At 32.4% G+C, this 116,933-nt stretch overlaps 4 protein-coding genes across 10 annotated transcripts; 3 read left to right on the top strand and 1 right to left on the bottom strand.

Annotated features, from left to right (window-relative positions):
- Window positions 1–10,124: 10,124 nt before the first annotated feature.
- Window positions 10,125–24,509, top strand: LOC130895108 (facilitated trehalose transporter Tret1-2 homolog). Of its 2 annotated transcripts, none has more exons than XM_057802250.1 (3): window positions 10,125–10,355; window positions 20,779–20,934; window positions 23,027–24,509. In XM_057802250.1, exons 2-3 carry the CDS (start codon window positions 20,802–20,804, stop codon window positions 24,376–24,378), a joined length of 1,485 nt encoding a protein of 494 aa, XP_057658233.1. In that variant the 5' UTR covers window positions 10,125–10,355; window positions 20,779–20,801; the 3' UTR covers window positions 24,379–24,509. The 2 variants fall into 2 exon arrangements, with proteins under 2 accessions (XP_057658233.1, XP_057658232.1); XM_057802249.1 differs by lacking the exon at window positions 10,125–10,355 and adding an exon at window positions 16,962–17,180.
- LOC130895109 (citron rho-interacting kinase-like) lies at window positions 14,083–18,995 on the bottom strand. The gene is made up of 3 exons (XM_057802251.1): window positions 18,437–18,995; window positions 18,120–18,375; window positions 14,083–14,131 (listed from the first exon to the last, which is right to left on the bottom strand). The coding sequence occupies exons 1-3, from the start codon at window positions 18,605–18,607 to the stop codon at window positions 14,109–14,111; spliced, it is 450 nt and encodes a 149-aa protein (XP_057658234.1). The 5' UTR covers window positions 18,608–18,995; the 3' UTR covers window positions 14,083–14,108.
- Window positions 24,510–28,273: 3,764 nt separating the features above from the next.
- On the top strand, window positions 28,274–42,427 carry LOC130895311 (facilitated trehalose transporter Tret1-2 homolog). Its single transcript, XM_057802537.1, has 2 exons — window positions 28,274–28,437; window positions 41,049–42,427. Exons 1-2 carry the CDS (start codon window positions 28,314–28,316, stop codon window positions 42,392–42,394), a joined length of 1,470 nt encoding a protein of 489 aa, XP_057658520.1. The 5' UTR covers window positions 28,274–28,313; the 3' UTR covers window positions 42,395–42,427.
- Window positions 42,428–47,627: 5,200 nt separating this feature from the next.
- On the top strand, window positions 47,628–113,729 carry LOC130895309 (facilitated trehalose transporter Tret1-like). 6 transcript variants are annotated; one of them, XM_057802532.1, is made up of 2 exons: window positions 47,628–47,922; window positions 86,279–87,649. In XM_057802532.1, the coding sequence occupies exons 1-2, from the start codon at window positions 47,799–47,801 to the stop codon at window positions 87,634–87,636; spliced, it is 1,482 nt and encodes a 493-aa protein (XP_057658515.1). In that variant the 5' UTR covers window positions 47,628–47,798; the 3' UTR covers window positions 87,637–87,649. The 6 variants fall into 6 exon arrangements, with proteins under 6 accessions (XP_057658515.1, XP_057658517.1, XP_057658518.1 ...); XM_057802534.1 differs by lacking the exon at window positions 86,279–87,649 and adding an exon at window positions 71,584–72,964; XM_057802535.1 differs by lacking the exon at window positions 86,279–87,649 and adding an exon at window positions 111,156–113,729 and having other exon boundaries at window positions 47,796–47,922.
- Window positions 113,730–116,933: the final 3,204 nt, after the last annotated feature.

Genomic DNA, 116,933 nt, shown 5'->3' with positions numbered 1-116,933 from the left:
TTGGGAAGTGCTTGCTCGGCTGCTTCTAGCGGTGTTGTTATTTTTTTTTGCTCAAGAAATTTTTTTTTATTTATTTTTTTTGAGTTTTTTTTTATATTTTTTTGTTTATTTTTTGTTTTTTCTTAATCTAATTGGGGGTGGGGGGAGCTACTATCGAGGAGATTAAGGAAGGATGAGGAGGGTCTCTTTCGCAACGGAATTACTTGATTCGATGGATCGAATCAATTAGAAGGCTTGGAGGTCATTTAGGCGGCTTGGAATGGGGGTTATGTCAGTATTGACATAAATGGTGTTGCAAGTGCTAAACCTACACTTTTTCAGTGGGAAGTGTTTGGTTTTTGGGTGAAAGCGAAATGAATGCGGTTACCCACGCCGCTGGTTACAGTACAATTATAACCATAAAAAGGGGGAATGAGGCGTTGTAGCGTTTCGGCTACTAGCGCCCGAGAAGTGGGGATGGCATTCATTATTGTTGTTGCCATTGATTTCAATTAGGATTTTAGTGTCAGTAGACAGGTCATAAGGGGTTTGAGGTTTTTCCAGGGTGACTGGGGCTGTATCCTGGGGGGCTTTCGGAGTTTCAATCCTTTTCGGGCAGCGGGGGTGGAAGGCGGGGTGAGGTCCACCGCAATTTTTACAAGTTGGGGAGTTAGCTTTTGGGCATTTTTCTGGCTTGTGATCAGAAGCACCACAGGTTGGACAAATGGGTTTGGCATTGCAGGTGTCTGCGGAGTGGCCGGTAGATGAACAACGGTTGCAATATTTGGGGACTGCGGGTATGGTGTTTGAATTTGAGGCTTCGCAGTAGTGCGAAAGCCCGTGGAAGTTTATACCCTTGGTTAGGGCGTGATGGTAGGCAGTTTCGGAATCTGTAATGATGTGGGTTTATTTGTGGATCTAGCTATGATCCTCCAAGTTTTCATGACGGGGAATTTTAGTATAGAGAGGATCTCCAGGTATAAGATTGGTCTACATTCTTGCAAACCAGAGAGAAGGTAGTTTTTCTGGTTTTAGTAGTTAGGGGTCTTTGGACTCGTTGGGGAGAGTTTATCGGGATAACGACGATTTTCTCGTCGCCTATGGTGTAACGGATTTTCCTTGCCAACGTTTCGTGATAAAACGTGGAAGGAATTTTGAGGAGGGCGGTTCCATTGGGGTTAGCTTTGAGAAAGCTCATTTGTCCCCTCAATAGCTCTTGCGTATTGAGGAGATTGTAGAGCTCTCTCTGTGAGGTATATTTTTTTGGGAGGTTTCTCAGATTGAGTGTTTGAAGTGGAGGACATTGAGCGGAGGTGTGAGATTGAGGTTGTTGTTGGGTGATGGTTTGGGATTGTTGGTGGGTTCTCGGGGTCTGGGTTTGAGTTGGTGCTTGGGGTTTAGTGGTATTTTGGGTAATTTTTTTGAGCTTTTGAGGTAATGAGATTGACTTGGAAATTAGAGGGGGAATATTGGTTTTGGGGATCGCGCCTAGTCGAGTATAGAGTTAGAGCTGGCTGAGACCCTAGGTGCATAGGAATCCGCAGATGGAGCTGGTGATGAGCTTCTGCTATTCACCAGTGATTTACGTTGGATATAATCTACGGCATTACGAAATTGACTAAATTGATGTGGACTGCACCGCGAGAGTTCTGCAACCATTTCTGCGAAGGTTTTCTCCTTAGGAAGAAAATTGGGGTTGGTCGGGAGTGGTGGGAATTCGTCGACGGTGGATACGGGTTAGCTTCGGGTTTGTATAGGGGAACGGGCTACTCGGGGCATTTTGAAAGGGAAATAGGTGAAATGAGAGTCGAGATCAAGTGAGAATAAGGAATAAGGATTTCGAAAATTGAATTCCTTTGTTAGTACCTGACAAGAGAGTTGGCTATCAAAGCCGACAGCGGACTCACTGCCGGAGGGAGTTTCCTCCCCGGTTAAAGAATTCCTGACCCTTTTGATTGCCTGTTAGTGTTTTATGAAAATGAAAATAATATTCACCTGAAACTGGCTGATCCTAGGACTCACGTTGGCTCTTGAAACACTTGCCCCCGAAAAGGTTTATTTCATTATAAAAAAAGCCCCGAAAAAGGTAGAAAGGTGGAGCAACAAAGCCCCGAAAGGGGCATTTTTGCAACGGTACACGCTAATATGACGACTTTCTTTGTCAGCGAGAGTTTGAATCGCAGTAGGCGACCCTGCGTTTACCGGTGTGTTTTCTAATGAAACAGTGACCGATTATACAGTAGTCCTTGTATCCGTACGTGCGACCTTCTCGTAGCGCTCTAAGAAAGCAACAGCACCAAACCTCTGCCATCCACCCCAGATAAACTGTACCTTCACGAGATGATGTCAATGCGTTCTGTGATTGGCTGGACATTATAGCCCCAAGTATTATCTACAGCTAAATCTATAAACGTATTAGTTGTACTAATAAACCAAGAAAGTACAATAGGGCTAATTTTCCCCTTCTGCACTAGCCAGTTTCCTTACCCTGCGTCCATCGCCAAGTCGCACACTTCCAGTGGTGTGTTATACGTTACGTTGCTAGTTTCATTACTTACATAGAAATATCAGTCACAGGAAAAGTTTTATCAAAGATATTTTCCGATAGCACTCTAATAACAAGAGTTGTCACATACATGTTAATAAGAACTAATCTTTAATTCTTAACGCACACATATGTTAAGAATACAACGCACAGCATTGTAGAGATATCTGACAACTCACAGGTGCTTTCGAAACTTATAAGAATTCAATGGTCAAACATATTTGATGTTAAATCCTCTTCTTTCCTATTGTCAAAAATAGAATAAGTATGTAAGTACCTAATATTATAATATATTATATATTATATATTATATATTATATATTATATATTATATATTATATATTATATATTATATATTATATATTATATATTATATATTATATATTATATATTATATATTATATATTATATATTATATATTATATATTATATATTATATATTATATATTATATATTATATATTATAATAATATATATCTAAGTTATCATTGACGTTTATGAAGACTTCTTTGAACCTTTTACCGGGAAAGTCTCAAGAGAGGTTAAATCTACTATAATTAGTTCATGAAATTGCGAATAGAAAGAAGAATCAACTCTTCTTTTTCTGATAATGTCTTAATAGTCCATGTCGATGAACTGAAAAAATCAAACCAACTAGTCTATGGACATATCGCTGGCAATTAAATACTGTATCATGATATTGAATCTTGTCACTGCGCGTAGAGTGTACGAAGTTTTTAGTTTCTATAAATATTTCAGTGTTACTATCGCCGCCTTATTCGCCGGATTTTTCACTCAGCAACTTTATCTTACAAAATAAAAGAATTGTTAAAGGAATGCATTTTGGATTGATTAAGAACATGGATATTCCAGCCCAGGTTACACACACCTTATTCTTTTATTAGCAAATTCTTATATAAATATCATATAACTGCTGTGTGAGAAACATTATAGATTTTTAAGGGTAATTCGGAGTGCTTATTAGCTTATTCTACCTTTCGGTAATCGATGTATGCATTATGTTGTTTTTAAGGAGCTTCAAGGAAAACGTTGAAGACATTTGACAGATCCACAAGTACCCTCGTTCGCATCGTTAATACCCAGAAGATGTTTTCTGTTTAAGAGAACTACAGAGTGAGTATTATGTATGGAACGCCTAAATTATCTCGGAAATATTGGCAGGATTTGTCGGTATATACGATGTTTTTTAAGTGACCTCACAGGATATAGTCTAAAGGATTCATGTCGGGAGAGAGAGAATTCGATAAAACTACGCCTTCCAATCAATCTTCTGAGAATCACATTGTTTAGGTATTGCCTCATCACATACGCATAGTGGGGTGGGGCACCACAATGTGGTAGCCAAATATTGTCGTTTGAGTTATTGTTATTGTCTGAAAATTTCTAATAATGAATCATTCACTGAACCAGTTTCGTTAAAAATTTTTAATAATTTACTAACAATAGATCTTGTACTGGTATTTCGGTTAGAATCTAAATTATTTAAGATATTACACGTTTCTTGTTGACTTCTACGCCGATCTCCATATAACTCTAAAATTATGGCATTTAGGTATAAAGAGCAACAGATAGGATTTCAAAAAGTGAGTTTATTATTTTTCTGGAAAAAGAAAGATATGACAACATTGTAAATATCACTATAATACCGGTGGTATCACAAGATCCTTGTACACAAAAATTCATAAAAATCGTACAAGCTGTTTTCGAGATAATTGAGGCGTTTCATACATAAAACTCACTCTGTATAAGAAGTTTTATATCGCCTATATCACTAATACCCTAACCTAACCTAACTTAACCTTCATAAGATTCGTAGGAATGGATGAATTAACTAGGTTATTGAAGTTTGTAATATCATTTCAGCTTTATTGCATCTGTAGTGTGACGGTTACATCTTCCTAACTTATATATACTTCATATGACAATTTCTTTCTAAATTACTTGATCGATTTGTGATAAGACATACGGCAATAAAATGAGCAGAATGTAATGTCATTGAAATATTGGCACTAATATTAATTATATAAGTACCGTATATCAAAAATAAGTTAGCGGTATGTTTTTTTTTTAAGTTTATTAAATGCTAAACACTAAACATTTTTGTTGGAGTCAAACTGGCATGTAAGGGTAATATTCCATTGAATATATCCCTATTATCACAATATTAAGTGGTAGAAATTTAAAATCGTAAATCTAGTAATGAAATGTCTTATATAATACTAAGTGCTAATATCTATTGACTGTATGGTAAGTCTAGCGTTGTACATACTAATATCCTGTTAAATAGTCAACTGCTAGGGGATATAGGTTATTTTCTACTCGTTTTATATAATTTTCACTGAACTGTACAATAGTTTGTTCCACTGTAGACACTTTCAAGTCACGATAGATATCCCTGTTTGGAATAAACCTAGGAGCATTTGTAATTGCTCTTAGTACCTTGGATTGGAACCGTTCAATAATTGCGATGTTGCTATATGATGCTGTGCTCCAAAGTTGAATTCCGTAAGTCCAGATAGGTCGAATTATAGCATTGTATGCTAGGAGCTTTTTTCTGAGAAATAATTTGGATCTACGACCAAGCAACCAATAGTGTTTGCTGTACTTTAAGCCCAGTAGTGTAGTCAGTATATGTTACTTGAAAGTATTTTTTATCGAGGAACGACTTTAAGAAACATACAGTGCAGGAAATTACTAAGTATAACATAATAATAAGTTCGCATTAGTTTTTTTATGTTATCTAATGGTTATTTAGAGGTAGAGATCAAAACTTGTATGTAGCCATATTCTTTCACTGTAAAGTAATTCTGAATTATGGTAACAATTTTGATTGATCTTTATATTATTTTCAAAATATTTTTTTTACTTGTTCAGAACTATTCCATTCTCAATAAATTTGTCATTGTTGCTGATAAAAGTCATTAACAGCATTAAAATTTAGATTTTCTTTTTGGGAAGAATTATATGAATAATTGAATTTGCTTACATTCAATGGGGGTCGACTTTTTTGCAATTATCTTAGATAAGTGAAATGGATTTTTTTGAAATATTTTGGTGCTAAAATGATCTCTAACGTTTCAAGATCAATAATATTTATTCTACAGACGCACATTATCGAGAAACATTAACAAAGCTCTGGAATATTATATGATTCACATAACATGCACCTTATACAACCGACAACTCTCTCAAATGAAGGGGAATAAGTGGTAAAATAGAATTCTTCACTGATATATGAGGCAAATGAAATATCAATGGTCCAACACTTTCAGTATAACGTTGGTTTATCTCGTCTATGCCTAAATTTTAGAATAATAATGGTACATGTCAGGAGTTGGACCACTTATTCTTAAACTTGTTGCTATCGTCTGGAAGTCGTATGTTTACTTACAAGTTGTTTAGGTAAAGATTAATAACATTTCGGGATGGATCGTGAAAATATTAATGATTTTTCTGTTTGTCCAAGTTCGAACTATAATTCATCTAGTAAGTATATTTAGACTAATTATAACATAAAAATATTCTAGTTTTATTATTATATTATTATAAAAAAAGTACAAAAAATGAACATTCCTGCCGAATACAACTAAGTGAGGCATTTTTTTCCAATAAATTATTAAAAATTTGCTTGTGTAAACTATATCTGACATAATCGTTACAGGCTCCGAAGGAAATGATCCAGCTGCTGCCTAAACTAATGTGTCCCTCTTGAATTTTCAATCAAGACCAGGTATGTATCTTTGGATTTCAGATTTAAATTATGGACATGTTTTTGCTTTAAACTAGAACTTCTTGGAAATGATTCACAATGTTAAAATTTATTCCAGGTGAACAGATTGTCGAAAATCCACTACAACCCACAAGACCAAGAACAAGAAAACGTACAAGGAATGAAAAGTCCTGGAAAATAATTCAAAGAAAGTTAAACAGAAATTCAGAAAAGATGTGTGTTTCTAACAATGAACAATTTACTCACTCGGATTGCGGCTGTGCAAAGAAATGATTCCCTTTATTTACGGAAAATTGACGAAGACTAATTTTTGGGTCGTTCTGGAACTTTGGAGACAATGTGGTACAAAATCACAAAATTCATACATCCATGGTCCCGTGCAAGCTAAAAAAGTTGCTGGAAAACACCCAAAAAATGGGTCTGGTCATCAGAAACAAACTTCATTCTCGTATTTTTTAAGAAATAATGGCAATACACAGGTTGTGTGTTAGAAATTTCTTCTATCTACTTTTAAAATAAGTGATGGACGACTATATAGATGCATTATTAAGAAGACAATGTCGGAGTGCAAAGAAAGACGTGGCACGACAAATTCCAGACGACTAGACGATGCAGATATTGTTGCCCATAAGTAGTTTCCCGGCCTACCAAAGTCACTATTCTAGAATCATAAACCCCAATAATAAATATTTGAATAGTGAGTATGTACGACTTATATAAAGAAGAGAAAACAAAGAGCCAAGGAAATTGAAATATTACTATCATGTTTTCGACACAAAGTTTAATTTACATTTCAAGTCACCACAAAAAGATACCTGAAAGATCTGTGACGAATTTGAATTAAAAATAATGATGAAATGATAATGTATGAAAAATAAACTGGAAATACAAAGAGAACTGCGTCAAAGAAGGGCAGAATCGGTTAGAAATAGTCTAAAGACTGATTTAGAAAATGTTGATGATGCTTATGTGATAATCTCTGATTTACAAAAAGCCCTCCCCTTTCCTAAGCTCATAGTTTCTGTTGTTTACTATAAAAGAAATTTATACAATCTAGGTACACATGAAATGATAATGTATGAAAAATAAACTGGAAATACAAAGAGAACTGCGTCAAAGAAGGGCAGAATCGGTTAGAAATAGTCTAAAGACTGATTTAGAAAATGTTGATGATGCTTATGTGATAATCTCTGATTTACAAAAAGCCCTCCCCTTTCCTAAGCTCATAGTTTCTGTTGTTTACTATAAAAGAAATTTATACAATCTAGGTACACACTGTGGAAACGATAAAACTGGATATACGTATGTATGGGATAAAACTGAAGGTGGGCGTGGCTCCCAAGACATAGCGACGTGTTCGGTTAAGCATTTAAAAGAAAATGCTTCATCCCATAGTCATGTTCGGTCGTATGAAGATGAGATGGACTACGATTAGTGCGTGAGTAATTAATATTATTCATTGTAATAAGGGATCAAATCCTAAAAAAGAAAAAAAAATGATTGATTTATTTTTTATAAAAATTGTTCAAAAAACATAGTTTTGTTGCATTCCTATTATACATCTAATATTAAGCTCTTAATTAACAAAAATGAGACAACCTTTGTCCTTTTTTACTTTTTTATAAAAACTTTGAAAATACTTATATAATTTCAAAACAGCCTTTTATGGACTTGAACCACTGTTATTCTATGTGCTTATAAGAATAATAAAATAGCTCTTGTGGTGCCACACTAGCTGTTCTTTTTTGAATGTTTTGACAACCTCAATAAAACCGTCGAGTACAATGATATTTAGATATAGGAGCTATTATAATAATGTTTCAACGTGTTTCTAGCTATTTTAAGTACTAGTCAGCTTCCGAAAATTGTTATGTAAACGCTTACTTTTATTAAATTAAACTAGTTGTGCTACTTGGGAGCCTTAGACTCACAGAAATACTATAACGCGTAGAAAAACTATTGATATCGGTTTATAACTACAAAACGAATAAATTTGAAGGGAATCATGTCGCCTAAAAATTTTATACGTTCCGCAGACTTACAATATAGTAGCAAATTTCATATTAAGCCAGGTATACTGTTCCACCTGTCGTTGGTAAAATGGGGATACACTATTTTCATCGAGCGTTTCTTTGAGTGTACCTAGGAGCCGAAAGGTATAGATATCGACAAACATGATCACAGCATGTCTGCCGTTTTGATATCTTGAAATATATAATTATTTGTATAAAAAATTTAATGGCAGACACTTATTGCGATTCCTACTATATTTTATATTATTTCAAAGCTAGTTCAATTCTACACAAATTTACATTATTTCAACAAAGCTAAAATTTATATATGATACTTATCTTATTATTACAAACTTATATTCACACAAGCAGACACAAAGATTGGTTCTGAAATGCGGACAGACCATATAATACTTTGGGAGTCGACTAATGAACGCGTATGATTTCGATTCTCTCACTCTCATTGGCGAAGACTGCAATTCAGTATGAATCCATCTCGGAATTGAAATTTATCAGCATTATTCTAAATATTAGATGTTGTTGTTGATGTTGTCACAACTCGCTCGGTGGTAAACTGCTTCCATCAAAACTGGTGACTAAATTGTTTGTTGATATCATCTGGCATCATTTACGTCTATGCATTTCTTCAAATTATACATTTCACATATAAATTTCTGGATAACAATGACGGTTTTATTCATTTTATCCTCAGTTAAATTATGATCACCAAGAGCTGCAAAAGCTTCTTGATAACTGGTGTTTTCCATCAATAAAAAAAGTTGTTTACTGTCCTTTATTATAAAATGAAGGATTATAATCACAACCAGTGAAAGCATGGAAGCCAAATAAACTTCTACGCGGTAGTTAGCCTAGATGTTCATGAATTCCTGTGACATCTAGAGCTTACCTATTCCTATGTGTATCTAGATATGCAATAAAGTATTTTTCAACTTATGCATATTCCCAACGACTAAATTGATATCAGAACCTCCGATAACAATATTGGGCTAATCAGGTTTTTAATACAGCTCACAACATAAATCCTCAACAATCTTAGATTCAACTTATTTCCATATGAATAGCATTGCCGAAAATTGAGATTTACAGTACCGTTGTTAAGAAGTAGGAAGTAGTGCATTTTTTCATTTGCCGAATGAAGAGAAAAAAATTCAATCATGCTTCTTCATTAGCACGACTTCTGCATTTGTGAATCTATGTATACAAGAATAATATAAGTAAAACTTATAAATTTCAGCTTTGCTGAAGTAACTAAATTTGTACAAAATTGAAGTAGCTTTGAAATTATATAAAATATAGTAGGAACCGTAATGAGTGTCCGCCATTAAATCTCTATACAAATAATTATACATTTCAAAATATCAAAACGACAGACATGCTGCGATCACGTTTTAAATTTCAATATTTATGCCTCCAAGGAAGCCTCGATGGGAATAGTAAACCCCCATTCTACCTGACATTATAAAAGAGTAAGAGTAAGTAAGAGATAGTAAAAGAAATAGTGGCTTTGTTGGAGACATAGACATATATTTTTTTCAAGATGGATACGTTCATTATCTGCATATCATGTTTTCATATATTAAGAGAGCACCAATTCAAATTATACCGTTAGATATATGCCAAATATTGTAAAAAATTAACCAAAGAACATCATAAAAGGTCTCTAGTTATCAAATCTGATTTGAAACTCACCAGGATTTCCTTTGCAAAATTAACATTGGATTATTGATATAAGTTGATATCACAGTAATAGCGATAATAATTATTCCATTGTATTATATTTAACTAAAATCTCATTCCATTTCCTATAAATACACTTGAGATATTCTATCAGTATATACCTTAGCAAAGTTGCATTTTTGTTTACTACCTCTTCGCCTTTCAAGTCTGTGCAAACATGATTTATCTTTATGATTGTATGTATGTATAATTAGTTCTTGAACCAATAGTATGCATCATAATTGAAAAAGTGAAGTTATTTACAAGTTATTTGAAAAATTAGGTGTTTTTTGAAGAAGTGCTTGTAACAACCTTGGATATTACTCAACAGGTATTGTATAAAAATGTTTGATAATAGAAACAATGTGATTGAATTACTTCATGACAATCGCTCGACAAATGGGATCATTCAGAATATTAGTGAATGGATTTATACAAAATATGTACATTTCAAACTCTTTTGACACAAAAAAATAACTATGATAGATGGTTACAAGATTGGAAACAGAAAAATACTTACATATACATCACAATAACTAAATACCTATCTTGAAGTCAATGGTTTTAATGACTATTCTAACAAGAGGTACATTTCTCTTCATTGAAATAGCATACAAGTACTAGGACAGATCTTTTCAATTCTGTAGTTATGTAAATTTACTTGAAATTTTTTGCCATGCTTACAATTTGAGTAAGCATGTAGGTATTTACAAAAAAAGCCTTTATACCGTAATCATTAACCTTTTCAGTCCAGCCAACTTCAGTAAATCATCACAATTCGAGCCTATTTGTTCATTATAAAGTGTGCTTGAGAATTACAGCGGAATTTTTGTTTTTACTCTGTCTTCATTCATCGACATATCGACTGACCATGGAAGGGACATTAGATAGGAACTCTGATTTACGCAGGCGAAATGTAGGTGTATGATTTTTCAGTGAACAGAAGTCTTCTATGTAAATTCAAATAAAATTACAAAAAAATGCTTCAAATTCTATCATTTTCGAAAACTTAAAAGTATCTACTAACTGTATTATTTAGAAGCTATACGGCATTTTAAGTCAGCGGATAAATGTTAAATTCAATAGTACCAACATTTTCGAAAGACACTGAGGTTGCGCTAAGGGCTCTCACAATTATGGTTGACACATCCTAACTACTATTGATTAAAATGTTCATACTTCGACTTTTGAAATTAAATAAATGCTACTCATGACAATTAAGCTGATGTTATTGCTGATATTATCATCCTTCCTAGTATGTAATTTCGAATGGTGTTGCGGGTTGAGGACTCAAAATTAAGCTTCAAGAGTTTTTCAGAATGCCAAAGTTTCGATCATTAATTTGATCTTTACAAGACTAAAAATACATGGTACATAATAACTCAAATGAAGATAAACAAGTGTAAGAAGAAGTAAACTGTTAACACACATCCTACAGTGAATAAATACTTCCAAACTTTTCCAATATTAACAAAAGCATGAAAGGTAAAACATCATTACCGTTAAGTACTAATCGGGTCAGTGTGTGTTGACTTGAAAACTTTAAAAAAATGGGTTTTATTGAATTTCGAGATTGGTCACATCGGTACGGTTACCGTTAGGTTTCATTCAGTTTTATGTATATCTTTATGATATATTCTGGATTTCAAGTACTGTTTGGTTATACCAATGTAACTCTTATTGCAGTCTAAACAATTTATTTTATAAATCACATTGGAAAGCTGGAGTTTAGGTGTTTAGTCTTTGATATGTGTGAATAAGTTGCCAACTTTGGTTGAATTGTTTTCTCTCTGGATAAGAATTACATTGATATGACTAAACAGTACAGAGAATACCAGCATGAATATGATTGTCGAGAACCTAATAAGAACAAAAAAAAATAAAACAGCTCTAGCCCAACATCATTTCACCGATGGTCACAACTTTAATTTTGTGTATGTGAAAATTTTGAATAAAGAACATAAATATGCAAAAAGAGCCATCAAAAGAATAGGATCTTTTGAATGTTTGAAGTCAACACACACTGACCGAACTAGTAATAGTAATAATTAGAATAATTACAATAGTTTTTACCGTTCATGCTTTTCTTGATATTGGAAAAGTTTGGTTAGGTTGATAGATGTATCTTAGCAGGATAATTATCTCTTAGTGCAGAATATGTCTAATAATTTAAAAAGGTTCTTTGCGCAGGTTTTCACTCATATATGAATATATTGGTTCCTTCAAATAACGTTTTCATTGTTTTTCTATTTTATAAATCAATATTCTTATTTGTTTGTGTTATATAGCTTGTCTTATATACAGTGTTTTCTATTCATTTACACACACACGCATATATATATATATATATATATATATATATATATATATATATATATATATATATATATATATATTTATATTGTTACACTACCTGATTAGTGTTGCACTTCTAATTTCACAATTTTTTGGTTACTTGTTTATCTTCATGAACGTTGAGTTATAATGTACCATATATGTTTAGCCTTCATAAAGATCAAATAAAAGATCGAAACGTTGGCATTTTATAATACTCTTGGACAGTTTTATTTTGAGTCCTCAACCCGCAACACCTTTCGAAATTACACACTAGAAAGGTCAATAATTTCAACATCTTCACCTGGGTTTTTCGAAACTATCGACAACACATAAGAAACAGAATTTCTCGAACCAAAGATATTATTCTGTACGTACTATTAGCGCCATCTGTTAGCGATAGAAGGTACTAACTATTTCCGCTTGTGTCCGCCAGATGTCATGTCACGTTACTCCTCATGGCTCGTACTCTACGACTAATCTAGAAATTACAGATAATGATAGGAAAATTAATAATACGCAGTGTTGCCGTTTTGCGGACTTTAGTTCTATTTGCAACCTTTTTTAAATGTTGCGTACTTTTTCGGACTTTCTTTTTCATCAGTGGACTATTTCACTTTTTACCACCGGTAACAATGATAATATGGTTTTGGCCCTCGGAACTTACTGGAGTAACCAGTGTGGCCCTAAGGCTGAAAAGTTTGAAGACCCCTGGTCTAGAAAACTGAAAGCAAAACGATGATAACAAATAATGCAGTTGTACCAGAAATGTATGGCAAACGAAAAACTCATAAACCAACCCTAAGCATGAGGCCAGTAGTGAATTGTATTGATTCCCCTTTTGTACATAATGTAAAAAACTCATATGAATTTGTGAACTCAACAAAGATATAACACTGGATAATGGTTATATTTTTATATCTTTAGATGAGTATCACTTTTTACTAATATTCCTAGAATTTTAGTAAATAACATCATTAAGAAAGTGATGCTTTTATGCATTTATACTTGAATCTATGCGTCTCATGATAAACGTTCTCTATATCTTTTTTTACTTCTCTGTATGCTTGTGCGGTATTCGTATGACTGTTTAGTACTCAACATTTTAGTATTATGATTTGAGTCTCATATGTTGAGTTGTAGTCCATTTACATAATTTACATCTATTTGTAACATCGTTTCTTCAAAAATTCATAATTCATGAGTGTGTATATTCTTTATTTGGGTTGTTTATCCCCAGTACTATTGTTGCCCTTGCCATACGTTTCGCCATAGCGTCACGACCCACTTAGGCAGGTGAATATTACATCCCGATTTAATAATGTCTATTTTCTCACTCTTTCAATACATGTCTATCGATCTATCTATCGAATGATTACTATTAACACAGTTGAAAAAAGTAGTGATATTGAGCGTAGGAGGAATCAACACAAATAGGTATTTTAAATATTTTCATAACTAACCTTCACGTGTAGCATATTCTAATGCAATGAATTTTGTATTATCCCAAAGATACATGATTTCATTGATATCTATAGTAAATACCAAATTTAGGTTTTATAAGCACTTATGGATCTAATCTGACATTATTTCTCTTAATAGGGCATATACCAACTACACTTATGTGTATAGAAATCGGCTAACTGTAAACTTCTAACTTGAACTGTATAGTTTTTTCAAATAATTCATCAGATAAAAAAAGAAAACAATTTAATATGCTTCAATGTGAGTATACATTTATCAGCAAGGCTTATCGTTTATATGTGTAGCAATCTGTAAAGAAATAAAACGTGTTTATGTAGTGATTGTAACAAAAATAACAAAATTCTATACATATTACACAAAAAGTCGCACAAGCTATTGCTATAATCGAAAATGAACTCGTCAGCGAGCTGTTGCTAGACAATTGGATATGATCCACGAAGCGGTTCGAAAAGTCTGCCTGTGTTATGAGGAGACAGGATGCTTCCATATACGATTTGGAATACGTAGAACTATATACAACCGCTCGTGTTAAACGCATTATTGTGTCAATATCACCTTAATGTCGTTCAAGCGCAACGATAGCTCCGTGAGGTGCGGGGAGTGAATATTAGTCAGTGAAGAGTAACTCCCAAAACGTCTACGATTGGTCCAAAAAATCCTCCATATATTGAGATCTCTTTCATTTTTAGATGACACCAGAATATGCCTCTATGGTAGCGACCGAAAAAGAAAAGTATACCAAAGATCAAAAGAGCGATTTGCAAATTGCTTATGGAGGTGGTTCCTACATGATCTGGAGTGCAATTTCTATAGGAGCATTATTCGACCCTGTGTTCATTCGTAGGGGTGATCGTGTTCACAGAAGAAGAAGTTCAACGGCTGATAGATATATAGAGAAGATTTTAGCAATTCATGTGCTACCTTATGTCGACTAAATTGGAGACGAATTCATCTTTATGCATACCAATACAAGACCGCATATCACCAGATTCGTGCAATATTACATTGCAGAAGTCGGTTTTTGGGTTATGAAGAAGCCAGCATACAGTCCTCACCAACATTTATGTGATAAGCTAAAGTTGATTAGAATTATGCCTAATCAGTGGCGGCGCAAGACCTAAACTTAATGTGGACAATGTACATTTCGCGAGGCCCTCTGATTGTGCAAAAAGGACGGAATATAAAATAGAAAATTACTCGAAATTAAACAGTTTTACATTCATTGAGAAAAAAACTCAATTTTCTCTTATACTTTTTTGGAATATTAGAGAAAAATAAAAAAAAGGAATAATTAGAGAAACAGAAATTTTCTACTTTTAATTTTACTCCCTAATGATTGGTTCGTAATTTATTTTAGATGCTATATCTGCTTCAATAGATAAAGCTACCAAAGCTGAAAGTATTTCTTGACCCATAGTATTTTTCGACAAGACAAGCTAAGTGATAGAGAAAACCAAAGTTTTCAAAATGTTGATTTAAGACATAAATCTTGATTCCATGTTACTTATCACAGAATCAATCATGGTGTTAAAAAACTCTGTTTCATACCGGCTTTTAACAATCTCTATAGCTTGATCCTTTTCTTTTTGGCTACTTTTTAATTTTTAAAATCTCTTGGCAAATCAGAACTGCTTGTCTCAACATACTGACAAGCGTCAGACAACCATTTTTTTAATCCAATTTGTCAATATTCTTTGATCCAATCACAAAATGTACGCAAATGTTCAAGAGTAATGCTTAATGGACTTGTACAGATTGCCATAATTTGCTTATTAACACGCGTTAATAATTCATACAATATATGTAATGATATAACAAATACCAAACTAAACATTTCGTTCAAAACGGAATCTTAATCACTGGGTGTGTCCGATTGTTCCGCTTGGCATTTTAGGTTTACTATGCATTCACAACATCATCAAATTGCAATAATACAGCCCTCACCGCCTGGATTCTGCTTTCCCATATTGTGTCTGATAAAGATTTCATAGTAAGCTTTAATTTACCTTTGATTATTTTCCAGCGTTTGCTGGAACGTGAATCGAAGGAATCGAAAGTCTAGTGGCTCGGCGGATACAGGAGGTAGTGCTCGTAGTGTACATTTGGATTTTCCATACTTTTTTCAATTTATTTCGGTACAAATTGCATTTATAAATAAACGTCTTTCTAATATATAAAAATATTTAGATCTGCAATAATTCCTGCAATAAGAAATGCAGTTGGTGAAAATTTTAATTGGCTTTTAGAAAAACGGTGCATCACCACGCTTTCTTGTTCTTCTTCTTCGTATTAGGAGTAGTCGCCTGTTTTATCTTTGACATCCTTGCTTCCTATCTTGCTTCAAGGTTGTCCATACGACTTATGACTTCGCCTGCATGTCCTATCGGTGGATTGAGTAGCTGAGAATAGCATGTTTGGAAAAACAAATACTTGATGACTTTATTGTTGTTATTCAAAATAACTTGAAGTAAGTTGTACATCAGAGTAGAGAAATATAATTCTAATAACGGCCCATTAAGTAACAATTCAGTAAATGAGTCATTCTATATTAGGTCTGCATATACTATGATATTGTTGTGTATAAGAAGCAAGACAATTTGAATTTCTTATAAAATTAGAGTATCAATGTATTTGTTCCTGTTAATTATCCTGGATCATTGAAAGCTATTCCGACTACCTAGTGGACAAGACGAATAGGACGACGATCCAAGTAGAAACAAAAAAAATAACGACCAAGGACTATCCTCATCATACTATATGCACAGATAGTGTACGATACATTGCTATAAGCCTCTGTAAGAGACTTCAAGCCCTGGAAACAGTGGAAGTCTTTTTGTGCATCAGGACTCAGCAGATCTGGCCCAAAAAAGACATAAAAACATTTAAGCAGCCGATGACCATCCCAACATCCAGCTGAGTAAGCTGACGAATTACACCATAATCATGGTCGATAAAACAGCTGAACCATGATCAGTAATAAACACAAATAGAAAAACATAACAGAGGACCTACAATTGGAGATTCTGTCAATCCGAAGAAAGATTTCAGTAGTAGCAAGTGTCTTTCAGATTGTTTTTTTCTCAATAGGTCTACTAAGAACTTACCATTTCTAGAGTCTGCTAAAAAACACACATCCAATGCGAACGCCACAACTGAGGAAAAAATAAGCAATAGATGGCCCTACTCCAAAAAAAGAGGAGAGCAAGACACTTCCACTAAAGGAGAGCTATTAGCAGATGAGCTTGGCGATTCCATTGAAGGTATGGGAGTAGATTAACGTTCTCTCCGGAATACGTCCTTTGAGAAATGCAAATTGGGAGGTACTTGTTTGGACTGGGTGTGTGATTTTTATTATTATTATAAGAAAAATATTCTCGTGAGCAGTTTTCATTAATTTCTGTATACTGTATGAAGTAACAATTTAGAGAATTTAACGAATAATCTGCGGGTATTTTATCAAATCTAAAAATTCACATTTCCTTAAAAAATTATTTTTTTGTTGAATAAAAATGGAGAATAGATTTAAATCAACAATTTTCAAATACTTTCACTTAAAATATAATATTTGTATACCCATGAAAGGATACATTTTAATAACTGGATAAAATCTTTAGGACTGTTCATTACATAGTTTTCTAGATATGATTTGAGAAAGAAATTCAGCAATTATAGATTTTTTCATCAGCTTAGTCGTCAGCCAATAACATTTCAATCGAACGGGTACGTAATAGTTTGTATCAAGAGTTACATAAGAAAAGATGGAAGCCGCGATTACTCAGTGCAGACCAAAAGCTCTCTTACATAGCTGATTCAAATTTCAATCGGTTATTGAAAATATCTTGATCACCTACGCGGCAGATATCCAGAAGACGGAGAATACCCTAATTGCCGCAAACCAGATCGAACATTGGTCTTGAAGAACGTGGTATCAACTCGACTAGAACATGAAAATTGACGAGGAAGAGATCCCGTGGACAAGTAAGGTCAAATATCTGTGCGTAACAATGGACCACGGTATCATTTTCAACGAACAGGTGAAGATTATTGTTAACAAAGTGTGATCAGCGAGGGCAACACTCTGCGGATTAATCGGTCTAAAGACGAACACAAAAGTCCTGTTGATGAGGAGTATCGCAATACCGATAATCACGTATTCCTAGGTAGTATGGGGATACATGTACAAAACTATGATGAAGAAATGAAAAGCCTGACAAAACAATACAATATAACTAGCAATGCCTGCCCATTGGACAAGCTGTGAAGAAAGTTTATTTACCTTTCGGCTGATTTGAGTTTGACGTCGGAAAGTCCAAAAACTCTTCGGCATGGAAAGTGGCGAGATCGATTTCGAAAAATTTGTCGGCTCCCACGATCAAACTGTGTTCGGTGAATAGGGCGCACCCCGTAGGTTCGGCGGGGGATTCTAAAATTTTCACCGGTACAAATAGCGACGTTTCGAAATCGAATTCGAGTATAATGAGTTGTCGCGTGGTGGCTACACAAACCTTCTGTTGTTTCGGAAACGGAGAAACCTCAAAAAGAAACAATCCGAAAAGTAGCTTCGACATTAATTAATTAATCGATTCGACTTACTTGTAAAATGTGAAACTCTTTACAATTCGAAACATCCACTTGTTCGAACTTCAATTTTGGATTCGATGATTCAGTTAAACATTGGGTCACTTTTATTAAATGATTCAAATCGCATGATATCAACGATCTATCTCCTTGGACGATCATCAATACCTTATTGGTTGTGGGCATCGGACAAATGTTGTGGACCTTGGTTAACCCTTAAAAACATTTTTAATATTTCTATTTATAGTATTAAAAATACCTGAATAATTGCATTTGAAAATATTTCACATCTTTTAATAAGTTTAAAAGCTACCTGATTGTTTAACATCCAAATATACGAATTCGAATATTAAAATTGATAATTTCATCATATTATCACATAATATATTAATTTCGGTATTAAAACTCCTCAACTATTCAAATTCAAACATTGAAATTCTAAATATTTGAATTTCAGTATCAAAATTCCACAATATTTTCATATAAAGTGTCAAATATTTCAATTTGGATATTAAAACTCCTATATTTTGAATTGGAATATTAAAGCTCTAATTAATCGGATTTTAATATTAAAGCTCCCTGACATCATTAAAACTACCGAAATCATTACAAAAACTCAAATATTCAAATTCCAGCATTAAAATTTGAATTTCAGTGTCAAAACCCTTCAATATTTTCATAAAGTGTGTCAAATATTTCAATTTGGATATTAAAACTCCCTAAATATTGATAATTAATAATGAAAATAAGTGAAATATATTAATTTGGGTATTAAAACTCTCGGATTTTTTTAATATACAATTAAAACTACCGAAATCATAAAATTTAATGACAAAAACTCAAATATTGAAATTTTCAATTTCAAAACTCCTCAACTATTCAAATTTAAACAATAAAATTATAAATATTTGAATTTCATTGTCAAAACTCTACAATATTCACATAAAGTGTCCCAAACATTTCAATTTAGATATTAAAACTCCAATATTTTGAATTAGAGTATTAAAACTCTAATTATTAGAATATTAATATTGAAACACCCTAGTTATTTATATTATGAATCAAAATAAGTGAAATATATTAATTTGGGTATATTAGAACTCTCAGAATTTATCAATTTGATATCATTAAAACTACTAATATCATTGAAATTGATTGCGAAAACTAAATATTTACATTTGAATATTAAAACTCCTCAAACATTTAAATACGAATATTGAAGGTGGTAAATATTTGAATTTGAGTATTGAATGTTTATTTGAAAGTTTCTTGAATACAAGTTTCTCACCTGATATAAAAACCAAATTATTTTCATAAAACGAATAAAGACCTTTTTCAGTACCCAGCTCTTTGATACTTTCACTCAAATCGATAATACAGTTCACTTCGATATTTTCCGGAAATATTAGAACCCTTTCACACTTCGGTCTACTGGATCGACAATTTTTATATGTAAGTACAAAAATTCACGTACTAAAAACTTGGAGAAAATACAGAACAAAAAAGATTGCTGGTACTCGAGTCGACCCACAAGACCCTCTGACACGGTAACTCCGCACTTAGAAGGGAACACACAGACTTTTAAGACGACAAAAGAGCTGAGAAGACATGGAGACTACGCGTGAATTGCGATGAGTTCCTGTTGGAATATAACAAGGGGAGGTAGGATGTCCTATTCCACATCATTAGTCTTTATCGAGAGAAATACTTAACAGGTTTTCATTGCAAAGAACATACAGGAAAGAAAATATAGAAAATTTTTATCCCCATGTTTTTTGACTCCATATGTTTTTTTGCTTTTGAGTTATTTTTTGAAATATAATTTCTACCTTTCAAATGAAATTCATATTTTTCATCTATAAATCATATGAATGAATGCTAAAACCAACCATACTGGAGTATATCATCTCTAAATATCAATGTAATCGAATACTAAGTATAAAATCTCATTCTCATCATTTTTGATGTATTTATCTCACATTTTTATTAAAAATAATGAAATTAATCTACCTCCAAATAGACTTTTGATAAAATTATAGTTGTTGACTGTATTAACATTACCTTTATCACGACAATTAAGATGAATTGTTAATGGAGTTATTCACTTCATGACTTTTTACTATTTAGGATGTTTGTATTTTCAAATGCTTAAAATATTTTTTCCACTAATGCTCTATGGATATAATCAAAATATATACGTATACCTACTTAGCTACAAACACTGGAAAGTTATCAGTTAAATCTTATTGTGCATAATATAAGTCATATGGTGATAAAAATATTCTGAAAATTGAAATGACACGGAACACATATAACTTGCGTGAAACAATGTATAAATTGTATATTACTTATTTCAGATAGAATAAAGAATTTTAAGGAGATGGTTGACCATAATACCAATAACGAGAAAGATGAAAACGTAAAGTTTGATTTCAACAGAGACATAATATCCGATCAGGATTCATCTCAAAAAAAGCCCGATACCTGGTATTTATACTTTGTAATAGCAACAGGTAAGTCATTTTCTCTTATGTTTATGATGTTGTAGTAAATCTAATAATTATCAATGTCATCTGAGGTACGATTAATAACATTTAAGCAAAATAAGTGATGCTGTGAAATTTATATATCATGAAATCACTCGATTATAAAATTTCAAATAAATAATTCACTTGAATATCGAGAATCAATCCAATTTTTCGAGATGTCTGGGTGCACTCAATTGAACCTTTTTCGGAGTGTTTCAAATACTTTGCAATACCTAATAATCGAAGTCTCCAAGTCGAACCACTCCGCGCCTATGGAAATAGAACATCAGCGATGTTATTATTTTAGATTTTCAGAACTTTTCTCAATCTTCGATCGTCAATATTATAATTTCAACAGCCACATTGCTACACAAGCGGTGTAAGAATCAAACTATTGGATGACTATTGAATGGGCGCACAAAAATTAATGCAATTGAACACTCAAGTTATTTTCATAACAACTCTGTATTGTTGTCCAATTATTATCATCAGCAGCTTTAAAAGCTCAACTGTACCTTCTCTGAGTATAATTCTCTTATTACTGTGTAGTCAAAAAGTAATTGTCTCACTATTTTATAATAAATAACAGAGCATAAAACGTTAATAAAGTGTCTTATAGATTTATTAATATAAATAATTTCTGTTGTTTTCTAATTTTCTTTTCCCAAAAAATATCAATTTGTTTTCTTGAATTAAAATTGGATAAATCTTGGTTTTTCTCCATATGTTGACACAATTACAAGCATTTCCGTTTTTGGTCTTTCAAAATAAAATTCGATACTAGTAATCTGGTATAAAGGATATTTTTCAATACTTTTTGAATCACCTTACCTATTCTCAGACTTTCCAAAATAGAAGTTGTACAGATGTGTAGATTCGGAGTTCAATTTATAAGAGTTGATTTTGGTATCCTGCAATGCTTTTTTACTTAAAACTTTTAGAGACTTTTACACGGTTATAAATATTTGAAAACATATGTTCACTTAACGTCGTATATTCCCACACCCAGCTTTATTGTCCTTATTTGTTTCCACTTACAGAGAAAAATTTTCAAATATTTTGGCTTTTCTGTATTTACAAATGATCTCAAAATTATAAACTGAGTTTGCTAGGGGAAAATAGGCTTAAACGACTACTCAGGTCTGCAACAAAAATGCTGTCTAGATGTTTTTAACTGATTTCTGTGTTTAGGTGCTCTTAAAAATGGAAAAATACACAAAAAATTCCAGAACGTGAGGTTATTTCGTGAAACGCCATACATCGACGCAAAAGTTTGGGTTTATTACGTTTGTACAAAAATTAGTTGTTTTTTTTTTGGTTGACTATGGGCTCGCATAGTACCCACTTCCAACAGAGCTTTCGCATGCTCAAATATACATTCAGGATATGTCCAGCACCTTTTTCTATCTTTTGGGTTTGAGCTATCCTAATTGGCTTTACTCACAGTTTTCAGTGTTTTTGCTAGTGACAACTTCTTCCATTGCGCTTATTGTCATCGATTCTTCACGATGTATCTAATACGTTTCTTTGATTTCCTTGGGGTTTCATATATATCAATCAATTCCACTTTATGATTATCCGAAATTATTTTTTGGACTTGAGGCCTTCACTGCGTACAACTTCCTCGGTGCTCATTCCGCCTCGTTGAAATTTGGTAAACCACTTCTCAAAATTTGATTTATCTGGACCAAAGTCCGTTTATCAAGACAAGTCTAGGCCAAAGGAATGCTCTAAGAACACAAGAAATTCCTTTTTGTCAATTTGCTTCACTTAAAATACTCTAGGCCTTAACCCAGTAATAAGAGAGTTGTATCACCCTTCACCTACCTCTGAGAGATAAGGAGGGAAAGATCCAGCCAAAAATAGAAATATATACATAATGAGAAAATAAATTCCATTTACTAAGTTGTTCACACTATTTCCATTTAATTTTGTCAAATATTTTGATGAAAATTTGATGATTTCGTATAATTCTTTTTAAAACATTTTTGTATTTTTATTAGTTCCCAAATTGGAGGAAGTCAAACTATAGGTATAGTGAAAAAACAGTACAATAATGTATATCTTCATATTTCAGGTTTAATAACATGGATAGTAGGCGGAGGACGAGTGGTCTGGTCATCATCAGCTTTAGTCAAGTTTAATTCTACCGATCCTGCCATAAATCCTTTGGGACGACCAATAACAACTGGAGAAACTTCATTATTGGTTGGCTTACCTGGCATAATTTCTTTACCATCCAGCTTCTTATTCACGCAACTATCTGATTTGGTTGGACGAAAATATTGTCTGCAAATTATAGGGATTTTATCCTTTTTTGGTTACATAGGATTAGCCTTCAGTAGCTCCGTGCCAATTATCATCACATTCCTAACTATACTGTCATATGTTCTTGGAGGAATAATGTGTGTTTTTCCAATATATCTAACTGAAATTTGTGAGGATCACAATAGAGCTAAATATGGCTGCCTCTTAGCTGCATGTTTTTTCCTCGGACAACTTTATACTAATGCTATTGGACCTTTATTTCATATTAGGTACTATACGCTTCTGGTCGCAGCTCCACTACTGTTTTTTCTAATTTTCTTCAATTTCGCTCCCGAAACTCCTGTGTATTTATGTACGAAAGGGAAGAAAGAAGAATGTATGAAAGCTTTGAAGAAATTAAGAGGCAATAAATCGGGTAGTGAATTGGAGAAAGATTTTACCAGTATTATCCAAAATGTACCATCGTTGAAAAGTGGCAAGAAACCGAATATGTCCCAATTATTTTTTACGAAGGAAGGTAGATTCGGTTTGCTGCTCAGTTCACTGGCAATGCTTTTCCAGTTGATGAGCGGGGGATCTGTTTTGGTACCATTAATGGCTCCAATTTTTAACCAATTCAAATCAGTTGTTAATGGAGAAATAGTAGCTGTTTCTATCAGTACTCTGAAAGTTATAAGTTTATTCACAACGGTTTTCATAATAGAAAGAATTGGAAGACGACCATTACTAATTATTTCCTCGATAGGATCGGGTATACCGATGGCAATATTAGGAACTTTTCTTTATTTCCAATACATTGGCTCATCTATAATCAATGAAATTGAATGGTTACCATTTGTTGCAATATTAATTTACTATGTTATGTTTGGAATTGGGCTCAGTCCAATTCCGATACCAATGATTAGTGTTCTCTCACCAATAGAGTTACAATCAGCCTCAAATACGTTAGTATTCACTGTAACAAACTTTTTATTAGCTGTGTTCCAAGCTGTATATCCTTTAATTTCCGAAAAATTTGGACCCCAATGGTGCATGTGGATATTTGCACTCAGCTGCTTCATAGGAGCTGTTGTATTCTACTGGTTGTTACCAGAAACTAAAGGAAAAAGCTACGAAGAAATTCAGCAAATTTTAAGGAATCATCGATATTTGAAAGTTTAAAATATTTTTAATATTTTTGAACGTGTGACTTAGTAAGAAACAGAGTGCAAATAGCCACATTTTCGGACTTTTTATACTGTTTTGATAATTATCAACATAACCAACAATTGAATAAAATGACTAACATCGTATCGAATTTTATTTTATTGCTTCAAGAAAAAGTCGCCTTTTTTTTATAATTATTGACCATCCGATTTTGGAAGCACTACTCGAATCGCCGGGTTTGGTAAATAATTGAAAAATATTTGCTAAGAGAATAACATTCGAATCAAATACAATTGTACTGTACTGTACAAGTACTGTGGCACACGCACAGAACAACATTTTTGACAAATCACAATTGCGTGGGTCAAACCAATCGTGTTGTATACAGTGTGTTTCATGAATAATGTCGGTTTTCAATGTTCAGTTTATGTGTTAAATGATCATACAAAAAGAAACTCTCAATATTCAAAGTATAGTTCATAGATGATCTCAAATTAACGCTCAGCAAGCTCTTTGAGACATTGTTAAAAAAATTTTTGGCTTAGGTGCAGAAAATTTTCGCATCCTTGCGTTATATTTTATTAAGTAACGCATATTTGGTGTACGGTAACGACACCGCTTTCGAAAGAACTACCTTGGATTAGTCTTTCTCTGTTAAAAACGTGAGCAGCATGAAGTGACAGTATAGTCGTTTGTGTTCCTCAAAACTTTGATGATTCACTCTAAGGAATCTTACTAGATGAAATAAGTAATCGGAAGTAGTTCGTTCAATGTTATCTATGGATACGATATCTTATTTGGGAAGATTTTGTACATTATCTCTTTGAAAATACCGTTAGTCTAGAAATTATTTGAATAGTCTGATGCTGTTCGTGCTTATTTCCACTTTTGGTCATAAGTTAAAATATATAAGCATAATGAAGTAGGCTTGTAAGGCGTGGGTTTTCCACTCACATTTCTTTTATTGTTTCCCAAATTTTCAACTTCCTCAAGCATTCTCCACATTCTAAATTTTTCTAAATTCTAAACTTTTCGGAAAGTAACTTGGCAAATTTTGTTTAAAAAAGTAATTCAATGCATAATTGATATGAAAAGTAGGATTATTATTGACTACTACTGCTCTCAGCTAAACTCTTGCATAATTGAGTGGGAAGCACAAATGATAAAGTTGAATTGTATATGGTTTTATAAGAAGCAAGAAGCCTTTCCTTCTTATCAATCTGTCAAAGAGGAAAATACTGTGAACAGAGTGGATAAACGTGGCTCTAGATAATTGTGAATAGAGGACTGTGATTAATTGATATGGAATTATTTTGTGAATATAATCATAAACCTATTTGTAAAACATTGTTATTCAAAGCCTACAAGGCATATAGAGCATAATGCTATATAAAAATTTAGTAACTTTTATTCATAATCTATTCCAAACTCTGGTCAATAACTTGATTCATAGGGTTATAAATGGAAAAACTTAGTTTCCTTGAAAATTGCGGATATATTCGACGTGAAGATTTTCTATGATGGGACGCCTGTTTCTGTGAATTTCCATTAAAACTGTTAATTGTGAATCAAACTGATGAATTGATAGCCTGAAGTTTGTTATTTTTGACGTAGTGTCCTTTGGTTTCTCGGAAGTGGATGAAAGAAATATTCACATCAAATGAAGTAGTTTCGATTTTACATGTCAAATTGCTGCTGTGCCTAAACCATCTCTGCATTCGATCCATTAGGCTTTATACCATCTAAAATTAGTGTTGACCTCGGACAAATACTACTTCACTGTCTTATATAAATGGGTGTTACAAGTAATTTTTAGGCAACTCAACGCACGTTCACATAATACATGCGAAATTATTGAGTTTCTTCTAAAATCTGGCGTTGATATTGTGCCGTGGCCACTAAGGAGATTCAAAGTCAATCGGACATGTGTGTGATATTTTTAGGAGGAATCCTATTTTTACCATTCCATATTGTAGCGCATTTCTCCACCAAGCTGCTTATAATGAACCTCCACAAGAAAACAGCAATCACCACTTTTTTATGATGTCTAGACGTTGATAGGAGAGTATCCGCTATGGGGTCACCAAATATTCATTAGTTTTTTTCTGACTGCAAGTTAATCAAATTTTTCAAAATGTTATCATTCAATTATCATGAATGAAGAACGGTAAATTATTCCTTCTTATTCCCTCTATCTTTTAAGTAATTGTGACGTGATTTTTTGATACATTCTCTCATTTATTGTCTTCACAAAAGTATTCAAGGGTAGCTACTTAAGTCTTGAAATATGGCAACACTGATGTGAATATGTTAAATCTACAATTGTCATTATAAAGTTTGATGAACTTACTAAGAAGGTGAAATCAAACGAGTTCTCTTTGAGATGTTCTCAGATACTTGAAACATTCATCTTAATCAGAAAAAAGAATCACATCACGAACACTTTTGTGCGATAATTTTCTATGAATTTCGACGTGGCTTAAACCAACAGCAGTGTGCCTATCAACTCGCTTCAACTTTTGGTGTCGAAGTACTCTCTAGAACCATTGGGTTTAGCTGGTTTTTCGAATTTTATCGTGGTCGCCCAAACTCAGCTGTTGTACCAGAAAACGTCGATGTTGTGCGTTGCTGACGTTGGAAGATCGTCATGTGACATAACGTGACATTAAGGCATTAGTTTCACTTGGAGACATACAATATTGCATGAACATTTGGCTTTCAAAAAGATATGTTCACATAGGATACCGCATAATTTAACAATGTTTAAAAAAAGCTCGTTTCAATTGGTGCACATAAAATTCAATCGCGGTGTTTAAAAAACATTCAGTAGATCATTACAGGTGACTAATCATGGATCTTTGTATATGAATTTAAAAACAAAACAAGAATCGGCTGTATGGGTCTTTCAAGGCGAGCCAAATCTAACAATAATTGTTCTCGCACGAAGCACTTCGAAGAAAATTTGTAACTGTTTTTACGGAAAAACTGGACATGTTGCCGCTGTTCCATCAGAGCAACATATAACAGTTTTGAATGGTACACCAGCATTGGTTTTCCAGGAATACTCGATAAAATCAGGTAAACCAAAAGCAGAGACGAATCATTCGTCCTCACGAAAATGCGAGGGCTGACACGTCAGTACAAACAGAAACATTTTATAACAGTCAAATCATCGAATTGATGGATCATTTTCTGCACAGTTCTTCTTTGGCACTTTGGCACCCAATGATTTCTTCCCATTCCCATATATCAAAAATGAAAGGTGAGTTCCATTTTTTTTACACCTGAAGAAGAGGTTGATGTATTCAAATCACATATTTTGGAGGTATCTCAATCGAAATGATAAAAACTACTTCGACCATTGATTCAAACGTATGCAAAATATATTGATCTTCTTGGAGAATATTTTGGAAAACAATAGAGCCATATCCATTAGTAAATATTTGTTTTAAGGTGTCTATCTAAGAGCTTAATTAGCAGCCCTCGTATTTTAGAACAAGTAAGAAAAATTACATATTTCTCCCAAGCGCGAAGGTGCGTGAGAGCTTTTCCGATTTGAACGCATGAACGTTATCAAAAAAGTAAAACATTTTGTAACTTTAAAAAAATGTTGATTATCGTTGTTTTATATTTAATCCGCAAATATTCTAATTATCTTATTTTTATGTTGAGATCATATTTTTTGTTTTCACAATTCTTTATTTATTAAAAATTTCATATGAATTGTAAACTTTAGGTTGATTTTCTTATAAACAATTTTTTTATTATAAAAATATACATTGATTAACTAACAACAAAAGTTGGTACACTTCATATTCAAATTCACTTTTATCTAAAAATCAAACAAAGGTATTAGAAAATGTTATCAAATCTTCAAGTAAAAATTTTCTGTATACATTGAAATAAATTTCCAAAATAATCTATTTTAATTGTAAAATACATAAGACAACATGTCAGAAATTAAAGTGAGTGAAAGCTGCGATTCAGAAGAAGATCTAACAATTGGAGAGGCCATTGAAGCTGAAAAGAAACACAAACCTGACACATTGTTTTTATATTTCGTTGTCTTCACAGGTAGGTACAATTTTGATTCCTAATTTCCACTTTTGGGTTGAATTTGAATAGTTCCTACGTTCTGTCTGCTATAATTCAAATGCAATTGGACTCTCAAAAATTTTCATTGTTTCAATCTCTCTTTCAAATATAAGTGCAATAAAGACACCACATTCTATTGTTTCAAATGATTTAATTTCTCTTGTTTTAGTACAATATATGCCCAAATAATATTATAATATCATTTTAAATGTTATAACTGGTTAATAAGTAAAGATTTTTGTGAAAATTAACAAATGAATCTATATTTATATTTGGAAATCAATTATTCCCCGTACTGAAATTCTATTGAATCATACTCAAGGAGAATCATAAATAATTTATGATTCTGCATTGCTTTTTACTAAGGTAACACATTGGCAAATTTAATAGTAAAATGAAAAAATCGCTTATTTCAAAGATTATTTCAAAATATTTCTTAACATAAGGGTATTATGTTCTGCATTTCTTACCTTACCTTAGATATATTGTCATGTGATATAGTGGCGCGTCATAGTATCGAAATTCTGCATATCAAGCTGAAAGTGGCAATTCAGAGCAATTCTAGACGAAATACTCTTGTTACATTCCCATTAGAAAAAATTGGCCTGGAATACCAGCCGATACGTTGCGTTGGTTTTTTATAGTTTCGTCGATTTCGATTCAAATGAATGCTTGGCCTCATCAAAAAGTGAAACTTAATTTTTGGGTCCTGATTCATAATCAATTAATTCAGTTCTGCAATCCCGGTCATCTCCAATCATTATTTTTTGAGGACGGTATTTTGATTTTAATGACATCAGTCATAGTTGAAATTTCTATTCTCTCACTTCCAGTGGAAGTTTCAGCCGAATCGTTAAATTCAGCTGTACTTGGATTAAGATTATTATTTATTATATAGTAGCACACATTTCTAATCAACGAATTTCTTAATATACCTATGTACAAGCATTTCTTGTTATTAAAATCTAACAAATAAATTAAGTGAATCTTATGTTTTTTGGGGCTATGAAGGAATGCATTTTTGGTATAAAAATTTTTTAGGAGAATTTGTTATCTCAAAAAATTTTTAGTTTTTAAAAAAACTGTTCATGTCGTTCAATATCTATCTTGTCTGATATTTTCTGGAACACTTCAGTAAATAACGAAAATTAATATTCCACTAAGGAATTTGTGTTATGGAGGATCGATAGGTAAAACGTTAAAAAAGACTTGCATATGATGAGAAATTCCTGCTCTAGTTTAAAAGAAGTAGCTCATTTGAGAAAATCATTATTTCTACTAAACTTCGGAATTAAATTTTTTGTGGTGAGAATTCACATATATCATATATGGATATTCATCTTTTGGAAAGCAAAATTTGTTATTAACACATCACTGAATAAGTCGTGTGACTTACTTAGAAAAACACATTTTTTGCCAAAAATTTATTTTATTCTTCAAAGTAATTTCCTTCAAGAGCAATACAATCATTCCAACGCTTCTCTTACTTCTCGTTGCCGTGCCTGTAGATTTGTCGTTTGCCTCAAAATTTGCTTCATTTTCAGCAATGGCTTCTTCATTTCAGTTAGATTTCTTACAGGCGAATATTTTTTTGAGATCATCGATCAGCCAGTAGTCACGGGGGGCCAAATCTGGACTATACGGTAGACGAAGAAGCAATTTTAATTCGTTTAATTTAACCATCGCTGCCATCGACTTGTGAAGCGGTGCATTGTCTTGGTGATACAATAGTTTTCTCTTCGATATATGAAGTCGCTTTTTCTTGATTTTTGCATTCAATCGATCCAGCAGCTCTATGTAGTACGCTCTATTGATTCAATGAACAATATTCCATGTGCATCCCAAAATACTGGAGCCATAACCTTCCCAGCTGACGGTTGTACCTTTGGTCGCTTCGGACGTGGTTTACCAATTAGATGATGATCGTTTTGATTCCGAAGTGAAGTGATGGATCCATTTTTCATACATTGTCACATTTGATGCAAAAAATCCGATTTATTTCGTATAAACGTGGCCAAACACTATTCTGAATCTTGATCGACTGTGAGTAAACGAGGCACTTACTTCGAAAACATCTTTCCTATGGTAAAATGTTAATGCATAATTGTGAATACAGTGCCTTCTGATATCTTTCAGCCTCGGCTATCTCAAGCAATTCCAAATTAAAATTAGATATAATCAATTTGTGCATTATTTCATGTCATCTGTATCTGAACGATCTTATTTAAATTCAGAAAACCAATAAGAAATTGTTTTCGATGAAGCAGAGTCCGGATAACACTTTTGTAGCCATTGCTGAGCTTGTATAGTATTTTTTCATCAAGAAGCAATGATAAATTAACACACGAAACTTTTCTGCATCCATTGTTCTGAAAATAACAAAAGTAGCTCCTTTAAGTGACTGCCACTGTTTTCTGACTACCTAATCGAAATGTCATGAAATTTCATACATGGTCTTTTGAAAGATGGTACTCCATAAACGTCATGGATTTCTTAATGTGTGTCAGTCACACGACTCAATGAGTGATGTAACATGTATTATGCCTTACTCCTACTGTCTAATTCTACATGAATCTAAAAATATAAATATTTCGCTATTTGCATTGATTTCCTGAGGTAGTTAATTTTTCAAATCTAAGTTAATTTAGTAATAATTTGAAATATACTCGCATATATCATATATACCAATACCTTCATGTTGGAGAAACAAAACATCACTTCTTTGGCCTCCATCACTGATCAGTTTGAGTTGTTATGGACTGACTAATATGCTAAAGTACCTACCTGTATTGCATCACTTCGATCAATTATCAACTTAGAAAACACGTGAAATTCTTATTGACTTGGAAATCTTACGAAATTTATTGAAGCGACGAAAATTCAGCATTCTGTTAAATTCATATTATCCCAAGTCGGTTTCTACTCACCAACTTTTGAACAATTTACTTACGGATTGTTGGAGGCTGCACTTAGGCTACTCAGTGACATCGCTAATGGTTCAACCTACCATGTCTGCACTGTCTTTCACCGTTATGCTCATAATTATTGTTTCTCAACTCTCCAACGACGTCAAGCAAAAAATTATCATGAAGCTTATCTGTTCTCAAAGAAGTACTAAAGGTTTCTGAACTACAATGATGTGTAATATACCATAATTGAGATAGTCAAGTTCGAACTGATTTTATTCTTCATGGTTTATCCATTTGCGGATAACAATTCTCTCAAGATGGAATGCAGATTATTTTTATATCGATTGAGTGTTTTCGAATGATTCGTATAAATTAAGTACCTGTAAATAAACAGGTTAATACCGGATATACTCATTTTTTTAACAACCTAAATACATTTTCACTAATAACAAGATAATAACAATTAACTGAATACGTGTAACAAAACACATACCAAATCGTGACTATCATACAGCTGTTCATTTAAATTGAAGATTGCTATTAATTATCATAAATAATTGATTAGATTATATTTAGAAGTTTCAGTCATCATTGTTAATTTATTAATCCCACAATTATTAAATGATAATTATGGAACAAAATATGTCAGATTAGTCATTAATTGTTTCTAAAAGATTAAATATACAGATTTTATATGAATATAACAAAACAACAGATATTTGATAGTATTTTATATTATACAGGATGCGGCTGAATTATAGAAGAAATTCATTATTCTGCAAGCAATTTACAATAACATTGAAAATGTCCAAATTCTAATTTTGAAATATGAGAACGTAGGTAAGTCACCGAACTTGTGACTCACTCGTTGATACATTTGAATTGAATTATGTGGCTTGTAATACCCAATTTGTGAGGTCTTTCAATATTGCATTCAGGAATGGCTCAGTGAGTCAATTATTTTTTCTATGGAATGACCAAAAAATTATCTTAATTGTTAAAGGCTCTACTGCAGTAGTTCAATATTTTAAGTCACTCACGCGGTATTTATCTTTCAATGAAAAACAATTAAGATCAAGAAATACACGAAAGCAATTAACCAATCAAGTTGCAACCGATTGATATAAATAAAATTGCCTGTCAAAATTTGAATTAAAATAACAGTTGAAGTTCTGTTCTTCTTCTAGGGTGTGGGAATAAAACGAAAATCAAACAACAGGTTTGCAATTTTTTCAATGCATAGTAATTGGACACACATATTAGCGAGATTTCAGTCTGTGAAATTTAGAAGAATTTAGAGAAAATAGCTATCTTGGCAATATTAAAAATGTTGGACTTCCCAAGATATTCCAAATTGTAAAATTTGATGTTGTATCAAGTGTTGACAATAATTTTTATAATAACTCATAGTCAAATGTTAAGACTAAGTACTATGTATTCTGAAAGTCGAAAAGAAGCCTCCGTACAAAGTTATATTAGAACCACTTAATAATGATCTCGATAGAGATCTGCAGATCTTTTAGGATTTATATAATCGTAATTCACAATTGAATGAATTATGTTGTAATAGTCCTTGCTTATATGTTTCCAAAGGTAATTTATTCAATTTTATCAGATGATAGGTCAGATGAAAACGCACATTCTCGTAATGCATGTCATTGTGAAATCTGAAAGTAGTATTTTCGTAAGAGAGGGATTGGTAGACAAGGACCAATAAAAAGACAGTCAAAATCTAGAGATTCTTCACTTCTTGATATAGGTTATTAAAAATTAGAGGTTGATGTAGATAAACTGCATCAACCATAGGAGTTGTAAGTCCACGTAAAAATTGGTGACGTCTCATGTTTTTGAAATTCTGCATTTAAAATTGAAAATCAACCAATTTCAAAATACTTTTGAAAATTATTTGCAGAATAATGGATCTGTTATGATATCTGATTATTCAAAAGCAACGTTATTCATTATATTTCTGTACTATACTGACTGTAATATAGGGTTAAACTGTGGAGGTGAGGAGTGGTGGTAAACTTTTCGGTTGGGGTTTTCTAATTCAGCATTGATGAAAGTATATTATATATATATATATATATATATATATATATATATATATATATATATATATATATATATGGTAACTATTCCAAATGCAACTATCGATATGATTTGTAAATTTGTAATGATTTGAAGATCATAGTCTTCTCAAATGGAGGGCTTACAAAATATTGTTTTGTGCGCAGAGAAAATTATATTATAAAAAAAACATCTTGTTAACATGGAATTAACAATAATAGGTATATTTTTTCAATAAAGCAGGAAAAACTCTTTTTACGTTGTCCCATAATATATTAGTAGGCCTCATGAAACAAGGACTGGATGGTTGAAAAATGTGAGAAATGTCAATTTTTTCATAATCGAGTGAATTTAAGTTAGAAGAAATCATTTTGTTGCACATTTTATCAGAAAAGTAAATTAGGAATCTTATTCCACAGGAAAGAAAGTCGTAGCTTCGAATTAATTTGTAAAAGTGAAGTGTCATAGAATAAGCAGGAAAAAATTATGAAATCCCATTAAAAGAATTTTTTAGATCCCACCAATGGTTTTGCTATTTTGAATAGCAAATCTTGGCATGGTTAGTGAAGAACAAAAGACACACTAAAGCTCTAGAAATACAATATTAAAGTGATTTGGAGTCAGGAAAAAGGGGCAACTACTTATATATTTTTATACTTTGTTCAAAATCTGTATATCATTATCATATGAATTAACATAGCACAGTATGAGAAATGATAGTGTAGGCTTGACAATAAAACTATACTTAAGGGTTTCTTTCTCTTCATCACAAACGTCTTTTTTCGTATACCACATTTTTTTGCTATTTTATTTGTTTTTAATTCTCCTGTTTTATTTTCACTATGGATTGGTACTCATGTTTTGGAGCTTACTGTTGACCTTATTATTTTTTTCTACAGATATTATGGCTTTGTCTTCTTCGAGATTAGTTATATAATGATAAGTCTTGCTTCTCAATTCTCTCCCTCGCCTCGTATCCGTCATTCTTCATAACCGCTCCTATATATACCTAGTTATTGTCCTCGAAATTCATTACTTATGATTCTTTTAGTTTTATTGGAAAATTCCTCATTGTTTCTTTCCATTATAATGTTGAAACTTCTATAAATATAGCTTATCGTTGAATGGTAGATTCACTAAATCTATTATTTTTAAATTAGCACTGCATATTTTCGATATCCAAAGTGGAGAACTGTGCTACACATTGTTTTCATGTCCCTGTTCAACTTACAGTGATGCTTAATATCTATTCTGATACAATATTGAATAGCGAAAAGAAAAACGGATTCTCGTATTTTCTGAAGATTTAGAATCATTCTGATATGTTTTTAATTGTCCAGATTATCTCAAATTGTATATCAAATTCTTGTCATATTCATTAAAACCTGTCTAAATTTCAAGCTTCTTATTCAAAATAAATGAATATATCATTTTAAATAACCGTGTTTAAAACTACTTGTGAAGTTCCACTAGATGCACTGGTATAATTTGACAACAAAATCAATAACGAATCACATACTTAATACGTTTATCTATGATTGAAAACGATAATGATAATGAATTTAATCTTATAATTAACTCAAAATCAACAATTTATTCTAAAAAATAATTTAAAACACTACGATGCAGTTTTATTAAAATAATTATGAACACGTGTAGATATTGGAAACTTTTTTAACGCATTCTTCATTTGCAGTCTGTAAAATTTTACAATGCGCAAATGGTTTAAGGCAATATAAACTGTAGGAGAATCACTCAGTGGCAATTTTCCTTCACTAAAAAAAATCTTTTGATTGAAGGATAACCACACAATACAACACTATGATACTAACATCTGTCAGACAGATCATACGGAAGATGCCTTCTAAGCCTTCGCTGGATGGAAGGTCTCATTAGAGGTATTTTCGATTGAAATCTTTCTATAATTTCTATACTTGAGCTGGATGGATGCAGTGCCTTATAGTTGAATACCATAGTTCCAAACCAAATGGGTTTTAGTGTGACTTTGTACATTAACAGCTTGTTGTCGATTGTTAGATGGGATTTAAGACCTATTAACCAGTATAATTTGCTTTGTCTTGGTTAGTATATATGGGCTCCAGGCTAGCCGTCAATCCAGATGAATTCGCACTCTCTTTTTGCTGCAGAAGATGCCCGTTTAATATCACAGTTGGTCAGGCTCCTCTCCGTTGGATATAGGTACCATGCACAGTTTTATTTTCATTTACTTTTAGTTTTTAGCCACAAGGAAATGCAGTCCAAGATAGTCTGCAATATATGAATGACCTAGATCCTGGTGAGATACTAGAGCAGCAATCTCTTCTCCATATATTGTGGTAGTTAAGTTATTTTGTGTGGGAATATCAGCTGTATATATATGATAGAGGATCGGGTCAAGTGCACTTGTGTGATGTAATCTTCGATTTTGCCTTGAAAGTTGGATTGTAGGGTTGGAAAAGGTTTTGAGGAAGGTCCATTGAACTAGACCTTGTCTGGACAATATTCTTTATCATCAAAAGATTGATACACTTTTTTGTGACTCGATGAACTTGTTCTATGGGGACATGTTGCTCTCTAAATCTAAATTGGTGGTTAGGTATTAGTCTTCTGGCTTCTAAAACCGGTTCTTTTTTCTCAATCAGTACTTTTTCAAGAAATTTTGACATAACTGATAATAGGCGTATTGGTATGTAAGATGTAGCGTCTTAAAACTCGCTGAGAAACTCTTATTGCGAGCTCAATTTGAAGTCACTCTCTTGCTTTTGGTAAGCCAGGATACAGAGAGAGAGAGAGAGAGAGAGAGAGAAAGAGAGCGTACGCTGCTGATCGCTTATTATATTCAGTTCATTCAGTGATTGATTTTTTGCTGTTTGAAGCTTACATCATTTGTTATACAGATCTATAAATAAAAATAAATACCATATATTACTTTTAAACTATATTTTTTATTGTATAGTTCATTGGCTCATTTATTATTTCATCGGTTATATGTTATTTCAATACTTTTTTGTAGTGTCCATCATTGGACATAGTATTAATAAAAAAGAAACTTCAAATAGATGGCTTCCTACGACTACGAGAAGAATGTGCTCGACGATCCGGAAACTCATAACGAAAAATGCAGAAAATGTCAGCAAATATCAGAGATCATTCAACATATAACATCTGCTTGTAGTCAATACTGACTATCTGCTCCGGCATAATCAAATGTGTAACATCATTCAACAGAAACTAGCCAACAAATTCGGTTTTCTCAATACATACACACTACGAGTATACTTCAAGTACCAGGCGCAAAGTGCTTGAAAATGACAATTTTAGGTTTTAGACTCTACTACGATTGGTATATTATCACCGATAGACAGGTGATGAATAACAGACCTGACATTGTGGTAGTTGATAGAAGAGTCAATTTTGGGCATAGTATTTTACTGATGCACACTACAAAATAATATATGATCGATGAAATAATAAATGAACCAATGAACTATACAATGAAAAAATATATTTTAGAAATTATATATGGTATTACTTTTTATTTATACATATGACAACAAACAGCAGAAAATTGAACGCGCTATGAAAAATTCGAGTAACTCAGTGAGTATCGAAATAATTTTTTTTAATTGGGGTAGATTTTGAAAATAATTGTAATGACAGACATGAAATTAGCCTCAACTTGCCAACTTAGCGAATAATGGTGTATTAACAAATTTGTTGATATTTTCCGACTAAATAATATCCGCCGCAAGTTTATTGTCATCTAAAACTTATGCTCAGCTCTTAATTAAGGGCTAAATAATTTTGAGAAAAAAGTTAAACACGGAAACCGTATCGATTTTTCAGGGAAGTTTTCCGACATTTTTGAATCGCCTTTGCCAAAGGCTTTTTTGAACGACTAAACTTCTGCCATTGCTTTAACGATGTTAGTTGAGACCACCTTAAAAATGTTTCTAAACAATTTTTACGTGGAAACAATTTCGAGTTTTCTCGCATGTTTTACAACGTGGAAAACCGGCTGGCATTTTCATACTCAAACGTTTGATACCGGCAGAGTAGCCATTTAATGATGTACTTTTAGGGTTTTACTTACAACTTTCAGGCTCTGATCTTGGGAACGGTTTCGAGCCGTTTTTATGAAGAACTCTTGGACTATAAACTTCATAATGGTAAAATAGGAACTATGATCTAGAGATTCGTGTTTTATTTGATTTACTATTCTATGAAGGAAGTTTATTTTATTTAGTTCGAATGAACTGGCTCGAATTATGGAATTTTCATGTGATGTGGACATTCGACAGCTTTTCATCCATTTATTTAACTGAATATTTCTCTGACTTCAAACTAATATCTCCAAACATAATAAATACACTTGATTCATTTCTATTAGCAATTTACACTTATATAATATTACATATATATACAATGTATTTGAATGAAAGCTATCTAGCTTGTATCAATCTGAAGAAAATACTTTGCGCCTTTTTAAGCGTTATTGTTTCCATGCCACTTCTTTCAAGGGTATAGATATAAAATCCATAACTGCTTTACACTCGTGTTCGCACAAATAAGAACAAAATGTTTGTCATATATAGGGTCATTGAAAAGCTCATGAAAATGGAATCTCACTCTCTCACTACTTTTATAACTCTTTTAGGTTCCTACTTATGTGGTTATTCGGAAATAAAAGGTTTTTTTTTTAAATGAAGAAGTTATATAAATTTTTTAGTACTAACGATGGATAAATCAACATAGCAGATATTGAAAAGATCATCCACCTTCTACTTCGCGTCGATACTTAATTCTAAATGAGTATTATTAACAACAGCATGGGCAGTCAAAATCAGAAACCTTGATTGAAACCTTGAATCAACGTTGAAAATTCTTGTTTTAAGGAAGAACAGAAACATAAAATAATTTTAATCCTAAGCAATTTTCAAACGCTGAACTCAAAAAAGGGTAAAAGTTGCTGCATCTCATAAGTATTTATTGATTGATTTATTGATTTGCATTGGAAATATTTTGAAATTCTATAGATGTGTGTTACTCGGAATCTCACAAAGTAAAAGGTGGAGGATATTTTTAACATCTGAACCGTTAATTCACTCACTAGAACTACTTAAAATGAGTTTGTTACTCTTTATTTTTTCTTTCCATTTACGAATAACCCCATAGGTAGAAGAAAAAGATTGAAGTCATATACTATACTTCACGAAGGTTTCAGTGTACTGTACAAACGGCGCATTTTTTCATTTAAAAGAAATTATTGGTGAAGTTCGATATTTCTTATTGATGTTGCGTGAGATTTCGGTTAAAATGTAGTTCAGATTTTTGTACCTCTCAGAGTGCTTTATTCTAGTTCTGTTTTTGTACTGAGACCGTCATTTAATGGTCTTCTGTTTCTATTCACTGATGATATGTTTGTCCTAGGCTTTGATCTTGTGGAGATATGAGCCATTGTGAATCTAGAAAACCTAAGTATACTTCTGGTTTATTTTTCGTTATTTCTTTGCTACCTTGATTATTCTACTAATCACTTTTTTCTTTCCCTTTTTCGTGAAATCACTGTATATAATTCAACAATACTGTGCCTCTATAATGGTTATATTATATGTTGCTACATTTGACTGCATCAACCGCTTTTCAGAAGTAGAAAAACGTTGACCTCCCAATTTAATTTTAATCTGCAGAAATAAGAAGGAATCATTGAGTGCCAAACAAGGACTGTACGGTGCATGATTCATCAATTCGATTATTTGACCGCTCAGAAACGTTTTGGTTTGAACTGATGTGTGTGAGCTCGCATTGTTGTGGTGGAGAATGATTTGTTTTCTGAGTTTTTGGTAAACAAATGCTGGTGTATCATACAGAATTCACCATTCTATGTTGCTCTAAAGGAACGGTGGTGATATGTATATTTATTGCGAAAAAAATTAGCAACCATGTGCTTCATGTGCGAATAGTTTTTGTTGGATTTAGCTCATCTTGAAAGTCCCATACAGCCGATTGTTGTGTAGTTTGGGGTTCATATGCATATATTCATGAATCATCCCTTGTTAAGATCTTAAAGACGTCATTGAAGCAACGTGATTGAATTTTTTCAGCATTTCTTTCCACCAATCAACATGAGCTTTTTTAAGCGATTATCAAATTATGCGCTGTACAATACGAATAAAACTTTTTGACACATATATGCTTATGATATGCTTATGCAACAACTCAAATAGCACTCGTAAGACAAAAGGTTCTAAATACACTAAAAATAATAAATTTCATGATATGTCAGATTTGACATATTCACATTAGTTTTCACTTAAGTAGCAGCCCTCATAACAGGTTTTCATTTTCTTAGAATTTATCAAGCTTTCAATTTCACTTATTACATTGGTTTGTATTTGTGAATATTTTTGTTCTCATTTTTGTTTCCTTAGTTTGGGTTTTTTTGTACCTCTTGGCTCCAAAACCTCGTTGTTGATGCAAAGCTACCCTACAGAATAGTTCAAATGTAATAATGAACTAAAATTTTAAGTGAAATATAAAAATGAGTTATGGTAATATGTATTCTCATTCTGAACCTGGTGTTTCACACATAAAATTTATGCATCATTGGAAAAAGTACGGTTCAGGGATGGGGTAATTGATTCCAATTCATTGTTTCACAATTTTGCGAATGAATTATATCAAAATTTTCTATTATTATTGCCAAGTGGTGATAATTTTGGGATACCAAAGGTTACGGTATTTGGGACGATATTTCACTAGATCGGTTACATATTTATTGGAATAACTTATGGCAAGGTTTGGAATGCTAATTGCCCCTTGTTCTGATGCATCCATGACCAATAGTTGATCAGTTTACCCAACAACAAAGTTCTAAACTATTCATTAAATGACAAATTTAAACTTACTGGTATCTGTCAACATTCCATTATATGTTTTTGTCCTAAAGTATCTGAAAGCTTTTTTTTCATACTTAAATGAGATATATGAATTTATTATTTATTATTTAGGTAACATACAAATAAACAAATTTCATTATATTGTTATCAATTTTTCCAGTATTACATAATTTTCGCATTCAATCGTCATAGAAGGACTTGTTAATTATTTGTAGGAAATATTTTGATGATTTCTCTTTCATTAGTATGATCAATTTAGAAAATATTGAACTTCATTCTTAAATAGATTGACGTCCATGTAGAGAAGCAGCTACATTTGAATATCGCGAGAGCGATTAACATTGAATGAGTGAGTTGTAGATTAATGATAAGAAATTTGAAGCAAGTATCATATAATTCAAAGGACGTGTGCAACGACGTCTACAAACTAATTTAATTTCTCTAACAAATTTTTATCTAACCTCACCAAATCTAATCTGGGAAGCAAATTTAGATCCATCGCTATTAAGAGAATTTAATTAGTCTGAACTTGTTAAAAATTGGTCTACTACTTACGAATCATCAAGTATATCTTGATAATAGCAATCTCATCTAAACAGGTGAATATCGTTTATGAAATGAACCATATGGGGTAACACTGTAACGTAATAGATTTTTGATGATATCAATACATCTAATAATTTGTATGATAAAATATCTTTTCATTTTCCAGGAATCATTCTGATGTTAGTCAGTTCGGCGACAAATGTTTGGACGTCTCCAGCCATCATAAAATTGCATTCGAATGATACAAGTGAAAACATTCTAGGTAGAGAAATAACTACAATTGAAACATCATTATTGTTAGGAATACCAGGCGTTGTGTCTTTAATAGGGGCCTGCTTCTTACCAAAATTAGCAGATTTTATGGGAAGAAAAAAAAGTCTGCAATCTATGGGTCTTGGAATGTTTCTAAGTATCGTAGGATTAGCTTTTAGTAATAATATTTACTTAATTATTGGATTCATGTGCATGATCCAAATTTTTTGTGCTGGTGTGTGGGGAATACTTCCAGTATACTTAACAGAAATATGTGATGACCATAACCGAGCTAAGCATGGATGTCTAATGACTGTTTTTTCTCCCGTTGGACAATTGTATGGTCTTATCATAGGACCTATGTTCAATCTTCGCTTATTCACTCTCTTAATAGGATTACCTTTAATACCCTTTTTATTATTATTCTTACTTGCGCCAGAAAGTCCAACGTATTCTCTTACAAAAGGAAGATACGACGAATCTCTAAAGACATTGAAAAAATTGAGAAATAATAAAACTGAAATTCAAATAGAACATGATTTCAATAGTTTAAAGGAAAGTACTTTGACACCGGATGAGCAGAAACAATTCAGTTTGATCATGCTTATTAACACTAAAGAATGTAGAATTGGGTTATTATTGGCTTTATTACCAATTCTTCTTCAAAACTTCTGTGGTATTCAAGTAATAACACCTCTTTTGGGACCAATATTCAATGATTCGGGCTCCAATATTTCTGGTGACAATATCGCCATTATTGTTGGGACAGTGAAGTTAATAACTTTTATTATTACTACATTTATTATAGAAAGTACAGGAAGAAAGCCAATGCTGATTATATCTGCAATTGGAGCTGGTATATCCGCCACTTGTTTGGGTATATCGTTCTATTTAAAAGAAGTAAAGTCACCTTTAATCGATAAATTCCAATGGGCACCTTTGGTATTTATTTGTATCTATTTTGTTTCATATTCTATCGGACTTGGTCCAATTCCGATGGCTATAATGAGTGAATTGTTCACTTCTGATGTGAGGGCAACTGCCATCGCTGTTATTTCTACTTTGAGCAGTCTTTTATTGGCTATTTACACCGCCCTCTATCCCATACTAGCTGAAATGATTGGAACACATTGGTGTATGTGGATGTTTGGGGTATCTTGCTTTTTTGGATCTTTCTTAATATTCAAGCTTTTACCAGATGTTCGAGGAAAAAGTATTGCAGAAATTCAAATTGTATTGAAAAATTATAGAATATTTTAAATTAAAAATTAATAAACACAAATACTTCACAAATATATTTTTGTATTAATATTATATTAGTCCCGAAAAGCGATAATTATGGTACAAAAGGTACTTTGAATACAGAGTTTGTCAGTTTACTACGACAGCTCCTTTGCCGAGATAGAGATTGCAGTGTCAGTAGTGAAACACACATGGAACCATACATTAAGATGTGTATAATTAAAACAATTTAAAAAAGAGATAAAAAACATTTATGGTAAGTAAATGGTATTAGCGATTTAAAAGTAAATATCAGTCACTTAAGGATGTGCCACTATTAAAGAATTTCAAAGATATGAAAATATACAAAGAGTGCATGCACCTTTCTATTCAATAGGTTCACTAAAACGATCACGGAATAATTTATGAACAAAGAAAAATGCGAAATTGACTAACGGCTTTTTTTATGACAACATCTGTACAACAAATTGTTTTTTATTCGTTAGCTTTTGGCCTATCAACATCCATTTTATTCACCAAATTTAGTATCATGCAACTTCTATCCCTTTCCTACAACGGAACATATGTTAAATGAAAAAAGTTTTAACACAACTTGGAAAATATCACGTTAGATGTGGACGAAGTGATGTGAGTCAAGTGAATTGCCAGCCAATTCAAACTCTAAGTTACATTCCAATTTTGTGTTCAATATACTTTTTATTCAAATTATTCCCCGTATTCTCATTTGTCGAAGCTAGAAACATGTTTTTCCTTGACAATTATGGTTTTTTTTATCACTACGTTTTTTTCTACTCCTTGTCAAAAAATTTTTCTTCTTATATAGCATTCTTACCATTGTTGCTTGCTTTTGAGTTCACCTTATTTTTGTTCATAAAAAAAGAAAAACTGTCATTCTCAATATTTCTCAGTGCATTTTCACACAAAATTACTAGCGCTTTTTTCGTCATTTCATCTAAAGCAGCGATATTTCCTCACAGGAAGCATAGAGCTAACTCAGGTTTCTTGCATTTAATTCCTGTATAGCTTTAGAAACGAACCGAAAGATATTTTGAGCGTTAAAATTTAAGAATTGAAAAAGTTAACCAAGTGATCAAGTGATCCCATTGGCCAAATGACCTCAAATGACATGAATCGAAGTCAATAGATAACATAAGACATAGATCAACGTCAATTGGCTCCAATGGACGTCAATTCATGTCGTTAGAGCTAATTTTTCATTTCACACAAACTAATTATCTTGAGAAATTACAACATGTTCCTTGTTTCATTTTCCATGGAAACTTCGTTTTACGATTTAAGATTTCTGTTAATATTTGAACACGCAGTAGCGTGTCCAGCCAAGTTCAAGTAATAGAGCTGGCGAGCAGCACCTCGTGTAATATTATACGAACAATTCGGATCCATTTTTGATCTCCTTATAACTCAAAAACCATTTCACGTGGCAAATTTGGCTCATATATTAAAATTTGCAAGATAAATTTGTACACCAAATTTCATAAACACATCTCGAACGATTATTTAGGTTATAACGTTCAAAAATCGCCATTTTTATCACTGACTGACCTATAGATCAAAACTCTAGCCCAGTTGCAGATGACTCAAAAAGTTTTGATGCAGATATGTAATTAGGTGAAAACTAAGAAATAAATCAGAAACTGGTGATTTTTTATAATTTTCTTATAATTTTTCACTCAATTGATAGGAACACTTAACTTATTACAGTCGGTTTTTATGAGGATTTTAAGGTCTTTACGTGAATATATGACCAGTTGAATACCTCCCTTAATTTCTTTTAAATTCAAACATTTCCGACTTAGTCCTTATAACTACGATTATAATCACTTTCGTATTTATCACATTAATAGTTGATCCGGCAGACTTGGTACTGCCTCAACCGACAAATAAAAGACCTAAACTTGTATAAAATGAACTTAAAAAAACAAAAGGAATCCTTTTCTCATTAAAACTATTAAAATTAAAAAAAAATGCTCGGTATGAATGAAGGTTTATTATTATATTCGACACATGATGTTGCTTACTTACAAAAACAAAGTTTTCCTGAAATACTATCTATTTATAAGGTTTCAATTTGATATTGAAATAGTTATGATACACAGTTATGATACAGTCTGTTAATCAATTTGAAACTTTCTGATAAACATTTTTTGTTTTGTGGTGCGTTAATAAATAAATTGTCCATGCGCGAAATAGGGAAACTTATGATCATCGCATAAGTCAGACGTACCAGATGTTGTGAACGTTTATAATCGACTTGTTGGAATCATAGGTATACGTGGGATCAAGATATCCTCTTCTTTGTACTTTCCTTTCACGATTGCTCCCTCAATGACGTTATTCATCACCTTTTACACAGCCAGTCTTGTTCCATTGCACAGTCGTGGTTTATTAATGTTACGCAATATGATGACAACTGATTCTACTTTCAATTGCAAATTGTGAGGTGGTAATCCAGGCAATTCCAGTGAATTTAAAAACTGCGTGGGATAGTGGACTATGTCATCCTGGTTCATAGCGGTGTCGACTGATTGTCGCATTGAGAATCTCGATATATTTATGTTGCGCCGCCAATATTGCTCGTTCACCCAGCCAATTATGGTTATTGAACTATTGCGCTCTATCTGGGGAAACACGTTAATAAGCTCCTCTTTTCAGTCTGTGATGTAACAGAAATCTGTGGGTAATGTGATGAATCCGGTCGAGGTGTCCACTGCAACTTTATTATTTCCAATGTCTAACAACTGCTTCGCAAACACATTTGCAGCTGCAAAAATACTCGCATGTTAGTAGTAAAGTGTCACTATCACAAAAGATCAACAAAAAAGAGCACATAACTTGAAGTGTCACTATCACAAAGAATCACAAGAGTAAATAAAGCTCTTGCACACATAGCGGTTATCGTCACTCACAAAGATAGAAGGATGCACTCTTTGTCGGAGGTATCGATCGATATAGATGATGGATCGACATATCAGTTGGTTGTCAAAAGTCAAATATTATGGTTGCATTCAGAAATTTTATTTGTGACAAAACATCAAAAAAAACAAAACTAGGATTTAGTATTATTGTTCCAATATTTAGCTCACATCAATGGTATAAAAACACACGTATAAATAATTAAATAATAAGCAATTCGGTGCAGGACGTGAGGTGCGATGCCGGAGCAGCGAGGTGGAAGCGGTGCGATAAAAACTTGACACGAATATGATAAATATGATAAATAAATGAAAATAATATTGATCATATTTGCACTTTTTTAAGAAGATTTCATACACGAATCAAGTCATTGTGAAATTCAAGTAATGCTTCAAAGAAAGCATGAAATTCTAACCAAACGTAAACCAACTAAAAAGATATTATTTTTTCGTTTTCCACGGACAAAAATAGGATAAACCGTACTTCCAAATAAGAACGAAATTTTATTATTTTTTCATTGATAGCTATTAAAACTGTAACTTAACGATTGATTTGATAAACAAATCGATATATTTCTTCCGAACTACCTGTTTCTGTTGTATTGTCAGAACTCATAACATCCAGGTATTTGTTACTAAGATGACCGCCAAGTGATGCATCACTCCGTGATATTTTGTTATAAAATTAAAAAATGACTAAAAATAGATGATACCAAACATAACATTATTTGTTTCGAATCATCATTAGATATATTTGATAATCCTCTTGATGTGTATGGGTTTCGTTAATTTAAGACATAGTACAAAAAACTATATAGGTACATACTTCAAGAGAAAAAACTATAAACATACATCAAAAGAAAAAGGCGTTTCGTCCTTAGTATTAGTATTAGAATCAACCTATTCGAGGAAGGAATGGCATCATCTTTCCTCCCTTGGTATAAGAATAGTTATTTTAATGTACATGTTGTAATAACAACATGAATGAGGAGGAAATTATTGTTACTACTCTCGTCAGATGGTCAGTACTAATCTAAATTATTGCGTATTACTGTTATTATGGAACGCGTAGTTAATATTAAAATTGGAGTGTAAAAAGTATTCCTTACTCTCAGAACAATGATATGGAATTTCTCGTCCATATTTTTTATCTTAACAATTATTTTTTAGTTTAATTAAATACAAAAGAGTGTTTTTAGTATTTTTAACTATCATTTTTTTGGTAAATCGAATATCATGAATTATGAATTATTTGGCAATCTAATCATTCCATGCAAGGCTTCACGGTAATGTCAAACTCAACCTATTGATTTTAACAATCAACTTCTTTTGATTATATACCTTTTAAGCAAAGTGCTACTGCATAAGTTTGTCCAACAGTAAACAGGCGAGGACCTGAATAAACAATAGTATAATTAACCATATAGCCTTATGAATCCATAAATATTCATTAAGATACTTTTTATAATTTAATCACCTAGCTAGTAGGTACAGTAGACTGTGTTTCTGATGCTGCGTCACTGGAATGCAATCGTTGAACCTGATGATATTGAAAAGGGCTATTATTAGGATATTGTTCTTTAAGATAAGATCAAAACTAATGTATATAACTAGTCGCTGATATAAACATTAGACAAAAACCTATATTCTTATAACAGTGATGATATAACAATGAAATAAGATAGTTAATTAGCTTGAAATTTCTGGAGTGAAAATGTTAGTTTCGCAATTTTAAGAAATATTGTTACGAACTCGTCCTCGACATGGGCCGTGAAGCCAGCCTATTTCGAAATATAACGAAAGGAACTGTAATAAGAACCACCTCTTTTTGTCAATGCCTTTACTTTCAGGAGGGGATTTAGCTACGGAGTGGCTTTTTGAGAATGTTGTAATTTTATTTTTTATACGAGGCTGTCATAATACTAAAAATGAAGATCGGTAAACTATTCCTCACAGGTCAATGATTTCACTAGCCATATAGTTTCTGTATATAAGATTTTGTTTTTCTCAATTTAGTTTTGAAAGCAAATTGTTACTATTCTATCCATCTATCCTATCTACCTGTATATAATAGCTCATTCAAATATACTGTTTGCAACTTCTATTTTTCTAGATATTTATTCTCGTTCATTAATACATCTATATTTGCTTCTTTCATAGAATCACAATGTCAGTGAAATAATTTCCGCAATGATTTATCATTATTTGCATGTTTATATTTATATTTTCTGTTTTTACCATTCGTTATCTATGCCATTGTTTTTTTAAATTGGTATTTTTTGGTTAATTATTTTACAAATCCTATTTGTAATTATCATATACATTGAATAACTCAACAGAAGTTGGTACACTTCATATTCAAATTCATTTTTATCTAAAAATCAAACAAAGGTATTTGAAAATGTTATCAAATCTAATAACAATTTTCCTTATACATTGAAATACATTTCGAAAATAATCTATTTTAATTGTAAAATACATAAGACAACATGTCAGAAAATAAAGTGAGTGAAAGATGCGATTCAGAAGAAGATCTAACAATTGGAGACGCCACCGAAGCTGAGAAGAAACAGAAACCTGATACATTGTTCTTATATTTTGTTGTCCTCTCAGGTAGGTACAAATTTGCCTTTCATTTTCGACTTTTGTAGTTGATTATATGTTATAGATTTACATTTATACGAATTCGTACGTTGATCATAATCTAAATCAAGGATAATTAGACTTGCAATAAAGACCTGTTTCATTGTTGTCTGTGATAAATTGAAAAAATGTTTTATAGTGACAGTGCAAATATTTACTAATCACAATTTTCAAGATCATTCTGAGTGCTAACCAACGTCAATTTTTGTTTGTAAATGATTTGATACTCGTTTCATTTGCTTCTTACAAAAATTAACAAATAAATCATTAACAAGTTGATAAGCATGCTTGTCTAATAAAGTAACGCATCATTTGGTAAGTCTTCTTAGTGATGGTATTTTGATTATACAAAAATATTTCTCAATAGAGAATTTCCGATATTCCTATTCACTTGGTAAACATCGAACTTTATAGTGTGAATTGACTACTGGCGATGGAATTACATTAGGTGTAAGTCTAACTTGATTCCAAAGTATCTTTAGTATCCGTATTTTCTTCATCTAACACCATTGTTATTCAAGGTGTACAAGGTGTACATGCCAGAGAACAAAACAGTGCGACTTTTTCTGCCACCGCATTTAGCACCACATCCCTTTTTGCAGTTGCAAAAAATTGTTCTCAGTAGTTTTTCTGCACGTGGGAGTAACGTTTGAAGGGGTTCTAATGTATTGTTGACCAACTTCCAACCTCAGTCTGTAGGATCTAGCTAATAACCAAGCCACAATTGAACTTGGTAATTTAAGGTAGGTGACTTGACTGAAAAAATAAGAAAGTAGCTAAAAATTATAGTTAACTCATTGACAATCAATACGCTCTTCAATTTCACAAAAAAATATAGTAAAATTTATTTTTCGTAATTTTTTTACTTTATTTGCAAATTGGCCTTATTAAGGCCAGAGGTTCCATATAAGTCCCATACAAAAAAACACAGGTTTTTATTTGTTTAGGTTAAAAAATAAAATAAAACTGACTGGCAATGAAAGATCAATTTATTTTAACTGTATCTTGAAATTCAAACAATATAATTTTGAATCGTGTAAAAAGAAAAACAATTAAAAATTTGAATTAATTTAAGTGTAATCATTGTAAAAGTTTCATCTTGTATAAAAAGTGCATTTTGGGCCGATAAATTCGTCTTTTTCCGATTTGATAAGTCCCGCGCATTCTTCGTAAACATTCCGTCCACAGGCGTAGCACATCCTCATATCTCTGATCTGGTCCTCGTTACCAATGAAACAGTACCAACTGTCTTTCTGGGAGACCCCTTTCTGCGAAGACTTTGTTGATGGTTTGATTATCACACTACTTGTAGAAGGAATACATGGATTAATAGCTTGACTGCTTGAAGATTCGATTTCCATTCTCTTTTGAATGAGTTCGGGCTGTTTATTTTTCTTTTTTCTAACTTTTCTCAGGTGCAACTTTGTTTTTATCAAAAGAAGCGTCAAACAAGTTAACCATTAGCTTTTGGGCTCATGAATTTATGATTTTTTTTTCTTTGATTCCTTTTTGTTTTAATCTTGGGAGTGGATAACATCTCTGTAAAGGGCGTGTTTAGCTTAGATTTGGCGTCTTCAAAGGTAACAGTTGGTAAAGGTTCCATATCATTTTGGTCTTTGGAAGAACTTTTAGGAAGTAACGGTTTGATCATTTGATCGTTCTGGAGAAGAACTTTGTTCACTTTTTGTAGTTTTCTTCTGATTTGAGGAAGTGGTTGAGTCTTGTTCATTTTCATAATATGTCGAGGTGTCATTGCCTTAGCCCATACTTCAGAAAATATTTTAATAAAGACTGTACTTCTTAACTAGCGCTTAGGATTGTTCATCCAATAACAAAGAACCTCGTCGTCACAAAAAAGATTCAAACAACATGAGTTGTGTTACTTGGCAAACAAAATAAAGTAATGTCGTATTTGTGAGCTGTTTCAACAATGTTCGCATCCAAATGAGATTTGACACCATCAAAAATCAATAAAGCATTTCTCCTTCCTACTCGAAACTGTTGAAAATGTGCAATCTACTTCACAAAAACATCGTGTGTCCTTTGGGTGTCATAACGACCTTGGTTCCAGAAGAAAGATTTTCTTCCCATTCTGGTTTCAGCCTCTGACCCTTAAATAATATCATCGGTGGTATGTACTGACCACTAGCATTGGCACATGACCCGATTATCATGTTTTCAGCGTGCTCATGTGCTACTATATGTACTCTCTTGGTCCCTTTCATAGCAAAAACTTCCTGTTGGTGGTGCAGTGTCAAACGGCAGCCTGTTTCATCGATATTGTATATGTTCTGAGGCTTACCAGCAACATCCAACTCCTACATGAATGCCTTCAATTTGTCAAAGAAATCGTTAACAATCACTTTATTAAGTTTACTTGCTCCGAAAAATTCTAGGACAAAGTTCAATTTCTTGATAAGACGATAAAATCGGATTTTTACCTAATTTTTTAGTTGAGATACCTGTCGTCAAATAGTTTCGTAAGGTCTCCTTGATATCCAAAATTGCCTTTAAGCCTGGTTGATAGACATTCCGTTTCCAACAGCATTCAAAGCCTGCTTCATTTGCTCTTCATTCCATTCAGCTCGCTTTTTATTTAACTGCATTTGATTTATCTCGTCTGAAACATAGGAACAAAAATCGTTAGTTCACTGTTACTTAACATACTAATAAGCTTATATTTATAAGAGTGCGAGAGTCTACGAAATCATAAAGCTTAAAGCACGGCCAAAAAGGTTAAAACATGTATTAAACCACTTCTTTAATAAGTTCAGCCCTGGCCCTAATGAGACCAGAGGCTGGCACCCCTATTTACCAATAGTATTTGATACAGTTACCCCTATATACTATATATTTAAAAAAAACGCTTACCATAATACAGTAATACAGTTTACACTGAACTCAAAAATGTATCACACTTAGCAGTTTTGATGTTAATTTGTAAAATGTGACTAGAACCTGAAATTATAAACTCCAGTGTTATTCAGATGCAATGTGTAACTAACAGTGGTACGTCTAGCGTAGGAACTTGAAACTACAAGGACATCATGAGCTAATCTGCTTAGTGTGGGTACTTTTATAAATAAAAACTATTGGCCTTATTAGGGCCATGGCCTTATTTGGGTCACCTACCTTACCAAAAAAAAATGTTGATGAGCAGCAACTGAGGTTGGAGGAAGACGAGCCTATTACACTTGTATTTCACTTTTCACTTCACTTTTACTATTTTTTACTGAACATGGATATCAATACTTATCTAAACAGGTAGTTTTTCAGGAGCTCCTTATATAGGAAGAAGAAACAAATGCCATTGGTAATAACTTCTTGTCGTGTTGACACTTGAGCACATTGAACTAAATCTTGTTTTTCAAGAAATTTGAAAACTTTTATTTTAGCCCTCCTGTAAAATGCAGATGTCGTGTCACAGCCACTAAATCTAGAGTTGTACATATGTGCGTACTCATGCATGTTATGACGATTACCACTTTAACAACTTTTTGAATTATATCTCAGAAACAGTGACTCGAAAGACAAAAAGTACTCATAAGTTTTTTGTGGAAAATTTCATATTCTACAATTTTTGTTGGTAGTATTTTTATGATAAAACCTACCGTTTTGCTGAAATACGCGAAAAACCCATTACTTTGACATTTGACCTTGTATAAAAATTTTCCCATAGACGGGAATGGTGGGGAACTTCCAAATTTTATTTTTAATTGAATTTTAACCAATTTTTAGTCTAATTTGATCAGACTATAGTGTTGACACCAGTTAAATTTTTTATTTTCTCACTTTCTTTGGAAATTTGAGCTGAATCGTTGTTGAAATCAGTTGACTGATGTAAACAATACAAAAATGTACGTGACTATTTCCTTCGAAAAATTTAAGCCAACCAAAAAGCTGTAATATTTTATGTTTACCTAGCAACGATCAAATTTCAGCGATAATACTGCACTAGTGCAAATTATCGATAATTTGCACTAGTGCCAAATTTTCGTCTAGGATGTAAACTCATTTTGAAATATTTTTTCACGAACAAAACTGTTGTCAATAAGTTACCGTAGATACCAATTCAATACCAATATGATGATCGTCAACTACGGTATAATTTAAAGAATAACAAATTTTAAACACAGAATTAAGTTTATTTTAAATTAAATTTTTCTCAGGAAATAGTCTGCCAAAATGCCCTCTCGTGCATGTCAAATTGTCTCATAATTTCCTCTTGTGCACATTCGCGCACTCGAGAAAATTAAATTATCGACAATTTGACATGCACTCGGGACATTAATATTTAATATTCATGACAAGTATTGAGGTAAAATTGAAAAAAAAATGAGCATTATTACTTGATTTTCTGGAGATGGTAGATATGGGATTTCCAGGAGAGCGGACCATTTTCTACATATGGATAATTTCACCTTTTTTATAAAGTTCAGACCTTAAAAGCCAACAGTTATTAACATTTTAGAGCAAATTGAAGATAGTCACATGTCGATTTCACTTGTTTCAGTAGCCTTAGATTAACTTTCTTATTATATTTTAATATGTTGCTTTCGCTGTAATATACTATGATCGTTGGTATAGTTCAAATTTATGTTTGTGTGTAAATGAATAATGGGATTTTATCCATTTCCCATCATTTTTGAAGTGTATTGTTCTTAGGTCCAAAGTTCCAATATTCTTTACGATAACTAATAGGGAAAGGACTGGGTTGAGATCCATACTATAATGGTATGTATATTTAAAATCAGTTTGTTTTTGAATGATCATAGTTATTCGAGACATACAAAGGAGCTGTATTCTCGAAAAATCTTACTGGTGGTTGTTCCGTTCGTAGATTTATTATACAGAATAGAGACTCATACCAAGGAAGTAACTAGATAATTTGGTTGAATTATTATATAGAACTCCACTACAACTTTTTTATGTTAAATTTGAGTTCATACGTTATTTTGACTTTACTCCATTAAGTTTCATAGTTAAAGTTTAGAAAAACTGTTCTATATCTCATGATTTTTACTTTTTGTTGAGGACCTACCCAGCCTTGTTCTTTACCATAATTGGATAACTTATGAAATTTTATATTATTTTCTACTTTTTTGCTGATATAACCATATACAATGACAGGATGATAAAAAAATGAGAAAAATCATAAGGAATTATTATATGAAATAACTATTGAAAAGTGTATGAGTATTTCTCAAATTTTTAAGCAAATCAAATAATCCATCGTTAATTAGATTCAATCATTTCCTTTCAATATATATGAAATTTATTGAATAGTCTTCTCTTCGTTACTGGTTATTTATTGTATGATTGATGGGTTTCCTGATACTTGTGAGTTTCTATTAGTTATATGTATCGTCAAAACATGTATTAGTGTGGCTTATTCTGGGTTTATGCAGCAAAACATAGAATAAAATAATATAAATAAAAAACAGCTAATCATAATTGCATTTTCTAGTCAGTTGGTCATTATTTCGCTAATATCTAATAATTTGTTGCTGCCTAGATTATGTGGGTTTCTTAGTTTTTCCTTTCGGTTGGAAGAGCCACTTCTTGACGTTTTTGAAAATTGTATTTGAATAATGTATTTTTTCATCGGAAAAATTTGATGATCTAATGCGTTTTGTATTCATTGTATAACGTGAATTTCACAAGAAACTCTTAAAATAAAAAAAAAACATACATGAGAAAACTGCTTGTATGAACTCAAAATGTATGATTTGATGATATGTGTTAATTCCAATTCATTTAATTTTTATGAAAATTTCCCCAGATCGGTCACATAACTTTAACTTGAACCTCATAAAAAACGGTGCAAACTATTATTATTTAAACCACTGTTTGAATGTTAACAGCTTGTTATTTTAAACAGTGTATTAGAGATTACGATGCAAGTGGGTTTTGGAAGATTTAACTTCATTGTTAAAGTGAAGTGGTTCCATAACCGATTTGTAACGATCTCTCAAGTAAAGGCTACTTTATGACGTTAAAATAAGAGCCTCCCTGATTTTTTGAAGTTTCTGACAAAAACTATGACAATATTCTATCCTTTTCTAATATCTGCGTTTCAAAAAGAAACAAATTTAAGTTAGGGCCAATCGTGTCGCTGCTTCACGTACTCTTCGCACCACAGAAGATTTTGCGACATCTACAAAATTTCCAAGAGTCATCAACACGCTCCTTGTAGCGAAGTTAGTAGGAATCGTTTAACAGATTAATTACAACCACCCCTAAAATTACATAATACTATAAGATAAGAAATCTTAATTCTCGGAATCATATTTGGTTTATACTTATTCGTAGGTAGTTCTATTTCTTCCCGAAATTGATTCAATAATGCTGTAAATGTGAACTTAGTTATTCGAAATCTTTCTAAAAAATCGAAGTCGTTGTATGTCGATATATTTTTCGTCATAGGACAATAATATTTTTCTTTTCGGATGAGCTTGAGCTCGAACTTAATGTCAACACGATATCTAGCCATTGTGCGATGAACGTTTTATTGTTTAAAACTTATTAAAAAGACGCGTGGGTCAACTTAGGATTCAAAAATAATATACGTTTGCATTTGATGTTTGCCACTTAAGGAGACTTTAATGTGTTAAAGTGAAACATTTTCGACTCTACCCTAGTTCTAATCAAGAGATTACGCTAAATGGCAATTATGAAATGCGCCTCTTAATTTAATTAAAGCTAAAGCCTCCTTTAGATGTAATAAAAATCTTATCTGATATGGATATTGTTAGGCCTGTTAGTTTGAATTCCAGAATAAAATCTAATTTGGTAAGATCGGGTGTTATAGTGGTCATTCCCTGTTCCTCTTAGGAATATCCAACTATTTAGATATATTTTCCTATCAATATAGAATGTAGCAGCACGTAGTATTGAAAACATAATTTTCTAAACTCATTTTTCCGCTGCAATTACTGAATACCATATAGCTGTTTCTGTTATCATACAAAGTGCATTGTCACCAATAACAAGAGATAAGAATTGAAAAAATAAATAAGACTTTGAGAAAATACATGCCTCAAATTATGACTACCTTATATTAAAAACTTATCAATAATTTATATATTAATCTAGCAATCATTGAATAATTACCTTGAATCAAATTATGTCAGATTAGCCACTGATTGTTTATTTATGAATAACTAATTTTTGATGAGAGATTGGCTTGATAAAATTTAAATATTTGGATAACACTAAGAACTTATTTCTGATGGTATTATATTTTATATATAAGATAATAATCAAGTTAAAATTCTATGAATATAATATAATTCGCAACAAACTATTCATGAACATGCGTGTTGTCGTATAATCACTATTTTGTGTATTTACGTGTATTAATAAATAGCTAAAGATCTCGGTTCTCTTCTGCAAGTTAACAAGTGAAGTAACACACATTTTTGAAAAAAAAAATGTGCTTCACTCAAAGTTTCACCGTACTAAAAGTTCAGTTCATCTTATGATATAATTGATGATGAAATATATATCGTGCATAAGGGAATAAACCATCAGATTGATGCCTTTTCATGCCTCCTTAATGAAATGAAATCGTCTATATCAGTTGTTTATTCAGCTCTGATGAATGAATTTTTCACAAATATGGAATATAATAGCCAATCGAAGAAATTATTGTGAAGTGAAGCTAAGCTTAAATAAGTCATTTTTGTAAGACTTCAAACTAGTTAGTTAGGACTTTGATTTTAGAGGAAAGCTGAATCGAAAGAAAGTAGTAAACTAGAAAAGATTTTTTACGGGACAAGGAGGACAAAAAATATGAAATCCTTATAGGAGAGCTACAATGACACGAGGTGTTCAATTTTATTATAAATTTAGTTTTTATATCTATATTTAGTTTTATTTTGAAGTTTTCTATAGGAAATCTTGTCACGGTTGATAAAGAACAACGAAAAAACACTAGAATTTTAGAAAAGCAATATAAAAATCATTTGAAACCGGCAATCTTAGATGAATGCTGATAGTGCCTAAGAAAACAAGATTTTGGAACCCAAAAAAAGAAGAAAATTACAAAATATAAATTACCGGCCAAACCCCATAAGAGGACAAAGTAGTTCATCTTTTATCCGATAAGATGAGCCGCTACAGACTAGGTTAAAGTGGTTCGTCCTATGACCAATAGGAGAAACTAACAGACCAAGCTGTTATGGTCTTCTTTCTTGTGATAGAGTTTTTGTTTTTGACTTTTCAGCTCCTCACACTTGTTCAATAAACAAAATAATGATTATCTGATGAGACCGTATGAAAATGAGGAGACTTTTCAATTACACTTCCCAACATTTTTGTTCAAACATTCCTCTCCATTCTTTTTTGCTAGATTTATAAGGCTTACTCATGATAATACAAAACAAGACGGTATATTATTATGTTTTTACTAATATTTATAACAATAGTTTAAAACAACTGTCCTCAATTCAAAACATGAACATTTAAAAGCAACAAGCGGGGCAAGTGAAGATGCCGTGGACAGGCAAAGCAGGAGAAATACGATCGGGGGATTTCCCGCATAGTCTAAGAGCCCGTGAACCCTAGACCTTCGTTATTTTATAAAAGCTGAAAGTTTGTCAGCGCATGCTCCCAGCACAGGTAAGAACGATGGACTATTATGAAGTTTGGGTTACCGTGGCTTTGGCAGGTAAACGGTACTAAAGGTGTGTAAAATACCGATCTAAATTCATCAAATAATAAAGAGTGATTTTTTGGTATTACCTTCAGAATATTATTAAAAATCACGTTATTGATTGCCAGACACTTAACATCGTGGCAACCCCTTGCCAGACACCCCTAATGTTCATGAAATTATAATTCTACTTATGTTATAGTATAAAAGCTGATTTTTATATATAAAACTTAGGTAATAATTAGATGATGTTTCCTCATCAGCCAGACATTTTTGATAGTTCCAACCCCTTGCCAGACAATGATATAGGGTCGCTGTAGGAGCGAGCGCGAGACAGTATATGTATGGTGGGTGCGAGTGAGATGGCGAGATAGGTCTATCGCGATCCCTCAATAACAGATTATAAAAAAAAACCAAATAAATAATACTCAAAAATTTAATTTAAAATATATTAATAACATTATAAGTTATTATAAAGCATAAAAAACAGATTGATGACATTACAGATTATTATTATAGTGTACTAAAGAAAATATTATTATATTCATTATCATCATAATAATCAATGTTATCATTTTCTTCGTCACTGTTACTCCATTCCATCGTCGTCTTCTTCTTCTTCGTCAGTATATGTATGGTGGGTGCGAGTGAGATGGCGAGATAGGTCTATCGCGATCCCTCACTGCGCAGTTGTTATTTCTACTACGTATTTCGAATATATACAGACTTTAAAGTATATTCAATATGTGTATATTATTAGTGTATGATACGTACATTATATGCTTACAATTTGTTTATGTGATTTTTTAAATGAAAGTGATTTTGTTTAAAAAATTAAGTCATGGGTGATATATTAATTTGTGTTATTTGTAAGAAAAGTATTGGTAAAATAATATTATTTTCTGACGAGACATTGAAAAAATGTGAATTAATTTTAAAATTGCGACAAAAACACAACCTTAAATATAATAACATCATTCTTCCACGTGAATATACAGAGAGTGTTACAAATCATTCACAGGACTGATGAAAAAATATTTTACCCCAGAACCTAAAAATTCTAAAAAGACTGTTGAAACAGAGCAAGAAAAAGAGCCATCTAAAGACGTAAATATATTAACAGACTATTCAATACCAGGTTCATCGCATTTGTCTGAGTTAACTGTATCACACCCGACTTCAGCTTCTCAATCAACAGAACTTCAACCTTTCCAGGTAGCTGTGGACATTAGCGGACTTAAAGAAGTGAGTGAAAATGCTAATGCAACCACAGAAGTAAATAGTTCGATTCAAAGTGATACCAGTGTTGATATAAGTAAAAAAATTTGTTTATTTTGCAATAAAAAAAAGAGACAAGTGAGATCAAAAATGCTTCCACTCCATGAAGGTGATATAAACCAATTTCAGTCTCGTATAATGTCTAGCATTGAAAATCAAAAAGAGTATAATGAGTTGTTAAGTAGATTGGAAAGTATTGCAAGTCCGAAAATATACTATCACACTGACTGTGGATTCATTTTAATAATAAAATATCTTCATTGGCGAAAATATCTGTTCAAAGTGATTGGCATCATTATCGAGAGTACCACCAAGAATCTTTCAATGAAATTTATAGCATCATAGAAGAAGATATTATCAACAATGGCCGCTGTCATTTATTGATACATTTACATGAATTATATACTGATTCATTGGAGAGAATGTATGCAGAGAATTCCATTAAAATGGATACTACTTTTACTGCACACCACCTAGAAGAAAAAATTGATAAGAAGTTTTCCAAAAATGTTAAATTCTTTGCAATCCGGAATAAAAAAATAATAGCACCCAATTATATGAAAACGATTGACGAAACAGTATTGAACAACTTAAAATCTGAAAATATTATCCAAAAAGCGGCATTAGTCTTACGAAAAACTATTTTGACAATGGACAAGAAACAATTACCATCTAAAAATCTTTCAGCACAGCATTTAATTGCAGGTGAAGCTTCTATACCGCAAGAATTATTTGATTTTTATTCTACTCTCATAAGTGGTTCTAGACAGAAACGAAAAAGTAGCTTAAAATGTATTCGTCAAGTACGGTCTTACTGTCAAGATATTATTTATGCAATTCATAATGGTCAAGTCAAGACGTCTAAGCATATCACGCTGGGTATGACTCTGAAGAGTTTAACAAGTAGCAGAAAAATTGTAGATATAATCAACAGATATGGTCATTGTATCAGCTATCAAAGTGTCGAAGAACTTGAAACAGAAACCACCTATGCTTCCATTGAAAAGTCAAATTTATGCCCCGAAAAAATTAAAAAAACACCTGAACTTTGTACTGGACTGGCTTATGATAATTTTGACCGCTTTGTTTAAACTACTAGTGGGAAGGACACTTTACATGACACCGTCGGAATTATTTATCAGAACATCGAATTCAATACATCTGAAGAATCTGAAATATCCGAGGCACCAGTTCCCACTAGTAGAGACAATTCACCACAGAAGAGGAAAAGGAGACGAAGAACTTTTGAGGCAATAGCTTCAGAAGAAATTCCCTATCCAAAAAAACCAAAAATGACAAGTGATTTGCAGATTATGGCTGATGAAATTGATTACCAGGATTCCATGCGGTTACAGGTTGTGATTATAATCCTGCATTTTTCCGAAAAGGAAAGTTGAGGCCTTTTAAAATTTAAAAAAAAAACTGAAGAGTATCAAACAGCTTTCATTAAATTCGGTAAACACGAATTATTCGAAAATAATAATGAACAACAAAGCACTTTTGATATTATTCAACGGTTTATATGTGAGGTATACAATGTCGGTTCGATAACTGATGTTGATGCAGAACGGCTTCAACTATTCATTAATACATATCAGGTCTCAGATATTAATGAAGCGTTTAGCCGTAAAAAACTACGAACTTTTGATGCTAGCAGTCTGCCACCATGTAAATCCGAGCTGCTACAACAATTTCTGCGAGCCAACTATGTGTCTAGCATTTGGAAGAATGCAAATCAGCAAATTCCAACAATTTATCAACCCGAGAATAATGGTTGGGTTCTCGAAGATAATCAGTACCATTTTAAATGGTTCGAAGGTGATCAGTTGCCAAATTTCGTCAGAGAATCACTGAAAACTATCTCAGGTATAATACTACTTCAAACCATTATACATTATTTTTTGATATTTTCAATCCCATTAACTTTTTCATATTTCTACAGAAACTGACAAAGAAGAAGAAGAAGACGATATGGAATGGAGTAACAGTGACGAAGAAAATGATAACATTGATTATTATGATGATAATGAATATAATAATATTTTCTTTAGTACACTATAATAATAATCTGTAATGTCATCAATCGATTTTTTATGCTTTATAATAACTTATAATGTTATTAATATATTTTAAATTAAATTTTTGAGTATTATTTATTTGGTTTTTTTTATAATCTGTTATTGAGGGATCGCGATAGACCTATCTCGCCATCTCACTCGCACCCACCATACATATACTGTCTCGCGCTCGCTCCTACAGCGACCCTATATCATTGTCTGGCAAGGGGTTGGAACTATCAAAAATGTCTGGCTGATGAGGAAACATCATCTAATTATTACCTAAGTTTTATATATAAAAATCAGCTTTTATACTATAACATAAGTAGAATTATAATTTCATGAACATTAGGGGTGTCTGGCAAGGGGTTGCCACGATGTTAAGTGTCTGGCAATCAATAACGTGATTTTTAATAATATTCTGAAGGTAATACCAAAAAATCACACTTTATTATTTGATGAATTTAGATCGGTATTTTACACACCTTTAGTACCGTTTACCTGCCAAAGCCACAGTAATCCAAACTTCATAATAGTCCATCGTTCTTACCTGTGTTGGGAGCATGCGCTGACAAACTTTTAGCTTTTATAAAATAACGAAGGTCTGGGGTTCACGGGCTATTGCTCTAGCATGCACAGGTCTCCTTACATTACATTTTTTACTAGTCAAAATTAGTAAAGATCAAACTAGGTGTTCTACGCTGTTCAGCCTAGTCTGTACCGGTTTATACTATCACATAAAGGATGAACTGATATGGCCAAGGAAAAATTAGTTTGTTCTAAAATAAGGATTGGTCCGTAATTCCATTTTCTTACGATAGAAAAGTGAAAATTTTGTCACTAGTAAAACTGCAAACTCTGTGTGTCTTGGAAAAGTGTTGTACGTAGAGTGTTTTTTACATTTTTTCTATCTGCCTTCTAGGTTTTCGTCTGTATACCATATTTTCATTAAATCAACATTTTTCATACTAACATTTGTTAAGACACCTTAGTATAATTTGAAAACAAAACATTAACGTTTCAGCTACTGGGAAATTATTTAATTACGGTTATCTGTGACTAAAAACGATAGTGATAATGAATTTAATCGTATAATTATCCCAAAATCAACAAATGCTTCTAAGAAGATTAAAAACGAAACGATGCAATTTAATGAACACGTGTAGGTGTTGGAAATGTCTGTAATGAATTTTTTCTCATATTTCTCTCTATAATTTTTGATAGTGAAAATATAACCTCATTCTACTAATAGAACTCAACAAAAAATGATTCATTTTGTTCAAATAAGTGTTTTCTTATGGTATGCCGAACGCTTTCTAATTTATCTTAATCACTTTTTGCCAAGTATGGTCACGCTAGACCCAATAGTATCTATGAGTAATTTTGAGTAAAACTTAATTCAAATCAAAAAGTTAAACATATTGCTGTTAGATATCTACGAGTATAATATAAAATACATACAAAAGGCAAAAAATATAACTTATCCAAAGAACTTATCTTTATTCTCTTATCGTTTTTTCATCTTTTTCGTGTACAGGGATCCATGTTTTTCACGAATATTATGAGCATGTTGCCGGCGATTTCCTACCTCAGGTGGCAAATTTTTTATTGTTGCTAACTGCTATAGAAAGTTTCGTGTCACCAAATCTGTTCCAATTATTTGCAAAAAGTCGTATGCCCATTAATTGCTTCCATATTGAGCAAAGAATATAACACTACCATGGACCAGCGTCTGGTATTTCTCGCACAATTGTAGATCGCTGCTTTTCTATCTAACTCGTCAACTCTAGTTTTAGTTGCTGTGAAAAAAGTTAGGATAGAATGTTTGGCTTTCTCTTCTGTGGCTGCATCTATTTCTTCATCATGGTACATACTAGAAACAGGTATTACATTCTCATCCTTTCTTGGCGCATAAGCCAAACTAATATGAATTCATGGGTAATAATTTTATAAACTCTGGGGGTAACTGCCGCTTATTTTTCTTAAATTGCCAGCAGCCTCAGTCTATGGTCTCGAAACAAATTATCCACGAGTTCGTAGCTGGTAAACCAGTTATACGTCGTAATATTTCTCCAGAAATAGGTTGAATCATTCATAGGACAAGAATCCTTACGTGATTACTTAGCCTGTAGGATCCCATGGGATGTAGTTCAACATAAACTTCCAAATTTGATGTATGAAACATTCTGGCGGTCACATGTATAAAAATCTTGATGCCGTACTTGTTCGGTTTCAACGGTATATATTGTTTAATACTACACCGACCTCTGAATGCTTTGAATTTTTCATCTGCGGTAGCATATCCAGAGATGGTGAGATATTGTTGGCAATTTGAATCGGTGCGAGTTTCGCATTTTTTTTGCTTTCTTTCCTAGTTTCTTTGTTATCAGTGTGGATTATATGCATTAAAAGATGTTGTAGTGACATGTCAAGCCAAAATATATCAATTTCAGTACCATCTCGATTCTATGGTTTCAGTATTGAGACGACTTCGTGAGTACCTGCCAATTATAGTAAACCAAATAGAGCATTTATTTTTGCTTGGTTTGTTAACTTTGAAGCTTTTGGACCATTTCATTAATTTGGTAGATTTGTATCATATTTGTTTGTGTGTTCAACAATGATTTTAAGCATAATGTCATTAAAATATAACATCCAGCAGTACATAAGGGTTTTGGCGTTTTTTGCTGTCCCTTTTACTCCAGGTAAGTGAATGTTTGTTATGGCAGCTCGCACTCTTTGCAAAAATGGATGTTTATTCCACGTTGTCATATCATCTTTCAAATAAAGATTCACATGTCCTTTAAGTTCTCCTTCCAGTATATGTTTCCTCCTCAACCATATTTTTTTCATCTGTATCCTCCTTATCACCATGTGACTCTTCAGTTGGCTGAACGTCTTCCCAAATACGCAGAAGATGTGCTTGGTGTTTTTCGTACGAATTAGCCATTTCAAAAACACAAAAAACGAGATAATACAGGGAGTGCTAAAAAAATAATACTTAAAATAGAAAATATTTTCGGCGCTATTTCTCATATATGAAATTTCAGTTGCATCATATTAAAACCAAAATAATATGAAATCAATTAGCCGCCTTGGGTCAGACATCAAATATTTGCAGGTCTCATTGTTACATTAGCGATTAAATGGCGACTGACTACGTGCATCTATTGTCCGCCTCAAGTTAGGAAACAGAGAGGTACGCTCCTAAACTACAATACAAACTAAACGGTCTTGGTCAGATACACCCAGCGCGACTACTCCCTGGCTGAATAATAATTAGAAACTCTACATGAATCTAAACGAAAATGCTTCAAAATTCATAAAATTGATAACCTCACTCGTTATACGTTACCTCAATTAGTGGAATGAAAAACCTACTAGGCTTTCGTACTTTTGGCTACTTCTATAAAAATAAAACTTCTGTTATTGGAAAATTCCTCATTGCTTCATTCCTTTGTATTGATAAGTGTGATGCGATGTTTCGGTAATATTAATAATGATTCTCTCTAAATCATATATCTAGTAGATTTTGGTGTTCTTGCCTTCAATAAAAAGTAAATAATTAGGATTTTACATATAATTTAAATGTAATTATAGAAACATTTTATTAACAGTAACGATACAGATATTTGAAGGTCATCTAATTACGGCCTTATCAGTGACTGGAAACAATAGTGATAATCAATTTAATCTTAAACAAATTTAATAAATAGTATATTTAAAAAATTATTAAAAAAAATAATGAGAATATGCAGTTCCATATACATAATAATTTTGCTAGATACTTTTCGATAATAAAATAGACAATATGGTCTAGAAGTTTCTCTTTTCCTAGATTCCACAAACCCCAAAGAAGGTTTACTTTGCTTGTTCTAAATAGATCCATTTATATTTCTGAAATGGAAAAACAAGTTAAATTTTGATTGAAGTAGTTCAAGAATATGGTTTTCCAATCTGGTTTCTTCTGGCGTCATTCATGATCAAATCAGGGTAAAACGATCTTATAGTAAGTTGAATATTAATTAGTTTGAGTTGACTTTAGATTTATCTAATGCCATTCTTGCCACTTGACCAAAGCCAAAAAACCATTCCTTTCGTTGTGTTTCTTCTTTGTACAATTTATGTTTAGCTCATGTTCAAAGATCCAATCAGTATTTTGATATTTTTTTCGGGATCATATGCCTAGATCTACTACTTTACAAAGATATACAAAGCAATTTTTATATACAGAGTGAGTTTTATGTATGGAACGCCTCAATTATCTCGGAAACGGCTTGTACGATTTTTATAAATTTTTGTGTACAAGGGTCTTGTGATACCGCCGGTATTATGGCGATTTCTACATTGTTGTCAGATATTTCCTTTTTCCGAAAAAATTATGGACTATGTTATTTCAAATAAATCGAATAGTATATTTTTTCTTCTCGAAATCCTTGATAATTAGCTTTCATTCGATGTTTCCTATACTTAAATGCTGGAGTTATGCCTGTGATTATTTTTATCAATATCCTATTCTTAATGCCTTTTCTCATCAAATTCGACTTGTTTTTGCTTCTTTAGATTTGTAAATTCCTCAAAATTTTCCATAACCGCTTCATAAGTTCATTATCTTGCCTCAGTATTATTCCATGTTCAGTTTTCACTTATTTCATATTAATAGACTCTCATATTTCTTTGTATTTTTTTATTTAATCCCTTTCATATTTTTAACAAATTCCTATGGTCAATCTTTGCTTATCTTCATCTTTTTCTATGAATTATATAATTTTCACCTTTGTTCCACTACTACTTATTAGAGTTTTGTTCCTGTCAATTTTGGTAATGCTACATACTTGTATTCTATGTTCAATATTATACATTTCCATTTGTTACGTTACGTTACATGTATTAATGCTTTTCTATATTTCCACCATTTTTGCAAGACATAATTTGAAATGCTACATTTGATATTTGAATCATTGTCTTTTTATGTACATTTTGAAATGTTTCATCCGATTTTCAAATCCATAATTGTCTCCAAATAAATGGTCAATACCATGCTGTTCTCCCTGTAGCTTTATAGCTATATTCATACTGTTTTTGCAACCACCACACCAACACTTACAATTAGACTGTCCAACGCGCATTTAGATAACCAAGTTTTCATTTTCAGAAAATGAAGGTACCTAAAGCAATTTATTGTGCGTGTTGGTAAAGTGGCAGAATTAACAGTGTGTTCAGTTTCTCATAAATATTACGTTCAAATAAAAATGGTTTCTCAAAACTAATTGAACTTTTTTCTTTTCTTGAAGCGTGAGCCGTTTCAAGTTCTTGATAAATTGAAATTGTTCCATTCAATTATCGTCTGCTTCTTACAGTTCTTCTAATGATTGATTATGGCAGTTTATAATGAAACAGTCGATGAACGCTTTAAATTTCATCAAATTCGTGATGCAATATGATCCTCTATACCTTTGTTGACCAGAGGGTGTATGCGATCAGCTGATGGGTTGTTACATTTGTTTATGGTTTCATTAAACATTTTTTGATACCTTTCGGAATTTTCACATAAAAATAGCTTACTGGTATTGAACTTCAATGCAAAATTCTTGTGAGTAGTCCAGGAAATAGGGTTAAAAAAATTGTACAAAAAATTGAGATTAGGTTCACTTTACCCCCGAATTAATTTTGTATATTGTACAGTTACACGCTTTTTGTTTCTTAAAAGTGAAAACTACCCCTAATTGCAAAAAGTTATAAAATAACATTTCAATCCTTAACTTGAATAAAATTTGGCTTGAATTAGTTAAATAAGGATTGTTTCATGCTGTAGCATACAATTTCATAATATTTCAGCCCTCATACGCCACCGTTGATAACTTAGCAATTTTTATAAAATGATTTAATTGATCCAACTCTCGAAGTCGTTGTGGTCTTCGTTCTCTTCAATTGCTGGTTTTCTGCACCCTCATAAAGTACCGCACCCTTTTTATCATTGATAAAAAATCATTTTTAAAAGTTCATCTGGTGCAGGCGATTTGTTCATCCGTACGGGGTGTGATAAACAATTAAATGCCATCCCTAATCTGTTGTTCGGATGTTTCCATTTCCAAGCCACAGTTGAATTTGGTAAAATCATTCTTTTGTGTGCTCGTTCAAGGAATCAACAGTAGGCGAAAGGAAGATAGCTTCACTGCACTGTTTTTTGTTGTGGCTTTTATGAAATGCTCATACCGCATATGTTCGAGAAAAGCTTTACTACTTTATCACTCTACTGTACATATACACACGCAGTCACATTAGCAGATGTTCCTTTTTCTCTCTTTCTCGATTTGAATAGAAAAAATGGAAAGTAGTTAACAACGCTACAAAGCGTTCCAAAAAAAATGGATAGGTTTTATAAACATAGCTCCTTCGTTTTTAGTGATAGTAAGTTTTTTCTAACATGATTTTGTAGGAATTTTTTAAAGCTGTAAGACTGTGTGAATCAAATTTCTCAATTTTTGAATGGAGTTAGTTTAAAGGGCTTGGATAAGGTGATGTTCGCTTGTAAATGTAGGTTTTTAACGGCTATATCTCGTGAAATATACACTGTGAATAAAATTTGCATACAGGAAAATTAACAAGCTACAATTTAGTATTTTATAATTTTTTTCGGATTCTAAAGTAAAGATTGAAAAATACGAAATTGCAAAAAATCGTTTGTGTAAACTCCAATTTTTCTAAAATAACTCATTTGACATTTGTCAAATTTCTTGAGTGTATTGATAATACATATACATTAGGGGGTTGTTTTTACTGATTTTTTCTGGAACTCTGACTTTTTATTCATAATTCGCTCAGTTTTTATGTTAGAAACTCTAATTACTACTTTACAAAAGATTCTTTGAATTTTCTCCAAAAAATGCAAAGCTTTCCCATTATTTGGAAACTAACCTTTCAAATTATGCCATTAACGAAAAAAAAATAACTATCAACGTGCCATGTCTCGGTAAGCATTGGTCTGTGGAAATTTCGAATGAATCCGGGACGCAAAAATTGCGAGCCAAAATGCGTCATTTCCTGGACCAGATTGTGTAAATCGTAGCTCTGTAATAACAAATCCTCAACATAGAACTTATTATGTAACTATATAAATATGGAATATTTGGAAATTTCCACCGACATTTGAACGCGACGTGATCTTAATTTTATTCTGGGTTAAGCTCCGTTATCAACTCACAGCTGATATACCTGAACTCAGGTTATAATTTCCGTAAAACCCTTTAGATTCTACTCATAGGTGGCCTAGTATACGAGTTAAAATCATTGATCAAGCAAAAATCATTGTTGATTCTGATGAGGTTTGAGTTGACAATCCACTCGAAGAAGTAAATACTCTTCTCCTTCTTAGATGAACAAAATTATTATTTAAAAAATAGTTGTTACTGTGCATTGTGGCGTTTTTTTATTGAGGAGTTTTTAAAAGCCATCCTGATAATCTAGAACAACTATAGAATTTGTTCGAGGTTTGATATCGTTGTTTGAGTGAAGATTACGGATTAAGAAAAAAACTTTCCCTCCGCTATAGGGACATCAGGAAAAGAGATATTTGATACGAAAAGCATTGTAACGATTTAGAAACAACTTTATTCAGCATTAATTTTATTTTCTTGCAGATTATTGAAACATTCTTTAATGTTTCAAGTTGTTCCAAGTATATATTTTTTTCTGGTAGACGACTCATTCAATTTTTCAAAATTTTTTCGTAAGTTTTATTGATTTTTTGAACATTTTCCTTTCGAGAAGTTCTACCTTTACTTTGGTTGGTTATGGTGTTCCTAAGTAGAGACTTTTTTCAACAAAAGTCATAGTCTGCATTGTAAGCTACCAATCAGTCTGAGACAATAACTACAGCTTTTCATACTTTTCAGTATTTGAAGATTTTCTACGATATGGATTAATAAACAGCTAATCATACCCATCAATTGCTGGACTGAGGATTGATTATGTCCCTAAATTTCTATTTACACGAACTATGATAGTAATCCTCAATCAGTTTGTTTGACAATAAATATTTAAAACATCAAATTTTAATTTACATGTTGTGCCTGTTAGCATTCTATGATATACTTGTTTCCTAACCATTATTTTTATGTGAAATGTATGTATCACTACTAAAATTATGTTGTGAGCTTGTGTTTGCACTTAAATAGAAATCAATTTATTCGATTTTTCTAAAACTCGTGTTACATAAAAATCAACATATTTTTTTATTATATCCATTTTTCAATATTACGGAGCATTCTATTGAATCGTCCTTTTGTTGCAACGTGTCAATTTGACGCCAAAGTTCAGGTATCGGGTTGCCTCGTGCGTTATTTTTTTCTCGTGGTATATATCACTTGCTCCGAGCAGGGTCAATGAAGAAAATAAAACACTCGAGGGGTCAATACGGCGATGACGTATTCGCTGAAGCCAGTTGAACATTTTTTACTTGTCCTCCTGGATTAGTAGCCTAGGTATATGCTACGATAGTCTATTTCAGAAAGGTATAGAGTAATAAAAAATAACATGGGGATTTCCGTCCAGTTCGGCTCAATTTCGGAGTCGGCCTTAGGTGTAGGTCTTGAAATAGTATTGTTTGTAATATTAAAATTTAAAGTAATTGCGTAAGAGAAGTGTCAATATCGAAATATTTTGTAGTACAGTTACGTTTTGCGTTTAATAGGTACCGTTTAACCTTCTATTAGTACCTCTGCCTAATTCCAACCCTATTTCAGGTTCAGCTTTCCTTTTTACGAGTATCCTACCAGCACGCCTTTGGAACACTATTTTCAGAGTCTGTGAATGGATAACAATAGGCTAAACCCATATAATGACCCTAACCCGGGTGGTACTACCTGCACTTGATAAAAAGAAAGAATTTTACAATGAAATCAATGCCAAACTATGAAATTGGCTTAAATATTCGTTGGGTCACTCTGTAGTCCTTTTGCATACCTAATGAGATTTTATTACTCTATACCGTTCTGAAATAAACTGTAGTGCTCCGTAGTTTTTCAATTTCGGTGTCGTATAAGAAAACGAAATAACAGTTGAACTCATTTTCTTCTATTAACATCTGAAAAAAAAAAATAATCTATACATGAAGACATATCAAAATAACTGAAAATAGTTGGGAAAAGCGACGATGCCAAAACGAAAACCCTTTAGTTACTACTTGATAAATACCAAATAAGTTACAATCGGTATATTCCAAAGCGCTAACACGACTACCATTGAGATTTGAATACTCCTGTTTATGTAAGGTTAGCGGTCCGGTGTGGTTGTTTGTAAGCACTATTACTGACCTACCTTTCCCAAGTTAATGACTTATATTGGTTTACCTGTGCTTCTCTCACTTATGTTCGGACGGACTGGCGCAGAACTGTTCAACTGACTTCATATCTTGCCTTCGTTGTACGCTGTGTGGAAAAATGCTGCTGGCTCTTCAAAAACTGCCTTTCATCTTTCAAAAATTGTTACCGGTATTTACCCTATACACCAATACGCTGGACCAGCGCGGATTCAAGTTGGGACTATACCTACATTGTATTCCTTGGTCGACGTCGAGGAGGACGGTGGAATTACTTCTTTTTCTCGACTAGGTACCATCTCTTTTATTGCTGATGCGTTTCCCTTTCTCTAGCGGTGTGAAAGGTGAAGTCACCTTTGGCTACGGTTACTTGAGAATCGGAGTGCGGGGGAGAATACAACCCTATAACCTAACTATATTTCACATTTAAGCTGGGCTATTTTCTGGTTATACTCATATTTTCACGTTGAACAATAACAGAAATATAAAAATATAAATAGAAATATAAAAATATAAATTTCCATGTAAAATCAGTGATATCGTGGCTTTTACGTTTTATAAAAATAATAACTTCGTTACATCATACACTATTTTCCCATTCAGTCGTCATAGTACAGCCTGTTAATTATTAATATAGAGTTTTGTGATGATTTATTTTATGAAAATCACAACAATTCGGAAAATGTTGAATGAATCTGTTAAATGGATCGACGACCATGTAGCACAGCAATGAAATTCAAATACGTCTTCAAATTAAATGAGTGATTAGATAAATGACAACATATTTATAGCTAGCATCATACGAGGATGTATTTATATCTAGTTAGCCTAGACCCAGATCCAAGCATAAACAAAATATTGCGTTACCATAGTAACGAACAATAACTTATTAGAAGTGTCAGTGTAAAGCTTGACGTCAAAAAAGTAAACCAGAGTTACGCACTAAATTAAAAAAAAAGATGTCTACTGACATTGTGAAAATCGAAAAATGGGAGCATCGAGCCATCATCAAGTACCTGTATTTAAAAGAGGTAAGCAGATTTACGAAGATATGCTTAATAGCCTTGGTGATCAATGTCCTTCGTTTGCGACCGTGAAAAATTGGACTGCAAGTTTCAAAAGAGGTAAATTTTCCATTGAAGATGATGACCGATCGGGAAGGCCAGTTTCTGTGCCAGACCCCGAAAATATCGATGCAGTTCATGACATGATTGTATCAGACCGTCGAATTGGGCTAAAACGAATATCTGAAGCACTGAATATTTCATACGAACGCGTAAATCATATAGTTCACGTCCATTTGGACATGAGAAAAATTGCTTCAAAATGGATCCCCAAATGTTTGAATGTTGACTTAAAGCGTGCAAGGGTAGAAGCATCGCGTTTGATTTGTGCTCGATTTGTAGACTTCTTAAACCGAATTGTTACTATGAATGAGACTTGAGTAAATTTCTACGATCCAGAAACAAAGCAACAATCGATGGAATGGCGACACTCTGGTTCTCCAAGACCTAAGAACGTTTGTGTCCAAAATATGCTGGAAAAGTTCTTGCTTTAGTTTTTTGGGATTGCCATGGAGTAATCATGATTGATTTTGAAAAAATTGAAGAGAAAAGACGAGGAAAGCTATCCAAAGGTGTTTTGTTTTCGCAGGACAACGCCCCTGCACACAAATCTCATGTTGCCATGCAAAAAATTCGTGATTTAGTGTTTGAATTAGTGCTTGAAACACCTCCCTTATTTACCAAATTTGGTTCCGTCCGAGTATCATCTCTTTCCTCAACTGAAAAAAATTTTAAAAGGTCGTAGGTTTTCTCCAACGAGGAGGTAATTAAAGCTGTGGAGGTCTGGTTTGCAGAGCAAGAAGAAACATTTTTTTTGAAAGCTCTGGAAACGTTGCAGGTACTCTGTAATAAATGTATCCAATTGAGAGGAGAATATGTTGAATAATAAAATATTTTGACATTTAAATTTTTTTTGGTTCTACAGTAGGCTAAGAACTTTTCAAAAAAACTTGAATTCTCGAGTCCTTATCTTTAAAAATAACTTCTAATTTGGGAAATTGATTTACACCCATTGTTAATATTTTTGCTTTATAAACATGTAGTTAATATTTGTCATATAATTTGCAACTCACAAGTAGATTTTAATAATATCAAATTTTCTTAGCCTCATCTTATAAGGTGAGTATTGTTAATAGAATAAAGAAAATATTAAGTGAACACAACATAGATTTAGAAAAGTGTTCGGAAGTTATTAATTTATAATTTATATACTTTAATTTGCACAAGATGGTATAGTTTAATTGTTTTATATTTCAGGAATAATTTTGATGTTAGTTAACTCGGCGACAAATGTTTGGACGTCCCCAGCTATCATTAAGTTACATTCGAATGATACAAATGAGAACATTCTAGGTAGAGACATAACTACATTAGAAACATCTTTATTATTAGGAATACCAGGAGTTGTCTCAATAATAGGAGCCTGTTTTCTACCAAAATTAGCAGATTTTATGGGAAGAAGAAGAAGTCTACAAGCTATGGGTCTGGGAACGTTCCTCAGTATTGTGGGATTAGCTTTTAGTAATAATATTTATTCAATCATCGGATTCATGTGTCTGGTGCAAATTTTTTGTGCTGGTGTATGGGGAATACTTCCATTATACTTAACAGAAATATGTGATGACCACAACCGAGCTAAATATGGTTGCCTAATGACTGTTTTTTCTCCCATTGGTCAATTGTATGGTCTTATCATAGGACCGATGTTCAATTATCGCATATTCACCCTCTTAATTGGAATACCTCTAATACCCTTTTCATTATTATTCTTATTTGCACCAGAAAGTCCAGCGTACTCTCTTTCAAAAGGAAGATACGACGAATGTCTTGAGACATTAAAAAAATTGAGAAGTAATAAAACTGACATTGAAATAGAGCATGACTTCAATAATTTGAAGAAAAGTATTTTAAAATTAGATGCAAAGAAACAATTCAGTTTGATGATGCTGATCAACTCTAAAGAATGTAGGATTGGATTGTTTCTGGCTTTACTACCAATTCTTCTCCAAATTTTTTGTGGTATTCAAGTAATAACACCTCTTTTGGGACCAATCTTCAATGATTCCGGCTCAAATATATCTGGTAACAATATAGCTATTATTGTTGGAACAGTGAAGCTTATTACTTTTATTTTCACTACATTTGTTATCGAGAATACAGGAAGAAAACCAATGCTTATTATATCTGCTTTTGGAGCTGGTATATCCGCTACGTGTTTAGGTGTATTGTTCTATCTAAAAGACATAAAATCACCTTTAATCGATAAATTCCAATGGGCACCGGTGGTATTCGTATGTATTTATTTTGTATCATACTCAATTGGACTTGGTCCGGTTCCAATGGCTATAATGAGTGAATTGTTCACTTCTGATGTAAGAGCAACTGCCATTGCTGTCATTTCTACATCAAACAGACTTTTAATGGCCAGTTATACTGCCCTCTATCCCATATTAGCTGAAACGATTGGAACACATTGGTGCATGTGGATGTTTGGGGTATCTTGCTTTCTTGGATCTTTCTTGATATTCAAACTGTTGCCAGATTTTCGAGGAAAAAGTATTGTGGAGATTCAAATAATTTTGAAAAATTATTAGATAACTCCAAATAGAGAATAAATAAACAACAAACATTACAAAAATGTGTTTTTTATTAATATATCAATAATCCCGAGTAGAAATAATCCTATTTTATTTCTAAGATAATTTGTAAGAATTTGCAGCTTACGGTATTATGAATATATTATTTATTATGAATTATGAATATATTTTCTTCATAAATATAAAACATACCTTAACACAAAATTGAAATAATTGAATTACATCTATTATATAATTTTTATAGCAGTATCTCTTTTAATTCATGTGACAAGCAGTATTAATTTGATAATTTGAGTTCGTTTTATCAGTCTGCTCGTTAGTATAGCCTTTATATACAATGTCTGTCGTGAAACATATATGTTAAACAACATATTAATAAGCAGAAAATGAAGGTTACGAAATGTTAAAATCCGATTATTTGTAGACAATTTAGGAATAATATGAGCGATTTAAAAGTTTAAATGAGTTGGTAGAGGTCTTCGACCTCCAAAAGAAGTTCATGATATGCAAAAAGAGCATAAGCTTCCAGTTTAAACACGTTATATAAGTATTGAAGTATTTACAAAACAGCTTATGAAAAAACTACTTTTTGGCCACAAAAAGTTTTTTTGTTTGTCCGCATCCATATTACTCACTAGATTTATAACGAAAGGATTTCTGATTCGTTACTGAAATGTGGAATGTGATAAACGGGAAACTTTTAGCTTAACTTACCCCGCTTGTTTCGCGAATATATAAGTGAGTCTACGCCAGTCGGTTTTCGATCGCGCATCAATGTACTTTGCCTTCCGTGTTGCCCCCAGTGTATACGTGCACTGGGCGCGCTTGGTGTTAGCTGCATCATTGTCTCGCACAAACTAATAGCTCTCGCTATTTTCGCCTAGAACCCGAAAGGTTTCGTATAGTTTCCCGAAGACATCCCGCGAAATAATTTTTTCACGTTAAGGTGTGTTCAGATGGCGCGAAATTGTTTCACGCAACAGTTTCACGAATCGTTGTCTCGGCCTAATGGTGTACACGGAGCATAACATTTCGGGTTAACAAGCAAAAACAAGGTGAGCCGCCAGTTTATGAGAGACAAGCAAGTCTGTTGTTATTCCGACAGAATATGTAACTATAATGATAATTGAATAGCAAAAGAAATACAAAATAAAAGAAAGCACACGCCGATGGTGGTCGAAAGACATATTTCGTCAGAGATTCCAACATAGAAACAGACTCCTTAGGGAACAGCGGAACCTTTTGAATTTACTCAAATTCATACACACCCATCAATGATTCAGTTTTTGCCTTCAAGTTTAAGTTCAATGAGGTCGTACATTTTTGGCGCAAAATAGTAGAAATGGTTTACACAACGAGAAACACGAGAAGCAAAGCTATCTGATGCACGTATAATTACCGACTGATGAGTGGTTTATGACAAAATCTACTTGCGAGTACACGTGAAAAAAGTTTCGGACTGAGTACCAGTTGTATACAGCAAAATATTTTCGCGAAAATGTTGCACGAAACAAATTCTCGCAATCTACGTACGTTGCTGACTAATTTCTTTTTAATTCGTGGAATATTCTCATGAGTCCATGTATTCTCACATGTATCCAGAAAAGGATCTGGAATCTGATATTTTTTACGTCTAGCGTCTATACTGCCACGCGAATCAATATAACAATCATGATAAAAATATGATGATGTGTGTGTGTTTTCATTTTTTCGATTTCCTTTCCTATCTCTACCATTATCATATTGTGTTTTGTAACGAGTCATTATCTCTTTACCCGGTTTCTGTAAAGGTTTGATACTTTCAAAAAATGATTTACTTATTAGTATCCATCAAATTCTACCAACTCAACTACACTAGTACCATCGTGTATACTAGCACTGTACTTTGCTTTCACACTGAACTACGTTAAATCAACTCAAAAGGTTTAGTAGTTCAATTGAGTAGTCTGGTCAGATTAACATTGTCGAGAAGATTACTTGACATTGCATTGATGTGGTATAATTGCTGTTGCTCGTGACTCTCAGCAAATGTTCCAATAGTCTGGGTACTGGTGTCCATTTTCTAGTCCCTATGGTTACTATTTCTGTCATACCAAAGGACATTAACAATGCTTCTTAGTACCGTGTTTTGGCTGGTTTATGTTAACGTAATTTGAGATAACTCACAAATGCTAAAAAGTATAATAATATTCTTTGAGATTCATAACCTCATTGCTACATGTTACATGTTACAAACGAGAATATTATATTATATATTATAATCTGAAACTTAAAGCGAATAGGAGTTCACTGTTAGTCATAGCCACCAAAAAATTTGATGCACTTTTAATAAGCGAGTGATCAAGTGGAAAACAGAGGGGAAATATCTGGGACTCACAATATAAACTTCTCTGGAAGAAACATGGAAAAGCCACAAAAGACGTTTGCCACTTTGCAGGAAGGAAATTGGGTTTGTAACCCAAAGATTCTACGGTGGATGTACATCGAAATTCTGAGACCAATCATCACATATTGGGCAGTGATTTGCGATACTAGAACTAGTCTGAATACCAAAAGGAACAATCTCGCAAAGGTATCAAAACTGGCTTGCTTACGTACAACAGGGGCCATAAAATCTTGCCCAAGTGCTGCACTAGAAGTTATTCTAGATATCCCTAGATAACTCTCCACATAGAAAGCGCGGCAGAAAAAAACATTACTTAGAATGCTCAGAAACGGGATCATCAAAGAAAACCCGTTCCTTCATATTGACCAACCCTGGATCATGCCAGAAAATTTTAGTCTTGAGAAAAACTTCAATAATAAACGGTAAATGCAAATAGGATCAAAACACAACACAAGAAGTGAACAAAAATGCCTTTAAATGGTATACGGATGAATCAAAATTAGAAGACAGAACACTCTGAAAGTCTGGGCAGCGCACGAAGCATTCTTCAATGAGAAATTTATGCAATTGAAAATGTGTTCGGTTTAATCTAGAGACGAAGTATCGCAAACAGGAGATCATAATTCTGTCCGTTAGTCCAATATCATAAAATCCAAACTCGTTTGAGATTGCCTAAAAAAATTAGTCGAGCAAGGTAAGACAAATAAAATTACCCTACAATGGATTACGGGATATACTGGAGCGAAGGGAAATGGAATAGCTAATAAGCTCGCTAAAGTGGGGGCAGACAAACCCTCCATGGGACCCGAACCCTTTTGTAGTATCAGCTATAGAACAATGGAAAAAGCACTGGAAAAGGAAGTAGATAGGAGCAAAACCAATTACTGGGACAACCTACGTCCTCGACTTTTTAAAAGGAGTGAGATTGATGGATCAGCTGTGAATACAGGGGTCTCCAGTATCGCAGAAAGAAAGGAGGACACAATAAATCCTTTGGGTCGTAGTGTATACGATACTTTGTTGCTGGACAGTTCTCTATTATTGGTGAAAAAGAAAAATTCGCTTTTTAAAGGATCGGAGTTATATAGTGGATGAAATTTTCACATTTCTAAATTTTAGTGCACTGTATTATTTCTTGTCAAACTTTTGAATAACATGTGCAAATTTTTCAAGAAATCAAATTTTTTTCTCAAATTTCCATGCATTTTTCATATATACATATCTGTAAAATCATTTCAACATGTCGGTGTAATTATTCTTAATTTTTATAACATCGGTTTAACGTGAAATATAATAATGGGTACAAATTCATTCTTATCGACATAGTTTATAGACTTAAACAGTACAATAGTATACGCCGCACAGATATGATATCATTTGCATTAATATGGAAAATTCATCATTACAAGAAGTGAATTATGTACCCAGCGATGGCGCAGAAAATATTATTAAACTGAGTCCTAGTAATGTTCGAAAAAAATCTGACACCATCTTCTTGCGGTTTGTGATACTCTCAGGTAAGTATTTTATGGTACTTATTATAATTGATCAAAGATTAATAATGATTTGCTCATTATTACAATTCTTCATCTTGATAAAATTAAGTTAAATTTCATATATTTATTCAAATTATATTTTTGTTGAGGCATATGATTACTCGTGAAATGATAATGAGGGGATTAATTAATTATAATTATTATAATAAACAATGGCTCGAATATCGTATTTCAAATTATGTCTGCCTTCTATCGGTTACTAACCGGTTATTCACTGTAGTTTCAAAAAAACGATTCTGACCTCTTTATAACATACAATAGTGAGAATAGTTAATATGAATCAATTTGCATTGATTCATATTTTATTTTATGGAAACGAATTTATTTTCAATCAACCATGAAATTATTTAAATAATTCTAAACAATTCATAGTTTGTCTCTTTAACAAATGTCTGATTGTGATATCATGGAAAATATAAAGGAGATGTATATGGAGATGGTGTTCTTAGCAATATGATTGGATTAAAATTTATTGAATTTATTATTTCTAAAATAATAGTTAAAAAAATGTCATAAACATACAAATTCTATTGATTAATTATGACTTATTCAAAATAATCTAACAGGAGGTTAGTTCCAAACTATGAGTGGTCCAAGATTATTGCCTCTTGGCCTTTAGGTCGTGAGTGTCTCAGCAAACCAATATTGCTTAATTACAGCTATACCAATAACTCTACAATTAGATAGGAGTGGTAAAAATGGATTTTATTTTCCAATCAGTTGAATAATGTTGCAAATATACCGTGTTCCAAAAAAATATGATCCCGTCTCTAGGATAGATAGAAAACTAAGAATATTTGCGGTTTGCTCAATAAAAAATTTTCGTAACGCCATCCGTATTCCAGATAAAGGGCGTTGAAGAAAAAACCTATACATATTTTTCACCATTTTGCCTCAACTACTGGCAACATTGTATTGAAATTTTATAAGATCATGTTTTGGAAGCTGATACATCCAATAAATTTAGTTTTATGACTGACTCCTATAGAGGGCGCTAGTTACAGTAGATTTATTAGGCAAAATTTTAATTGAATCCAAACATCATTAAATTTTACACCTGAAAGTTATTGTTGATAAAACTCGATAATGTGTACCGATTTCGAAATTTTTTAATTTGAAAATTTTGAAGTAATAGCCGATGCTATTATGAAGTTGATAAAATTTATTAATTAAATAAATCACAAAAAAAATTAGACAAAAGACAGATAACATTAAATAGAATTTAATTAGACTAGGTGTTCAAAATGTCATCTGTTTTCACGGATACACAAGTCTATTTTTTTTTCTAAAGAATCCATTAATCTTTTAAATGGTTGGGAGTCACATAGCTGGTCATTAAAGTGATGTTGAATTCTTTCTTTCAATTCTTAAAGTGATTTTACCTCTGTAATATTAACTTTCTTATTAAAATTGCATGACCAAGGAGGTCAATAAATCGGAGCTTCTACACCTCTACCAATCCATCGATTCGGAAAATGATTACTCAACCAATTACGACACCTTCAATCGAAGTGCGGTGCAGAACAATTTAGCTTAAAAAATCCAGGTACATATTACTATTTGAATTTCCAGGTAAAATGTGATAAATTATTAATTTGTTACCTAAAGTAGCTGCTCAAACATAAACTTCAAATGAGTGATGGTAATGTGGATTCTCATTACACCAATAGTGTGCAATATGAGAATTACACATACCTTGTCGTGTAAAGTGGCCTCGTCTGTAAAAAAAATACAGTTTGAAAAATTTGTATTGAGGACTGTCCTCTCTTGTAATGTGTGACAAAAATCCACTCCAACCAGAAGATCGTATGATAAGAGCTCTTGGACTTGTCTGTAATGATAACGATATAGCTGTTGCTCTTTACGTATTCTCCAAGTACTTGAAGAAGACGTATTTGTTTGTCCTCCTTACTCTTACTGTTGGATTTTGATCAACTAAATTTAGAATTATATCTTCTTTACTAATGCGTCCTGTTGTTCTTGCCCTACCAGAATTTACTTTTTTAGATTTCGCAACCCGACAACGTCGTTCAATGGCTATAAATATATTTTTTCTACGACCGTGCGTTTTAACCAACTTTCCCGCACGCATTTTAGTTTTGAAAGTGTTTTGAATGATGTTTGAGTTCACTTGAAATTTTCTCAATAAATCTAATATTGAAAATGTTCAATACTACTTGGTACGAACCATGTAACTAGCGCCTTCTATAAGAGTCAGTCATAAAACCAAATTTATTGGATGTATCAGCTTCCAAAACATATTCGTATAAAATTTCAATGTAATGTTGCCAGTAGCTCTATCGATTCTAGAGACGAGATCACCTTTTTTAAAACACTCTCGATATAAAATATAAAATTTGGATTGAGTTTATGTGGTGGTGATAACAAAAAATCAGAATCTTTGCTTAAAGAAAAGAAGCGTTGTCGACTAGAGTCAGATCACTCAACTCAGATTGTTGGTTGTATTGAAAATAGGATTCACGGGACGTTGAAGTCACGTTGGTTTTTCTTCTTCCATATGTTTTTATTGTTTAGCTCTAGCTTCTAAATTTAAGTGTAGGAACTGGAAAACATTCGAAAGTAAAGTAGATCGAGTAGGAGATGGAAGATATGGCTATTTTACTGCTTCTAATGTTTTAATTGATAATTCTGCTTTCATTGACACAGTCTATCATAAATCGGTTCAATGGTTAGTAGGCTGTCGTAATATTTGGAGTGCAACAAGAATTGTTTTTCCAACATCTTAGCCGTTTTCTCAATATTGATAAACATGAATTTCAACATTATGTGAGGTCCAAGACTCTTCTTGGTTCGACACCTTGAAAAGGGAATAGATGTTATAGGTCGAATTGCGTTTATATGAAGATGAATTTATTCCAATATGTATGTAACAAAAATTGCTCTTTGAATTTTGGTGGCATGTTGACGTTACAGTTCTTTTATACAGGGTGTTTCGGAGTAACACTTCAATATCTCGAAAAATGATTCTATATGTCACTATAAGGAAAAAAGTTGGTATAACGAAACTTCCAAAAATGCTTCGTAAGCGAGTTATAGTGAGCGATAGATTTCACCCGAATTCACCCTCGGAATAATAGGAAGCCATATTGAATGTCTTGAGTTTGAAATTGTCATGCAAATTTGTTTGGTCTATACGTATTTTGACCTGGATAATTGAATAAAATAGGTCTCAGATCTGTAACAGAACAACCACGTTAAATGTAAGGTTACTTACACAATTTGCTTATTTTTGTTATGATTTTCATTCAGTAACACAAAGATATTCTCAACTTGTATTTTCTTTATCATTCTCTTCAGAATTAATTTTTATTTGAAAGTAGTTTAATGCATTTATTAAGCATTTACCGAAGTTATTTTACTCCAAACGTAAAAAAAGTGTATTTTGGAGTTGAGTTTATTGTATTTTACGTCAGTTAACGTAAGAACTATTACAGATACTGAAACCTATTTTATTCAATTTTTAAGGTCAAAATAGGTATAGACCAAACAAATTTGTATGTCAATTTCAGACCCGAGACATTCAATATTGCTTCCTATTATTGGTGGATCAGGAATTGTTATATCAACTTTTTTCCTTATACTTATCTATAAAATCATTTCTCGAGAGATTGAGTGCTATTCCGAAATACCCTATATAAAAATACTTCAAAACAAGATACTTTGTGTTAATAAGAATAGAAATTAGATATTTGTATCGGTAAAACTGAGACTAATCGAAGCTTTATACGGAGATGTCCTCTATTATCACAATTTAAATTTCCATATACGTATAATGGACTGAAGGAAAAATAATTATTCAAAAGGAGCTTAAGCAAATATTATAATCAAACAACAAATAAAATACATTCCGAGCATAAAAATGTTAAACATCTTTTCTTATCAGGACTTTATCCACAGTTATCAAAGTATTTTGATGAACTAGAATAATTCATAAAGGACAAAATAGATTATCAGATTATGTATGCGGTCTAGTACAAAAAACTAAATTAAAAATGTATACATGAGGTTTCTTGTGAAAGTAGATTAGAAATCCATTAAAATAATCACAAAAATGAAACTGAAATAGAAAACCACAAAATAGTAAATACTACACATCCATTTTGAAAAAGACAAAAAACAAATAAATCGAAACAAATCAAGAAAAATTCATGAATTTTTATAGATTTCATTATAATTATAAAGAATTTAAATAATTCATAAATGATTGGCAATTGCGAATATAAAATATTTATATGGTTATAAAAAAATTTATTCTGATATTTATCTCAGATGATCTGTTAATTCACATATTTAGGAAAACTGTCAATGCAAAGTTATATTTTAATATTTAATAATTCTCCTAAATACTAAATACCCAACAAGAAAACACCAGCTTTAATAATATGTTGCCTGACTATAATTCTGAAAATATGATTACGCTTTGTTTTGTTGACCAGGCATCTTCAACGTTACAAATTCAAATATACTCAACCATAAACTCCAATTTACTCATAAAAAATGACCGAACAACATAATAACAACATGAACAACATACTTTACTCTCAAACTCCTCTCGGTTCGATTGGGTATATGTGAATATGATAGTACGATTCATCACTTTGAAAAACGTTTTTAAAGAAAAATTCAGTCATAGACTCGGAAACATGAAAAGTGGAGAATAATTGGAGAATAAATCGAAATTACACCAAGATACGATAACAACAACAGAACTCATGAAAGAGAAATTGGAAGTAGCAATAAGGAAAGTCAATATAGTGAATTGGAGTTGACAACATAGAAGAGGAGATGATAAAATATTCAGGGTACACAGGGAAGAGATGACAATTGAATATAATTCATTTAGCATGTAATATTTACAAAATACCCTGAGACTGGATACCTCTGCACAGAAAAGGAGATTACCTTGTGTGAAAACTACAGAGCAATATCCTTATTATCGGTTGGTTCAAAAACTCATACGAGAATCATAACGAAGATAAGGAAATACACTGATAAGAGAAGTACATATAAATTTAATGAAGGAAAGAGTAACAATCGATAGGCAATAAATATATATTGAAATAATTATAGGAAAAAAACAGCACTAAGAATTTGTCGATATAGAAGCTGCATTCAACTCATCCTAGAAATAATTTTCTATCGAGCTAACAAAAGAACTATATAAGAACAAAATGTTCAAATAGCCAGAAGAAGATCAAAAGAGACTGTAATTGAGATAGGAATAAAGCAAGAAGATAGTGTTAGTCCTCTTTTATGTATTCTAGCTATGCAAAATATGGGATAAGAAACATTCAAAGAGAAGAACAAAAACCGAATAAAGACTCTATTGTCTCTATCCATGAATCTACCTGAAAATAGGAGTGAACATCAAATAATGGAAGAAGATGGTAATAAACCAAAAACCAAACAAGGTAATATGAGGAATACTTGATTATGAACCAACAAAGAATGAATAAAGTTATCACATATACATAAATGAATACATTTCACAAAAGATGAAAGTTATATATATAAAGAAAGCGAAGAGAGAAAGAACGGCGAATGCTTTAAATAAGGCAAGATTCGAGATAAAAGAAATAGATGAGAACATAAGAATGAAAGTATACAACTCGATAAGGCGCACTCCTTGATATATGGAAGGGAAACCTTGGTAACGAATCACAAAATACAGAATAGAATAATAACAGCAAATATATAACAACAGAAGAAAGAAAAAAAACGCTGATACTCTGACATTTGAAATTATATTAGGAGTTTTGAAGAAGAAGTAAAAAGAAATTCTCAATCCATAAGAGTTTGTAGCTGACTCTAGTGGAATTATACGAGAGATCTGACAATATTGTAAATATTACTATAATATTCGCCATATTACAGAATCAAACAAAAATTCTTCTAATTTCTATAGGCACAGAGTTTTATAATGGAATTCATTTGTATAAAAGGAGGATATTAATTGTGTATATATGATAATCATATTTAAAGACGATCCAGAATCATTAGCTTCTTCAAAGGAGTAGTTTTCATATTTTACTTTCATTCGAATCTCAAGCTTGATTTGGCCTATTTCAGTATTCGATATTTCATTCTACTATCCACTCAAATCTCGGTTTTTGACGATCATAATTATAATTTCAGTTGATTTATTCATAATTAAATCTCTGTTCATAGTTGAATTTGTCAAATCAGGATTGTGATGAGGTCAAGGGCTTGAAAACCTAACTCTCAAAGGGGCGAATTCTTTACGAGTATAATGACTGAAAAAAGGTAGTCACATTGGTTTATTACGATTGCAATGGGCTTGTTGAACGTCGCTGTATCTTTTGAAAAGTAATGGATTGTTGTAAGAAGATTGAATGAGTTTGTCTTAATGAGACTTCATCTTTTTATCAAATTTTTCCGAAACTGCCTTTGTGTAATCATTCAATTTCAATTTTTAAGTTAGTGCCACGGCGTCTAGGTAATTTAATATGTGTTTGAGAACGTGGCATATTGCTAAATTAATTGATGTTTTTTCACTCCTGATACTTCGTAACTACGTTTTGCGCCTTCGCAATGCAGTGAAACTGCGTTCAGCTTCACAAGATGAAGGACATGTCATTAAAAGTTTAAAAGTCGTGCAACTTCTGAAACGTATCTCTGACCCTTAAAATTATTTTCTATTATTACAAAGTTTGCTTCTAAGACGCATATAGACTTGCAACTTGCTGCCGAGCGTGAGTTCAAAATATTCTAAATAAAATACTTTTTAAGATCTGTGAATATGTAAATAATCAATTGAGAATCAATTGAAGTCTGTGCTTTCACTACTGGGATTCATGATTCGCTGAGCAGATTTGTAACATTATAGTAAAGGCGCCCTGAGTTACGTGGGTTTACCTGCGTAGTTTAATTTTAAAATGGGTCATTTTGTTTTAATGGAAAATTCTAAAGAAAGGTGTACACTTATTTGCAGGGGGTGTCAAGACAGCCTGGACATCCCCCGTTGTTGTGCCCCTGGATAAGGATCATTATGGAACATCATTATTGTTATTCTTTGTGTTGTGGTTGTGAATACTCTACCTTAGCTGGTCTCTACATTTTTATATAATCTATGTAAGCACAATATTCCTCTTTGCAGTTTCCTGTATTGCTTTATCAATATTTTGTTTCCTTTCGAGACAAAAGTTATTTCACTACATTACTCTATTTATTGGAATATTTTTCAAAACCAATCCATTTCGGTTTATGAATATCAAAATATAAGTCCAGCTAACTAATTACGTACCGGAGAAATTTGAAAACTGAACATTGAAGGTTGTGACATATTTTTAAGAAATAACATCACAAGATCATATTTACCAATAATTTTAAATCCTATAAAACAGTGAAGTATCTTATTCTGCAATGAATATATAATAGTTATTTGTTTAGCAAGTGTTTAGAAGTAAATGTTTGACACGAGTTTTTAGTTAACATGAGTATGAAAAAGCTTTTAACAAATTAATCAACTTATTACATAATATATTATTAGCATTATACTCGTAAGCATAACAAACCTTTAATTGAGTATTTCAATTCATATATGTATCTATAATAATTTTTGATTTCAATTGTAATGATGTTTTCAATATTATTTAATTCTAACCAGAAGTCAGATTATTAGTCATTAATATCTATATAAGAAGAGACATTTTCAGGACTTTTTTATTAAAAACAAAATTACTGATATTGATAAGCAGTATTGCTTGTGATGTTTGTGAAAGTTGCAGCATTCAAAGTGTTTTCGTGAAACGTTGTTGCTCTTGAAGTAGGAATGTTAAAAGAGTTTTAAGCAAGTGGATAGAAAGTTGTTGCTATCACAATTTTTTTCACTAGTGACTAGGCAACACAAAATACAATTTGTTGCTTACACATAGAAACGTCACTTTTTACTCTCGTTTCGCTTTACCAATGGAAAGATTTCTTACCAACAATGATTAATGTAAAATATCTTTAAGATATCGATAGTAAGAAATATATTTGACACAACATGTGAGATTTTGCATCACTCCAATATCTCATAATCTATTTATTTACATTTCTATTCGCATATAAAGTATTTTCGTTACTACTACTACTACACAGAAGTCTGATTGTTCCAGTCGTCGAAACCAGAAACATAACTTGTGACAAATAATATTATACAAAAATTATAAACTGACTAATAATTAATAAAGAGTTTCGCTTTTGCAGAAATTATTAAATATATGAAATCCTAAACTATTACGAAAACGTCAAATATGTTGTATGAAAATGTCAAATATGCTATTGGCATCTTAAAGTTGTAACATTTTTAATAGAAAAAGTGTTGTGATACGAGTGCTGTTCTAGTTGTTTATAAAAACTTGATCATTCATCTTCGTCACAAAATTGAATTAAATCGCGAATTTTTTTTTCGTGCGATTATTTTTTTATGATTATTGACGTGAATTGAACCAATAGCAGTATGCCGATCAAATTGCATCGACTTTTGGTGATGAAACACTATCTCGAGTAACTGTGTTTCTCTGGTTTCTCTGGTTCTCCGAATTCTATCGTGGTTGCTCTAGGATGAATTTCGTGAAGGTTGCTCAAAATCGGCTGTTGTGCTAGAAAACATTGATGCTGTGCGTAAATTTATATTACAAGATCGTCATGTGACATACCGTGAGATTGAGGCCTACTTGGGTATTAGTTCCACTCGCGTATATTCAATATTGCATGAAAATTTTACTGTCAAAAAGATTTGTTCGCGTTTTATACCGCATATTGTGACAATCGCTCAAAAAAGCTGATTGGTGCAAAGAAATGGTGAGAAATTCAATCGTCGTGCTTTAAAAGACACCTTTCCATTAGAGTCAATTTGTTCACCAGAAGTGTTCGAAAACATCTGGGAAACCAATCTCAGAAGCCAATTATTATCTACGACGAAATGCGAGCTCTCACACATCAGCTCAAACAAAAACGTTTTTGAATAGTCAAAACATCGAATTAATGGGTCATCCTTGTTTGGTACTTGATGATTTCTTGTTATTCTCAAAGATCAAAAATAAATTGCGAGATTAACGTTTCGACAATTCGTACAAAAGTGTATTGATCTTAATGAAAAATATTTTGTAAAAAACAAAGCCTTATCCAAATTATATTTGTTTTTATTTGTATATTTATAAACTTAAGTAGCAATCTTCATATACATACATAATTATTTTACAATTACTTCCAGGCGGATCTTGAATTTGAAATTTTTGTATTGACTCAATTAATCATAGCTTTTAGAAGATCTTTAAATAGCACTGGAAAGGTACTGAAACTGCCATTATACTTCACAGTATTAAAAAAATCTGAAAATGGCAACATGATATATTCAAAAAGATTATAACTTCCACTTTTTTCAGCTGTACTGCTACAACTTGAGGGATCAGCATTTTGGATATGGCCTTCACCAGCGATAGTAAAAATGAAATCCGAAGATCTCGATTCTAATCCATTAGGACGCGTCATAACAACTACAGAAATAACTTTATTGGTAGGTATACCGGGATACGTTTCTCTCATTGGTGGAGCTATTCTACCAAAAATATCAGACATATTAGGGAGAAACAGAAGTTTGCATCTTCTCGGTCTTGCTATGTTGTTGTGCGCCATAGGACTAGCTTATAGTAATAATATATATTTGATAATAATATTTTTGACACTCTTTCAAACTGTATCTGCTGGAATTTGGGGAATCCTTCCAGTGTATATAACAGAAATATGTGAAGACCACAATAGAGCTAAATATGGCTGTGTTATGTCTATTTTTTCACCGGTCGGACAACTTTATGGTTATGTTACAGGAAGCTATTTCAGTTTGAGAAGTTTTACCTTCATATTAGCAACGCCGTTATTTGTTTTTCTTCTATGCTTTCTATTTGCTCCGGAGAGTCCGGTTTATTCTTTATCAAGAGGAAGAAAAGAAGAATGCATCAAAACGTTGAAAAAGCTGCGAAATAATAAAACTGATATAGAATTACAAACCGATTTATATCATATTAATAAAAGTTTAATAGAAAAAGAGGAGGCTCAGCAAACTAGTAAAATTAATATTGTACAACTTTTTACTATGAAAGAAGGGCGAATAGGATTGATTTTAGCTGCGTTGCCTATCCTTGCTCAGTCATTCTCCGGAGTGCCCGTTATGATGCCTCTACTAGCACCCATTTTCAATGATTTGGGATCAGATTTGTCTGGTAATACTATATCTATTATCATTGGAACGGTTAAAGTACTCACTTTCTCATTAACTTCTTTAATAGTAGAAAAAACTGGTAGGAGATTGATGTTGATTTGCTCTTCTGTCGGAGCTGGTGTAATGGTATCACTTGTAGGAATATCTTTCTATTTGAAAACTACTAAATCGGCTGTAGCTGATCAATTAGAATATGTTACATTGGCAGGTATTATATTATATGTACTTCTTTATTCTATTGGTCTTGGTCCGATTCCAATGGCCGTGATGAGCGAATTATTTTCTCCTGAACTAAGATCCAGCGCTCTCTCATTTCTCTCGATAACCACAAATCTCGCCCTCACAGGATACTCATCGATTTTTCCTTTGCTAGCCGAGTGTATAGGCACTTATTCTTGTTTCTGGATTTTTGGAGTAACTTGTTTTATTCAAGCATTGATTTTTATCGCCGTGTTTCCCGAAACCAAAGGAAAAAGTATAGTCGAAATACAAGATATGTTAAGAAATTATAAAGTATTCAAATAAAAATCCAATTAAATATTTTTGTTTCATTTTATAACATAACAAATTTATCAAAATATTGATAGTCTCGTTCACAAGTCCCATATCGTTCAGAATCTGACTCGGACCACCGAAAATTATGTTTTGGTCTCATTCTATTCGGAATGGCATGTAGAACAAGCTATCAAAATTCCAAGAGAAGTTGAAAAAAATGAAACAATAAAGTAAAATGAAAATGTGGGGTTTGGTTTGTTTGAAATATTTCAAAAAATATTTGAGATCATCGACATTTGGAGTAAGATCCTTAAAGAGCAAAAAATTTTCTTAAAAAAAGTCCTGCCTCGCGGAACTGTAGCGAGAATGCTTATAATTTTAATTTGGCAGCGAAAATAAGGAGGGAAACACGTGGTTCGGCTGACACTGATTAACTGTTAATATTAAGGAATGAAAAAAAATTTTCCCAAGTAGACATATCAATAAACAATAATCCGTCAAAAAAAAATATGTACCACGTGTTTTTTATTAAATATGCTTTGGTTAATTGATTTATTTCCATAATCACACGTTAACATAGAAATGCTGATTATTCCAAAACTAGAAATATCAAAATTTTTTGATTTATGGAGCTGATATTAAAAGGGAAAAATTCAAAAATTTTAATTTTTCACTTTTTTATTAAAAATCAAAGGCTTAAAAAATTATGAAAATATAGCCATCAGGAAATTTTTTTTCCAATTATTTTAAATATTTTCTTTTCTTATTTATGAATAGCTTCATAATATTATTTAAATGATTACTATAAACAAATGCATTGCTTAGACGATTGTTAAAATTTTTTTTTTGGAATTCCATCCCTGATGAGATGAAAATAATGATTTTTAAAAAAAAATCATTTCCTAAACAAATTTTTATTAACAAAAACTTTTTTTAATTAACATTTTTTGGTTACTAAATATTTATATTAAGGAATCATTTTTTCTGTTATTATGTATTACAACAAAAATAATTTTCTTTTGTCCATGAAACTCATAATTTGTTATAAACTAATGCATTCCTACGAAATATTTTTCTAAATACTAAATAATATTAGAAAACCAGCAATTATCTAAATTTTATACGAAAAACATTTTTCATATTTCTTATATAACTTTTAAACTAGACCAGAGCATAGTGGCGCATTCGTTTGCAAAATTGTTTTAAGTCGTAATTTTTTTTAAATGTCCGGGAGGTGTTCCTGATTATAAAAGTGTAAGATAGCACTTGATGTTATTGTTTAAACAACGAAAAACTGAATAAGCCAGAAAAAATTCATTTTTTGCAATGAATTAATTTTTTTTATATTCTTCACAATATTTCGAATGAAAAAAGTCTTAATTTTCCAGAATTAAGTAATATATATAAAAAATTGAGATCTAGCAATTTTTAATTTTTTATCAAATCTTAAACAAATTAACTTAAATATTTGCTCCCTACGCGCAGACACTTTCGAGAGAGAAGTATTTCTATCTCACTCCCATCTCAATGAATAAGATGAGTGAGAGAAAGGCCGACGACGAGCTTAAAAAACTGTTTGCTATTTTTCAGCAGTAATACGTTAAAAAAAATATTCCTACCGCGTACTGCTAAGAGGGAAAGACTGTTGATGAAGCACGTAAAATAGTATTTCAAAGTACATTAGGAAAAGGGATAAGTTTGTCAAAAATTCCATATACGTCAGATGCTTTAAAATTACATACTTTACGAGCTTCATTTCAGGCTCACGTTTGGAGGAATTCTGATCAATTTTAATATGAACTGTTAGATTTATCTTGTTTTGGTTATGTTCATTGTGATAACCAAATAAGGCCTCAGTATATCACAAAACTGCCATTACCTGGAGATTTAGCAAAACCGTGCAATTGCAAAAAAAACTGTGCAACAAAACCTTGCTCGTGTTTGAAACTGAACTTGACATCTATGGCATTATGCGGATGCTCAATTGAATGTTGCCGAAATAGATATAAACATGAATAAAGTGCACAAACTATGATTTAATGTAAACATTTTTAGTTGATGAATATAATTCAAATAAAATTACCAAGTACTTAAAAAAACTCACTATTAGTATTGCACACCCTGATTTGTAATAAAAACCAGGTAAGCCAGCTGTGTTCATCGTAACAGGTAGAAATTTCTCTTAGATCACAACAGGTATGTTTGTCTTCTTTTATCTCATTGAAAAATGAGTTAGAAAAGAATATTAGAAGCAGTGAGAATATTTTTTTTAACGTATTACTGCTGAAAAATAGCAAACAATTTTTTAAGCGCGTCGTCGGCCTTTCCCTCACTCATCTTATAAATTGAGATGGGAGTGAGATAGAAATATTTCTCTCTTGAAAGTGTCTGCGCGTATGGAGCGTATTGTTATAACATGAATAAAACATATAAGAAAACAAAATTCTTCAAATCTATTTAGGTTAATTTGCTTAAGAAAGCTGAAATATTTGATAAAAAATTAAAAATTATGACATTTCAGTTTTTTAGATATAATATTTAATTCAGGAAAATTAGGATTTTCGGGGATTTTGAATTTTAAAAAATTCATAACAATTAATGGGTTGGAGATACGATAATAGGTGATAATAGATGTTAGGACTTTTTTAATTCGAAATATTGTAAAGAATATAAAAAAAAATGAATTCATTTCAAAAATTGTATTTTTTTTTTGGCTTATTCAGTTCTTCGTTGTTTAAACAATAATATCAACACTTTCTTAATCAGGAGCACCTACCGGACATTCAAAAAAAAATACGTCTTGAAACAATTTTGCAAACGAATGCGCCACATTGCCCTGCACCAAACATTTTGTACTTTTGGACTTGTAGCTTTCTTTCTGTTTTTAGTCATTGTTTTAAAATAACTTATAAACTATTGAAGATACGATAAAAACACTTTCAGGCTTTTTTGTTCGTTTTTAATTAATAAACAAATTGAGAGTTGAAACGAACCTGTAATTCAATAGTCTATCAACTTTTTATTGTTATTTATCAAATTCACACGAAATTTACTTTTTTTTACTTTTCAATTGAAATATATTATGAACTTATGAAAATATAATAAAGTCATTTCAATACTTTTTTGTTTTTCGCTAATAAATATACAAATTAAGCTTTGAGACCGAGATATCATCAACCCGTTCTGTTCACTTCCCTAGCCACTTATTTTGATATAAACCATATAGTGTATGAGTAACACACCATTATGGGAATATTTAGATCAATTATGGCAATAACTTTACTATTATGGAATCGTTTCGATAATAACACCGCCTGTTCAAAAAATTTAAAGCCCCAATACAATGGCCCTCGGTGGTCGATGAAAGCTTGCCAATCTACCAACGAAATTTTATCAGACGAATGTCTATTTTTACTTCAATTATTGTGGAAAAAATAGAAAAATCGCGAAACTGATATTTTATATTTTTCATTTTCATGCATATTTTTATCATACACGTAAGATCTGCACGATATGAACTGAAAAAGTCGATAAAAATAATCAAAGCTATAAAAACAACGACCAAATTTTCTTGTAGGAGAATTTTTAACTACTTTTAATACTAATACGGACATAAAAATGATTTCAACTTATATATGAATGATTTATACACTTCTCTTACTTTGTTTTGATCGACCAAGAATACGCAATATCTACATATGCCACTTATGAAGATTGTGTGCATTCAACAACAGTCAACACAGTATATTTTTCTAATCAGTTTATCGGAGTCTCCTAATTGGTCGGATGTATTTCGTATTTATTTCATTGCGAATCGAAAAATAAAATGAATCATGTTCCTTTCAAACTTGTGGCAGACAGCAATCTTATCAAATTAAAGGACAGAAAACTGCAATTGCCAAATTGTTCTGTTGGTGATGGTGATAAAAGTGATCTTTAATTTACAACTGGAATTGAATCTTATTCATTTACAATTTATGGCGCTATGGATAAGGATTACAATGAATTGGGAATGAACAATGTTTAAAAATAGTCACAGGTTAGTAAACAATCTAAAAAGATAGTTAAAAAAAACCCTGGTTTATACAGGGTGTTTCAAAAAAAGGTGATCCCGTCTCTAAGATAGAGAGAAAACTGAAAAATATTTGCTCAGATTTTACAACAAGAATTTGTTACAACTACTGGCAACATTGTATTGAAATTTTTTACGAATATGTAGTATATCCAGTAGTATTGAATTATTATTATTAATTATTAATAATATTATCATTATTTTTATTATTATTTTTATTATTATTATTATTAGTATTTTTATTATTATTATTATGCGAAAGATTTATGCACTACTCAGCTTGGAGCCGGTATTGTTTACCTATCCCGGATACAAAGTATCAAAAGGATAAAGCTCGGTTCACATAATGAACTTGCACACTGTGTGGCAAGTATTCAATATTACAGCCTTCTGGATGTCGGCGAAGGTGTTTTTTGGTAAACCCACTTTGGTGATGCTATCGTGCAGGGTTTTAGGCATGACGCCAGCTGCTGTCATAATAACTGGGACTATTTCCACATTTTCGATGTGCCACATCTTTTTAATCTCAATTGCGAGATCCGCATATTTGGCTAGTTTCTTCTGGTATTTGTTGAGAACGTTACGAGTGATCGGTATGGTTACATCGACAAGGAGAACTGAATTGACTCTTCTATCAATCACCACGATGTCAGGTCTGTTATTCGTCACCTGTCTATGGTGATGATGGACCTATCGTAGTAGAGTCTAAAATCATCATTTTCGAGCACCTTCTGTGTTTGGTACTTGTAATAGGTACGTATATGTATTAAGAAGACCGAAATTGTTGACTATTTTCTGGTGGATGATGTTGCACACTTAACAATATTTTTCTTGTAGTTATTCGCGTTAATAACTTGATCCTGGATAGTCATCATATGCCTTAGGTCTCTTCAAAGAGATTGCTGCTTATTATTATTATTATTATTAAGCGAAAAGTTTATGCACTACTTAGCTTAGGGCCAGTATTATTTACCTATCCCGGATACAAAGTATCAAAAGGATCACATAATGAACTTGCGCACTGTGTGGCAAGTATTCAATAGTACAACCTTCTGGATATCGGTGAAGGTGTTTTTTGGTAATCCCAGTTTGCCGTGCAGAGTCTTAAGCATGACACCAGCTGCTGACATAATAACTGGAACTGTTTCCATATTTGCGCAGTGCCACATCTGTTTAACTTTAAACTGCGAGATCCGGATATTTGGCCAGTTTCTCCTGGTGTTTGTTTTATTATTATTGTTAAGGATACTTAAAGAGTAACAGCTACATCCTTATAATTACAGACAATTCCAAGAGTTATTGCAAGATGATCTACCGGTTAGAGTGGATTTTTGTCACACATTACAAAAAAGGACCCTCAGTCAAAATTTTTAAAATGTATTCTTTTTACGGACCAGGCCACTTTTCCGCGATAAGGTATCTTTAAGTTCCATAATGCACACTACTGGTGTGATGAAGATCTACATCTCAAAAGGGTATCACATTACCAACATTCATTCAAATTAATGTTTGGGCAGCAACTTTAGGTAACAAATTGATAGGTTATCACATTATACCTGGAATTTTAAATTGTGATATGTACCTGGATTTTTTATCAATTTCTTATTCGAGATATTAGAGAAGATTTAAAGCTAAACGAACTAAGATCTCTATTTTTTATGCACAATGGAGCTCCACCGCACTTTGATAGAAGGTGTCTTAATAGGTTGAGTAACAATTTTCCGAATCGATGGATTAGTAGAGGTGTAGAAACTCCGATTCATTGGGATCCTCGGTCATGCGATTGTAAGTCCTTGCACTAGACAGTTCGGTCGTATCTTAAAGAAAAAGTTTATGCTACAGAGATAAATTCACCTCAAGAATTAAACGACATAATTCAACGTCACTTTAAGGACCTCGTATCTGACTCCCAATCGTTTGGAAGATTAATGGATTCTTTAGAAAAAACGATAGATGTGTGAATTCGTGAAAACGTACAGTTTGAACACCTACTATAATTGAATTCTATTTTATGTTAATAGCATTTTTCAAAATTTTTTGTTTAATTATTACTTTTATCATTACTTCATACCAGCATCTCATCAAGATCTATCTGTGTGTTAAAAGTCATGATGATTGAAGCATGCACAGAAGAGTATTTGTGGAAAAAGTATGCAAATGCATTATTTTTTCGAAAGATCAATGGATAGAATGAAAATTTAGTAATTTTTGTAAGGCTAGGTTAGGTTTTTTGATAAAAATGCATTTGCATACTTTTTTCACATAAACTCTTCTGCGCATTCATCAATCATCATGAATTTTCACACAGAGATACATCTTGATGAGATCTATCGAATAAAGTTATCGATGGTTCGATATCTGTTAGCCTTCCTAAGATAATAGCCACTTCCGGTATCTCTGGAATTAAATGTTTCCGCATAAAATAGATATGAAAAATTTATTTCTCGTATCATCAATAGTTTATGAATACAGTTTCATTATAATCGTCGTGGGGTGGCTTATCATACTCTTACCTCAAATTCATTGGATTTATCGGTATTTGCGGCAAAATCGTAAAAAATATGTGTAATTTTTAAATTTGTTATGTAGGAATAAGTTTGCTCTTACATTATTCATAGATGTTTTCAAGAGCTTGATAATCATAACTGGAACAAGTTGGAAAGTGCATCGCAAATATCTTTCTTATTGGAAAATATAATTTTAATTCATTTACTGATCCATCATATCCTATCAGATTAAATACTGCTCGAGTACAATTTTTTTCGTATTATGTTTTAAATTTTTATATATAATGGGCGATGATAAAGTAAAGGAAAAAATTCATTAAACATACAATATTCATCTTCGACCTAAGAGTAAAAACACATCAAACAGCTCATTTGACTCCATGTCTTTCCATATAAGTCAAAAAAATAAAATGTGTTTTTCTTACATCATCGTCAAGATGATAGTAGACATGATCTATAGAGAATTCCATCATATGCGAAGCTTAGTATTTATTTCATGTTTAATTCGTTATAACTTCTTCTGAATTGTCTGGTCGATTAAGATGGACTCGGGTTTTTAAATTTCCCCACCGAAAAAATTGAGAAAGTATGATAAGCTGACCTAGGTGGCCACTCTATTGATCCACGTCTTCCAATACATCTTGCTTCTAACTGGTAATCGAGAAACATTCTAAAATTAAGATCATAATGAACAGGTTTAACATCTAGCTAGTGCCAAATACTGGGATCCAAGTTTTCCCTATTATTTGGAAATACCCCAATCAGATCCGGGAGCACTATCATGTTTCAAATATCATTCAACTATATAGGCACAAATAAATCTTGCCCCAACGATTCCGACTCAAAAATTAATTTTTAGAGGCACTGAGTTTTGTATGGATTTAGTGGAATACGCAGGTAGTTTAATTTTATATGATAATTTTTTATCATATAATATAAATTTATGATGATTTGAATGATAACACAGAAACACGTTTCTATTGTTTACTGCGGTTGTGACGTATAAAGTAAGTAAATTCTGAATTGTGATCGCCACGTGTCGCCTTTCAAACGCCATTCGGTTGTTGTAAGTGGAGGTAATTGGTTATTTAGTTCGGTTTTGTTTCTTGATAAAAGTTTTAAAGAGTATTCTAATTCAAATGATGGCCGAAAAAGTATTTATCAAAGCAAGATCGGATAATCTACCTAAGGTAGATGCATTCATGGTTGCTACGTTCTTTCTGATTCTTAATTATTCACTTCAGCTGAAATACGTGGAGTAAATCACATTTGTTTGCTTGAACTTTATTAAAATGAAATCATAAAGATGATAACTTTGAAAGTTTATTGTCGTTTTAATGCCACCGGTCGAGGTGTTTCACGAAATGCCTTCTCCGCTCTTACTGGCAATCGAATTTGTGTTGTGTTGCATTGTGTTAGTTTTCACATCATATAATTTTCCAAATCTGTTTCAAGCTGCAGTAAAAAATAATAATCTTCACAAACATATAATGGCCTGCCAGGTTTGAGGCTCACGTAATCCGTTCTTATAGCTTGAAACCATTGTTTTCGTCGCTTTTCCTCTCGAAGGACTTGCACGAAAACTTTATTTGGTGCTTTTATACTAGTGTTTGTACATTCTGGTACAATTCATTAACGATACGTATCCTAGAAAATTGAATATTCACAGCCGTGAAAGTGTTTTTTTTTTTAAATCCCAGTAACTGTTTAAAATGTAATTACTTCTAACCTCACTTAAGTCTGTTTACTTACTTTCTAAGTCATACACAGTCACACTCAGTCATGTAACAACAAATGCGTCTTAGCGCGTCATTTAGGTATTTGAATTTATTTTTTTTATGAACTAATATACCGTTTAAAACAAATTAAAAAAATTAAATTGGTATCTCTCTAATATTGTAAGTATTCCATTTGCTTTAGTTAAACAACTGCTTATCAGTGTCAGACTTAGAATTTTCCATTTGTTTTAGTTAAACAATTTCTTATTAGTGTCAAATTCATAAAAACAGATGTGCCTTCTAGATAACTTTGAGTTTTTATCCTTTTTATTATGTAGTTACTTTATAAATTTGAAATCAAGTTTAATTTGTTTTCTATCAATTCTCTCAGTATTTTGTTATGTGACGTGCTTTTGCATTTATGAATTACTTTATTATAACCGTGATAAACAATATAATATTTTATCAACTCCATAATAATAAATTACAAAAGAGAAAATACTGATTATTGCTGCTTGCATAATAATAAAATAAGGCGTGGATAATATCCAAAGTTTTCTGTATTTCTATTAAGAATTTCATTAACAAAAATCTAGTTTCCTAGATAACTCTCAATAGCAGCATCAGATACAATATTGGTGAAATGATACCTTGTAAACTACAGTAAAATTTATACTTTATTATACTACAAGTGCGAAAGTTAAATTATCAGCTTGTGAAGTGTTTACGATTTTTCTTTATATCTATGAAGGAAAGATTTTTATTTGGTCATATTTTGTTGGAAACATATGCTGCTCTCGACCACCGTAGGCTATAGTTCATGAAGACAAGAAATTTCATTCCTATTATGGAATAATAGAAGAGTGCTAATTAGAGGGAAGCTATATAAAAAATCATACAATTTGTTACAAGCAATGAAACTGGAAATAACTACTAATTACTGAAAATTTTCGTATGAAATCGATACTTTCTGGAATTTGGACACCTATAAGTCTTTCCTTTTTGGAACTAATTATTCCTTCAACTCACTTTAATTAGTTTCACCTATATATTTGTAACCGCCTTGTCAATGGATACCAACCTAAACACAAAACAGATTTCAAAAATCGAGATGTAGCCAAATCTAAGTGGTTTTTAATGAATAACTGCTTTTTATTCATTGTGCTCTTATGAATACGCAGTTAGTGCGAATTTATTATTTTTTCAATAAATTTATTTATTGCTAAACCTTCACAATGTTCACAACAAAAAATATTAATTTGGATAATCCGTGCTCGGGGATAGTTTTAGTTTGTTTGATTTTTATTATTAATTTAATCTGCAAGGTGATTCCAGCTTTTCTATCTTTTTTATTCACTTTTAACGTCGTTCGTTAAGAAGCTGTTGGCGTCTAATTTAATATTAATTATTCACCCCATCTGAGTTCCAATCGTTCAAATACTTTAAAAGAGGCCGAATACCACTTCCGGAGGAAGAGTCTCCAGCCGGGGAAATACGCTGACTTTAATATTGCTAGTAACGGATATTTCCTGCGGCATTGTTTGGGGCTACATATAGAAATAAGATGTTTGCATTACGTTAAACCGAAAATTTTTTCAAGTATGTGTATTTGCATGATTAAATTCAATATTTTAATAATGTATGCTTATCACAACAATATATGTTTATGCGACATGGGTATTGGAATATTCTGCAATTGTGTTTATAGAATATCCAATGAATTTATTTTTATGGCTGACACTCATAGAGGGCGCTTGTTACACGGTTCGTACCTAGTAGTATTGAACATAACTTTGTCAATATTGGAATTTATATAGAAAATTTTAAAGTAAATATCATTTAGTTGTACACCAAAAAATTACTCTTTATAAAACTCGACATTGTATAGCGTTTTCAGAATATTTTCATTTGAAAATTATGAAGTAATAACCGATGCTGGTATAAAGTATTGATAAAGTTATTGATTATTATTAATTAATAGGCATTGCGGGAACTGAAAAATTTTTTGTCGCGTTGGTTACCTTCAAAATATGTGATTTGAAGACATAAACCGCATCTTCGAGTGTAGAAAAACGTTGACCTCTCAATTTATTTTTGAACTGCGGGAATACGAAGAAATCATGGGGTGCCAAACAAGGAATGTACAACGAATGCCTTATTAATTTGCTATTTTGACTGTTCAAAAATGTTTTTGTTTGAACTGATGTGTGAAAGACCGCATTGTCGTCATGGAGAATGATTTTTCATCTGCGATTGGTTTCTCTGATTTTTTCGAACAATTCTGGCAAACATATACTGATGTGCTATTTAGAATTGAAAGTCCTACTTTGCTATAATGAAACGGTTGCGATATGTCCAGTTATTCCAAGAAACAAGGCGGTGACGTTTTTTTCGCGCTTTTTACGCGAAAAACTTTTGTTGGATTTGGCTCGTCTTGTAAGACCTATAAAGTCGATTGCTTTTTAATTTCGGGTTCATAAGAATAGATCTAAGATTGTCGCCTCTTAAAATCTTATAAAAGTCATTTTTACATTTAAATGTTCATGCAATGTTGAATATATGCCTCAATCTCACGGTATGTCACACGACGATCTTATAATATCAATTCACGCCCAGCATCGATGTTTTCTGGCACAACATCCGATTTTGGACGAACTTGGTTCATTCCACGTCGAAAGTCATAGAAAATCAACACACACGATGTTTTTATTGCTTTTTTTGACCAAGATAAAAGGTTCTAGTATTTGTGAACAACTAAATCTGTCATACACGTTCTAAATATGTTCGCAATTAAAAATGTCGAACTTTATGATGGCAATATCAGATTTAACATATTCACATCAATATATCTCAATATTTCGAAACTTAAGTAGCAGCACATTAAATAAATTTACGTATTTTCTGAACAAACCTCGTAATAAATCATACAAAAAGGTTAAGGGACAAAAATCAATTCAAGTTTATATTTATTTTAACTGAACAGTTATCACTCTTTTAAAAGTTATCGATCTAAGTTGAGTTTTTATTTCGGTTAGCTCTCAATATCTGTGAAGAAAAGTAAACTTTCTTATCTTTTGTTTTGCAGATGCAACAAGTTAACAATGTATTATTATAGCACGCAAACATGCTTAATAAATAACAACATATATTACATCAGTCAATAAGTCGTGTGACTGACACACATGATGAAAAATCGTTATCCGGAGTCTGTCCCATCGAAAAGAGCCATTTGTTATTGGTTTCCTGGATTTAAACGTAGTCGTGCAGACACCGATAATAGTGATCATTCTGGTCGTCCAATTGAGGTGGTTACTTCAAAAATATTAAAAAGTCTAGAAATTGGTTTTATACAATCAGAAATTGGAATTACGTAAGATAGCTGAGGCATTAAAGATATCAGAAAACAGAGTGTCTACAATTATGCATGAATATTTGACCATAAGGAAGCTTTTTTTCACAGTAGGGTGCCGCGTTTACTCACAGTCATCAAAAACAACAACGTGTTGATGGTTCAGAGCAATGTTTAGCCATGATTACACGTAATGGATAGAACATGGATTTATCACTTCACTCCGGAATCAAAACGATCATCAACTATGTGCAACTGGTGAACCACGTTCGAAGCGTCCAAAGGCACAATAGTATGCAGGGTATGACTTCAGTATTTTAGGATGCGACTATCTTCAAAAGAGACAATTAATAGCGAATACTACATAAAGTTGTTGGATTGTTTGAATGCAAAAATCCAGAAAAACCGGCCTAATATGTTGAAGAAAAAGCCACTGTTCAACCAAGTCAATGCACTGATTCACAATTCGATGGCAAGGATTGTTGATTTGAACAAATTACATTTCGATTTGCGTCCTCATCCACCGTATATTTCAAATCTAGCCCCCAGTGACTACTGGCTATTCGCTAATCTCAAAAAAATTCTCGCCGGTAAGAAATTCAGCTCAAATGAAGAAGTGATTACTGAAACTGAAGTCTATTTTTAGGCAAGAGACAAATCCTTCTACAAATACACCATCAAGTTAGGGAAGCGTGGAAGTGATTGTATTGCTTTTGAAGTGATAACATTGATGGATAAAATCGATTTTTTGATAAAAAAATGTCTTTTTCTTAATTAGTCACACTACTTATTGAGTGATTGTTATACTTACAATTTTCATTTTTTGAACAGAAATATTAATAAATAGTATCACGTTGAGTTCAATGGTAAAACATAAACCGAAACTGAGAGCAACATCTATTTCGCGTCATCATTATTAAATTTTGACCTTTTTCTTTACACTAGTCCCCAAAAAGAACAAATAATGTTATTGAAAAATTAATGTCGGGAATCGTGTATAGCTGAATCGCCACAGGGTCTACTAAAAAAAATTTCATTCTGAAGTAAAAGTTTGTGGTATACTTCTAACTGATTTATGTGGAGGGCTTGAGTTATTTAAAAATACTTCAACATCACTTTAAAAGCTGAACATATGAATTGAACTTTATTCTTTTAACACACTGTATATATCTTTTTCAGAATATCCCCGCTATATCCTTCATTTCCACTTTGATAAAACATACGTTCAGAAATAATAATCAAATGTTTCCTTATCTCTATATGAATAATTGCATAAATCAGGAAAATTTAAAACAATGTTTTTTCATAATTCAATTATAAATATTCGAAATGAATACGTAAATGTATCGTGTAAAAGCAAAAGATAATGTTTTGTTCATCATAATTCATAAAAAATATAACTAAATTTTTTTGAAAATCATGACTTTGTTGATACTTATATAAAATACGATGTTGCTTACAAATTGAGATAAGAATTTCTGTAAACTCCACACAGGTATTAAGAGTTCATTGTTACTTGCCCCCATCACCACTACATCGACAATCAAACAATATTATATGTTATCTTATTTACTAGAAAAAACCATATCATTCCACTTAATTATTTCATTATAAGACACATTAACAGTTTTAACTTTGTGTAATAAAAAAAAATGACAAATATTAACATCGATAATACGAATTCCGTTGAAACGAAATATATTCCAAAAGATGGAAAAAATTTTATTGAGTTAGTACCCGAAAATGTAGTCCGAAGATCAGATACATTGTATTTATATTTTGTTGTCATCATAGGTGAGTGGTTAGCTATAGTCTATAGATGAATGTACTTTTCAGAAACACAATTGTAAAATGGGAGGTATTTCTCTTCACATTTATCTAAAGATTTCACTAAATTTCTATTTGCTTGTTATTTGATGTTGAAAATTAACTGCATTAAGATTATTTGCATTATAATATCAGTATAAACATATTCATATAATGAGAATTATATGTTTATATGAAATATACGGAATATTGTGAAATTATGGAAAATATATTTTTCCATTTCACCTGCTAGTTCAATAAATTTTCTTATTCTATGAAAAAATATGATTTCATGACTTCAAATATGGCGGTTGCTCAAACAATTTGTACTTTAATTTACTGAGTTTTGTAAAAGTTTTTTGATTTGTTGAAAGGGAACGTTATTTAGATATCAAATGTGTGTTTCTTTTGTAAACCTGTTTTTTTCTTTATAGGGGAATCTGTTGTACCTCATACCTATTTTGTTTTTTTATTTTTTCGTAATTGATGGTTAGGTTGTTATTATTTTTATATATATTTTCTCTATATTTTTCGCTTTTCGAAATCTAATGTTTCCTATACCTAAATACTACTATTCCCATAATGAGGCAGTAAGTGAACCTAAACTATATACAGAGTGAGTTTTATGTATGGAACGCATCATTTATCTCGGAAACGGCTTGTACGATTTTTATAAATTTTTGTGCGCAAGGGTCTTATGATAGGCCGGTATTAGGGTGGTATCTACATTGTTGTCAGATCTCTCTTTTTTCCGGAATAATAATGAATTTTTAATAATTTATGTGTTAATGCAAAATCTCATATCAGTCTAACGAAAATGGTGCAGTAAAATATTTATCTAAATCATGGCGCAGAAAACCTTAAACAACTGAATACTAATCTTTAAATGTTTGTGTCATGTTAGAAGGAGAGCCACAGTTGTGAGGTAGGAAAATTACGAATTTTAGAAAACACACAGTAAAAGCGATTACAGCAGATGCTCAAAATGTTGACCATTCACTTCAATGCAACAAGCTATGCGATTTTTAAAACTTTTCCTGAATATTACCAGGTTTCGTTCTATAAACGATGTTTTTCAAGTGTCCCCAAAGAAAATAGTCTAAAGGATTCATATCGGGTGACCGCCGGGGCCATTCGATAAAACCACGCTTTCCAATCCATCTTCTGGAAAACATATTATTTAGGTATTGCCTTAGAACACACGTATAATGAGGTGGCGCATCATCTTGCTGTAGCCAAGTATTGTCGTTTGGGATATAGTTATTGTCTGAAAATTTGTAATAAGGAAGTTTTTATTGAATGTAATTGTAAATACCTACTTGGATTTGGAAATACCCGAGCCAATTCAGGTATGATACTATTTTTCAGTAAATCAATGAAAAAGGGACCAATTATTTTGTCGCCTATCATCCTAGCCCATACATTCAGTTTTTCGGGATATTGAGTGTGGGATTCACGCATCCAACAAGCATTGTTACGTGATAAGTATCTACAATTATGCTAATTCACGTTTCCATTAATACAAAGTGGCCGCATCATTTGGATCGTTTTGATTGTAACATTTTTCCATCATTAGGTCTGCAAATTCTTCACGTCTATCAAAATCGTCATTTGACAACTCTTGAAACAACGTTACTTTGTATGGATGGAATTTATTATCACGTAAAATTTTCATTAAATATCAAGTTCCCTGGATATTTGTCTAGTAGTCAAGTGTGGATCGTCTTCTAACAGGACATAAACATCTAAGGATTTGTTTTCAGTTGATGCGATTTGGATAAATCTTTTACTGAACCAGTTTCTTAAACTTTTTTACTAATTTACTGACAGTAGATCTACACGTTTCTTGTTATCTGCTATTCCTTTCACCATATCCTGATATCATTAAAATATCAATTCGTTTTTTTTTTCACATAAACAATCCCTTGTGACCTTCAATAAACTTCAACAATAATAATTTATTGAAATGTCAAATTTGTTATTGTAGCAGTTATAGCCATCTAAATGTATCATTTTAACTTCGACGGAGATAATGTTAGCACACCGGTGTTATTTAGGCCAGTATATTGCGTAGCCATGACATTTGTTTTCGGCATACGCGTCTCTTTACTTGGATCTTTCCTTTTATTATCAATTGGAATATTGTATATCTTTCTCCTCTAGGAACGTGACCCAAGTATCCAACATTTCGCACCTTGATCAAGTTGAACAACTCTCGCTTATTCCCCGCTGTTCTTGATACATCCTCGTTAGTCACTCTGTCCGTCCATGGTATACGCAACATTCTTCAAATGATCCACATTTCGAAGGCTTCTAGTGGACGATATCTTTAACTACCATGTTTCCATGCCGTACAGTAAAATTGACTACACATAACATTTGACCATTCTATACCTAAGGTCAAAGGAGAGATTACGGTTATACACATCGGTTTAAATTTAATGACAGCCTCTCTTGCATTATCATTGCGACATTCAATTTTCTGCTGAGAGTCCCATTTCTCATTTATAGTTTTCCCTAGATATTTAAACGTCTTCACTTGCTCGATAGTCGTGTTAACTATATGCACTTCGGCACTTAAAATTGTATTTCTACTTATTACCATGTACTTGATTTTTGTTGCATTTATTTTTAAGACATGTGATTTCCCAATATTGCTAATTGTATCTAGTAATCATTGCATCTCGAGTACGTTGTCTGTGAGTATTGCCGAATTGTCCGTGTAGCGAATATTATTCAGCGGGTATCCATTAACTTTAACGCCATAATCAGAGCCTTCAAGAACCTCTGCATAGAGGTTGAACTGCATAGTAGACAAAATACACCTCTGGCGTAACCCTCCTAAAACTTCTGTGTTCATTGTCTGATTCAGGCTAACCCGTACTTTCTGATTCTAGTAGGGCTTTGAATAATTCTTATATCTCTGATGTCGATGTTGCCGATCTTCTGCGTTTTTATTAAAGTGTCACGCCTGGCGGTATCAAACGCCTTCTCGTAGTCGATAAACGTCTTTTCGTTGGTCAATATAGTTTTGAACGAGGGTATTTAGGTAGAAAACTGCTTCGCGTTTACCTATACCACTTTTGAAACCAAACTGGGTCACTTTATTTAGTTCTTCATTATGAACATCCTTGTGTGAGGAATAGCTTCAGCAAAGCACTCATTAAAGTGATCAGTCGATGATCTTTGTATTTTACCGCTTTTGATGTCTTAGGAATCATTATAAAAGTTGAGTAGACCCAATTATTTGGAAATTGACCTGAGCTATAGATGTTAAAAAGGTATAACAACATGTCAATGTTATCGTCTTCGAACAGTTATATAGCCTCGGTGGGAATGTCATCTGGTGCACTAGCTTCACCCAGCTTTGCTACTTTTATGGTGTGTTCTACGTCATTTCGGATAATGAGAGGGCCGCATTAGTATTCATTTGTTGTGTTTCTTTGCAGTTCTGTTGTTTTTGTTGGGTTCTGTGTAGTCTACTTTGTTCCATTAATTCAAGAATTTCGTCCGTCACCCGTTTTAATTGGTTAGGTTAGGTTAGGTTGTTCTATTTTTCTTAGGTTCTCGTTGATATGTCGACTATAAGTTGCTTTAAGATGTTGGTCTCTCATTCCGTTTCCTCGTGTCCATATATTTGTTATTAGCTGTTTTTCTTGATCTTTGAAAGCCGAAGTTTTATATTCGCAATCAGTGAATTGTGATCAGACGCAATATTTGCACCGGGATAAGCCGCCACTCTCTTAATACAATTTTGGAATCTTCTCTTTATTAAGGTAATAGTCGATTTGGTTTCATATGAGAGGATTCGGTCGATCACCCGGTGCCCGCTATGTATATAATCGCCGAAAGTACTTGAGCCCGACTATTTAATTTCATTTATACCATTGCATTCACTTGTAACCGTAACATTTCCTTTATAAGATTGTGCAACTTTCCTGGACTGTACAAGCTATTTACATTTCATGTCGGCACTTTTTGCATAATATCTTGTAGTCATACCCAGGGATGCTTAGCACCATCGGACCATTTAAGGTTTGCCCGGAACTTTCTTTTTGTCTGACATGATTACGATCATTATCCTGGGTATATACGACACTACGTCCCGTTACTTTCAACACTGTTACTCGATCGCCAGAGTCTCGTCTGTTGTCCAACAGGGTGCACCGGATGACAAAGTCACCACTCGATCAGGTGAGGTTTATATTTGGGCTGATATTATCACCGTTCTTATCGTCACCCCTTATACCCCGATAATGTAGCTATAACTCATACATTGTGGAATTTAGGTATAGGAAACATTAGATTTCGAAAAGCGAAAAATATACAGAAAATAGATATAAAAACAATAACAATGTAAACCCTACCATAATACCGCCCGTGTCACAAGACCTTTGTTAAAAATAAGATATTGTCTAAGGTATATTGGGGCTGATGTACCTGAAACACAGACAAGATGTACCTTGGGCGTAAATCATTTGTTCTTGCTTTTGTCAGTTGTATTGATATGCTTTGTGGTGTTCTTCTCTTAATGTGTACCAGTTTAAATAACTTACCTATTGATTCCTTTTTGAGCTTTTCTATAATTACCTCATTTCTCATCCTGCTTATCCTCATTTCTCTTGTTATCAGTTGTTTCTTCTCTGCTTAATTTATTTAATATGTATCCGTTCATAACTCAGGTATAATTTCGATATATTAACGTAGGTGAAGGTTTTGAGTTGTATATCTTCATTTTTATGACTTTGCCTATTCCACTTTTCCCGAATATAATTCTATATGAGACAGAGTATATTTGATTGGCTTTTCTTGCTCTGTTTATCCTATTATATATTTATTCTTTCATAATTCGTGAAAACTACTTCCAGTTATTTAAATTTGATCTCTGTTCCAACTTTTACTATAATATCTTCCTCATGTTCCTTTTATTGGTTTACTAATATCCTTTTGCATTTTTTGATGTTAAATTCTATTCTCGAGTCTTATATTGTCTTTACTATAAACTTCATTGAAAACGCGACAAGCTTGTTACAAATGACATGACTGACTTTGTGATAAGAAACATTCACAATCAGTTTTGTTATCTGCTTTCATTATAAGAATAAACTTATATGAAATATGAGAGATGTCAACGAAAACGAATGTCCATAAATATTTTAAATGGATTATTGAATAATAATTAATACTAGTTGCTTACGTAACTAATTATTAAAAGAACGATATTGTTCATCAGGCGTAATATTTGCCAAAAGGAACGCCAGTGAGTTTTGCAAATTACGTGTGTTTACGTACAATATTTTATTTAATTCCGCGCTTTTATAATATTCAATAGAATCTTCAATTACAATGAAAATATTGTGGAAATTAATGGTGTAAGAAGTATTGTTACTATGGAAGCAATCAACGATTTTTCAAAATAAGTGGATTCAAGTCAGAAGTAACTACTTGAAATGTCTTCGGATAGTGAATCAGATATTCCATTTGTAGTACGAGAACCTGCAAATGCTGCAGTGGGTAGTTTAATACCTAAAAAATAAAGAAGTAGGTACGCACTTGGCCTACCAAAACTGGTGAGATTTGAGAAATATAAGGAACATCAATGAAAAGGTTCTACTTTCTTATTTTGGAAATTTAAAAACATTAAAAAGGCGTCGAATCTGTGGACTACATACTCAATGTTGAAATTGGAGATTTTGACGAATGAGAATGTGGAAAGATTTATAAAAGTGGCTGAAGATTAAATATTTCTATTTGCAAATATATAACATAATTCACGATATGTTTATAATTTATTATTAAATGAATCTGTTCCTTACGTCGCAATGATATTAGGGATTGCGGAGCTTGCATGAAGGCTGAACTGACGTCCCTACAAGGAGACGTATTGGTTGAAGGTGAAACACAATCTATTCGTGAATCTGTGGTCACTCCTGGAAATATTGCTGGTGTACAGCTTATTAACCTCATCGAAAAGTATAGAAATATTAGATCTCCTGCTGTAGAGCACGACAGATTTTTTTGCGATATTATAATAGAAAATATGTCTTACAGTCCGTGGGCATAAAATACCATTGGAAAGTTAGCAGCAAAGATTGCTCATCAAAAAATAAGAGAAGAATTTCAGAAAACATTCTGAGCCAAACCCCTGGTACAAATGTGGATATCACTGGTACAAATGAAATTAACATTAAACAAGAAAATCAAGAGAATATCTATCTAATGATGTTGTTTTATTAATATTATTAAATTGAAATTATCCGTTATTATAGTAATTTATAAATAATTCTTTGACACTAACAACAGTTACGTGAAGTTTTTTCAAAATTGATACATGAAGGTTATGAAAAATGTGACATTTATAATGTGAAGGAGTGACATGTATCACACTTGATAGCGGAATTAGATAAAAATACTTTACCCAGCCGTTTTAATTAATCAATGTATTCTTATTTTATAACAATCAGTCAATAATTATCAGCAACATATCAATAACAATAATTTAATTAGCATTGTTTTTAATTCTGGAACAAAATTCGGAATATATACATATATCCAAATCCAAATGCTCTTGAATTTTTCCTATAGGGGGTAGATTTTATAAAGAAAAAGTTTATGCTGTTATTACATTGTTGTTACATGTTATCTGCTCAAATCGTTCGTATTAAATAACTTTTTATAGAATAACAATTTTCAACAGATTGAATATCTAATCTAACCCTTTCACTCCCAATTGTTTTTCGCAAGTAATTATGGTAATAAACAGCTTAATGGGCTATTCAACACTCAACTGATATGGAAAAATTATTGATTTATTTTTTATTTCAAGGAGATAGCTAGAAGAGAGTGGAACACATAGATCCCTGTGGAAACTAGAAAAACAATTTTTGCACAGAGGAACATTGCAAGCTGAGCAGGAGGTTGTTGTGCGTTTTTCTTTCTCATTTTTTGTACAACTGTGACATCTCCTACGAGTTGGTCCTTCATTTGGAAGATGATCCCCAACATTCAATAACCCTGTGGACGATTTTGATGGTCTGCCGTATTGGCGTTTTCCAACAACCTTGGCATATTTTCGAGCCTCCGAAATCATTGACTCCGCAAGTGGAACCATAAAATCCAGGAAAGAAATTTTCTTATGATGTGTTTCTCTCCAAATAATCCATGCATTTACCGCACTGGTCATAAAAAAACGGTAAAAACTTTTTTCAACCACTTTAAAGACTTATGATCCATGTCATAAGATAAGATCAACACTCCCCATGAGCCTATTGTAATGGGCCACAATTTTAGGACAAGGAATTTCATTTTTTATTGTCATCTTTTTCTTTTCTGTTCACCAAGGTCATATCATTTCCATGACAATTTGAGAGCAGCGTTACTTCTCTTGTATCTTTCCACAAAACCGCCGTAGTACCAAATTGATTATGGACAAATTCAGTTTCCACTGTGTTTCTTTTCTTTTTTTCGAATTTAGGCATGTTTCTACGATTACCAATCACTATGCCAACACAAGCAAATAGAGATTTGTTTATTAGTTTCGTCGACGTGAAAAAACGATCAAAACATAAACTAACCTCTGGATCTTTTATTGAAGACGAAAGCTTCGTGACGACTGATTCTCCAAGAGTGGATTCGGCATCTCCGTTGCCATTCTTTCCACAATAAATATTAAAATCATATGTGTAGCCTATTTTGGAATCACAGCGGTCCCATATTTTTATTCTTAGCTTTGTAGGTTTCAAAGGGAGGTACTGTTTCAGAGAACTCCTGCTCTTGAACTTAGCCATGGCTTCATCAATACTTTGGAAAGTGCTCTCACTTCTTGCTTTCTGAAACATTTGAAATGTAGTACAGTTTAGTCGCGTTCTCGTTTTTTTCAGGATGGTTGAAGTACATCTTCGAGGACAAAAGTTGTAACCTATTTCAGGATATGGCCTCTTTGATTGCAGTGTTTCCTATTGAGGAATTAGTAGACCAATAATGTTGGAATGTTGGAACCCTATTGTAAGATAAAGATATGAAATAGGATCCCAGTAAAATCATTATCTCGTGCTTATCGGTTAGAACAGTCTTTTGCTTTTCATCTTTATTGAGTAAATTAAATCTTTCAATAGTTTGTTGTGCAATCCATGAAAAAAGACTTACTGCATGGTTTAGCACTAGGGACATTTTTTCTTGGAGTGAATTGCGTGTGTAGTTTCTTCCAAGTGTCCGAAGAAACAAGTGGGGAGGCAGTTTGTACCTCATTATCTGAACTAATATTCTCTAGTTCTTCATTGTTTTCAGAATCTCCTCCTGAATTCCGAGCAGTAGACCCAAGATGATTTACTCCTGGAAATTCTGTAGACAGATTCGACTCCCCATTATCCGACATTATCTTCTGACTCGTCAGGTTCAAATTCTGAACCGCTTTCTTCATAAGGGCGCTCAATATCAGACAAATGTTCAACTATGTACTGTAATTCATCCTGATTCAGTTTTCTGCAAAAAATAAAAGCAAAATTACCAATGGGACAAAAAGATCCCAAAAAACATAACCAATGGGACGTATATGTCCCAAAACAAAATTATCATTTTCTTGTGACCAACTGAATGAAGTTTGCAGCTAACAGGTGGCGATTATATTTCTGGATATACTATATTTCTTACCTGGACATTATTTGAAAACAATTACAGCGACAAATCACTCGAATAATCAGAAAAATTGATAATATTTGAGAACTTCGTATACTCTCGTGCACGAACCAATTTCAAGTCAACGGAGAAGTGTGAATGCTGTAACGTTTTCTAGGAAAATTCTTTCGATGATATCTAAAATATTTAATTATGATATTATTGCGGTTTCCGAAGGTCAAAATGATGGTACTGCACTCTACCCAAAATTAAATATATGTTAATTTTAATATACAAAAGTGAAAGTGAATGTTACAACAGTAATGAAACAATTGCCGACTAATCTATTTTTGCCTCTGTCATCCGTCACCGTTCACTTTCGGAAGCTGATTTCCCCGATTGTGAAAGATATCAGCCAACACTGATGACGTCCTTATTTTAGAAGCGGGCCTTACAATATTGTAGAAAATATAGGATGTTTCCAAAGTGAAATATTGCCGAGGGGTATTTGCTATTTCATTTTGAGATGAAAACTTTTTATAAATATATGTGATAAGTTTATATGTCAGTAGACAGAATAATTCTCAATAAAGGAACTTTTAGTGTAAATGGAATTCATCTTAATGAAAGCAGTTACATTGTCACCGATATAAACAAAAAATGGTACACTTTAGGGCATATCTTAATAGTGTGGGGCTTCAGCTGAAATACAAGTATCTTCTCGACGTCTAAAAGATTGCCGGATACGTTTTAAAAATCCTGGACTGATAACATTCTCGTATGATGCAGTTTTGACAACCTTTTACGTTTAAGAAAGGGGTTGTGTTAATTAATATTATCAAATATACCAATTTATGATAAGCTTGATGGACATGGGTTTAGAGATACTAGCAGTGAAGATTGCAACGTTGGGATATAAATACATTTTTATCCCAGCATTTCGAAGAATATGAATTCAAAATATCTACCAACACTTTATCTTGTTATTAATCAAAATTTTTCATCATATTTTATATGAAAATGTATGTAAAAGCGATAGTATAATCGTCTGTACACTCTGGGAAAAAGTTGAAGAAAATCAAATATTTCCTAAGAATGATGGAATTTCTCAAGTAATGTGCACATATTGTTCTGAAAATTCATCGACTTGGTTAGTCTTGATTGATATACGGTTATAAATTATCATCTGTACTTAATCTGGAAACTATTCTTGGTTTTAACCACAGACTACATATATATATATATATATATATATATATATATATATATATATATATATATATATATATATATATATACATTCAAATACGTTTTCTTGAATAAATGATTTCAATTTTCATCCTGTCGGAATGTATATAAAACATGAAATATTATTTATCAATTATACTTGAAATTAAGATCGTTCATTGCTAAATAACTGTAAATTGTTCCTAGAAGTGAGGAATTTTACTTACTTTTACTATTAATTTTTTTACTTTTTGCAGGAGTTATACCTTCATTCACAATAGGAGCTTGTACGGGGTGGTTATCACCCGTCATGGTCAAGTTGCAATCAAATGACACAAGTGTGAATCCACTAGCCCGACCAATAACGACATTTGAAGTATCTCTCTGTTTTGCCGTACCAGGAATTCTATCAATTATTGGAACAAGCATATTACCTAAAATAGGCGACATATTTGGAAGAAAGAAAAGTATGATGTGTTTTTGTATTGGTTTATTTTTATCTATAATAGGTCTAGCATTTAGTAAAAATATCACTGTCATGATTCTTTTTCATACGTTGATTGGAATTTTCCTTTGTGCATATTACAATCTTGCCCCTATATATTTAACAGAGATTTGTGAAAATCACAATAGGGGTAAATTTGGATGTCTCTTTACATTCTTTGTACCGATTGGAGAACTAGCTTCCTTCATAATTGGTCCAATGATTAGTTATACCGTTTTCACGCTTCTGACAGCGATTCCGCTGATACCATTCTCATTATTCCTCTTAGCACCTGAAAGTCCAGTGTATTTGTTAACAAAAGGAGAAAATCAGCATTGTATGAAATCATTGAAACAACTGCGTAATAATAAAACAGAAGAAGAATTAAACTCCGATTTCAATGAAATCTCGAAAACATTAATATTAGATGATAAAATGAAAGAAGCTCGTTTGGTTCGACTTTTTAGTTCAAAAGAATGTAGACTAGGACTCATTTTAGGCTCCTTACCATCACTTGTACAAATTTTTTGCGGTGTACCCATAATAATGTCATTGCTGGCTCCAATTTTCAATCATTCTGGTTCTAATTTATCCGGTGAAACAATAGCAATCATTGTAGCATTGATAAAAACAGTAAGTTTCGGTTTCACTTCTTTTGTCGTTGAAAAATCTGGCAGAAGAAAGTTACTAATCGCCTCATCTCTTGGAATGGGATCTGCTATTTCAGTTCTGGGTATATTTTTCTATTTAAACTCAATAAAATCACTTTTGATCCTTCAGTTCAAGTGGGTACCACTTGTAGGAGTTTTAGTTTATATCGTTTCTTATTCTATAGGAGTCGGTACATTACCTTTGGTGATTATTGGCGAATTATTTGTTTCTGAATTGAGAACTAGTGCATTTGCTTTTATTATGGCTGTAAGTGGCGTTCTATATACCATTTACTCAGCTTCATATCCGTTGGCGGCTGAAATGATTGGAGTCCATTGGTGTATGGGTATATTTGGATTTGCTAGCTTCACAGGAGGTTTATTAATATACTTATATTTACCTGAAACAAAAGGAAGAAGCATTTTGGAAATACAAAATTTATTGAAACATTATAATTAATGATTATATATTATTTCTAGTCAAATCAACTTTTGTCTAGGATAAAATTTGTAAATTGTTATACTGTACTGAAATGTTGTTAATAAATATTATCGTACAGAGGTCAGCATAAGTGAGGCAACAAATTTGCATTAAGAGAAAAAATGCAGCATCAAAATTAAGTTATTGAAATGAATAACAGAAAGGTCCCATGACCGTGCGAGCCACTCAACGATTCTTCGTCTTCCTAACCATTCACCAAAATGAACATCAAGATACACATAACGCGTAGTGCGGCTAAGTTCCATTCTGCATGAAATGACGGATGTTCGCGAGTGTTGGCTCGTTGTCCATTTGCCCACGTAAATCTTGGAGCATTTATATATAACTTTGTGCCGTGACGTGACCTTCAAAAAAGTACGGACCCACCAGACCAGCCCACACACACCAGGCAGGTTTACTTCTTCTTTAATGAAGTCTTGAGGATTCTGATCATTCTAGTATACGCAGTTATGCCGATTGATTGTACCGTTCAGCTGGAAGGTTGCTTCATTTCACCATAGAATTGAATCCTAAAACTGCGGATCACCCTGACTGCATCCGAGGTACCACTCGCAAAATTTCAATTTGCGATCGAAATCATGGAGGAGACGCAGACGGTAAATTCGATAAGGTATGGGTTTCAGCATTCGTGTTAAAGAACGATTGGATATTTGAAGTCGCACTACACAATGGTTTGGTTGCTCAACTAGCGCCAGCGCCATTGTTTCCATATTTTCGTTAGTTGTTACAGATACCGTCGTTCAGAACGAGACGCGTCGGCAGCCGAGCTAGTTTTTACGAATTTCTGGTACATTTTCTACACTGTCGAACAAATTGTTTCGTAATTCGCGTTCGTATGCAGATACGACGTAACAAAAAAAACTATTTCTTGGAGCGTGAATTTGTATTGGTAATTTAATTCTTAAAACGCGGTTTACTCGACAAGATCGTGTTATGACACAGACTCAACTGTCTGAAACACGAACGTGGCTTCGCTTTAATGTTTTTTGACAGCGTTGCCAAACTTATCAGCATTGCGGGACTCACACCGATTTTTTGAGAGCGCGCCTGACTTATGCCGACCTCTGTATATGGTGAATTTCATTTTAGAATGAAAATTTTCAATATAAGAGACGTTTGTTCAATTTTACGAACTTTTTGATAACTTCATATACAATTATATTGTAGAAATGTGAAAAATAAATCTTTAAAAATCTGTGTCTCTCTTGAAATTGAATTCTACCGAGCAAAAACTATTATTTTTAAGTACGTTACAAGCTACGTGAGCCGTCTAACAATTGGCTAATGCAAAACGAGCCTAGCGAAGTATATGGTGAATTACGGACAAGTGCTAAACTTCATTATAGTCAAGGTTTTACGTACAGCTATTGAAATGAGGGTATTCATTTGACAGGCCCTTAGTTATCTCACTCTGTTGCCACAATGTTGGCGTAGTGATCGAGAGATGGATGTCAACCTAATAATAATAGTTATTATAATTTCTATGAGTGATGAATTGTTATGAATAAAACTAGTTGTTATGTAAAATTAGTTTATGATGTAAATATTATGAATGCTCAAATTTTTGCCCCTGATGTCAGAGTTCGTGTTTTGTATACAAATTTGGTATTTGTATGTGGATGTGAATTGTACTTTGAATTTTGGGTTAGATAGACAAATAATAATAATCAAAAAATTATGTGAAAATACAATACAAATTCACATGGCCGAAAGAAATCCACTGATTACTTTCTCTACAGCTATAATGAATACCTAAATCAATTAGGTTTGGCTATTGGGTACACACTAATGTTTTGTTTGTTCAATGGAGACGCACCTTAACACTCGTTAAAACCTACTAATTTGATCATAAGGAATATGATTTTTAGTCTACGCCAATCTGTTTGGATGGAGGCTTGACCTATATTTATAACTATAAACTATAAGTTTTGCACAAACCAAGGAGCATCTTCGGTAATTTGTAGGACCTTCAATTGGAATCGCTTCAGAATTTCAATATTGTATATTGTAGTTGGCTACTGATCCCCACAATGGGACTCCGTAGGTCCATATGGGCTTGAGGATTGCTTTGTAGATCAACACTTTGTTTTTAAAGATAATTGGAATTTCCAACTTATCAGCCAGTATGAATCCCTCAGCTTCAAACCCAATTATATGCAATATGCCTGCACAAATTAACTCAGAGCTGTACTGTAAAATTCTGAATAACTAAATTCAAACGTGGCCATATCTGCTTGGCTGACGATGAGAGTACGGAACTCGAAAATATCATGTCACATTTGTTCACTTTGTACAAAGAGCATTTTTTAGGCTTTATTGACGTGATTTAAGAAGAATGAGTTATTTTTTACGTCGTTTCCCAAATATATTTAAAAACATGGATCTACCACTACATATGTGAAATGAAAAAAGTTGTCAAGACGTGGATTGCAAGAGGCAAACGTACTCCGAAAAAGGCAAAGACGGTTTCATCGGCCTGCAAAGTGATAACGGCCTTTTTTTGGATTGTGCTCAGCAACTTTCTTGAAAAATGTGAAACATTAGTGTATTACAAATCATTGTTTGATAAGGTGAAAGAAGAAATTGTGAAAAGTGACTGATTCGAAGGAAAACACACCTTTTTACACTTTGGGGAGAGTCATTGCTAAAATTTACCAATTGCACTTCAAATTAGTTGACCACATACCGACTCTTTCCTATTTTATCTCCTTAAACTTTCAATAACAGGATAGATATTTATTATTTGGGGTGTAAAGCCAATACCTACTTGGTCAGAAAGTTCTCAGACAACCTCCATACTCAAACTGTCATCAGGATACCATAAATAAAAAATTCAATCTTTGAAGGGACTAGCGAATGACATTTTCATTCTCTGTATTGCTAGTCGGCTGTATTAATAATTTAAAAATAGAATAATATTTTTATAATGAAATGCGAAACTAGATAAGCTCACGTGAAGCATGCCCAAAAAGCAGATGACACTTTTTAGCGAAGCAAAGTAGAGCCTGAAACCTGTTTTGGCTAGATGGATCCATATCACCTATATAATCCCACGAATTATATAAATATCAGTCGTTTGGTGGACCGCATTAAAAACAAAAATATAGCACAACATACTGTCTATTGGAATGCACTGCTCGGAATTATGGGGACTATCCCTTACGCTATAATTCTAAATCTCTATACGGAATATCTTAGTGGAAAAAACTGTGGTCAGGATACAAAATATCAACGAAAACAAAAGCCATTGCAACAGCATCTAGTATATCGAAAATCACCGAAAATCATTGTTCTGTTTACGCATGTTATTTAGATGTTAGTATAATGCTGAAGTCAGTTGAGAACCAACTATACATACGACATGTCAATTTTTCAATTCCTGTCATGCCCTACAGTTTCCAGAGGTATCTGTTAATATGGATTTGCCTTTGATTTTGTCAAGAAAGTATCTTCGGTTAACATTTGAGAAATTGGAATTCGAAAAAAAAAAACAATATAAATTACCATTACCATTTAATATAAAATCTAGCAGGGACCCTAATATACATTTTACACAATGGAGAAACAGATGAAATAAATTTATTATGTTGGCAAATGTACAAACTGTTTGTGTGTGTATCTAACATGTCCTTGCCATGAGAAGCGAAAACCATGAAAGTGTTAGGTTTTGGGGAGGAAATAACGATCATACTACATCTGGAAATATCTAGCAGAAATAATAAGTGAGCTAGAACCGTTGGTGATATTCATACTGAACACACTGTTTACACCACCATTACACCAACACTCACAATTACACTGTCTGACGCGCGAGTCGATAACCAAGTTTATGGTCTTCAGAGACTGAAGGTAAACCAGTTTATTTTTAGTCTGTGAAGACAAAACAGTGTAATTGTGAGTGTGTAAACACTGTTTTCAGTATAGAACTAATAATTGTCTTCTTGCCAGTCTCAACAGTCCTAGATGCATATAGAGACTGAATGGAATAGGTCAAGCATTCTGGTTTGAAATTTAACCATTGGTAACTACACAAGCAGGATTGGATCAACTATAAATAAATTTTCTGGAAATTCTATCTCTAACCTCATGCTACTGTTGTTGGAATTAGAGTTCCACTACGATATTGATGTGAGATAGTTTAAGCTTGTTTGTCATAGTAGATCAGAACTATGGAAAGAGAGTAAGTCAACTAAACATAGTCCAATAACATTATCTTCTTTTGTGTCTGAGATAATAGGAAGACGGTGGAAGTCTTAAGCAACTGTAAATATAGTAACCAATCAAATCTACAGATTCAGCAGCGTTGTATGGTCTAATCGAGCTGGTCTTGAAGTCGAGGAAATTGTGATTGTTACTTTACTCGATGTCCAAAGAGCTTAAAATTATCCCAATACAAGCT

This window comes from Diorhabda carinulata, chromosome 6, assembly GCF_026250575.1.
Source record: "Diorhabda carinulata isolate Delta chromosome 6, icDioCari1.1, whole genome shotgun sequence".
Taxonomy (NCBI): domain Eukaryota; kingdom Metazoa; phylum Arthropoda; class Insecta; order Coleoptera; family Chrysomelidae; genus Diorhabda; species Diorhabda carinulata.
Note: the sequence above shows the minus strand (reverse complement) of the source record. Positions and strands in the feature narration are given on the sequence as shown.

Coding starts and splice junctions, on each gene's coding strand:
- LOC130895108 (XM_057802249.1), top strand. CDS start 17,150: ATGCAAATTGGGAGGTACTTGTTTGGACTGG. Junction 17,181..20,778: donor GAGGTACTTGTTTGGACTGG/GTGTGTGATTTT, acceptor TACTTATTTCAG/ATAGAATAAAGAATTTTAAG. Junction 20,935..23,026: donor ATACTTTGTAATAGCAACAG/GTAAGTCATTTT, acceptor TTCATATTTCAG/GTTTAATAACATGGATAGTA.
- LOC130895109 (XM_057802251.1), bottom strand. CDS start 18,607: ATGCCCACAACCAATAAGGTATTGATGATCGTCCAAGGAGATAGATCG. Junction 18,376..18,436: donor AAGAGTTTCACATTTTACAA/GTAAGTCGAATC, acceptor TTTCTTTTTGAG/GTTTCTCCGTTTCCGAAACA. Junction 14,132..18,119: donor AAACTCAAATCAGCCGAAAG/GTAAATAAACTT, acceptor ATTTCTTTACAG/ATTGCTACACATATAAACGA.
- LOC130895311 (XM_057802537.1), top strand. CDS start 28,314: ATGTCAGAAATTAAAGTGAGTGAAAGCTGCGATTCAGAAGAAGATCTA. Junction 28,438..41,048: donor ATATTTCGTTGTCTTCACAG/GTAGGTACAATT, acceptor TTCATTTTCCAG/GAATCATTCTGATGTTAGTC.
- LOC130895309 (XM_057802530.1), top strand. CDS start 76,697: ATGGAAAATTCATCATTACAAGAAGTGAATTATGTACCCAGCGATGGC. Junction 76,827..86,278: donor GCGGTTTGTGATACTCTCAG/GTAAGTATTTTA, acceptor CACTTTTTTCAG/CTGTACTGCTACAACTTGAG.